The sequence below is a fragment of the Phoca vitulina genome, unplaced genomic scaffold (genome assembly GCF_004348235.1).
Source record: "Phoca vitulina isolate PV1807 unplaced genomic scaffold, GSC_HSeal_1.0 scaffold1, whole genome shotgun sequence".
Classification (NCBI taxonomy): domain Eukaryota; kingdom Metazoa; phylum Chordata; class Mammalia; order Carnivora; family Phocidae; genus Phoca; species Phoca vitulina.
The window spans coordinates 33,044,730-33,171,552 of NW_022589704.1; the positions used below are offsets into that span (position 1 = coordinate 33,044,730).

The window sequence follows — 126,823 nt, forward strand, 5'->3', positions numbered from 1 at the left end:
GTATAGAGGGAGTGAGAGAGAAAGAATCTCAAGCAGATTCCACCTGAGTGTGGAGCCACATGTGGGGGCTCTGTCTCGCAACCCTGAGATCAGGACCTGAGTGCAAACCAAGCGTCAGATGCTCAACCCACTGTGCCACCCAGGCACCCCTATGTCTGTTTTATTTTTAAATTTCTTAAGAGTATTTTTTTCACATTTTGTAATTCACCAAAAATGTCACCTGCAACTTTTCTCATTAGAGATTACTGATCCTAGACTTCCTTTTATTTTTCATTTGCTTTTGTGGTCTACTGTAATTTAGTGGAATATGCTAGTTTTTGTTTTCAGTCTGCCTGTTACAGTGCTTCTGAACCCTGACTGCACACCAGAATCAACAGATTGATGTTCCTTTACCTTCACTGAGGGTAATACCTGGGTTTCTGTGTGACACCATGCCTGCTTATGTACTCTTTTCTTTTTTAAATAAAGGATACTCATAGTTAAAAATAAAAGTAATAAAAAGCAAACTACTGAAGTTTATAAAATGAAAAGTAAATATACTCTGAATATCTCTGCATTCCCATTTCTCAGAGGCAGCCATTGTTAATAATGTCTTTAAGAAAAAATTCCAGAATATTTCAGTGCATATAGAACACATTAAAAAAAAAAAAAAACCCAAAAACGCCACCACACAATAATTGTGTCTGCTTTGCTTAGTGTTCTGTAAAAGGCATTTTGAAGGACCCCTTTTTTTCTTTAAGGATTGAGAAGGGCTAGGCTGACAAATCTAGCTTATAAAACTTAAGTTATTGAATAAGAGTAGATGATAGATAATGTTTCTACATTCAGAGTGGTCACTATCAAAATAATAGTTATATGCCAGAAGGAATTGCAGATGACAAAGCAAACCACTTCAGAATGAATCCTTAGGCAGTATTTTTCTAACTAAAACCACATATATTTCAAAGTGAGATCAGGTTTTTTGAAATAAAGAGATTCTATCAAGTAATTACATCTAGATGTAAAGTGGTTTTTTAGAAAAGACGTCATTAAACTATTGCTTAAATACATGTTTCATTAGATTTAAAAGTCTTTTGAGGTATTTTTTAAAAAACACACTTTAGGGGCGCCTGGGTGGCTCAGTGGGTTAAGCATCTGACTCTTAATTTCAGCTCAGGTCATGATCCCAGGGTTGTGAGATTGGGCCCAACGTCGGGCTCCACACTGAGCTTGCTTAAGATTCTCTGTCTCTTTCTCCCTCTGTCCCCCTTTCCCCCGGCTCACGCACACTCTCTCTCTAAGAAATAAATTAAAAACACACTTTATATGTTGAATAAACTGGGAGGTGAAATTGCTCAGCAGGGTCAAATGAATGACTTCACAGACAGAATTAGGAGGAAAGACATACTTCTATGTTCTTTAGATTAAAGGAAACCCGGATTCTTTTTTTTTTTTTTTTTTAAGATTTTATTTATTCATTCGAGACACAGAGATAGAGAGAGAGAGAGAGAGCACGAGCAGGGGGAGAGGCAGAGGGAGAAGCAGGCTCCCTGTTGAGCCAGGAGCCGGACGTGGGGCTCGATCCCAGGACTCTGGAATCATGACCTGAGCTGAAGGCAGACGCTTAACGACTGAGCCACCCAGGCGCCCCCCGGATTCTTAATCTTAGAGCAGGGAACTATGGATCACTTTTGTATCTTTTTGTACTTTAAAACAATGGCCACATAATTGCAGCCAATTAAAAAATAGTACTTTTATAAATTCTAACATATTTTTTTATCCTCTTACAGCTGGGAATGGAGGAAGAAGATGTGATTGAAGTTTATCAGGAACAAACAGGGGGTCATTCAACGATTTAGATATTCTTTTTATTTTTTTCTTTACCCTCAATCCTTTTTTATTTTTAAAAATAGTTCTTTTGTAATGTGGTGTTCAAACGGAATTGAAAACTGGCACCCCATCTCTTTAAAACATCTGGTAATTTGAATTCTAGTGCCCATTATTCATTATCACTTGTTTTCATTGTGCTGATTTTTGGTGATCAAACCTCAGCCCCCTTCATATTGCCCTCTCCTTTTTAAAAATTACGTGTGTGCACAGAGAGGCCACCTTTTCCAGGACTGTGCATTTTCAGGCTTGTGATAAATAAGATCGACCAATGCGAGTGTTCATGGTGACTTTCCAATTGGCCCTGAAGTTCTAGCATGTGATTGCTTCACTCCTGGACTATGACTTTCAGTGGGAGATGGAAGTTTTTCAGAGAACTGAACTGTGGAAAAATGACCTTTCCTTAACTTGAAGCTACCTTTAAAATTTGAGGGTCTGGACCAAAAGAAGAGAAATATCAGGCTGGAGTCGAGATGACAGAGATGGTGAGAGTAATGACTAACTCCAAAGATGGCTTCACTGAAGAGAAAGCATTTTAAGATTAAAAGAAAAGTCTTGTCAGAAGATCCCAGAAAAGTTCTAATTTTCATTAGCAGTTAATAAAGTTATTCATGCAGAAGTGTATTCAACAGAACACTGCTCTTTTTGATTTTATTTGTACTTTTTGGCCTGGGATATGGGTTTTAAATGGACATTGTCTGTACCAGCTTCATTAAAATAAACAAAATATTTGTAAAAACCGTACTAATGTTTATTTTATTTTTAATTGTATAGAAAGAAAAAAGAATGCCTATAACAAAGTTTTCTTGCATAATACTGGAAATTATTGTTTGTACATGGTACAAATAAATTTTTCAGTACTGTACAGTGATGATGATCATGACTTTGAAGCACTGAAAGCTACTGAAGTGCCTTTGAATTAAGGGTTTAATTAAGGCCACACTACCTTCTTAAATACTCAGTGTTCTGTTTTTTTTTTTTTTTAAACTGGATATTCCTGTATGGTGCGTATCTATGATATAGTTACCCAGTCATGTTGAATAAATGGGCATGCCAAAAATTCTTAATTGATTCATATTGATAATCTTAAGTCTTTAACAATTTACAACATGTTCTCTGCTTAGTTAAGGTTTGGTATACTTTATTTATATTTTCCTTTTATTTATGTTTTAAATATTTAAACTTTGTGTAAAATTAAAGTACCAAATTAGTGCCTATTAGAGGGCTTAACCTTTTAACTCTTTAACAAATCACAGAATTTAGTATATGTATGCATACACATAATCCAATTTCATGTTATCCCAGGTAGAATGTCATCTGAGTACTTTAGAAGAGCAAATAAAACCTATCTCTAATTTTATAAACCGTTACAGCTTAAATACCCTACTCAAGTCACCTGTTAAAAAATAATTGGCTTGCCTTATAAATTCCTACGTCTGATCCTAACTGAAAAATTATTTGTATTGTACATGTATAGTTAAGGTAAATTAGAGCATTTAGACTGTCCCCTGGCATTTATTATATTAAATAGTGACTAGGAATGGGGTCCATTTCTGGAAAATCCTAATTGCGTATTTCTGTCAGGCCTGAGTAACAAACTTGACAGGCTATTTGAGCTATTCAAAATGCGTATGTAGTTTGGTATCTTAATTTTGTTTGCATCTCTGTCTGAAAGCTCTTAGTATTTAGGTGGTGGAGCTTAGCTACTGGGGAAATCATCTTATTTTTTTAGTTTATCGAATTCTTCTAAATACACTGCATTCTGCTATGGTTAACTTAGTAAAATGTGCTTATCTGGTGTAGTAGTGCTGATAAAATAGGACTTTCACAGCAACAATTTTATAGGACATCAGATTTGGAAAGGGACCTTGAATAACATTTAGTGTAGCCACTCCAACTGGTGCTTGACTGCAACATCCTAAATTTGTAAAAGAAGGGAGAAAATAAAGTTGGTAATGGTAATTTCCCCTACAAGGGTGTTTTCCTTGCGTGCTCTTCTGTATTATTTGACGTGCTCCTTTCTCATCTGCTTAAGCATTACTGAATGACTTGAATGAATGAATGGATGTGCAAGTAGGATGGACAGTTTCGAGAAAAAGTTTGTGACGTATTTAAAATCACTATGACTGATAGCCAGTGTATTGGCCATTTTATTTCTGTTTTACATAAAGCAAGAAGTTAAAAATAAGCATCAAATCTAAGCAAGTCCAATAATAGCAATACAGAATCAAAATTAAGCTTGACTTCTGGATTGTAGAAGTACAGTTCCTGTAGAGAGCAAATACTTTACAAGTTTTGGTGAGAAATTTTGAGGGAATCAACTGCAAATACTAAGTTTTTCAGTTGCAGGCCGTGGAGTATAGAGGAATTTCCCACAAAGGAAATTTGGGAAAATTCGGGTTCAGATACTGCTTGCTTTAACATCCTCTTACGTATCTTGCTTGTAAAGATCTTTCATCCCTTTTAATGATCATTCTAGGATAGGTACTTTAATTAGATACTTGATATTTAAAGAGATGTTAAAGAGGAATTATCTAATCAAGACTATACCTTAATAGTGTCAGTATGATTTTAAAAAACGGGGAAGTTATGGGGGTGCCTGGGTGGCGCAGTGTGTTGAGCGTCAGACTCTTGGTTTCAGCTCAGGTCGTGATCTCAGGGTTGTGAGATTGAGCCCCACTTTGGGCTCTCTGTTCAGTGCGGAGTCTGCTTGAGACTTCCTCTCCCTCTGCCCCACCCCACCACATGCTCTCTCTTTCTCTCTAAATAAATGAATAAATAAATCTTAAAAAAAAGTGGGGACATTATGTGAGTGGTTGGATCTTAAAGGCACAGGAACAAACCCTCCAGATTTGATAATTACCAGGGGCCTAGAACAGTGCTGTCCAGTAGAACTTGCTGTGAGAATGGAAATGTTCTGCATCTGCACTGTCTAATAAGGTAGCCAGGAGCTACATGTGGCTGTTGAGCACTTGAAACATGGCTAGTGTGACTGGAGAACTGAATGTTTTAATGTACATTAAAATAGTTACATGTGGCTACTTTGAATGTTTTAATATACATTTAAATAGTTAACATGTGGCTACTTATTGGCCAGTGCAGCTCTAGAATCTATATTTTGAGGAAGTGAGAATACTCTCAACAAAACAGCTCATTTTGCTCAAATGAACATTTATCAAGTGACTACCTTGTTTTATTTTTTTTATTTTTTAAAGATTTTATTTATTTGACAGAGACACAGCAAGAGAGGGAACACAAGCAGGGGGAGTGGGAGAGGGAGAAGCAGGCTTCCCGTGGAACAGGGAGCCCGATGCGGGGCTCTATCCCAGGACCCTGGGATCATGACCTGAGCCGAAGGCAGACGCTTAACGACTGAGCCACCCAGGCGCCCCGTGATTACCTTGTTTTAAACGGACATTACATTTTAGATTCTTAGGCTGAAATGGATGTGGTTTTGCCTTTTAAAGAGACAATAAAGTTCTCAATATATGAACTAACTGCTTAGCTTACTCAGAATTGTTTGCATTATCGAATTTCCATGCATCTGCAATTCTTTCAGACACATTGTGAAGTGAAATACTTTGACCATCTTTTAAGATGATGTAAGTCTTACTAATTGAAATTCAACTGAATTTACTGAAATTCAAACAACAAATGAAATTATTGGCCAGTTTTAGGCACCAAAGCTTCTGGATTTATGTGGTTCTAGAGAACATAAAGGATTTAGGTGAGTGAACAGTTTAAATGAGTTAAGTCACTCATGTGGTCGGGAGAGGTGGTGGGAATGGAGGTCCTAGAGTGAAGTGAGGTGTGGGTTGAGGTGAACCAGATGAAATGGGACATCATTATAGAAGTTTCTCTTTTTCTGTCACTACCTCCCAACTTACTTTTTAGTTTTCTTCTAGCCTTAAGGTCTGGGTATGTGTAGGAACTGGAAGTACGAGTAGACCCACGATCTGGAAATGTTGTGTGTCCACCGCAGGGCACTGGCTTCCTTACAGAGTTCTTGATGGAAATGAAGATGTTTCTCCAAAGCAGCTTTTTGCCTAAGGAGACAACCCATCCACAATCCCAATATGATTAAGCATCCTAGAAATTGCCCTTCTAAGCTAGTAGAATAACTTTGGATTTGAGCAAACATCAGTTAGACTTGGGGCTACTGATCTTGCATTTTAGTGGAAGATCATACTCTGTTTAGTAACTTTACACATGAGTTTTGGAGTTTCATGAGCCTTCTACTGGCAAAGCAAAAGCTAGCAGTTCTTACACTCGTATTGCTGGAAGGGACTCCCTTGTTTTAGAGCTGAGGAAACAGGCCAGAGAAAGAAGTTAAAGTACCTGTGCCAATGTCACACAAGTGAAGATGAAATACAGCCAGCTGGCGTCAAGTTCTAAGCCCTGGTGGAGTGAGGCTCTACCTCTCACACCGCTGTAGTCACTTGGTTTTCTGCTCTCAGCCCCTGGGACTAGCTTTACACAATTGTTTAGCTTGCTTTTGGTCTCAATACTTACGAACCCAGTCCTGCCGCTGTGATATATGGAATACATAATTTTGAATTTGAATCAAGACTTCTCTAATGATCTGTTAATTCACATAACAGCTGGGGGGCGGGGGTGGTGGTGGTGGAACCCAACAGTTGAGTAAAGTCCAGGAGTGGAACAACTCAGGGTTCGGTGGAAAACCTTGAAATAGAATTGTTCTGGCTGCCTTCTCTTCCTGGTCCCCTAAAGAGTACTTACTAGCTTAGATTCAGCTTAAGTTGTAGAAAATATATTTCAGGGGGGTAAACTGTTTACAGTCAAGATTGGACTCACACGGTTTTCTGTGTCATGCTTCTATACCCTTCAGTTTTGTTGGTTCTAAAGAGGGATGTCTATTTGTTGCTTTCACTAAGGAGTGGAAATTCATGAGAAAGCAACTATAGAGGATCTAGCTTTTAAAGAGTCAGTGGAAACCACATTGCTCAAGAAACTCTATTATCAGAAAGATGAAATGATCATTACTATTGTAAAAGAGCAGAGCGGGGGAAAATGCCACTGGCCCCTGATAATTAGTTCTGCACTATTTCTCCAAACAAGGCTTTCATGAGGTCTGGTCTTCGCTTACTTCTCTGACCTCATCTTGGAAGTATTCTTCGTGCCTTGTTCACTTAGTTCCAGCCATACTGACTTCCTTTTATTCTCCCAATGTGCCAGTTTCATTCCTTCCTTTGAACCTTTGCACTCCCTGTTTACCTGCTGGAATATTTTTCTCCCAGATGTTTATGCAGCTAACTCTTTGTCATTCAGGTTTCTCCTTATAGAACACTTTCTCTGAGAAGTTTTGTCCTGGCCGACCAATCTAAACCAAACCTCCTGCAATCCTATCACATGTTTAAAACCTTTTCTGTCTAGCATCTATTGCCAGCTAAAAAAAATATTTGTCTCCCTACCCCCAGCCCTAGAATGGAAATGCCAAGGGAGAAGAGACATCTCTTTTGTTTACTTCCGAATTCCCAGTGTCCAGAAGAAGAGTGTTTGGCGCGTAAGAGGTAACCAAAAAATACGGAGAAGGGTAGTGGTTCCGAATCAGGGGGTCTTAGGTGTGGTCCTGGCACAGCCCCCAACTCACTCTTCGGCCTTGATCAAGTTCCTTCCCCTTCTTTGGGACTCCATTTTTTCATCTGTAAACCAGAGTGCTGGGAGAGATGAAATCTAAACTCCCTTCCAGCTTCAATCAAGTTCTATAAGCCATGAAGAAATTCTGTGACACCGCAAAAGAATCTGGTTTTTAGTTCTTCCAAATCATGCTTATGGAAAGTGGGAGAACTGCTCTTGTCCAAAGGCGGTGCAAGTTTGGTACTAGCACCAGGGAAACAATCCCCCTGTGGCAACTGTTCCCGAATATCCCCTACCTGGCTTCTTCCTGAGCTCGTGTCATGGCTCCCTCCAGATCCAGCCTTGCGGCCTCCTCTCCCCTTTGCCTTCTCGCCTCTGCTTCCAGCTGAGCCTTCTCTCCAGCTTCCTGTTTCCTCTGCTGGTGCTCCAGCCGTTCTTCTTCAGCCATTTCCAGCAGGCGTTTTTCCTCCTTTGTTAACTGCATTTCCAATTCCTTCTGCCTCTGCTTCTCATCCTCTGCAGAATAGAAAAGGAGGGTGGGCTCAGCAGAGGTCTCAGTACTGAAGAAAGTTCTCGGATCCAACTCCCAAGTCTGATTCCCAGGGCCTCCCCCGGAGATACTGGTGTAGCTTACCTGCCAGCACGCTGCCAGCTCCTCTGTGGGGATCATGTTGGGGTCAATTTACAAATTTAAGAGTCCTTTATCAAGCACCTACTGTGTGCAGTGCACTGCGCAATGAGTACAAAACCTTGGCGGAGAATTTTCCAGAGCCTGGGGTGCTCATGGGTGGTATGCAGGTAGTTGAGGAGAGGCGTCAGATCGGGGCCTGGAGAAATCGTGTGCTCACTCAGTGGAACTGAGCAGCCTAGAGAGTGTCATCTGCTGACACCTGCTGAGCCTCTCAAGTGAGGCTACAGAGATTCTACGGGTCAGCCCCTGAAAGGCTGCCCCGAAGCTAGCCAGATGTTTGTTGCCGTCTGCTAGGGAAAGGGGCAAGGAGCAGGGCTCTGTCTCCAATGCAGGCGGCTCCGGAGCAAGGCTAAAGGGGCAACGGGAGGGGCAGGATCCCAGTTCAGGAGGCGACTGGATGGGAGTAGGGCCCGAGTCATTTCCACAAGTGAGTCTGTCTTATTTTGATCTATCTCAACTCACTGTGGTCACACATATTAATCACTTCGGGGAAAAAAAAAAGAGCTTATACACTTGGAGTGCTTCACACACTAAGGCTTAGGATAGGAATAACTCTGGGGAGATTCAAATGAACACCCACAGTGGGATAAAAATACTTCTGCCCCAGATAGGAGATGCAGATTGCTCCAGAAGCCCTCCTCACCAGCCCTCTCGGCTTCCTCCTGCTGCTTTGTTCTCTGCAGTTCTCGCAGTTTCCTCCGGAACGCCTCCCGTTGCCGCCGGACTCTCTCCTGGGCCGCTTGCAACTGAAGCTGCTGCATCCTCGCCTCCTCCTCCTGCCGCCGCCGTTCTTCTTCGAGTCTCTCTTTCCTCAGGCTGGGAAAAAAGCCACAGGATGGCCAGGGAAATGGCAGCAAACACTGGGACATCCTTGTGAGACTGGCCACCGGGCAGTGCCCCCGCCGCCGCCGTGGGGGCTCTGCAGCTACAGGCCACGGGGGCATCCCATTCAGAGGGCACTGGGTGTCCCAGGGAAGCCTGAGCACAGAGCAGAAGCACGAACACAGCTGCCCTGGAGCTAGAAGCCTCATGTCTCACCACACGGCTGTGCTCTGGGGCAGGGGTACTGGGTTCCCAGAGCCTCATTTTCCATTCTTACAAGATGAATTTTAAAACTCTGGAGGTCTCACAGGGTTGTCGTAAAGATGAGATGAAATGAGTCAAGGCCTCTGCAAGAATCTAGAACAATGCAGACAGGCACAGGGGCTCAACAAGCGCTCGCGGGGCCGCGTCACAAAGCCCTTCCAGGAAGATCCCAGGAACATGTAACTGGAGTAACCGTCCCGGTCAGGACACTTCCCCTTATCTTTGGACAGAGCACAGAGAAAAACGGGATGTGGGCCTGAGCCTCAGAACCAGCTCTGTCGCTAGTGGAGGTCGACCCCGGCCTTTTCCTGCTGCCTCCCAGCGCAGTCACGGGCTCGGGCGCCCTACCCACCGCTTCTCCTGGGCGCGGGCGCGCAGCTCCAGCTCCAGGTCCTCCTTCATCTCCTCCGCCCTGTGCAGTTGCTCCTGCAGGAGCCGCCGCCGTGCTTCCTGCCCTCTTCTCCTCTCCACCTCCGAGCGGCGCCGCTCGGCCGCCTCGGCTCGCAGCCTGTCCCGGGAAGCTCCCTGTCGCTCCCTCTCGGTGAGGAGGGCCTACGGAACCAGGGCGTTCTTAGTGCAAGGCGGAGCCCGTCTCAGGGGCCTCAGGGGCGAGGCCTCCTCCACAGCCCTCGGTGTCCGAGGGTGTCGCCCCTCACAGAGACGGCGTCCTGGATTGGTTTCCACACTGACTGCAGCCTCGGCCTCGAGCTCTAGGGTCTGACTGGCCTGGGTCCAAGTCTCTTACTTGCTTCAGGATTTGGAGGTCACAACTGAATGTCCCTGATACTGTCTTCCCCCTTGGGGCTGTTACCGGGATTAATTGAAATAGCGAAAGTGCCAAAATAATGTCTGGCCCATCCTAGGTCTGGAGTTTTCAGCCCTAGCTGCACTTCACAACCTCGCAAGGAGCTTTTAAAAAATTACTTGAGGCCAAGGCCCCACCCAGGCCAATTAAATGAGAACACCTAGGTGGGAGGCCTGGGTGGGTTTAAAAAGCTTCTCAGGTGATCCTTATGAAGCCAGGGCTAGGAACCACAGGTTCTAGATAAAGGCTACTTACCAGGGGTGGTCTTAGATGTAAATGTGTTAGACTCACATTTAATCCCATGCAAACCCACTTTTTCAACGAAAGGTTCTCTCAGCTTCTGTGAAGGATGTCTTAGCTTTCTTTTTCTCCCTAACACCCCCGCCACTGCCAGAAATATGCCCACGAGGGAAGCTTTGAACGCAACTCTTCCATGGGGGCTGTGTGTGTCCAGCTTGGGGTGAAACTTCCTGGCTTTTTAGCCTGTGCAGCGCAGCGCAGTACTATGGGTTGACAATACATCTAAGAAATTCTGATTCTCTACCAGGCTCAGGAAAGTTCTGCCAGGTAAAAATTTTCATCTGCGGTATAGAGCAGCATCCCATAGTCTAGGCAGCTGGGAGGATTGGGAACTATAAAAGAAAAATCTTTCTGAAATCCTTTTTGGTAGACCATGGGCAATAAAATAAAGAAAAACAAAATAATTTAAAACTGACAAGAGCCTTAATTTTAGAGTCAAAGGACCTGGATCTAAGTCTTGGCTCTACCGCTTGATGGTTTTGTAACTTCTGGCAACTGGGACACTTATCTCCACGCCTCAGTTTCTAGGTCTGTGAAATGGGGATAATCACATCTGACTCACAAGTGTGGCTATAAAGATTAAATGAGATTCAGCAGAGTTGTACCATATGCACATGTAATTTATGTGGGTTTAACCATAGCAGTTTAGCTGTGGGTATAATTGTAGTGTTTAAAGATACTCTTTTTTCTCCCCTACAACAAAACCTCTAAATGCAGTTCAGCACCTTCATTCATCCCGGTGGAAAAAAATTGTGATTTATTCCAACAGCAGAGGAAAAATTGGTTGTGTTGGTCTTATTGAGAGATTTCTCTGTATGGTATTTTTAAAAATTCACTGCAGGGATATTCGAGGGTAATTTTCCTTATGCTCACTCAGTTTTTCTCTTAAATACTTGACATTAGAATCAAGGCTCTTGGAACAAAATTACTTTTATATGCCACAGCACCTTGTAAAGAGAGAGAGATACGTGTGTGTAAGCTGCCCGTGGCCCAGCCATGTGCCACAGAAAAGCAGATTAGGAAAGGACGAATTTGCATAGCCTTTGGGAGGCAAACAAAACATGAACTCCTGGCCAAGTCAAAGATATGTGCTTGGGGGGGCACCTGGGTGGCTCAGTCCGTGAAGCGGCTGTCTTTGGCTCAGGTCATGATCTCAGGGTCCTGGGATCGAGCCCCGTGTCGGGCTCTGCTCAGCAGGGAGTCTGCTTCTCCCTCTCTCTGCTCATGCTCTCTCTCAAAAAAAAAAAAAAAAAAGATATGTGCTTGGCTCTGATGGCCAGAATCCATCTTTCCCTGTAACTGTGAGGCCCGTGCCAACTTCCTGCTCCTTATGGGATGAGTATATGTTGTGGCATTTTGGGACCCTCACAGAATGCATCATTTCAGAGGGGCTTTGCCACTCTGTCTTTGATCAGCTCTGGCTTCTTACAGGGTCAAATAGAATAGAACAAATAAAAACATGTTCTAGTAGCACTGTTTCAGTTACTGCAATATGATTCAGGGCAGTTTTCCCCACCTCTGCAGTTGCACCAATGAGAACAGAAATCTCTCTGGCCAAGGTGAGAATATTGGACCTTACTTTGGAAGGGTCCTCGTAACTTCTTTCTTCTTTAGATTCCATGTTTCCAGCGACCGGTACAGTCTGGGTGGGTGATGATCTTCCATCTATGGACACTTGGCTCTCCGGAGCATCATATTTGAGGGAAAGCCAAGGGTCCTCTACAACAGAATCTGCAGGAGAGAAACCTCTATCTGAAGTGTCTTCTGTTTCCTTAGAGTTAATGACATCAGGGCCACTCAGCTCTGCTAGTTCCAGATTCCTTTCCTTCTGTGTCCTTTTCCTTTTGGCTCTTGGTTTTCTTTCTTTGGGAATTAACTCTGATTTCTTTTCAGCCTTTGATTCCTTTGACTTTCCTGGAGAAGAACAATTGGGGACAGAGTTGTAGCTAAATAAATGTGATCTCTGCATCCTTTTCAGTAGCTTTTAAACTTCAGTGTGCAATGGAATCACCTGGGGTGTAGATTCCTGAGCTCCACTCCTAGAGTCCGATTCTTTAGGAATCTGCATTTTAACGACCACTCCAAGTGTTTTGAGAAGGGTAGTCCACAGACCACCCTTTGAGAAACTACCTTATCCTATTTGGATCAACTGTAATTCAATAGTCTTGCTACTAAAAAAAGTTCTGTTTCACCCTGACCTATGGTAGAAGCAAGACTCTCCAGAGGGGAAAACTATAGACACAAATGGAAAGTCAAGCCTCAAGAGTCTGGCTTGAGGTTACAGCTTTGTAACCTGGCAAAGTTTAAGCCTTCCATACTCTAGGAACTCTTCCTCAGTTCACCTCTGGGGACCACAAGTATTTCCTTTCCCCAGTCCTGCCAATGCAACCCAAGTCATGGGCTACAACAATGTAAGGTCAGCAAGACTTTAAAAAGCAAATCTCAAAAATAGATTGGGCCCAGGAGACGATCCAATGTCATCCTTTCTGACAGTCTTTGATTTGTCTGGAGGGTCTTCTAAATCATGTGGCCAGGAAAGAATGGGTGTTAAGTTTTAAGCTAAAGAAGGTCTTCAGAAGCATGGGATTCTAAATTCCTTGGAAGGTGCAATATAGGAAACCAAGATGAAAAATGGCAGCTGGGGTAATCATTCACAGCTTGTTTCATCCTTCCCCTTCCCAAATGCTTTCACTGCCCAATTCTCAAATTATGATAGTTATTCGTTCATAGAGGCCATGGTAAGAACATGTACTTGGAATCAAATGGTAGGGTCAGACTCTGGGTCCACCATTTCCTGTTCAGTCTGTTTGATCTTATGCAAGCCACCCTATCTCTCTCAGGCCTCAACCACTACACAATATAATAATAATGCTTACTTTAATGGAGATGTTTTGGGGATTTCATGATGTCATTTATGCGGGGCTCTTAATACAGTGGGTATTCAGTAAATAGGTGCTATTATCATTATTATTTCCTCTCTTGATCACAGGTCTCTAGGCAACGCTGGTTTCTTCTCTCCTCTCTCTCCTAAGATACTGACATGAAGTAAGGCTGCAACGGCATCTTAGCCAGAGATAGTTAAAAAGACTCAAAACAGGTAGTTTGTCCCATTGGATTCATGCTGATTCTCTGTGACACCTCCCAGCCCCGATTAGGTGTCTTTTCCTGGGTTGTTTGTCAAGGGCACACTCCCTTACCTACAGCGGCCTCTGCTTCCCTCTGGATCTTTCCTTCTCTCCTCCCCTTGGGCGCCTTGGACTTGTCTGTCTTGGTTCTTTTCTTTCTCTTGACTTTGCCAATCAACTCCATCTCCTAAAGGTGAAAAATTAAGGAAAAGGACCATGATGTGTAGCAAACAAGAAAAAAAAAACATCAAAGGAAGATTATGTTGAACAAAACAGAATGGCTTAGATTGGAATTTGTGTGGGTTCCACATGAAGCAGAAGAGGGAGTCTTAGAATGGAGCTGGTGCGGAGATCCTCAGGTTCAGCCTTTCCTTTAAAACTGCTAGGTCTAATGCCATAGGAGGAAAGAGGAACAAAATACACTTTGTGATTGTCCCCTTTTTTGATGCTAAATCATGATCTACAGAGTTGGATCAAAGTGAAGCAATTTTCAACTTTGATAGAATGCTATTGCTACAATTAATGTTTAGTTTAAATCAAAGCCAGCTTTATTCACTGTTGCATCATTTGCTAACTTTCCAGAAGTTTCTCAAGCAGATGACCAAAACCATGTCAGTCTTCACCTTTCCCCATGGGCTGGGACAACAATGGAGATTCCTCTGAAGAGAGGATGGCAGAGTGGGGCCACGGCTACCCTCTCAGTGCCTGTGATATTTTGACATAATAAGAAATATATATTCGGTCTTCATCCCCGGTCTCTGGCACAGAACTCCTAAAACCATTGTAATTTCTGGAGCACAAATGTGAAAAGAGTGGCTTTCGCTTTTCATTAACACAACCTCTTTCAACCACACCTGAGAGTGTGTTAATAAGGTGATTTTGGAAAGCACCTAAGGAGGGGGTACTGGTTACCAGGGGAGCCAACCACGTTATTAGAGGGTTGGAACTTTCAGCCCAACATCCGCAATCTCAGAGGAGGGAGAAAAGTCTGGAAGTTGAGTTAACAATCATTTGCCAGTGCTTTAATCAATGCTTTTATCAATCAATGCCTATGTAATGAAGCCTCCATAAAAACCTGAACCAAAAGAGTTTGGATTGCTTCTGGGTTGGTGAACACATCTACATGCCAGGAGGGTACACACCTTCAACTCCATGGAGAAAGAAGCGCCAGCATTTGGGACCCTTCTGGACCTTGCCCTAGGTATCTCTTCATCTGGCTGTTCATTTGTATCCTTTAAAATATCCTTTGTAAGGGGTGCCTGGCTGGCTCAGTCGGTGGAGTGTGCAACTCTTAATCTTGGGGTTGTAAGTTCGAAGCCCACATTGGGTGTAGAGATTACTTAACAATAAAATCTTTGGGGCGCCTGGGTGGCTCAGTTGGTTAAGCATCTGCCTTCAGCTCGGGTCATGGTCTCAGGTTCCTGGGATTGAGTCCTGCACCGCATCGGGCTCCCTGCTCAGCGGGGAGTCTGCTTCTCCCTCTCTCTCTGCCCCTCCCCCTGCTTGTGCTCTCTCTCACTCTCTCAAATAAATAAAATCTTAAAAAAACACAAAACCCAAAAAACAATAAGATCTTTGAAAACATCCTTTGTAATAAATCAGTTATAGTGAGTAAATAACTTTCTGAGGTTTGTGAGCCATTCTAGCAAATTATCAAAGCTGAAGAAGGGGTTGTGGGAACCCTCCTTAGGTGACAACCTGGGACTTGTGACTGGTGTCTGAAGTAGGGGCAGTCTTGTGGGACCAAGCCCTTAACCTGTGGGGTCTGTGCTAATTCCAGGCAGGGTCAGAATTGATCTACATGACACCCAGTTGGTGTCCTTTGAGCTGGAGATCGATTGATGTCGGAAAAGACTCCACACATCCGGCGTCAGAAGTGGTGTGTAGGACAACTGAAGTTTCCTTTTAGTACCTTTGCAGGAATTAGAAATGGGCACCCCATCCTTCAGAAGGGTGCAGTTCATTGCGGGGGTGCAGGGCATGGTGAGTGAACCACAGACTGGATTTCAGCTCTCACTTGCCCCTTTGCAGTTCCCCTTGTATGTAGAGTAAGCAACCTGCACAACTGTACATGGTAGCCTGATGGGAGCAAGCTTTTGGACCAAGCTCCCAGATGTTCACACTTACACTGATGTTGGCTAGAGCCTGATGGTTGAACAGTCTTGGTTCAGCCCTCCCTTCTGTTCCTCTTGGAAAAGAAGATGCATCTATAGGACTCAACCTCTCTGGGGACTCGCATCCTGGGCGTCTCCTGTGCAGATGGCGCACATCATAATCTTTGCCCCTTTAAGAAAGAGCAAGACAATGGGACCAAACATTATCAAAACCTCTTACGGACAAGGAAGAGGAAAAGTGAACATGGAGCCCTCGTTTCTGCGGTGCTATGATGGGCATTTTACACACTCGGTCAACTCTCTTTTTCCCGACACATTCCTGAAGAAGGGAGAATAGAAAGCTGAGTCTTCCCTTTTGGGGTTCTCTCCGGCTAAGTCCTCAATTTAGAGAGCAGAAAGAAATAGTCTGCCTCTCTGGGGCTGCATATTTATGCCTTTAGTTGAATGACATAAGGTTATCTAACTGAAATTCTTCTATCAAAGACTCAGCTGAAAAATAAATGACCTTTAAGAAAGACTGTTTTAGGAACATGCAACTATCCATCCATTCTTTTATGCCCTTTGAATTCTATTCTTGATCAAATCTAGCCACCAAAAGGTCAAGAGCTGTGTTTGTGTGATCCTTTGTAGAATTGCGGTCACTGAGTATCTGCCCTAAGGATAACGGACTTATGTTCTCTGGGTAAAAGGGTCCCTAAGAAACAGCCATGCGGGTTTCAGTAACAGCTGCAGCAACAGCTTCTGTGGGCCAGGCCTGGTTCTGGGCATCTTATTTTCTAGCTAAATCAGTATTATATTCACTGTGCTGTGCTAGTACAGGGCCTTACTATAGAAACGTGAGAAATATTTGTTGAATGAGGTAAATGGAATTTCCTGTAAATATATGAGTCTTTAAATCATTCAATGTCACTCTATAAAAACCCACAGAAGATTTATCCTTTAGAATTTAATGCTAAGAAAACATTTATTTCCCCCGAGGAACAGGTATGCTGCAAATGAGAACCACAAACCTGATTGTGTTGCTTCTTTTGTTTGTTTGTTTGTTTGCTTTCACATTCAGCAATCTCTATCAAATCTGAAAGTCTGATTTTTGGTCACAAAGACTATAATGACTTTTGTGTAGTGTTGGTGTTCTTTTTTTTTTTTTTTTCCTGCTGGCTTAAAAATTTTTTTCTTTTTGGTTATCTCACCTTTTTCTTGGTGATGGGGTTGTTGTAAGTCATTTAAATCCATTGTGGGAAAAGCTGAGGTATGAAAGTTAAAAAATGGAATTTTTCAGAGAGCTGCCTCCGCACCAGATAGCGCCTCTCTCCCTTTGTTCCTAGGGAACAGAAAACCTTTTTGACCCAGGAGGGAATCCTTAGACCAGGAGGCAGGTGAGGGCAGGTTGTCAAGTCACTGATGCTCATGGGGGGTCACAAGAGGCTGTAGTTCTAGCTGCCACTGCCATGGGGCTGAGGTCAGGTGACCGGGGCTACTGGCCGAGCCTTGGTCAACGAGCTTGGGGTGAGCACATAGTGAGCACGTAGGAAGCACTTACTACATGTTAGCCATTTGTGTTAGTGTTATTGTTTATTTTACCCAGAGCTGAGTGAACGTTGAGAGGAGAAACCAAGGTTGAGACGACAGACTTCACCTTTCTAGGCATGTCTGTAGATCTCAGCTATATAGACAAACGGAGAAAGTGGTTTCCACACTGTTAAGCTTTGTTCTTCACCCACCCAGCCAAAGAATATGGTTGAAGGAGGAAACATATCACAATATAATCCTCCCCAAGAATCTGTCTCTTAGACAACAATTCCAGCTGTTAGAGTATGCGGTTGGCCTGAGAATCTTCATGCTTAGAAAGAACAGAAATTCAATTAATTAAAAACAAAGAAAAATGAGGGGCGCTTGGCTGGCTCAGCCAGCAGAGAATGTAATTCTTGATCCTGGGGTCATGAGTTCAAGCCCCAGGATGGGTGTAGAGATGACTTTAAAACAAACAAACAAAAAACAAACAAACATGAAATAAAAGTGGAGCCGTCCACGTCATTACAACTTCGAACACTTACGTCTTTTGGACAGTATCTGACACAGGGGGCTGGATGTGGTCTGCCAGGGAAGCACCAAGAGGGTCAGGGGTCATACTCTTCAGCTCCTGGTCTGTGAAGACAAAGAGCATCCTTAACAGCAAAGGACAACAGACGATAGACAACAATCCCATACATGGAGAAACATCTACCTGGTTAGTAGTCAACAACATGCAAATTAGCACAATGAAGTATGTTATACCTAGAAAATTCTCAAATGCTGCATAAATCAGCGCTGGCACATGGCAAGTGACACTAAAATTAGTGGGCTCTTTGGGCAAGTGCCAGGACAGCATGTACCAAGAACCAGAAAAATGTTCCAGTCTTTGATCAGGAACCTCACTTCTGGGTATTTATCATGAGGAAATAATTCAAAAGAACAAACTTTTTGTCCAAAGTAAAAATTAGAAACAGCTCAACAATAGGAGATTGGGGAAACAATTCATGATGCATTAATTTGACATTTAAAATTATGGTTAAAAAGATAATAAGCAGGGGCGCCTGGGTGGCTCAGTCGTTAAGCGTCTGCCTTTGGCTCGGGTCATGATCCCAGGGTCCTGGGATCGAGCCCCGCATCGGGCTCCCTGCTCAGTGGGAAGCCTGCTTCTCCCTCTCCCACTCCCCCTGCCTGTGTTCCCTCTCTCGCTGTGTCTCTCTCTGTCAAATGGATAAATAAAATCTTTAAAAAAAGATAATAAGCAATATGGAAAATATGATATAAAGAAGTAAAAATGTAAACTATAGGATAGTGTGTTAGAACTCTATAAAATACATATGTAAATGAATAAGGGCTGGAAGAGAAAACAGAAAAAGAAAATAATATGTTAAATTAGGAGGTCTATGTGTATTTAGATTTCTTCTTAAAACCCCAGTGTGGCTATAGCATTGAAAATGAAATTGATTAGAAAAAAACCAAACAGGGGCGCCTGGGTGGCTCAGTCGGTTAACTGTCTGCCTTTGGCTCAGGTCATGAGACCAGGGTCCTGGGCTCTATTCCCGCATCAGGCAGCCTGCTCAGTGGGGAGCCTGCTTCTGTTTCTCCTTCTGCCCCTCCCGCTGCTTGTGCACGCGCTCTCTCTCTCTCTCTGTCTCAAATAAATATTTAAAAAAAACCTAAGAAAAAGTAGAAAAAGTGAAGTTGACTGCATTAAAATCTTTATAGGAAAAATAAATAGTATTATTTAACACTTTAAAAAACTTACCTAATTGTAAAATTTAAATAAGTATAATTTATCATATGCCAATTATCCCTCAATAAAGAAAAAAAAAATATTTTTAAAGATTTTACTTATTTATTTGACAGAGAGAGACACAGTGAAAGAGGGAACACAAGCAGGGGGAGTGGGAGAGGGAGAAGCAGACTCCCCGCTGAGTAGAGAGCCCAACGCGGGACTCGATCCCAGGACCCTGGGATCATGACCCGAGCCGAAGGCAGACGCCCAACGACTGAGCCACCCAGGTGCCCCAAGAAAAAATATTAATACAAATAAAGTACCTCAAACAGTGTTGGCACTTGGTAAAAATAAACAACAAGAACCAAAAAAACCTCACCCATGATCACTCTATTCACATACAATTAATGCAAATATTTTGGTGTATGTACTTCCATGCATATATAATATACACTCATTTTAATTGAATTAAAAAATAACATAATAATTTTAATTTACTTTTGTTATTAGAATTTCCCTTATAATTAAATATTCCTAAAAATTATTTTAATAACAGCATAGCATTTCATTGTACAGATGCACCATAACTGACTTAACCAAACATGTAACTTTTAAAATTCAGATTGTTTCAAATTTTTTATAATTAATAAGAACTTTGCATAACATATCCTTGAAAGGAATGTTTTTTATTATTAAAAGACCTACTCTTTGTTCACATCTATGATTATTAAGGGATATACAGTATTTAAGGCACAGTGTTTACTGCTAAATTGTTCCCCAGAAAATTTGTACTGATTTATACTGCGAAAATGTCATTTACTTCCTTCATTTATCACATGCTTATTGGTGTGGGAATTGTGCTAGGTGCTGGGAATACAGTGGGGAGTAGGATGGAAACATTAGTTTCCTAGTTTCAGGGAGCTTAAATTTTATTGGGGAAAATGGATATTAGCACAAAATAAAACGAAACCAAAAAATAAAAAAACTTTTTAAAAGGAAGGCTCTAATATTCAGTATCTATTTCTCTTTCTCTTTGAGCAGTAGATTCTTCTGTGAATTTATTTTTCCTCAATTTTGTTTATTTATAGGTATTATGACTTTTTTTTTATTTGACAGAGAGAGGCACAGTGAGAGAGGGAACACAAGCAGGGGGAGTGGGAGAGGGAGAAGCAGGCTTCCCGCTGAGCAGGGCGCCCGACGCGGGGCTGGATCCCAGGACCCCGGGATCATGTCCTTGAGCCAAAGGCAGACGCTTAATGACTGAGCCACCCAGGCACCCCTGTATTATGACTTTAAAGAAGGATTGGAAAAGAAAAAATTCACCCGTCATCCTACCAACATCATTCCCTTAATACTACAGTTAATCCATTTTTCAGCAATCAAGTTGTCTGTGACACCCCCACTCCTTCCCAGCCCAGAGGGTCTTTGTTACTTGAGTTTTCTTTCTGTCATTCCCAAACTTTAAGGGTGGCATCTACTGTCTCACACATCAACCTCCCGATCTAGCAGTGGGGTCAAAATTGTTAATGTACAGGGTGGCTGGGGAAACTGGGAAGGTTGATTGGGGTGGTACCTTGGAATTTATTTTGTTTTGGATCATATGTAATATTAACAGGGAGCTGGAGCTGATTTAAATAGCTTCATGATAAGGGGAACTCTGGGGGGGGGGGGGGGGGGGGGGGGGGGGGGGGGGGGAGGGCGGTTCATTCCCTAACATGGCTGGCTCAGTAAAAGCTGTCTCACTGAAGACATTCACGACTCCTCATAGCTCTTTTGAACTTTGGGACAGGGCACTACAGGACCAGCAGAGGGCGTATTTGTATTGACCAAAACCTGAGGTCCTACGTTGGTGTAATTTCACCATATTGATTAGAATTGAAGCTCTGCCAGTTCTGGGAGGTGGATGGTAGAAAAGAGCTCCCCACCCCACTCTAGTATAATAACCTGATATTTGGGAAGTACTGGAATAAACTAAGGCAGTACTTTAATAGTGTATAACTTTTAACTGCTTTTAAAAAATCTGTAAAGTATTTTAAGAATGCAGAGTACAGAAAAGAAATACTGTATAATGAGCACCCATGTACTTACCACCCAGCTTTGTGAATCTTAACATTTTGCCATATCTGATTCACATTTTTTTCTAAAGAAATAAAACATTTCAGATACAGTCTAAGACTTCATTGTATCACATACAATCCCATTTCTCTTATTCTCTCTCCAGTGGTAACCACTCTCTTAAATTTGGTGTTTGTCAATTGAACACACTACCCCAAAACACAGCACCTTCGCATATTAAATATTTCAAGCTGAAGGAATTTGAGGAACAGCACGTGAAGGAAGGATTCTCTGACCACCGCACCCTTCTCCCCTGAAGCAGGTAATAAGACCCTCATTGGGGTGCCTGGGTGGCTCAGTTGGTTAAGCGTCTGCCTTACGCTCAGGTCATGATCTCAGGGTCCTAGGATCGAGCCCCATATTGGGCTCTCTGCTCAGCAGCAAGTCTGCTTCTCTCTCTCCCTTTGCCCCTCCCCCCTTGTGCCCTCTCTCTCAAATAAATAAAATCTTTAAAAAAAAACCCCTCATTTGAGAGGTGCCCCCCACCCCCCCGGGAAAGACGCATCCTTGTCTCTGAAGACGGAGAAACTTCAAGAGGAATCCAAACAAACAGGACTTATTAAGTTTCTCCCAATTTATTACCCTTAACTCATTCCCTTTAAGTCCTATTATACTTGCCCACAACTTTCCACTCTTCATCAAACCTAGTATAAAAATACTCAGGTTTGGGTGTGCCTGGGTGGCTCAGTCGGTGGAGTGTGCAACTCTTGATCTCGGGGTTGTGTGTTTGAGCCCCATGTTGGGTGTAGGGATTATTTAAAAATAAAAAATATTTAAAACAAACACTCAGACTTAACCATTTCTTTGGGTCCTCACTTTTTTTTTTTTTAAAGATTTTATTTATTTATTTGAGAGACAGAGTTAGTGAGAGAGAGAGCACATGAGCAGGGGCAGAGGAAGAGGGAGAAGTAGGCTCCCTTGCTGAGCAGAAAGCCCAACATGGGGCTCCATCCCAGGACCCTGGGATCATGACCTGAGCCGAAGGCAGATGCTTAACCAACTGAGCCACCCAGGTGCCCCGGATCCTCACTTTCTTATGAAGACTCCTGTGTCACATAAAAATTTATGTTAAATATATTTGTGTGCTTTTTTTCTCTTAAATTTCTCTGTGTCAGTTTAATTTTTAGGTCCAGCCAGGGACCCTAGGAGGGCCAAGGAAAAGTTTTTCTTCTACAGTGTCCTCAGGCATATGTTTATATCTTCGCCATGTATAAATGCACTTATAAACAATGTATACTATTTCACACATTAAATCTTTATATCAGTAGCATCATTTATATAACTTTTGCAACTTATTTATTTTGCTTAACATTTTGTTTTTGTGATTAATTCATGATAATACACATAGTTTCCCTTCATTTATTTTAAGCTACTGACACTATTCCATTGTATAAACATACCATAATTTATTTACCCGTTTTGCTGCTGATGGCTGTTTTGATTATTTCCAATTTTTTTGTGATTACAAACAATGCTGCAATGAACCTTCTTGAGTAAGTCACTTTTCATACATGAAAGAGTTTCTCTAAGGTATACATGGGAATAAAATTGTTGAGTTGCAAGGTATATGCATCTTCAATTTATTGGATATTTCCAAATTGCTCTGAATTTCTAAAACTCCATATCCTCATCAACAATGGGTGTTTGCGTAGGGCGCCTGGGTGGCTCAGTCATTGGGCATCTGCCTTCGGCTCAGGTCATGATCCCAGCGTCCTGGGATCGAGCCCCACATCGGGCTCCCTGCTCCACAGGAAGCCTGCTTCTCCCTCTCCCGCTCCCCCTGCTTGTGTTCCTGCTCTCGCTATCTCGCTCTCTGTCAAATAAATAAAATCTTTAAAAAAAACAAACAATGGGTGTTTGCGGGGACTTTTAAATTTTGGCTAATCTGATATATATCTGATATATATATGAAATGATATCTTTTTTTTAGTTTGAATTTTCCTGATTAGCAGCAAAGTTGACTTTTTTTACATGGCCACTTACTTAGGCTTCCTCTTCTGTTAATTGCCTGTTCATATCTTTTAGCCATTTTTTACTTGGGTTGATTGTCTTTTCCTTCTCTATTTGTAGCAGTTCTTGCTGCATTTTGATATTAATACTTTGTTGGTTTTATGCACTACAGATATTGTCTTCTAGTCAAAGATTTGTCTTTTTTTTTTTTTAAGATTTTATTTATTTATTTATTTATTTATTTTGGTAATCTCTACACCCAACATGGGGCTCAAACTCACAACCCCGAGATCAAGAGTTACATGCTTTACTGACTGAGCCAGCCAGGCACCCCTGTGATGTGCCTTTTAACTTTGTTTTTGCTGTCTTGTCAAAAACTTTAAATTTTAATATGCCCAGAGTTGTCAATAATTTTCTTTATGGTTTATGTTTTGAATCATGGGTAGGAAATTTTTTCCTTTCTCAAATTCATAAAGATATTCTTCTATATTTTCTTCCAAAAAAGTTTAAAACTTTTGCTTTTTCAGGGGGGTTGGCTCAGTCAGAAGAGCATGAGACTCTTGATCTTGGGGTTGTGAGTTCGAGCAGCACGCTGGGTACAGAGATTACTTAAAAATAAAATCTTAAAAAACATTTTTTTTACTTTTTCAAAAAATACGTCTGATATTTTGTGAGGTAAAGATTTAAAAATTGGATAACCAGTTATCTCAAAATTATATACTGAAAAATAGATCATTCTTTATACTTTTGCCATATATTGTTTCCATACATGGGTGCATTTATTTCTGGATTCTCTATTCTCTTCTGTCTGTCCCTAAGCCAATATCATATGGCCTTCAAGTGATTTTTGATATTTAATATTTTTGATGTTTTAGTATTTGGCCTCTTTGTTTTTCTTCAAAATTTTATTATTTTAGGCCCCTTTATGAATTTTGGGATCAACTTACCATGTTGTACCAAAAACCCAACTGGGAATTTAAAAAAACCGTAGTTGCACTGAATTTGTAGATTAGGGAAAATTGTCACTTTCCTATTTGTGAACATTATATACAGCATTATATAGAACATTATATTTATTTTGGTCTATTTTCATTTAATTTAACAAAATTTTATAATTTCTTCAAGAAAGTCTCACATATCTTTTTTACATTTATTTGTAAGGTATATATACATCTATACATATATATGTTACATTTAAAAATTACATTTATCCTGCCTTCCTGTATAAACTGTACCAGTGGATAAGCAGTAGAAGAGGAAAGTTCTTTTGTTTCCTTTGGTAGGAGTTTTCCAAGTTATGAGTGGAGAAAGAACAACAGAATTTCAGATTTTAATGAACAGATCTGTAGCTGCTGGCCTCGCAAAGAGAACAAGTGAACATTATGTGTCCTGATGGAAGAATACAATGCCTTCCAGAAAACAGTCTTGCTAAAAGGAAAAACCAAACCTGAATCTGACCAGGTCTCTAGATCCTAGTACTAATTTTTATTATGGGGAATATAGAAGACAGAGAAACACATAAAACTACACCATGAGGAAGCAAGAGCAAAATCTAGATTGTGGGAAACTCTATAGGACAAGTGACTCAATTTCCTAAAAATAAACGAACAGAGGGTAAAAAAAAAAAAAAAAAAAAGAAATGGAGGGGAGCCTATAAATTAAAGGAGACGTGAAGGCCACAACAACCAATTGCAAACAAACAAACTCTAAAACAATTAAAATAAATTATGAGACAATTACAGCATTGAAAAATGGAATATTCAATTATATTAAAGAATAGTTCTAATTTTTAGGTGCAGTGGTGGTATTACAGTTATGTCAAAAGTGTCTTTTCTTGGGGCGCCTGGGTGGCTCAGTCAGTTAAGCGTCTGCCTTCGGCTCAGGTCATTTCAGGGTCCTGGGATCGAGTCCCACATCGGGCTTCCTGCTTCTCCCTCTCCCTCTGTCTACCACTCTGCCTACTTGTGCTCTTTCTGTGTCAAATAAATAAATAAATAAAATCTTAAAAAAAAAAAAGTGTGTTTTCTTGTTTTTTAGAGATATATATACTCATGTGTATAGGTAAAATGACATGAGCCTGGAAAATTTGTTTCAAAATAATACAGAAGGGAGGAGTTGGGGATGTGGAATTCTTGTGCTGTTCTGTTTATCTTTGTGTATGTTTGGGGTTTTCCATAATAACAATGATCTTAAAATTGCATTATAAATTGTGCTTTATGTTTTGACACACTATTGTTTCTCCACAAATGATTTTTATGTGTTGATCTATATTTAGTAATCTTGCTGAATTTTTGTTTGTCTTTTAATAACTTGTCTGTAGAGGCCCTCAGATTTTCCATATAAGTAATACTATTGTCTGGGAATAATGACAGTGTCATTTCCTCCTTTCTGTCCTTTGGTTTCCCTACCGTGCTACCACAATGTTGAAATAGAAGCAATGACAGAGGGCGTCCTTATCCTAGTTCTTTCTCTCAAGAGAATGCTTTTAAAGTTCTACCATTAAAGTGTGATGTTTACTGTAAGTTTTTGGTAGCACTCTTTATTAAAATCAGTAAGTCTTCCTCTGTTCCCATTTTAGTAATTTTAAATCATGAATGGGTGAATGTCATAAATTTATTTTTCCTTTTGTATCTATTGAGATGACCCTAAGGTTTTTCTCCTTTAACCTCTTGATGTGAATTACATAAACAGACATTCCCATATTAGACTATCTTTGAATTCCTGGGATAAACTGAATTCAGTCATGAATTCAGTACACACACACACACATATACATATATATATACACACACACCATATATCATAAAATACTATATATTTAAATATAAGCTTAAGGACTTGATTGGCTAATATTTTACTTAGGAATTTTGCATCTTTGACATAAGTGAGATTAGATTGGTCTGAAAATTTCCTTTCTTATGTTGTCCTTGTTTCTAGTTTCCTTTTTTTTTTTTTTAAAGATTTTATTTCTTTATTTGAGAGAGAGAATGAGACAGAGAGAGAGAGCATGAGAGGGGAGAGGATCAGAGGGAGAAGCAGACTCCCTACTGAGCAGGGAGTCTGATGCGGGACTTGATCCCGGGACTCCAGGATCATGACCTGAGCCGAAGGCAGTCGCTTAACCAACTGAGCCACCCAGGCGCCCCTCCTTGTCTCTAGTTTCAACTGCTTTCTGGTTTTGATGAATTTGGGTCTCAAGTCAGATAGAAGCTTTACTTCCTGGAAGGTGAAGAGAATTTTCAGGATCAAGGGGCAACAGCTGTATTCTGGAATTCTGGGGACTTCCCTGGGGTTTCCATTCTGGGTTAAGTGGAATGAGCCAGAAACATTCTTAAGGACGGACCACTTCCTACCATGAAGGAGGACTTTGAAATACTTTCCAGAAGCAAAAAATAAAGCAGTAACAGAGAGAGTAGGTCAACCAGGCTGCTAAGAACTTGCAGGTTATTCTGAGCCCAGTACTGGGGCTCTAGACCGCAGAGCCTGGCCGGGTACGGAGACTGCGTAGGCCTCACAGGGAGCAAATCAGGGAGAAAGGAGCCCCGACTGACACCAAGTGGCAGCCCTCTGCAGGGAGTACCACTTTCCAGGCTGTAGAATCTGGGCAGTGGCACTGTCCCAACTCCTGGGCACACACTTCTGATCTATTTGTTCTACGGCTTTAAGAGAAATTTTTGCAACACTGGCTACTCCTCACTTTTTTGCCCAGGCTGGGGAGTCATTATATTTGCTCCCTCTGGAGCTATTTATTGCTGGAGTCAGGAACTGCCCCTGAGGAAAGGCCTTCAAACCTCGCCTATAGCTACTGGGCCAGTGGGAACTGGGCGTCTACAAGGCAGCAGTGGGCCCAGCACTGATGTTTTCTCTCCTGTCCTCAGGGTGAGGAAATGTAGAGCCAGCTCCCACCCTGTAGAGAAGGGTAATGGCAAAAGGGGATGGCAGAGAGAAGGAACGGGGACAGAGCTGTCCTACCCCTTGCCTGCCAGCTTGGATGTTTCCATGAGAGAGAAATAAACCTTCCATCTTATTTGAAGTCACTTTATCTTGGTCTTTGTTAGAATGCTTGTATCAATATCCTAACTACTACACATCCATCTCTTGAATGAAGCTCTGAGCCTTTTATCCTGGTAGAATAGAAATGGCTCACTGGTTTCTAAGGGTTTCTATAAGACCTGCCTTTTGTCTCCCTCCCCCCACCATTGTTTTAGGCTACTCATTAGGGACCCCCTGCACCTCATGCAGGGCTCTCCAAACCTCCAACTCCTCCTAAGAATATCTAAAGTTCTGCCACATTCTAAGGGGTTACATCACTATTGCTCCATAACCCTTCACAGAATGCAGAGGCCGGTAACACTGCTTCGTTCAGACTGGCTCTGCTGCCCACGCTTGGCCTTAAGTAAAAAAAGGACTTACACAGAGGACTCACTTAATCAATCCCCAAGATCAAGCCCCCCTGTCACTGAGACTGATCTAGAAAGTAATCATCATGTTACCAACTTAGAACCGGTCTCTGCCGACAAGGTACAACTTATGGCTACTAAATTAAGGTTTTTAAGAAATAGACAAACAGCTAGCTTTTAGTGAGCAGGTACTGTATGCCAGGTACTCGTATACATTACACGGATTAGCTCCTTTATCTCTCAGTCACCTCATGAGATAAGGAGTATTAATACCTCCATTTTACAGATGAAGAAAAAGATGCCCAGAGTTTAGTAGCATACTCAAGGGCATGCAGTTAGTAAGTGGGGAAACCAGGACCCGAACCCAGAGAATCAGACTTGCTCTCAGTGCTCTTGATCACTGTGATTCTGCCTAGACAGTACCCTCCACTCCTTCCACTCCCATTAATTTCAAAAGAACAGATGAAATCGAGTCGCTGCTAAATTTAGATAAATAAATTCCAGAAGCAAGGCCCAGGGCAGTGATTCTCAAAGTGTGGTCCCTGTGCCACTAGTCTTAGCATCACCAGCAACCTTACTAAAATTGTAAGTTCTATGACCTCAACCCAGATCTAATCAGAAACCCTGGGGACAGACTCTCAGGTGGTTCTAATGCACACTGAAGCTTGAAACTGCTGGCCTAGGAAAGAAACACGAATTGAATTTTTATTCTTTCTTTGGGCCGTGGGGGTAGGGAAAAGAGGTGGAAAGGAAAGTTTTGTACTTAACACGAGCAATTTTCCAAACCCTCTTTGATTTGTCTGGTGAAAACCTGCATGCAGTAATCTCACCGAGTCTGAGACTCAGGGTGTTCTCAGGGGAGATAGCACTGGCTCACTGCTCATAACTTAAATATGAAGATCACTACTTCATTTAGTGTAGGAAAAAAAATTCTGGCAATTGGATGTAAGACCTATGAGGGGAAGAGCGATTCTTAAATAGTTAAAAAAAAAAATTCCTTGGCATGCCGTCTTGTTTTCCTTCAAAGATTTGAAATCCTTTTTAAACATTAGCATTTATCATTCAAGACAGGCAAATGCCTTCTTTAATTTTCTGCAGTGATATTTCACTGCATTAAAGACTGTCTGGATAACCTTTATGGAACTCAGCCGGAGCCCGTCCCTCTGTCATGAGACAGGAAATCTGTTTCAACTGACTTGGTCATTGCTTAGATTTGGCCATGTTCTGCACTGCCTAAAACCTCCACTGCACTTGGCCAGGATCTTGGAGGCTCATCAGTGTTCACATTCTGCATATGTGACTTATGATATGAAAGGTCTGAAGACTGGAGCATGTTTCCTTGGCTACTGTCACTCAGCTTTGAAAATGGAGGGGGTGGGAGACTTATTTTAGCAAAAGCTCTGCTTAAAAGCTTGACCAAACCCAGAAATTGGACTATCATAATATTTTATTGTCTGATATGCAGAAGCAATGAAATCTTTTAAAAATTTTTTTTAAAGAGGGAGAGAACATGCAAGCTGGGGTGGGGGGGGCAGAGGGAGAAGGAGAGAGAGAGAATCTCAGGCAGGCTCCACACCCAGCACAGAACCCTATGCGGGGCTTGATCCTATGACCCTGAGATCATGACCCAAGCCAAAATCAAGAGTCCTATGCTCAACCGACAGAGCCACCCAGGTGCCCCAGCAATGAAGTCTTTCAAAATGAGTATAAAAGTTATTTTTGTCTAGAATGTCAACTGAAAGAAATAGTAAAATATGTAAACAGAAAAATACCAAGTTTAGGGTGAAATCCCAAATCCATGACTTCGCACATTTATCTCTAGTGAGCTCTCACAATCTCCCTCACCTCATGGGTTCTAGAGGAGATAGGAAGAGTCCTGGTGTCATTTCACAGGTTGATAAACTGTGACCGTGAGAGGGTAGACATTTAATCATTATGATATCCAAGTCAAGACTAATATTTGTGAAAGGGCTACTATCTATGAATTACTTCGTTTATTTCTCATGCAACCTTATGAGGGGAGTACTGTTTTCAGCCTCAGTTAAGGACACTGAGGCACAGAGGGGTTAAGGCAGAGGTAGTCCAACTGCAGAGCCCATGTTCTCCACTCAGCTGCCCAGAGCTGCTGTTACTAGCCTACATAGAGTACCTTATGTGAACCAAGCAAGGCACCCCAGGAGAAGGGCCGAGTAGGAAAAGGAGCCCCCACTGCGTGGAGACCCCCAGTCCTGAGGTGCTTGGTTTTGGGAGCAGAGCACAGGCCCCTATTTGCTCCCTCTGCTGGATGCCTTTGTACAGCAAACAACAAACAATTCTTTCTGGCCGGCACTGTGTCCACCCCTTGGGAACACAAGAGTCTCTCACATATCAGTTTCCACACCTGCAAGATGCAATGAGGATAAAGAACAGTCCTGCTGCCTGGGTCTACCCAACTGCAGCATCAGGCAGATGCACAGGTGCCCTCAGGGAAGAGATTAGAGTCTAGCTCAGAGTCTGGGAATATGAACTGTGCCAAAAAGCCCAGTTCTGGGCCCAATATTTCCAGAATCATCATTATTAAATGCAGCATCATTTTTGGAGGAAGCCACACTCGAACAGCTCTGGCCACTCAGGGTGGTGGGGCAACAAGTTCTGGGTCTCTAAAGACACTGGTCGCCCCCTCTGTTGGAATATTAACCCTCTAGGCAGGGAACCTCAGCTCCTGCACCTGCATATCGGAGCCCGTGTGCAAGCAGGAGGAACAGAGAAGTGGAGGTGCTTATATAGCCTTTTCATGATGCCCCAGAGTCTCCACTCTCTTCCATTAATCTGCGGCCTCTGGCAGGAAAGAAATCTTTCAGTAAGTCCAAGGATATAAAAGTACGTTATCATCAATTGGTTGGTGATGCACTAAGAACCATCAGCATCTGAACTCAGCACTTTGGCATGTTTTCTGACTTCTGGCCCTGAGAGGAAATGGAAGGGTCATTCTGCATTAACATCTTTGAACCAGTGCAAACCTCATCAGACAAGTATTGTGATAAGATTTAAAAACCAACCCAGCTGTCTCTACCTTGGGTGTCTTGATGATTTTCTCCAAGGGGTCCTTCTGGTTCTTCATGATCATCCAGTTCATCTCCATTTTCCTATGAGGTTAATACATAATAAAAAAAAATACGTAAGATAAAATAAAGGTGAACACTCCTGTGGTCCATGCCCTTTGGTAAAAGGAAACCCAGTTTTCTTAGTTGTTTCTTCTCCTTCTTTGTCAGCTTATTTTAACTTTCAGTGTCCAAGAAGTCTAGTACTGGTGTGAAGAGCCCTAAAGAGCCGGGTGGGCTTAGCGGTGGTGTTGAGCACTGGTGGGGTCTCAGTTGTACTTCTCTTGGGGGGGGCTGACCCATTCATGTGTACAGTGCTCCATGCCTGGCATTAACTGGGAGTGGGAAGAAGAATGCCACAGGCCAGCCAACTCACAAAGGAAGCAAGGTACCTCCAGGGACTTGATGGATGACTGGGGTGATGAGAGCAGACACTGAAAGAATGGGAAGGGTGGGATGAATCAGAATCCAAAGGCCTTGAAGGTAGATTAAGGTCTTTGGTCTTTATCTTGAGAACACATGGAAGGTACTGAGGGTCAGATTGACCTTTTGTCGAGTTTCCAGGATTACCACGGATTGGGTTTCTTATCACATCTAATCCCCTCTTCCTTCTTTCTCCCAGTCATACAAACTGCGTGCCATCCACCATCTAGAAATCTCCGTAACAGCGGTTCTCAACCCTGGCTGCAAAGTTAGAATTATTTGCGGAGCTTTAAAAAATATGATTTCCAGTCCTGACCTCCACAGCATAAAATCAGACTTTCTGGAACTAGGGCAATTTTAAGGCTTCTTGGTTGATTCCAATATGTACCGGGATTGACAGTCACTGTTCTTCTCTAGACCGACCATTAATAGAAGAGCAGTTTTTGGTAGCCAAGGTGATGTGGCAGGTAGAGTCAATGACTTAAGTAAAGCCTCATGTGTCTGATGAAGCCAGCTCTTGGCCTTTGTCCCTTGGATCTCTGCTGAATCCACATCTTCATTTCAGCTACAGAGAAGGAACTGGATATGGAGAGCCCTGGAAGTCTCTCCTAGGACCAAAGTTCCTCAATCTTTAGTGACAATCAGTTTTTCCACTTTGTTATCAAATGCCCAAGCTGCTTTGGGAAGAGACAATTAATTATCTGCTAATTTGTTTGACATTCTCTTCTTACTCTATAGCTTTTTACCCTGCGTGTTTCTCATTTGTCGGCTTCGTGTTTGTAGCCAATGAGATAGTCTGACATAAAAGAGCTGGAGCTAGGGCTGGCTCAGTTGGAAGAGCATGTGACTCTTGATCTCAGGTATGTGAGTTTGAGCCATACATTGGGCATAGAGATTATGTAAACAAACAAACAAACAAATAAACAAATGAATCTGTAAAAAAAAAATAGAGCTAGGGCAGGTAAATAATTTTCTTTTTTTTTTTGCTTTTTAAGTTTTTATTTATTTATTTTTTAAGGTTTTTTTTTTTTTTTTTTTTTTTTAGTAATCTCTATACCTAATGTGGACCTCAAACTTATGACTCTGGGATCAAGAGTCATATCATACTCTTCCAAATGAGTCAGCCAGGTGTCCCCTAAATTTTTATTTTAATTCCAGTTCATTAACATACAGTGTTATATTAGTTTTAGGTGTACAAAAAAATAGGGAATGCTTCATGAATTTGTGTGTCATCCTTATTCAGGGACTGTGCTAATCTTCTCTGTATCATTCCAATTTTAGTAAATGTGCTGCCGAAGTGAGCACAGTAATTTTCTTTCTTTTGCATTTCTCATTTTGGAGACAAAGTGGATTTAGCCTTGGTACAGTAAAAAAATTCATCCCTAAATAAATGGAAAGGTTTTTTGAAAAATTACAACAGGAAAACCTACCTCAGTCTCTGTAAACTGCTAAGTTATGAGAGTAGAAAAGAGATAAACTAAAAGACAAATTCCTGTTTATAAGTCCTTTTAATCTAACAGGAAACTAGATTAAAAGGAAGAAACAAGCTTGCTCCTTTGGAAGAATTTCAAAGACAAGAAGGATAAACCTTCAGTCTTAACAATATGTAGCTATGAGCCTTCAGTGGCAAGAAATATTTTCATTTCGCAGATGGGGAGATGGAGGCAGAGAGAGTCAGGACTTTTAAAGAACCTTCTGGTGGGTCCCTGTTAGAAAAAGAAGTAGTCTGAATTTGAAATTCTGTCTGTTGCTAGAAAACTATAAAAAAAACCCATCATGTTTAAATATATGAACACACGTGAGAAGTGACTTATACCTAAGGCCATTCACTGCAACAGATTTGAAACCACCTAAAAGTGCTACCATTTGAGGACTAGTCAAATAAATTATGGTAATTCACACAATGGAATATTACACAACCATGAAAAGCATCTCTTTATGAATTAACATAGAAAGAACTCCAAGCTCTATTAAGTAAAAAGATGTAAGGCTCTGAACAATGTGTATGATATTACAGTGTGTATAAAATATGTCTGTGTATTCCTCTACATGTGCTGGCTTATATATGTGTACCACAGGTCAGGAAGGACACACAGGAAGCTAGCAACAGTGGAACCCGGGGGGAGGGGAGCTGAGAGACATACCGTTTCGTACTTAAATTTTCAAAGACTGAGTATATTTCAAATTCAAAATTTGAATTAAAAAACTAAAACTACTAACATAACATTGTATGCCAACTATACAGCAATAAAAAAAAAAAACTAAACCAGGAGCACCTGGGTGGCTCAGTCAGTTAAGCATCTGCCTTTGGCTCAGGTCATGATCTCAGGGTCCTGGGATCGAGCCCTGCGTCAGGCTCTTTGCTCAGTGGGGAGTCTGCTTCTCCCTCTGCCTCTGTGCTCTCTCTCCCTCTCAAATAAATAAATAAAATCTTAAAAAAAAAAAAACCTAAACCAAATAAAATGCAATTTGTCATTTTTAGTATGAATTACAAATGCAATGACTAAACCGTGATTGAAGCACATAATAACACTTGGTGAGTGAGCGAAACAAACTAAGGACTGAAAATTCGATCCCAGCTTGGTTATTCTGGCCAAGTCATTTGCTCTTCATCTGTTCCTTCAGCCCATGAACACTGATGGAGTGTTGTGTGCCAGGTTGTGTGTTAGGCATTGGGAGCACAAAGCTGAAGGATCTATTTGTAAGCAGCTCACTGACTTGTGGAGAAACGACATAAAACTTCAGCATTGCAATGCTCTGATACATGTTGTGACAGATTATGACAGGTTTCTGCAGGACCTCACAGGAGGTGAAGCTAAATTAGTCTGGGGAAGGCTTGTTTACCACGGGACGTGGTGCTAAGTCTTGCAGAGAAGGGGGAGGTAGGGTAGTTTCCGGCAGAGGAAGCAGCCCGTGCTGGTCAGGGGGTGGTGTGGTGTGGCTGCTTTCGATATGGGCCAGATCTTGCGGGTTGCAGGATGGAGTTAAAAAAAAAAATGGATTTATTCTATCTCTCTATTTATAAAAGAAATACATCTTTGATGCCAGACTTTACCAGAAGGCCAATGGGGACATGGTAAGAAATTTCAAGCAAACCAGTGAGAGGACTGAGCTGTATTTAGAAAGAGCACTGGCAGCAGTGTGGTATTATAGGGCTGGGGGTGGGTGGGGATAGTAACAAACACTTTGTAAACACAAACTGCAGCACGGAAACCAGACCCAAGACAGTTGCCTGAGTGGCTGAGGTGCAGGTCCTGCAGTCAGGCTGCCTGGAGGCCTGACTCCCACACTTGATGCCTTACAGAGCATGCGACTTACTCAAACCCTGAGCCTCAGTTTCTTCAACGGACAGGGGCTGGGGCCGGTGACCTGCAGTTCTCATCTCTTGTTGGAGAATCTTCCACTAGTCTTGCCCACTACCCTCACGCACAGAGCCCCATCTGAGCTTGGTACTTTTAGGCCCACTGCAGGCTTTCATGAGGAGCTCCTGGAGGACGAAGGAGCGTGGGATGCAGGAGTCAGAGGTGGGGCTCCAGTGGGCCAGCAGCCAGCTACACGACCTGTCTCTGCACCTCACTCTCTCCATCTGTGAAATGGGAGTAAATACTGTACAGGCTTCTTCTTGAAAGACTTATTTAGGAAAATACATTTGGAAATTCTGTGTAACATGCCAAAATACATGCATCTAAAGGACTAATTTCAACAGCTTCTTAAAAACGGAAGAAAATCAGTATCTAGAGGCACCTGGGTGGCTCATTCGGTTAAGTGTCTGCCTTCAGCTTGGGTCGTGATCCCGGGGTTCTGGGATGGAGCCCCGCATTGGGCTCCTGCTCAGCAGGGGAGTCTGCTTCTCCCTCTCCTGCCTCTGCTTCCGCCCAACCCCCCCAACTAGTGCTTTCTCTCACTCTCTCAAAATAAATAAATAAATAAAATCTTAAAAAAAAAAAAAAGAAAATCAGTATCTTATTTAAGAGTTTCAACTTCAAGGTAGTACTTTTCTTGTGTATTATAGAGATCCTGCACGTTTTCTTTAATAAAGAAAATCGATTTATGAAAATCATCAGGTACCTTGTGTTATTAAGATTAAAATATATTATTAATTCTCTGCTCCTCTCCTAGGTTCTGAAGCCAAAGAAAAGATGTACAATTAAATTCTTCACAGGAACAGAGTAGACTGACCGCGTCAAGATCGGGTATTATGGGTTTTGTGGCTTTGAATCCTAGCGCCCTCTGCTGGCAGCCGCGTCACCAATCGTCAGCTCATTTTACCAGCCCGGTTTCCTCATCTGTACAGCAGACATCTCAGGAAGCGGGAGGGAAAATGAAATAAAGTTCTAATATGGGCCTGGTCCTAAGCAGGAATCAATGAATGTCTGTTCCTTTCTCCTTTATGAATTGAATCTTTTGTAGGTGTGAACATTCTTTGAAGATTATTATTTCATGTAACTCTTACCTCACTGTTGAGAGGCAGCTATGGAGGTCCCAGTGTTACTATTTTCATTTTACTAAAGAGGAAGCACAGACCCAGAAGCGTTACAAGGTCACTCATTTGGGGTCTGCAGTGAGGCTTTATGGCAGATGGTTGAAAACATGGGCTCTGGAGCTGGGCTGTCTTTATCTTGTTTCTGTCATTTACTAACTGTAGGACATTTAGGGAGTTACTTAGCCTCTCAATGCCTTAGTTTTCTCATCTGTAAAATGGGAAAATGTTACCTATTTCTTAGATTCGTTTTGTGAATTAAATGAGTTCTTGCATGTAAAATTTAGAACAAAGCCTGGCACAGAGTAAGTGCTCAGTCATGTCAGCAATTATGATTATTTGCCTCTCTTTCCATTCTCCTTTTCTGCCTCAATATTTTTTTTAAAGGTTTCTTTTTTTTTTTTTTTTAAGATTTTATTTATTTGACAGAGAGAGACACAGCGAGAGAGGGAACACAAGCAGGGGGAGTGGGAGAGGGAGAAGCAGGTTTCCCACCAAGCAGGGAGCCCGATGCGGGGCTCGATCCCAGGACCCTGGGATCATGACCTGAGCCGAAGGCAGACGCTTAATGACTGAGCCACCCAGCCGCCTCCTGCTTCAGTATTTTTATCTCCTACTCTCAAACCCTGAAATTTGCAGTGCTTCCTACATGCACCAGGAAAAATGAATGAAATGCCCTGTGGATATGCAGGACATGCATAAATGACATGTGCAGAATGAGCTGGTTTCTATAAAGCTCCAGATGCTGAGGACAGGACTTTCTCTGTTTGATTCACCATTCTTTTCTACACAGGCCCTGAGATTAGTCCTTTTCTTCAATACTTAAGGATTTCCTAAGAATCAAGGAGCTACCATGTCAAGAAGGGGAAGGTTTACTTAAGGAGAGCTTTTAACACTGAACATTCTCAAGAAAAGGTGTGATCTTTTGGGCAAGGACAGTCTGGGAGTGTGTGCTCTGTGGGTCCCCTGCAGAAGCAGGCTGAGTTACAGTTTCTGTGAGTCTTGGAAAGGGTTGACTGGAAATTGGGCCTTGGGAATGACAATGCCTTCCCCTCTGTAACACAGTGCCAATATTGCTGAACAGAAAGTGTAACTTAAAAGCACTATGGACACTAAATACACAAAAATAATTGTAAAATTCTACACTCTGAATTCTGCAGTTTCTAGATGCTCCATAAATATATTTATCTCATTTCCATAGTAATTATCACCTTTGAACATACTATACATGTTGCCTAGGGCAGGACAAGGATCCTGGTCTCTTTTGTTTGCTGATGTGTTCCAAATGCCCAGAAAGGTCCACATAGTAGGTAGCAGATGCTCACTATGGATTGAATGAGTGAGTAGTGATGATGTTGATGATAGCCCATCCCGGGAAGTACTAACCATAATTCTTTAGGCCCGAAGGGGAGAACTAAACTGATGCTACGAAAAAAAGGATAGTTTCATTAGTATAAGTATTTTGGACTAAATGGTGTTCCTCCAAAATTAATATATTGAAGTCCACCACCAGTACCTCAGAATGTGATTGGACTTGGAGACATGGTCTTTAAAAACTTAAAATGAGGTGGGCTCATCATTGGCATGGGCTCTAATCCAATGACTGGTGCCTCATAAGAAGAGGTAGGACTAGGACACAGACACACACAGAGGGAAGACCAGGTGAAGACACAGAGAGAAGACAGCCATCTACAAGCCAAGGAGAAAGGCCTCAGAAGAAACCAACCCTGCCAACACCTAGATCTCAGACTTCTGGCTTCCAGAATTGTGAGAAAATAAATTTGTTAAGCCACCCAGTCTGTGGTACCTTGTTTGGTGGCCCTAGCAAACTAATATAATAAGTAACGAATTAAAGCAATTATTTTGAATACTTGTAGCATCCCCCCCCCCGCCCCACCCCGTCCAGAATCATTCTCTCTTATTGTGGTTATAAGGACCCTCTTTTTTCTTTTTGAGATATTCCTCCCCTCTGCCCTTTTAGTCCCTGTGACTTCGGGCTGGGCCAATTAGTGTATTCTAATTTCCTTGCCACAGTGATTCATTTGGGCATGGGCATGTGACCCAAGTTTGGCCAATGAGATTCAGTTCCAGAATGATCTAGAAAAGAGAAGTCAGTGACCATCTTGTTACATGGGGAAAGAGCCTATCTAAGAGGAAACAGAGGAATGCAGAGCCCAGTCACGGAGTGAGATAGCTTGGGGACAAATACATGATTCTTCATTGAAGCCCCACACTGCAGAGCTGGGATTGGAGTAGCCCAGAGGAGATGTAACCTGAGAACTCTGGATTAGCTGAGGTTGGAAGGGTGACCCTCATGACCTCCCAAGTCTCTGACAGCTTACAGCATTAGATAGTGCCCCCATCACGAACCCTGCATGTATTTGGTTTCTTCTCTTCTGTTTCTGTCTTTCCTAGTCACTTTTTTAAAAAATAGATCTTATTTTTTAATATTTTTAATAGATTTTATTTATTTATTTATTTGCCAGAGAGAGAGAGAGAGAGAAAGCACAAGCTGGGGGAGTGGCAGGCAGAGGGAGAAGCAGGCTCCCAACCAAGCAGGGAGCCTGATGCAGAACTCGATCCCAGAATCCTGGGATCATGACTTGAGCCAAAGGCAGGCGCTTAACCTGACTGAGCCACCCAGGCGTCCCTCCTAGTCATTTCTTTTTCTTTTTTTTTTTAAAGATTTTATTTATTTATTTATTTGAGAGAGAGAGAGAAACAGCATGAGAGGGGAGAGGGTCAGAGGGAGAAGCAGGCTCCCCGCTGAGCTGGGAGCCTGATGTGGGACTCGATCTCAGCACTCCGGGATTATGACCCGAGCCGAAGGCAGTCGCTTAACCAACTGAGCCACCCAGGCGCCCCCTTCTAGTCATTTCTTATCAAGGGCCTGGGATGTTGCTCTCTAGGGTTGTACAAAGGATCAGAGATCCTTCCATGCCAAGCCTTGCTTGGTTCCTGATTAGTTTCTTCTACTCCCTGATCATTTATTCCCAGTTCATTCAGCTCTTGGGGTGGCAAAGAATGGGTAAGAAGAGGACCCTAAGCCAGAGGGCTGTTGGATTAGAAGGGGGCCAATTTATGGGGCCTTCAGTGAGCACCTTCCAGTGCCAGGCACTGTGTTAGATGTTGGGGCAGAAGAGACTACTGCAAAGGTGGACAAATGACATCCCCACCATAGGAACGCTGAGTACCCTTAACTAGATATGAAGCTGAGCTTAGGAGAATAATGAACTCTTAGAGAACAGAAAATAAGGTCAGACATCCAAAGAGGATATGCAGTTGACTTGTAAATAGTTACCAAGAATCAGTCTTCTCCGCTAATCAAAATACCAGCTCTACTCAGTTACGGTGATAAAAGAGTAACAATTATTTTAGCTACTGTCAAGATAAAATGAATTATATTTGCTTGTTTTATGAGGTAGTTCAAGGTTATCCTTTCTACTCTCTTTTCTCTGTCCCCCACCACCCAAACCAGACACCCAACTGATTTGTCCCCGATGGCTGGCTGTGATTACTGTCCTAATTTGTTCTTCCTTCATCTGCTACAAACTGCCTATTTTCTGTCCCTTCTGATAAAGCAGGAACTCTGAGGGACTTCTGAAGCTGTTTTTGCACCATGCAGAAATGTATTAACTGGAATGCCTGTGTATGTGTCTATAAAACCCCTCGCCTTCTCAGTGTGAGATCACCTTCAGGAACGGCGTCATGTCGATGTGCAGCTTGCGTGTGTAAAATTCTTTTCTGTTTGAACATATCAGCCCTTTATTTATACAACTTTGAGGCTCTCCTGTCTTCTGAGCTGCTGCCTCCAAGGACTGCTGGGCTCCCTGTGAAGAGAAGCAGAAAGCCCAACTTTCATAGGAATGATATACAGTGCAACAAGAGCTAGTCTAAATCCCCAAATATTTATAGAAAGTAATTTTTCATCGTTGGAACACTAGTCATAACACCTATTTTTACCATCGAAGACACAGGGGACCCAGATGTATAGAGGATAATCCAAGTCTGGTTATTAATTCATACCTGGGGTCAGTATAATGGGAAAGGGGAAAAAAGGACCTTCCTGTGTCCCACGATTGTAATCATTTTATTTAATCCTCACAACAACCCTGTTCTTGTTATTCCCATTTCACAGATGAGGAACCAGAGGCTCTGGGAGTTACTTAACGTAACTTGCCTAAAGCCATAACAGCTGGTAAATGGCAGAGCTGAAATCACCATCTGCCCCAGACTTGTTTTTTTAATGAGATCTTTTCAATACTTGTATGGCTTCCACAAACGGTTATCAAATCTACCTTGTAGATAAAGTTATAGCAAGATTCCAGTTTATTTGCAAGCTTAAAATGTATTTGATGTGTTAGGAGGAGTGATTTAAACGAATCTAGCAAGAGGGAAGGAAGAATGGGAGGCCCTGGGGCCTCTTCAATCTCTTGGGCCACACTCTCTCCTGTTACTACAACAAGCCAATGATGTCATGATTCAGAGCACAACAAAGTTTGATCTGGAGTTGTTTCCAGCCCATGCTCCATACTGCAAGCTGGGTGATCTTTCCAAGATGCAAAGTGGACCACACCGGTCTTCTCCTCTGCTGAAAACATTAAAAGGCCCTGGCCCTCAGCATGAAGGCCAACCCACTTAAAAGACCCTTCTTGCCTGGCCCTGGACCATCTCTCCTGCCTCATTCTGTCCTTCAGCAAATACTTATTGAGTGACTTTTCTATGCCCAGTAGAGCAGATATGACAGTGCAAGAGGCAGACAGAAGTCTCCACCCTTGTGAAAATGGCAGACACATTCCATTGGGAGGGAAGAGATAACAAACAAGTAAACATAAGTTATGTCTGCCAGTGATTTGTGATATGAAGAAAAATAAAGCAGAGAGGGGAGTAAGGAGTAGCTCGGGATGGCAGTCGAGTCTGCAATTTTAAGCAGGGTACTTGGGGAAGGGCCCATAAGAAAGTGATGTTTGAGGGGTGACTGGGTGGCTCAGTCAGTTAAACATCTGCCTTTGGCTCGGGTTGTGATCCTGGGGTCCTGGGACTGAGCCCCGCATCCAGCTCTCTGCTCGGCTGGGAGCCTGCTTCTCCCTCTGCCTCTGTCTGCCCCTTTGCCTACTTCCATTCTTTCTCTCTCTCAAATAAATAAAATAAAATCTTAAAAAAAAAAAAAAAGCGATGTTTGAGCAAAGCTCTGAAAAAGGCCCGGGCAGGTGCCGTGGGACTCTCTGCAGGAACTGTTTACCTCACTGTGGGAATAGCAAGTGCAAAGAGCTACCACCAACACTGACCTTTCAGTTCCCGGAGCAATGTCCTTCCCGTTCCTGAGAACACATGCCTCCCTTCTAATTCCTCCTCGTTCTTCAGGTCTGGCTCATCTGGGCCTCTCATGACATCCCGCAGCCCTGAGCACTTCCCCCACTGCCCACAAGGATGCTCATGCTGTGCAGCCAACTCGCCTCCCCACTAGACTATAAGCTCCATGAGGGCAGGAACCATGACTGTGCTGTTCCCAGGTAACAGCAGTGCCTGGCACAGGGTCTGGAAACAAATATACACTTGGTAGGTATTTGCTGAACAAAAGAGTAACAATCACATTGGGGCAAGCTATGTGTTATGGCCCAATTCAGTTACAATGGGGAAGGCCAGTGAAGACGTCGCTACAGGAATTATGTGCAGACCTCCAGAGACCTGTCCTCTGCCTAGCAGTGGCTCCTCATTTCCAAGGAGGAAATTTGTTATTTTTCAGGGCTGATTTGCTGGGGTCACTAGTTTGCCATGAGATCACTATGGGTGTGGATTTGATCATTTCCATATTTTCTAGGAGACTAAATCTCAGATGTCTGTCTCTCTGGGCCATTATAAACTCCCACTCCTATAACATTTATATTAAAGTATTAATGATGAATTAACAGTTGGGTCCCCACAAACAGCCATCATTTTGATGAACACCTCCACCTATTTCCTTTGTTTTGAAATGTGGCTAAAGACTTTTCTGGACAAATACATATCCAATTTTTTCTCATCTCAGTCGTATATCTGATTAGCTCCTTGGAGTGAGACAGCCCCTTCCTGTTTCTAGATCAAATGAAAACATTTGGTCCAAGCTAGACTCAGACAAAAATTTTGAAGCTTTCTAGCTTCCAAAATCATGCATGAATCACTGGGTGCAATAATAGAAATCAGACAATACTGATTTGAGGGAAATTTCTCCATTATCTTCAAGAGCAGATTTTGTGTTAGCCCAGGAGACAAAAGCATAGTCACAGCCAGGTCCAATGGCTAGAATTACTTTAACTCCTCATGTGGGGCTCAGACTGAAGAGTAGGGAGTTGAGAGGCTTTGAGAAAAGTCTCTCCAAATCACTGACCTATACATCTTTTTTTTGGTTTTTCCTAAGTAGGCTCCACGCCCAGTGTGGAACCCAACATGGGGCTTGAACTCACGACCCTGAGATCAGACCCGGCCTGAGATCAAGAGTCAGACACTTAACCGACTGAGCCATCCAGGTGTCCCCGGCCTGTAAATCTTTTGATAAAACAATTCTTCTGACTGTATGGCTCATCTCCTTAACTTCTGGGGCCATGAATTCTAGCTTGATGGAATGTCTTCATGAAGGCTCTATTGTCACTGGAATGCGAAGAACTGTTTTTGCTTATTACATTCAAGTGTTCTAACAAATAAATGATAGTGGAAGGGGGTGTGGGAGATGGGAGGAAAGAAAAGATTAAATATATGAAGAGGATTCTGGGAGGTGGTAAGAAGAGGAGGAAAGAGTCAAGAAAGTTAAAACCAGGCAAGAAAGCCATGTGTTGGGATGGGTTTGCATTTATTCATTAAGCTGACATTTACTCGGTGATACGTGTCAGACAGACAAACATGTACAGAAGCAGAATGATTTTAGATAGTGATAAGTCTATGAAGACAATGAAATGGGATAGGATGGAGGTTGAGGGGAAGGGGTGGGACTTGCCTTTGGGTGGCGAGGAAAGACCTTTCTGAGATGACTGGAGCAGAGAGCTGGGTGACAAGGAGTCAACCATGGAAGGCTCTATCTTTAGCCGTCAGAGTAGCCTGTATCTGATTATTCAGAGGTAAAACGAGGCAGGGGTCCTCTGAAAAGGAAAGTGGAATTCCTGATTGCTAAGCCTGTTCTGACCAGCCCTCTGGGCTCCCTAGAGGCACCCTTCTGTTTTCTGGGTGGAAGAGCCATCATAATTGACCCTTGCAACTCTTGGGCTATTTCGAGAGTGAAGACAGCAGAATAAATAGTAAACAGGAGTCAAGGTATCTGAAGATGCAGAAGGGGGAAGAAAGCGCAAGGATAGACAGAAGGGAAGGAAAATGGGGGAAGTGGTAGAAAGCAGAGATACCTGAAGCTTTTTTGTGTCTTTTTTTGTGCAGGCTTCAGTGGGAATGATTACAAAACTGGTGGAAGGGTGAAATGTTTAGCAGAAAATCAAAACCCACCTATACCGTATTGTAACTAATATTTTCATGTTCTGCTAAAAACACCTGGAAGCCTTTCTCTTCAGTAAATGAAACAATAAAAATTAATGAATGAGTTAATTTGGTAAAGCTGATTTGAATTGCACAGAAGGTGTTGCGTAAGTACTTGGCATTTAAAAAGTTATCTGACATTTAAAAGGAGATGGCTGTTAATGAATTCAAGAGCTAATCTTATACTCTGCCAGAGAGTGCCATGGAAAATCCAGGATTATTATCTTGCTGTAAACATAATGTGATTCAGTTGAAAGCCAGAACAAAAGAGAGCTATGGGCTCTAATACAAATACCCATATGCACACATACATAATGCAGGAAAACTTACGGAGGATGTCCATTAAATAAATACCATTCCTTTCTTATTCCCATGATATCTGAGCCCCAAACTTAAAGAAAAGCCCTTCTCTCTGGTCATTTTCCCTCCTCCTTTCAGCTTGTCTATTTTGAAGGGTCGCCACAATGGATCGGCTCTACAGTCACTGGAACATCTTACCTGAAGAAAGAAAGCAGGTTCTAAACTCAGTCAGCTAGATCTCCACCCATGCGTCCCACAGAGCCACCAAAGATACAGATCTGTCCTGCAGGCATCTCTCAGACCCTCCTCTTTACTTCTCCCACTCCTTTCTAATTGGAGTTCCCCATCTCCATAGTTGCGGCTTAATGGCTCCAAGAAGAGCTATTGTCCCTCATTAAGGAGGCTGCAACACTCTCACTGTCTAACTGCCTCCCACGCAGCTCACAACTTCATTCTGCCCAAGAGAAAGCTGCCAAGAGTCTCTGGGAACCTGTGGGCAAGCTGAGCTGGAGGAAGAAAACAGAAGGAAGGAGGGCCTTTGTAGCCAAGATCTGAAATGTGCTGGGGCACACACCCCATCATTATCTTAATGCATGGAGAGCAGGGTCGGGAGGCCTTTGCTGAAACCCTTATGTGGTCTATCAAGTTGTCACATCAAACCTCTGTGCACACAGGGCATTTGTCCCCTCCTGTGAGCAAACAAAAGGAAAAGAGCCAGTCTCTCCTTTGGACCACCAGGCCCCCCTCCTTGGCTGAGAGTCTGTCCCTCCACTTTCTTGGGGGCTGGGGGGACTCTGAATCCCAGCGGGGATAGACAGATCTGAGAGATTTAGTCACTGGGGGTGGGGAGGGGTGAGGAGGGCTAGGATTCTGAGCTTCCCCCTCACCATGCTCCCTACTGGGTGGGTGGGGACCAAATCCTGGAAAGGGCCACTCCTGCCAGGGAGCCATGGGCTGAAGGGTCTGGCCAGTTCCCCAGCACTTGGCCTTCTCAGGCCCTGTTATTTCTTGCCTGTGGAACTAAAAATGGGCGGTACGAATGGGGACACAGTGGGAGCTGAGGGAGAATGGAGCCCTGCAGGGCTCCCTATGACTGGGCTGCTTGGGGAAGGATCTGAGTGGGCCAGGGGCTCTGTATACACTACCAACTCAGGGTAACTGGGAGGGGACCCAGCCTGTGCAAAGTCAGGGACCCCAACCAGCCCAGATCCCCCTCTGAGACCTTATCTCTGTCTAGGTTTCCTTGGCCTGGAGGAGCAGAAGACCTCTAGTCTTTAGGAGGCCAGACAGAATACCAGGATCTCAATTCAATAAACTGGTCTGCCTGCACGGCCTCTTTCGGAGGAGAAAGGACCATAAACCATGGTGTGGTTCCACTCATCCCAAGGGTGCCCAGCAGTCCATGTGCCCATCACCTGGGTTCATCCTGTTCATCTTGGCCACCTGACATCCTGGCCCACTTTTTGTGTTCTAAAGGCAATTAGGTGCTGGTAAGATGGGCAGAGTGGATGGTTTTGGGAGGGGCTCTGCAAGGAGGCATGGTGGACAGACAGTTTGGTTGGAAGCCAGAAGAGCCTTCTTATTTCCCCTCCTGGCACAGATTTTGGTCTCCATCCACTTTTTTATGCTGCAACTCTATGAAAGGAGATTTTATATCCTCCTGAGTGTTTAGCAAATTAGTCCCAATAGCTAGCAAACGTAGATTAGGAAGAGAAACACTGCAATCTCCAGTCTTAATTTGTGAGAGACTCATTTAGGGACTTTTGCCATGTCATTAAGCTTTTTGTGCCTCAGTTTCCCTACCTATACAATGGGGCCAACCAACCGCACTGTTCCCCTCAGGGAACATTTGAATAATGAAACCCAGAACACCTTAATTCCATGGACTTCTACTATCAGGAAGTAAATCTTATCCATGAGTTCTAATTGATATTGTCTTCAGTTTAATTAAGTGCTTTGTTGACACAACAGAATCATTGTTTATCTGGCTTAGCAGGAGCTGGAGGAGAAAAATTTTAAGCCAAAATAGTGATCTCTTTTGCCCCAGGGGAGGTAGAAACTAGCTTTTTCTGTGAGGGGGTGTCTGGCTGTCTTCAGGCTGGAACTTTGCCTGTGTTTGAGAGATGACGCATCCTATTTTAGACCGGGAGATGAGAGGTGGTGGGGTGCAGGGTGAGAAATCTGAACAAGCTCCTACTTTTTTCTAACCCAACACTTTAACCCAAAACTGTGTGACTTTTCTTGTTATCGCTGGGTCTGGTGTGACTTTTCCAATCTGACAGCCAACCGAGAGACAAGGAATCTCAACTTGCAAACTGATTCCACTCTAAAAGGTCATTTAAAATCAGTCGATTTTCACTAGAAAAAGAAATGATACCCATGTTGCTTTGATTCCCACATTGGCCCATAAAAGTTTATCTAACCCATAATTTAGCTGGACTAAAAAGCTGAACTAGCCCTGGTAGTGCTGGGACAGCAGAGGGCCGGAAGGAGAGAAACAAAGATCTCCTTTCCCTTTCTTTCCCACCCCCTTCCTTTCCTTTGGGCCCTCCTGTCCTCTGACCTCTAAGTTTTCTTGGGCAGCCCTGTGCTGGGTGGGTGGATGGGTGGGTGGGGGGAAACGGGGGTTGGGCCCTGCCAGATACAGTACTCCTGACTCCAAAATTCTCCGCCTGCCCCCTGTCCCAGGCCTTCAACTGTGCTTCCTTAGGTGCAGGACAGAAAACAATTAAAAAAAAAAAATTTCACAATGAGATATGAGAAACCCAAAGGAATTTCTAATAGAAATATAAGCAGTGAAACAAAATCCAATTTGGTTGGGGGGACAGTTGGGCTTAGGGGTTGGGGGTGGGTAGAGTGAGGGATGGGGACAATTGTAGGTAGACTGGCTCACAGTCCTTTAAATTATTCCTACTTTTCAAGCTTCTCCTTTTCCACATCTGCCCTTTTCGATTATATACAAGCTCCAAGTTCTGTTTTATAATGGCTTTCAAGCAGAGAGCAGGGGGATAGAATACTTTACAATTGTAATTTATTGGGATGGCTTAGTGACAAACATTGTGCTAATCCCTTTCCATATGTTGTTTCATCTAATTCTTGTCATGACCCCCATGAGGGACATATTATTATCCTTCACAGATAAGGAAATCGGGCCTCAGAGAGGGTAAATAACCTGCCTGAAACCACACAGCCAGTTGGGAAGAAGCTGGGATCTAAATGCAGCTTTGTGGGATTCCCAAACCAGCAGACCTCTTTGCAAGTGCAGGTCACAGGCTGAATGGGACTCTGTCAGTCATGACATGTTTCCTCATCTGTAAAATGGGGATAATAACTGTAACTACTTCATAGGGATATCGTAAGGATTAAGGAAGATAATCAATGCTGCACATAGTAAACCTCAAAAACATTGGCTGTTATTATTATTTAAAAAGACACTCTCAAGATAATGGGGAGAAAATTGTTGATATTTATAATAAAATGGAGGTTCATTATACTAGTCTCTCTACTTTTGCATGTGTTTGAAATTTTCCATAATGAAAAGAAAAAAAGAAAAAGAAATCAACTAGGCACCTATCATGTGTCTGGTTGGAACTAGCAGCCAATAGATCAATAAATACAGACTTCCTGGAATAAATGATAGAGTGAAAATTAAAAAAATAAAAGCCTTGGTTTTGTAATTAAAAACAAACCCCTCTCAGTAAGTTATCCTTAAATTGTCAATGGAGTTTGGGGCTGACAAAATAATCCTGTGGGTGAGGTTGAACCAGAAGCTGAAGTTTGCTTAGATCTTCAAAAACCTTTGAATCAAGCTCCACGACCAAAACTATTTACAAAGTCAGGAGGGAGCAAGGGGAAGGGGGAGGAGAGGGGACGAGGAGAGAGAGGGGACCAGCATGGAACCTGGGGAAATTCTGTGCCATGCCTTTGGAAATGAGAAACAAAAGGTGGGGAGTAAAGCCTACTTCTCTGGATAGGGAGATGCAGACAGTTAATTCTCTTAGGAATCAGTAATAGGCCCAATCTTACTTATCAGCCTCAAAAAGATCTCCAAGAAGAGTGCCTAGTGATATCTCCTATCTGCACATGACCCAGAGAGTGAAATACCAAATTGTGCCAACCAACAGCAGGAAGTATCTGGAGAGTGTGTGAGTTCTTAGAGAAATGTCATCTGAACTTCCACATCATTATCACTGGAAATAAAACAAGTGCAATCTCCAAATCCTATTTGGAGGATTATAGCTTTTCTACCGAGAACATGGTCCTTAATGTCAACTAAAGATTAATTTGTCAATTTTTTTCCAGTAGCTACCATGTGTCAAGAACTGTGCTCAATACAAGGGATACAAAGGTGAATAAGGCAAAATGGGGGTGGGAAGGGTGGGGGGAGTCTGTCTTTAAAGATTAGTAGCTTGTTCTTTCAGATAACTGCCAAAAAATTCAACAGAAGGCAGGGTATGCCTCAGAAGGACACTGAAACAAAAGGTTACCTTTGTACCCTTTTGTACAAAAACTTAGTGTGTCTACAGGTGGGTTTTTATGTGTATGTTGTTGTTTGTTTGTTTGTTTGTTTTTGTCCTGCAAGAGGAAGGCTGAAAGGGTTATGAACACCATCTGTGAAACCACCAAGGAAACAGATGGGGTAAACACAGGTTTATTCAACTTAAATCCTAGTGTGCTAGAATTACAGGCTACTCTTTGAAATCCCAAAGAGGTAAAATTAGGACACCTAAGATCAAATATGAATTCATACTCTCAAAACTCATAAAACCTGAACTTAAGAGATAATATAGGTTGAAATAGAAGTGGCTTTGTGAAATGGGAAAAAGGGACATAATTCCAGTTTAACAGGATTTTTAGGACACTACCAAAGTTATAATCCCCACAAAGCAACAAAACAAAACTCAAGATAAAGCATGTGAGAAAGGATGTTTGCTTTCCTTAACAGAGGGAGAAAACTGACAATGTGAAAACTGGTGAGATTGTTTCTTTCTTATTTTAAACAAAGAGATGCAGTGATTCTCGGGAAATCTAATTAAGGTTTGAGCATGTACTTTGATACTCTTTACCGACAACCTCTCTGCCCTGACAGTTCTATAAACCAGTGGGCTAAGGACTATTCTTGCTCCAAGCTTTCATGGATGGATCTGGGTGCACAAGAGTTTCATAGCTTGAGATCCAAACTTTTCAGAAAAAGAGGCAAATTCATTGTCCCTCAAAGTCTAGGGTCAGAGGGATAAAATGCTGAAAAGGGGTTAAGATCTTTCAAAGGAGAATTCTGGTGACCCTATCCCAACAATTTAATAAAAACTTAATAATTTTAACTAACAGTAGTTAAAAAACAATGGCACTATGGTGTTGACCCTTGTTTAGCTTGCTGCATACTTGTTTACTGTGACTTCTAGATCATTTTAAGCCAGACTTGAAAAACCCAGTTTTCCGCTTGATTCATTTTTCCTTCTTACAGGGAGAATTTTGGAAAAAGAAGAAAAGAAAAGAAAGAAAAGCAGTGAAAAACAAGAAGGCAAACTAAAATCAAAACCTCAACTCAACACAGCCCTAATTTCAAATTAGCATGACTGCACTTTTTTGCATGCGTTATTTACAAGTCTTTTCCTCATAGATACATTTATTATTTTTTTACATAGCTGCCGTTCTAGTTAACATCACTTTGATTTCCACTTTTAAAAGGTAATCAGTAGTTCTCAACTGGGGGTGATTTTCCCCTCAGGGGACATTTGACAAGGTCTGGAGACATTTTTTTATTGTCACAACTGGAGGGCTGTGCTCCTGGCATCTACTGGGTAAAGGCTAGAGATGCTGCTCGACATCCTACAACACATAGGAAAGCTCCCCACGACAAGGAATATCTGGCACAAAATGTTGATGGTGTGGAGGCTGAGAAACTATGAGCATTAAATCACAGTTTCTAGTATGAACAAGCATCATTTTTTAATGCATGAATTAAACCTCTCACCGAGAGGGATATATCATCATTAAGGTGATCATTTCTCTGATGTTGGACTATTAGGCTGTTTCCAATTTTTCCTTATTATAGATAATGCTGCAGTGGACATCTTCACTAACTTTTTTCAGCTGAATTATTTCCTTAAGATAAATTCCCAGGAGTCAGAAATACTGAACAAATGAGTAGGAGTATTTTTTCATGCTTCACAAGTTATTTTGCCATTTTGCTTTACAACTGGATTAAACCAAATTACAACCCACCAGAAGTGTGTAAGTGTACCTGTTTCACCAAAATATAGGCAGTACTGGGTGTTACCATTTAAATAAAAGTGAGAGGAGGCATACATCTCAAATATAAAATGATACCTCCAGTTTGCCTCAATCCGCATTCAAATTGCCACTCAGGAGAAATCTTTTTCCATCCTTGTTTTCTATTGCTATTATTTTTGATATAAATTGTTTATGTCTTTTGCTTATTTTTCCAACTGGTTCTTACTGTTTTTCTTTTAAAATGGAGTGTAATCTTTATCGAGCATAGATAGCAATGCTGTCATAGTTAACACAATTTTTTTTACTTTTTTTTTTTTTAAGTTTTGCTTTTTTCTGCACCTACAGCATAGATATGTTAACGTAACGTTTCCCGCTGGAATTTCCATTTACAATTTTAATACTTTTTTAGGTGCTGGTCACCTCACCCAGCCTGCAGCCTCAACACGGAGAGGCCCTGGGGACGAGAAACTTCTCTAGCGATTGATGTCAGCCGCCGAGGTAAGAGCAGTACCCGGTCCCCACGGTATGCGGGAACTAATTTCTCTTAATCAAATGAAAGGCCCGAGGAGGAGCCACGAGGCAGAAAGTAAAATATATGTGAAGGAGAACACCAAATTCTGCGAGGAGTTTGAAGGACCTGCATTAAAAAAAGGGCATCATACCTTTAGGACTTCAGAACTGGCAATGCTCCAGATGCAGCTATTAATATGGAAAAAATGCCTTCATAAATACTTGATTCTGTTCACAGTGGGGAGGCAGTTCATTTGAAAGAGGAAATGGGAGCTTGGAGTTGAAACATGTCTGCTTGTCTCCTTTTTCTTTTTTCACTGCTCTTTTCATCTGCGCATTTTGCCCTTGTAGTTTCTTCCCCTCTTTTGGCGACTTACCCCCCTCCTCCAAGTCCCAGGAAGTTGTCGAAGTTGTCGCGGTCGTGGCTACTCCCACTTCTATTTGCGGATTTGCCTCGAGGCCCTGACGCCCGGCCAGGTGAGGAGGGGGCGCCTCAGGAGCCGGTCGCCGGGTGGGCCAGCCCGCGTGCGGGAGGCTGGAGCCCGGGTCCTTCCCGCTCTCTCCCGCGCCGCCGGCCGCCCGCGAGGCCACGCGCCGCCGAGCTTTCAAATCCAGCCGCTAGGGGGCGTCCGGAGGCAGCCTCCCGCACCCGGGGGCCAAAGCCACGAACCCGGTCACGTCGGGCTTGCTCTGTCGCCACCCCCCGTCAGAAATTGTTTCCCCAGTCCAGGTCTGTGACTTCTCGTGAAAGCATGGTGACGCCCAAATAGTCCACCTTTGGTGTTTTTTTTTTTGTCCCCTTTTCTCGCGGCCAGCGCCATGATAAAAAAGTGAAAGTGTTTTATGCGACCGAACTCCTAATATGGTCAGACCCCAGGGAGGGGGAGGCAGGGGGTGGGTGAGTGAGGAATTAATGGAAAGGAAAGAAAAGTAGAAACTCCTGGTGCTGATAAAGATCAATTCTGCGTGCTCTCCTAGCCTGCTGCAGAGTGGGAAGGCAACCCTGCAAGGAATCCACTGGATTTGCCCGCAGCCCATCAAGGGACGGAACTGAAATCTGCTGGGCAGAAATTTGTTTCTAAATCCTTTCCAGATGCTTTATAGTAAACATGAAATTAATCATTTACATGGAGTAGGTGGAGGAAGTGGTGAAAATTGAAGCCAGTGATTACTCCAATGAAGGGCCATTGGCCTCAAGAAGTGAGGGGTGGGGGAGGCATGGGAGCCGCCTCCCCTTCCTCAGCCCCACCCCCATGCTCTCTGGTTTGGGGGGCTGGTGGCACTCCCTAGACATTTCCTCAAACGGCTTTCCTTTTGGGGACTACTTCCAAAGGGAGTAAGACTCCTGTGACTTAACAAAGCCACCGGTTCTGTGGGGAGCGACGGCCCACCTCTCACAAAGGAGGCCCACGAAGTTCTCAGAGTTAGCTGGTTGGCCACGGCTTCACAGGGGAAACCCAGGATTAGAGTTTAAGACCCTCGGTCTGGTGTTCCTCTTCCTGACTGCAAGGTTAATAATTCAGTCTAGGGCTTAATTTGACGTGACTGAGCCACCGTTTTATTGCAGGTGATATTAGGTCTCCTGAAATGCAGCCGCGGGAGCTGTGTGAATTTGGAGCGTGTTTAGGGTATGTGAGGCATCCACAAGGCCTTTGGAATTAGCAAAATGTAGCATAGTTCTATTTTCCTTAGTCACAGACTCCCTTAAAAAAAGAAAACCTTCTGGGTCCTTACAAAGGCTGTCTCCAAAGCAGGCATGTAAAAAAAAAAAAAAAAAAGGAAAGAAAAGAAAAGAAAAAATGCAAACATTGGTTCAGTGGTTCCTCAGTAGCAGGAAGGGTCAGCTCAGCTGTGTTTTACCTCAGTGGAGGCCTGCCCCAGGCCTGGGGTTCTAACAGTGAGAGTTCAGATCCTTCCTTAGAACCCAGCTAGGCACACACATGAAAACAAAACTGGTTTTATTATTATTGTTTTTTAATGGATGTGAGGGAAGAGGAGAGAGCCAGGCTGTGGCAGGAAGTGGGAGATAAGGGAGAAGTAGAGATCATGCCCCCTTCTCCCTGCCCAGGCTGTCGCACAGCAGGGAGAGACCTGAGAGTGCCCTGGAGCTGTGCTGCTTCTGCTTGGGGTTCTCTGAGATCCTGGGCACAGCTCTAGCAATCCCCCTGAGTTGTCTCTCTAGAGTGAATTTGAAGACAGTCCCAGTCTCAAAGCTTCAAACGAAGGAACAAACTTATACATATTTGTGAATGTACATCCTTGAAACACTAAGAGATATTTCTGGCCCATCCAAATGAGGCATTTTTCTCCTTTCTTCACAGTATCCTTACATTTTTTTCTTGATGCTACTTTTTTTTCTCCCCATTAGGAATGAGAAATGGATGGGAAAAAATGGGCCCTTTAGCATAAGTCTTAGTGCCCACTGCCTTGATGGATGATACCTTCCTGTGTTTCCCTGTTGCCTTTTTGACTTTGCAGAAGTCAGGGAAAGGCTGATTCAACTCATTTGGGCACATAAGAGCCACACAAAATAGTCCAAGTTGAGTTAAGACATTCCAAGGAACCTGTGTGATTTTACTGATGAGGCAAATGAGGCCCAGAGAGGTGAAGAATCTCACCCAGGGTCACACAGCAAAGGCGGCCCAAGAACCCAAAAGTCCTACCTCCCAGTCTTATGCTCATTCAGAGTCAATACTGTACCTGCTTCTCTGGCTTTTGGGTCAAAGGTGAGATTTCATTAAGATTCGTGAGAAGACAGGTTCTGGATTCAGTGTTTGCTATGGTGAAAATCAGAGAAAAGGATCAAAGTTGTCAGATCTAGGTCTCATTAATTTTTATATATACTATATACATACACACCTAGTTCATGTGTATAAGATTATAAACACACACACACCTATGGCATTTGTATTTACTCACCAAACAACACCTGCACCCTCTAGAAGCACCGTTTACATAGCATGTTAAATATATTTAGTGTTGAGAACTTATACTCAGATTTCTATTTTTCTTGTTTTGGTTGCTCTTTCAAAGAACAAAAGTAAATTCTTTGTGCTACTAAAATTCAGATAAAGCTGAAATTAAAAAGGAAATATTGATGGAAAAAAATCTGCTGATACTGTTGACTATAAATTTTGTATGATCGTACTTCACTGAAGTAGGAAAATGCTTCTGCAACCTTCCAGATAGATCAGAGATTTCCCCTTTTTCTTATAATGTGGAAGGGCAACAAGAGAAGTGGAAACATAAGGCAAACAAAGGCAAAGGCCAAAGTAGGGCTGGTGAGAGGGGACTAAGGGACCTCATGGAGCTTGCCACAAAGCAGCTGCCCCCCACACACTGATGTCGTGTTAATCACCATGATTTTCGTCCACGGTTGCAGGATCACTGCTCTCCACAGGGGTGGAAGCTGAGGCTTGAAAGCTAAACAAACCTACCTGAGGTTGTACAACTAGTGAGGTTTTCAGGAACGGTTTTGTGCCCAAGACCCAAACCCCGTGCTGCAAAAGGATAGGATTTATTTTGTTTTTCTTTTTATCCCCAAGAAAGTGAATTTAATGTTTATAAAGGAATGTTTATTTGAGGAACAAATTTAGCTAAGCACATGGCTCTATGACAAGGGTTTTAGCCAGTCTCTAGTGTGGGTTGAGGGTCCAACAAAAAGTTATTTCTATGCTTGCTGCTTTTAAGAGCCCATGGCGTCTTTGTCTCTTTGACCTGAAGCTTCTACTCATTCCCTGTGGGCTGACGTTTCCTTTTCTGTTGTTTCTCAGCTGTCCCGTTCTTCTTGTTTGAAAATGGCTCTAGGACAGATTTAAAACATTTCTTTTTTAAAACAGCTGGGGAAACTGAGGCCCAGAGAGTGGTTTCACAAGATTGGTTTAAGGCTATTCCTTGAAACTGTGTGAGACCAGAACCTGAACCCAAATCTCCTTAGTATCTAATACTTTTCCCTCCACATCGCACTCCCTCCATTAGCCCCATTTGAGCTTGCCACATCACAGCTGCTTGGCCATGATCCATCCTCTGGACAAATCTAGCCCAGCAGAATTGTGTTGAGATGAGGTTCACTTCACTGTGGCTTGGAAGGAACCTTGGGTCTCTTAGAAATGAAACTTACAAATTCTAATGCATAAAGAAAGTTCTTGCAACACCAGGAGAATGAATCAGTCAGCCAGAGTTCAAGAAATGTAAACACAGTTTTAGATAGGAGACTAAAAACATCGCTTAGGACTTCTCCATCTCTTGGGTCAAGACCCTGGTAATTTACTGAGGTCCACGCTGTCAAGGAGGAGACACAACTCAAACTGCATTCCTGGGAGATAAGGCAATGGGGGTGGTAAGACTTCCTCTCCGAACAATGTGGCAGGATCTACCCTTGTTATCAAGCTGAAGAAACTGACTGACCCATCACCCAGTGCAGGCAACTGGCTGTGAACACAGGCTCTTTCTCATCACTCTGAGCTGGTGTGTACATTCACAGGCTGCAGACTGCACAGCTTCCAGGCCTGCTTGAAACGGGGAGCTCAGTGTCTTTCTGTGATGAACATTTCTGCCACTAAAGAGATAAACAGAAAACACATTCCTTCTCTGGCTGCCCACCATCAGGCCAGAGCAGATTTTCAAATGCTAGCATTAATCTAACCACAGGCTTTTAGCAAGGAGATAGCATTCCCACCAGATAATCAGGCTGTTTCAGAGATGACCCTTACAAGATGGGGTCTCATCCCAAACTCTTCTGCCTTCTTCAAATCATGGGATCCTTCACCAAACACTCAAAAGCATGAAAGAGCTCTGATTCTAGCATGGAATAGGGTGCCTTAAAATTTCCTTCTATTTAAACCTATGTTGACAATGTTCATTGTTTTGATAAAAATGAAATGTAGTCATATTTATTCCCATTGTTTCAGAATACTTACTTTCCTTGGTATGGGATGCTCTGGTGGGACTCATCTGGTATCAGACTAGAGATCAAACCAAAAAATCATTTTATCAGGCAGACTGGGCCACCCGGCTCTTTCACGGTTGTATGTCAGGGCTTGGGAAGGAACATCAGACCCACAGGCTCCAAAGTGACCAAACATTCTGTGGTTACCAGGGCAGTAGCTTTTGGAGGTGCTAGCAGGAGCCTCTTTAAATATGTGTAGGGCCTTTTCCATCATATGTCATTTCTGAGACATGATTATGCTTTGATCCCTAGTATGCTCTCATGACACTTCCCCCATAATTTCCAGTGGTTCCTAATTGGAGAGGGGATATATCCACAGCCAAACAGATATCAGAAAGCACTTTTGCCTTCTCACAGTGTTTCATATGGATTTGCTGACCCTAGCAGAAGCCAATGGGAGGAGTCCTAAAAGTCAGCCTTTGTACCTTTGTGGTTTTGTATTTGTGGTAAAAAATGGAAAATGCAAAGGCAAATTCCAGATTAATTTAAAAAATCTTCTCAGTATAAACGAAACCATAAAAGGAAGATAATTCTGGTCCCTTTACATAGCCCTGCTGACCTTTTCTTAAGAATGATATCTAAAAATACTTTATTTTATATGATATGACTCAAGATGCCTATGACCTATGGAGTGTTTGACGTGTTACAATAAATCTTGATCTGCTTGTTTAATGAAGGAAACCAAGACCCAAGATGGCCTTCTGGTATTGTCATTATCAAATTCTTGGGATAAGATTTAAGACCTTGTTTATGTGACACATTTTTACTTTAAATCTTGGATGAAGAGGAGGGTGAGATGGGCATATCAAACAATTACTCAAGACCTGAGAAAATCTCCAAGCTAAAGATATACCCCAGGGAGCTCTATTAAAGGAGCCAAGTAGACTCCTCTAGAAGATAGAAGTTGGTCTGAATTTAAATATGGGAATGCCTAGTAAATACAAGAGCAATATTTTTCTTCCAAGTTGGAATAACAGTTCTTTTACATACTTATGTCTTCTTAGATCAAGTCTAGCTCAGTCTCAAGGGTTTGGCTTTAGCTTTGGGAACACCAACTTCTCTTAAAAGTTCATAAATTATTTTTTATGGAGAGGTCCAAAGGTACATGGCAGTTTACCAAACCCAAAATGGAAGGCAAACTAGATGATGGAATTTAAATTCAAGTTGTGTGGCAACAAAATATCACCTACGTGAGAAACCCTCCAGTCAAGATATATCATAGGATTAATAAGAATACCTGTGCTGGAAGACTGTGAGGAAGAAGGGAATTAACAAGAAAGGCTGAAGGTGGAGCTACAAAGTGGCCAACCAATTCAATTCATGTGGTGATCTTAATTCTACAGAAGATACTGTTCTTGGTCACTCACAAATAAGTATAGACATCTGGTCTCTTAGCCTCTAGGCTTACCCCCTTCAATCCATTTTTCACATAGTTGGAAGAGTCATTTCTCTAAAATAAAAAATCTGGTTATATCAATTCCTGCGTCAATAGGATCTCACAATCTTTGGGATAAATTTCTTAGTTGCTACAATGGCTTTTCACGATCTGGCTCCTGACCACCCCACTAGCTAATTGCACTTCTCCCCACTCCCTTTCCTACCTGTGCTCTGGGGGCCAGTCATTAGAAGCCACTTACATTTCTCCTATGTCTCCATGTTCTCTAACCTTAATGTGGTCCCTTTCCCTGGAGCATCCTTTCCTCTTCTCCATTTGGCTAGTTCCTACATATATCCTTAGAAAGTCAGCTTAAGTGTTCTCTCATTCCAAAAGCCTTCCCAAACTCCGGGCTGAGTTAGTCTGCACTCATTCATAGCTGTCACCATACTTCACTACTGTGGATGACACTAAGGCATGGATTTTGTCTCTCAGCCATATTCATGTGCCTACCACAGTATATGGCATTAGTAGATGGTCAATTAGTGTTTGTTGAGTGAATAAATGAATGAGCAATCCTATGTGCTTTGTAAAACAGACTCGTTAATTCTTTCTATTGGACATGTTCCAATGCTTGTGTCTTCATTATTTTTCAAATAAGGAATTGTGGAGAATTAAGACAACAGTAAATGAAAATCCATAGGCCACAGGAAGATGTATGAAAGAAGCAAGGGAGAAGCTAGGAGGAAAAAAAAATCCTAAAGAAAAGCCTCATGCTTCTCTTTTTGGCACAAATGTCTGAGGGGTGATGAAACAGAAAAGAGTATTTATGGATTACTAGTTAATGAAAGTTAGAATTTTTTGACTATCCTGACAGAAGAAAAATACTCTAAACTTTATTAAAGGTTGAGAAATATAACTGATAACACACACACACACACACACACACACACACATCTTAACATCTATACCAGCCTTAAAATGCATTGTGCTAAGTACTACTTCACTACTTGAACAAGGCCCTGATCCCTCGTGCATATTATACACTAAGCAAACAGCAGATTCTGGCTACTTGGAAGGGACACAGTCTGAGAATTTTAAGAATCCTTAGATTTGTGAATACCCCTTGTGTGTATCATAGCCCCAGTAAAAAGAGGGGGAGTTCTTCAAGCTCTTAATGAGTTTATAAATACAGGGTTAGGGTGGTTTATAAAACTATTTTTTTTTTTGGCAGAGAATCATCAAAATGTTAGACCACATCACTTTCTCTTACTTTCATCACCAGTCCCAGCAGTTGGCCTTCTATTTAGGTCCATTAAACAATATTTATATAAAAAGAATCAATGTTCTTCTTTTTGAAAAATAACTTCACAAAAGTAATTGCACGTGTTATAATGAATATAGATCACAACAGTGAGATGTGGGTGCTCAGAGGAGGGCTAGGTGCACTCACTAGCTTAGTGATGGTCTTCTGTTTTCCAGCCTCATAATGTCTTTGATTTGACTTCATGCCTCTGTAAGATGACATATTGTATGTATCCCTGATTTGTGAAGTCATTTGCAAATAGGTGAAACTGACTTTCGAGTCCACAAATACCCAAAGTCCACCATCTATATAATTCTTTAGAATCCTATCATTTTTTTTCCTGAAAATATTCATTAAAACCAAATGACCAAAAAGAAAACAAAAAGTTGTGAAAGATCTATAGTGATTCCAGTGCATAGATGTTTTAAATTGCTCTTTGAACTCAATGCCAGGGAGTATCAAGCATTTTCAGAGTAGTGCTTGAACTCAATGCCAGGGAGTATCAAGCATTTTCAGAGTAGTGTTATATCCATTTTCTTAAAAACAAATGGGAATGTTAAGCACAAAGAGATGTAAGAATTTTTTGTTAAGGTCATTGAACAAATCAAAGGAACAAATACATTTCCTACATCTAAGACCTGGAAGAGGTGCCCTATGCTTATATGGGCAGTCCCATTGGAATGGGAGTTGCTATTTAATAGGTATAGCATTTCAGTTTTGCAAGAAAAGAGTTCTGGAGATTGGTTGCCCAACAATGTGAATCTACTTAACAGTACTGAATGGTACACTTAAAAATGGTTAAGATGACAAATTTTATGTTATATATTTTGTACCACAGTTTTAAAAAATGACAGGGGATAGGAGGAGATGAGGAATTGTATCCTGGGCAGAGGCAACAGTATACTCAAAAGCTTGGACATAAGAAAGAGATTTGCATTAGCCTAAGGTCTTTAGTTACTAGGAGTTGAGAAAAGAAGAAATAAAAGTTTTCTTTCCTTTTTCTGAATATAGAGCTTGCCATGGGGGCAATTCTGAAATAGTCCAAGTTTGTCTTTGGTACTCTACCATTTCCCTTTCTGTACTTTTCTTCTTCTTCTTCTTTTTTTTTTTTAAAGATTTTATTTATTTATTTGTCAGAGAGAGAGAGAGCACAATCAGGGGAGCGGCAGGCAGAGGGAGAAGCAGGCTCCCCACTGAGCAAGGAGCCCGATACGGGACTTGATCCCAGGACCCTGGGATCATGACCGGACTGAAGGCAGACGCTTAACCAACCGAGCCACCCAAGTATTCCAGTGTTTTTCTTCTTCTTGTTCCTTCTTCTCCAAATAGCTAACGTCCTTCTGTTTATCCAAGCCCTCCAGGGCAATCCACCACCAGTCAAGCATATTTCAATTCTTAAAACATTCTTTACCCTCAAATTACCCACCTCTCCTTCTACCCCTGTCAGAATTTTTAGTCCCTCAGAGCAGCTGTTCTCAGCTAGGTTGCCATCTGACAGCCATCTGGTCATATGTATATATATATATATATATATATATATATATTTTTTTTTTTTTTACTAAAGTGTGAATGACTATTAGCTTCTCAGAAGTAACAACCTTTTAAGAGAATACTTCTGAATTCAAAATGAATCTATTAATAAGGTTTTAATAGTAGAATGAAGTGAAATTACAACATTTTTGGCCATATTAGGAAGAATGTTTTTGGTCTGGAGAGCTACTCTATAAATGGCCTATCTTCCTAGAAAATCTGTCTCAAGAGTTTGGCTTCTCCCAAACTGTTCCTACTTTTTTTCAGCTCCTTCCCTTCTCCCCATGTCTCTCTCTCTCTCTTTTGTAAAGATTTTATTTATTTATTTGATAGAGAGACACAGCGAGAGAGGGAACACAAGCAGGGGGAGTGGGAGAGGGAGAAGCAGGCTTCTTGCCGAGCAGGGAGCCCGAAGAGGGGCTTGATCCCAGGACCCTGTGATCATGACCTGAGTGAAGGCAGACGCTTAAAAACTGAGCCACCCAGGCGCCCCTCTCCCCATGTCTCTAAAAGTGACAAATCATTTTCAGTGTTACCCACAAAAGGGTGTCTGATGCCAAGTAAGGGGAATTGGAGGGAGAAAAAGATGTGCAACAGAAGTCATTTATTTGTGTGGGTCATAAAGTCAGGAACGTCCTAAAGTCTCTGTTTTGTCAGATGGCAACATGCCTGTTAAGATTGACCTAACCGCTAATCACACATTGTGGTAAAAATGCAGGGCTCTGGGGTTCAAATCACAGCTTCTCCATTTAGCTGTGTGACCTTGGGCGAGTCACTTAACCTCTCTGAGCCACACTGTCCTAGATGAAAAATGAGGATAATGATAGAGTTTACCTCATATCATTGCTGTGAGGATGACTTGAAACAATGAATGTAAAGCACTCAGCACAACATTTGGCATATCAAAGATCAATAATAATGGTAGTTTTGATCTCCATGATCTCCGTCATCATCATCATCATCCTTCACTAGAGGGCTCCTATTAAGAGCTGCTCTGGCCCAGTTCCAACCAGCAAGTGAGAATGAACAGAACTGACGCTGAAACTTCCCACCATGGTCAGGATGTCCATCCAGGGAGAATGGCAGGAGGGGTGATGCAGAATGCCAGGCTCTCAAGTACTTCTCTGCTTACAGATTTTGAGATTGGCAAGCGTATGATTGTGCCTTTTCTCCTTCTGGTTTTGTAGTCTCTGGCAAAAACAATTCCCTCCCCCTAGCTCTGGCCCCAGCGCTCCATCTGGGGCATTGCTTCCTGTCACGATAGCGGGTCCCTCATTCAGGATTCATTGCTGCCTGCCCCATAACAAGCAGTGAGGAAGACCACACACATTTCTCTGTTAATCAAAGACTATTTTTAGGAGAGAGAGAAGGTCTCTACATAATCATCCTTTTCCCCGGGTCTGAAGCAGAAGCAGCAGTGGCGGTAGGTAGGGGATGAGCTGCAAAGTCACCCTACGCTCCTAGTTTTTGCTTCTTTTTACATTGGGGATTGAAGTATGAAAGGAAGCGTGGAAGACGTAGAACTGGCCTCAGTCCTCCATTTAGAATACACGTCTGCGAGGATTTTCCAGATAGTTTCCTCATTCGTGGTTGTGTAGGCAGAGCTGTGCACAACTCTAGGGGCTGTGCCCACCTCATTATACTGTGAGCTGTGCAGCGTATGACCTGCAGAAGCCACAGTACATCCCACAGATTTTCCTTCCTGGGCTAGCGAAACACAAGCCCTTGGTCCAGCTTCTCTTCTCCCCTAATATTGACACTCAGACCACAGCACGCTGGGCTGCCCATGAGTACCTCGCGAGGACACCACATTTCCCCGGCTGTCCAAGAAGTGAATCCTCTTTCCTCCTTGTTGCTATATTTGGGGAGAAGTTGAGTGTTTCTGGAGGTCCCTGTATGAAATAATGTGCATGCAAATCAGATGATATAGAGGAGAAGTAGAGGTGACTTTTTTTAGAGGAAAAGCTTACTTTTTAGGGGACGTTGAATACTAGACCTTTCCTTTTCATGGCTGGTATTTGAATTGACAGATTCATAGGCTGAAAAACAATAGGGGTTTTACCTGTGAGTGTGAAAAAGTCTTGAAAAAAAGCGATTTTTCTTACCTCAAGACAAGGGAAAAACCAAGTGGAGGCTTTGATGCTGAAGCCTCATAATAAATTGAATGGTTTAAAAAAAAAACTCTGTTGATGCTATCACGGAGAGAAGATTGATCTGGGATTTTAAAAGCACTGAGGAAAATAATACTTTTATTTAAGATGTTTAAGGGTGAAATCCTGTAGGGACTGTGATGCTGAAATCCTGAGAGGAGAACTTCTGACAGAGCAAGAACATGAAACAGTTAATGCCTGACACACGCCGTGAGGAGGTGCCCAGATTTGAACAGCAGATGTGCCGTGGGGCCCCAGTGCGTGCAGCGACGGGGGGATGACAGCCGAGTGCGAGGAGCCCCAGCCCGCAGCTGCAGCACAAATACGAGGGTTGGGCCAGGGGAGACAGGAGGGATTCTAGCCCATCTGATTCGGGCCAAGGACACAGACAGGCTTATGGACAGCCCCGATTTTTTTTTTTTTTTTTTTTTTTGCAATCTCTTAAAGTTACGTTGGGAGAGAATTATTCTTCTGGCTGTCCTTGTCAGTCAAAATGAAAACTAGTTAAAACAATGCTATTTTGATGAATGAGGAGAATTTGCATGATGGGCCAGACAAAGACAATTAAGGGGGTTGATAATAGATAGCAAAGAGGTCAACTGAGTGGATCTGAGATGGAAGAACAGTTTTTAATGGGAAATTTGGGGTGTGTGTGTTGGGGTGGGGTGGGGTGTGTGTGTGAGATATTGAGGAGATAGCAATAGGGAGGAAAAAGTCAGAGGGAATCATAGAAAATTCAACCTGGAAAAGATTTTGAGATCCTCTAACTGCCCCCTCCTCCAAACTCATTTCCAAATACATGTATGTGTGTATTTATGCTTCCTCGTCTCATTACTGATAATAAACATACTAGAGAGGTTGCCAAAAAAAGGTGTTTGTTTTTATTGATTTGCTAAACTGCGGTGGGCTCGGAAAAGCCTGTTCCTTGGTGTTTTTCCACCTCGGAGTGCACACATATAAGCCTCACGCACGCATACAACTTAGGCTGAGCAGGGCAACTGGGGATTCTAAGAACCAACACTGGAGAGAGGAAAAGCCATAATTAGTGTTAATTGTTGACCCTACAGTTCAAGAATAGATGCTCTGGAGAATGGGAAATGAGAACAAACATTAATTATTGAGTAGGGACCTTGGAGACAGACACTCTGGATTAAAAGGAGAGAGATAAATTGCATAATGAATGTTAATTTTCCCTCAAAGAATTGAGTGGTCGGTGGTTGGAAAGGAAAAAGAGGCTAAAACAATCATGAAAGAGAAACCTCAATGTGTGTCAGGGTATGAGGGTACAGGAGGATTGTACACACACTTTCCATCCCTGCTTACTGCCTCACCCTTTGCCTTACAGCTCCCAAGAAATGTGCTCTCAGGGTTTTCCTTAGGACTCTTACTATTTACCACAGTTGTCTGCTAGGAAGCTCAACCACTTCCCCAGGAATGCAGACGCCACAAAACAAGCACACTGCACACTGACACGCTGAGAGGTGTGTGACACTGGAATTTATTTTTTATGTGTGTTGGTGGGAGTTTGACTTCAAATGAGGGAGGTGGCTGGAACTGAATGCCTCTCAGGAGACGGCCATGGCCCTGAGTCTGCCACTGTGGGGGTGATGGGATCCGGGGCCTTAACTGTTGCTTTATCCTAAGTATAAGACATCACACACACACACACACACACACACACACAGAGCCTCCAAAGAAACCCTCTTCACTGAAGGTGAAAGCAGGAAAAAGTAATTTGAGTCAAAAATTGGAGATGAGGATGGTAGCCAGTTTTGAAAAGAGACTCTATTATCAGGCTTGTCACTGGCTGCTGGGATTCAGAGTCACATCTCCACAGCCAGGCAGCGTCTCCTACGTCCGTGCGCGGCCTTCTGTTCAGGCCCTCATCAGCCGTTGACTGGGCAGCTCTGCAGTAGCCTGAATGCTCAGCCTTTTCTCTTGCCTGTTCCTTCATGCTGTCACGAGCGCTGGGTTATATGACATCCCTCCTCAAACATCTGTGATTCCTTGTTGCCTAAAAAGCAGCATCTCCGCTTTATCCTGGAACACAAGGCCTTCTCTGGTCTGGCCCTGGCCTGACTTTCAGCCGCATCTCCTCCCGGGAAGCCCTTCACAGTCCATTCACAGGGACTGCTCATCATTTCCCACACGTATTCTATTTTCCTGTTTCTCTTTGTTTTGGTTCATGCTGGTCCCTCAGTTGGTCGTGTCTTTCTCTCTTCTCTGTTTATCCGCTTCCATTAGTTTCTCAAAGGTCAGTGCAAATGGGATTTCTCTGCAAAAATCCTTCCCAGCCCCCTAGGTTAGAATTAATGGCTCCTTCCTTGAACACCCCTGAATCGTGTCACTGAGGCCTCTAATGCAGCCCTCCTTCCATTCCGCCTTGTGGTAGAGTGAATTGCTTGTGAGTTTGTCCTCACCTGGTCCATGAGGCCCTGCCGGGCAGTAGCCCCAGGTGCTGAGCCTTGGAAGTGGGATGAGAAGAGCACAGGCTCTGGGATAGGTGGGCCTGGAAATGAATAAGCTAGCTGCTTGCTGGGTAAAATCAACATGCACAAGGGAGTTAAGCTCCTGTGTTTCAGTGTCCTCACCTATGATATGTGAATAAAAATACTCACTTCATGGGATTATTGGGCTCATGGAATGAGATGACACGGGTGGCACTGTGCCTGAGAGTGTTTACTCTCAATATCAACATCCTTCTCTGTCCCTTGCATATTGTAGACGTTCAGCACATTTTACTAAAGGAGTCAAGCACATATGTAATGGGTCTTCTCTCTCTTAGGTGCAATAATATTTTATATCAGAATTTTATTTAATACTTAACAAGATGTACTGCAAGTATAATCTGTTTTTATTTATTTATTTATTTATTTGAGAGAGAGAGAGAGAGAGAGAACAGGCATGCGTGCAGGGGGGAAGGGTAGAGGGAGAGAATCTTCAAGCAGACTCCCCACTGAGCGCAGAGCCACATGGGGCTCCATCTTGTGACCCTGAGATCATGACCTGAGCCGAAACCAAGTGTCGGAAGCTCAACCGACTGAGCCACCCAAGCACCCTAAGTATAATCTGGTTTGATTGTTTTTTCTTTTTAAAGATTTTATTTATTTATTTGTCAGAGAGAGCACAAGCAGGGGGAGCGGCAGGCAGAGGGAGAAGCAGGCTCCCCGCTGAGCAAGGAGCCTGATGTGGGACTCGATCCCAGGACTCTGGGATCATGATCTGAGCGGAAGGCAGACACTTAACCGGCTGAGCCACCCAGGCGCCCTGAATCTGGTTTGATTGTTACACAGTGTAAACTAGGATGGCAGGTATTATTATAGTTGCATTATTTCAGTTAAGAAACATGACAAGTTGCTGTACAAAGAGTATCTAAAAGATAAACATTTATTTCTCTTTCGGATAAGAGTTGAGAGGTAGGTGGGTGGACTAGGGTGGTTTTGCTCCATGAAGTTATCTGAGCACTGACGTTTCCTATGTCTTAGGGCTCCATTATCCCATAGAATATTGTCCTCATCCACTCGGTTGAAGCTATTTTATCACCTCAGCCAAGTCCAAGGGGAAAGAGGACCTCCTTTGATAAAAAGGAGGGTGAGCAGTATCCTTTTAAGAAAATGACCAGAAAGTTGCACACGTTACGTCTATTCATGTTTCATTAGCCACAACTTAGTCACATGGCCGTGCTTGGTGGCAAGGGAGGCTGGGAAACATAATTTCTAGCCAGCAGCCATATGGTCAGCTAAACTTAGGTGCTACTAGTAAAAGGAATAATGAAAGAATAGATATTGGGGAACAATTAGATTCTCTGCTACTCACAGTTTCAATCCTTATTTATGGGCCATGTTCCAGGAATGCACATGCTGTTTTCTGGGATATTCAGAAGTAGATAAAGGGGATCTACGCACAGGAATTTCAAATCTTGGAGAGGAAAGAAGAAAAAAAAGTAAAGAAGATAAAGGAAGTGATGGGGTGCCTGGTGAGAGGCCCAGGCAGTAAGAATTAGTGGAACCTAAGAAAGTAGCCATCAGCGTGGGCTGAGGCATCACAATGAAGGTGGGAATTCGGCTAGGTCTTGAAGTCTGGAAACCTGGACAAGTAAGACTAGAGGCAAGTATGAGTTAGTGGGAAAAGCTTTGACCTAAGTGGGGGCAGAAAAATCTGGATTTGAGCCTTAGATTTGCGACATAGAGGCTGTGTGACTTTGAGCAAATCACCGTACTTCTCTGGGCCTCAGTGTCCTTAACTACAAAATGAGAGACTTTTCAAACTGTGGTCTCAGAGTTCCAGTGGCTCTGTATAGACCGCCTGCCTGGGAGTCATCGTAGGAGGGGAAGAATTAGCTGGACTGTGGAGAAGGTGCGGGGAGACAGACCAAGCCCACTTCAACCAGACAGCTCTGCTTATCCATTTTATCTACTAGGGTCCTCAGCAAGTCTATTTGGTAAGCACTTCCTCTGCTTAAACGACGATGAAGGCCATGCCTACATTCCCGCTCGACTCTAAGGTTCTCTGAATTGGATCAAACGTAAGGGAGGTAGAACTCATAGTTTCACAGGCTTTGTAAAAAATGTAAGTACCATCATATGCAAAAAATAAAGAGGAACTAAATATTCTTCAACACTTCATACTGATTTTTTTTCCTCAAAAATAAAAGAATTCCCAGCAGATTCAGAGAGAACTATTATTTTTGACATTTTTCTTCTTTGGGAGGCATAAAGTGGTGATGACACATTTTCAGCCAAATGTGAGGTAGGGGAGTCTTTGTGCTTATAGGAACCATGAGAGGTTTCTGTCAAAGGAAAGGAGGCTCCCTAATGTTTTTTAGTGGCTCTCTGCTGGTGGCTATCAGAATGCCTTCCAGTATGGGCTGCTGGGGCTTCGCTGGCCTCACTGTGGTGAGGGAAAGAACCCTACTTCTCTATGAAGTCCAGGAACAAGCCCAGCTATCACAGCCTGCCCTGTGGTATATGTGACAGACCCAAATTAGCCCCATGCCGAGCTTCATGGGAATCTCCCATAATTTCTGTAAGGAGAGCATGTTGGTCAGGGCTTAGTGGAGAATGGAAACCACCAGATGCTTTAAAAAGGAATGGAGTTACTCTACAGAACTTGGTGCTTATAAAGTTGCTGTTGCATCCACCTCTTGACACACTCAGTCTTCATGAGCTTGCTTGCCAGTGTAAGCAGCCCAGAGCTTCTGCCTCGCTTCTGCCCTCCATTGTCTCTTGCAAGTGCAGCTCTTTGGCAGAACCCAAATTTGTATGCAACCTCCCGATGGCAAAGGTCATCTGGGAAGTGTTTTTAGCCTTCTAGACTCTGCAATACAAGAAGGCCCACTGGAAGGAAATGCTGGGTGCCAAGTGACCATATCCAGTCACGTTTTCCTTTATTTCAATTGACCTGAGATCCCTAAAACTGTCAACATGATTTCTTATGGGTTATTAACAAACACGGATTGGGGCAAAAGGGCCTACTGACACACTGGCTTCTTCTTACCTTCCTCTACTTCTCACTCAGAGATGGATGGATTGTGGACCCTATGATTCAAAACTGATGTTTGGAAAATGAAAATAAGAACAGTCACGAGTTATTGAATGGCTGAGGTCCTGCTTCAGGATTCAGACAGCAGAGCTGCCCCACCAAGGGAGTCTCCTTGGGAAAAGGGCATATTTAGTAACATACAACATTACAGCTGGAAGGAACCATAGAAACATCAGTTTAGCATTTTCCAAGGTGTGTTCCAAAAATGATTTAGATCCACATGATGCTTTGCAGAAAACAATAAAGAACTAAGTGGTCAAATAAGTTTGGGCAATGATGCATCGCCTCATCTGAAAGAGCAGGAATTCACATTAGCATATTAGAGTCCTTGTGAAATCCTGCAGTAAGGAATCTGCTTAGCTTTAGCCCACTGGCTTCCACACCTATTTGACCTCAGAAACTGTCAGGTTCTTTTTATAATGCCTGTTAACCTTGTGAGGAACTGGAGTTCTATGGGACATACGCTGGGAGGATTGGATCTCATTCCAGCTCCTCTTTCCCCATATGAGGAAGCTGAAGTCCACAGCAGTGAAATCACTTGCCCATAATCACCGAAGTCGCAGGTGGCAGAGCTGAGAATAACCTCAAGACTTTGGACATTTAGTCTGGAGTTCTTTCTTTTTACCCCTCACACTACTCTGTCTAAAGGCCTTTTCCTCCTTTAAATCTCCAGGCATCTTCTTTAAGGCAACAGTTGCTAAGAGAAAGACTACTCAAGGAAAATCATATTCTTTTACCCATGGGTTGCCCAAACCAGCATTATCACAGATGCCAAATGGGGAAAACAAAGAGAAAGTCAACCATTTAGTATATGTTTGCCTCCAAATAAGCAGTGTTTTGAGACCAGCTGGGATATCCTTAGACCCTTCATCTTTCTGTTTACCAAATTGCAGAGCACCAGGAAGTGACACGAAGTATATGATCTATTACCGAAACTAATTACCCCCAAATCTAGTGACCCTAGAACAATAAACCTTTATTATATCTCACTCAGTTTCTGTGGGAATCTGGAAGCGGCTTTGGTGTGGGATTCTGCTGCAGAGCTTCTCGTGAGGCTTCAGTCACAATGACAGGTGGGACACAGTCATCTGAGGGTTTCACTGGGGCTGCAGCATCTCCTCTCGAGATGGCTCACACATAAACCTGGAAAGTTTATTCTAGCTGCTGGCAGGAGGCGTTACGCCCCGCCATAGAGACCCCTCCACAAGGCTGCTTGAGTGGCCTCATGACAGACATGCTGGCTGGCTTTCCCCCGAGTGAGTAATCCAAGAGAGAGAGAGCAAGGAGGAAGCTGCAGTGTCTTTCCCGACCCAGGCTCAGAAGCCACACACAATCACTTCTGTCATACTCTACATTTATTAGAAGTGAGCCACTATGTCCAGTCGACACTCAAGGGAAGGAGTATTAGATTCTCCCTTTTGGAGGAACAAGTGTCAAAGAATTTGTGGACAAAACCACCATACCAAGAAAAAGTTGTGAGAAGAAGGATGCTAATTAAATGGCCAAAGCATAAGGAACATATTTGCGGTAAACATCCATTTAGGACAAGAACAAGTGCTAACTGGAAACTGTGAAAGAGATCAAGAATTTAAATTTATGTGAGACCCGAAGTCCCAACCTGAATCACCGGAACAGACATCTGTGAACTTCTTGCAATAAAACACTTTTTTTAGATTTATTTATTTATTCAAGAGAGCAAGAGTGAGAGAGAACATGCACATGCTGGGGGAGGGGCAGAGGGAGAGAGAGAGAATCCTGAAGGAGACTCCCCACTGGGTGCAGAGCCCCATGGGGCTTGATCCCAGGACCCTGAGATCATGACCTGAGTCAAAATCAAGAGTCAGACGCTCAACTGACTGAGCCACCCGGGCGCCCCGCAATAAGACACTTCTGAATAAAAAAACTTCTGAAAGAAAACTTCTCTTGTGGCCACTGTGACTGGGAAGATAGGTGAAGGGTATGACTCAAGGATAAGCAATGCAGAGCGCATATCCACTGCTTTGACTTGTATCCTTCCAAGTGAAGTTATCCTTTCTTAAGCCTTTGAATTTTCTAAGTGTTGCAATATCCCAACATGACCAAGAGGGTCAAATTCCAGCTCTAGCCTTTGCATCTTTTTTTTTTTTTTCTTCTGAAGGTTTATATTCATTTCTCTAGGCTCTCTGAAAGTAAGATATCATGATCTAATTGCCTGAGAATTTATTTCCAAATAAATGTTGACAGAGTCTGAAAGTCTCAGAAAGATCAGACAGATCATATTGTCTCCTTTACTCAAGACTTTTTAAATGAAAAAAATACCCATCTATGATCCCCAAAGAACTTTCCTTTGTGGCACCTGCGGTATTCAGTCAATTGACAAACATTTCTTGGACATATGATACAGATAAGAGGCTCTCTAGGACTCATGTAATATTTGGGAACTAAACAGAAAACAGATGCAGATAAAAACAATGATCACAAAAGTGGGATAGAGAGAGAGGAAAGGGCTGAGGCAGTTGTATGAGAGGAGGTGGATTTATTAAGGAAACTGTCCCAGAAAAGATGAGTCCTTGCCTGGAGCTTAAAACCATCCTCAATATCTGTGGGCAATTGGGAAAAGGCTGGAAGGTAAGAGAAGGAAGCCTGAACGTTTGAGCCATTGGAAAGAAGAGAAAAGAGTGGACCCCAGTGTGATGGGAGACAAGACTGAAAGGTAGGGTGGGGAGGATGATCGGGATGGATCTGAACAAACTGAGCTACAAAGAGTTTGGTGTAATTGGAGCAAATCCTTTGGAAGAGTTGAACATTTTTTTCAGTATACTGCTTCTCAATATGAAACAAAACAGCAACAAAGCTTTCCCATTCATAGACACTCTTTGAAGGCTAGATATGGCCTATAGGCCCCTGTAGGGAATATGGGTTTCAGGTTCTGCCTCGACTTCCAGGGCAAATGCCAATCACCATCAACACCGAAGATCCACTAATTGTATGTGGAGGAAAGACTGGGGAGAGGCCAGTGACGACTGACTGACTGACTGACTGACTCACTGGTTGACTGATGGATTCACACCTTCAATAAGCTTTCAGTGAATGCCTTTAGGTTTGAGAGGCAAATAGCATTAAATACACTGTTCATGGGACTAGCACAAGATGGCAGGCAAGTCTCCATTTATTCATCAGAAGTTTCATTTTTCTCTTTCTTCCTTTAGTGTGGAAATCGTTGAAAGATTTTTTCTTTCTTTTTTTTTTTTTAAAGATTTTGTTTATTTATTGGACAGAGAGAGACACAGCGAGAGAGGGAACACAAGCAGGGGGAGTGGGAGAGGGAGAAGCAGGCTTCCTGCTGAGCAGGGAGCCCGATGCAGGGCTCGATCCCAGGACCCTGGGATCATGACCTGAGCCGAAGGCAGACACTTAACCGACTGAGCCACCCAGGTGCCCCCGTTGAAAGATTTTTTCATTGAAAATCGATTGTGGTCCTGCTATGTATGTTTCAGGGACTGTGTTAGGTGCTGGGAACACCAAAATGACTGAAACATCCTATTGACAATGTGACAACCAACTTAGAGCCTAAATATTTCCTATTTCTGCGTCTGACTATTGCTTTGCCAGAAGGGGGGTTATTTCTCCTGGAACAGAGTAGACAAATGCGCAGCAGGTGAACAGAATCATATTTTCTCCAGTTGTTAGCCCAGCTGTGTCACACTGACAGTGGCCTCCACCTGTCCAAATCCCGCTTCCACCAAGTCAGAACCAAGTTATTTTTATATTTATATCATGAGATAACCCAAGTGGTGGTGACACTGAATTTGGAACCTAATGCATTCTAGTTTCTGGAAACCCACGTAATAGGCAGCTACTTCCATAGGAATAGACATAACACGTAAACTGTAGCACTGGTCAAGAGCCTTCCCAGCTGCTGGCGGTGGAGGAGTTGATCCTCTCATTTTGGATGGGATGAGGAATCTTGGACATTGGGAGGGACTGACCCAGAGTCATCTGACACATAGATGGATGCAGAGGACAAGCCAGGGCTACTCAAATCTCCTGGCTTTGAATCCATGCTCTTTTTATTAAGCCAGTGGTGACATAACCCACCAAATGAGTGCAGATTTTAATCTCCCTCATCAAGAGGCCTGCTGGGCATACGTCTCGTGCATATACAGCATGAGGGTTCCTGGGTGGTTGATACTCATCACCCTCTGACTTCATTTTTTTTTTCCCCCTTTGCAAAATGGCTATTGCCCAGAGCCAGCATCTCTTCTCCAAAAATGTATCATGCCAGAAGGGTTTTTGGAAACTGTCTTGATATCTGTCAGAAGCCAGATGATTCGCAGCAATGAACTGATGCATATAACAAGGATACCTGATTGGATTCCCAATTAGCCATCTCCATCTCTGGAGGGTGGTTGGAAACAAGAGAAAAGGCAGTGTTTAGCTTGGGCAATTACCAAAAGGGCTTATCATTCTCATCAAGGCCTCAACAGAGCACATTAGACCTCCTCCAAGCCATTCCACAGGAACTTCCCTGTCCAGATGCTCCAGCAAGAGCAAACTTGTCATGCAAACATTGGGTTATTGTGTCTGAGCCACAGAAGCACCTCTGTGTCAGTGAGAGGGAGAAACTGGCTGACTTGCATCTGTTTTTAATGATGTCTCTGCTGCTGGGAAGTTTTGGAAGCTACAGGTAAAATATTCCCATATAAAAGTGAGGCAGGCCTGGGAGGTATCATCTTACCTGTACCTGAAAGAGGCTCCTTGGTTTCAGTAGGCCTGGGGAGGAACAGGCAGATGTTTTCTCCATCTGGACCTGGCAAGAAGTCTCCCAGTGTGGGGTCTCTGGAATCTTCTTGAAAATAAGCACAAGCATGACTAGTGTTAATACCAGTGCAGGGGAGGCTCCCCGAATCCCCAGCGGGTAGATGCCAGTGTGCTCAGGTGCTTGCCAGAGTGCAGGCCCAGCCCTACTCCTGGGGTTCAGCAGAGCAAGGCCATCATGTAGGCCCTGCCCTCGACATCAGTGTGAGATGAACAGTGTGGGGCCCCACTAGCCTATGTCATGTCTTTGTGAGAGTCTGGTGAAGAGGCCCCTCTGGACTCAAGCAGCCCTACCTAGGCACGGCGAGGCTGGTGAGGAGCCCCTTCTGCTGGGGGCGTGTAGCCCAGCCCCTGGGCACAAGGCTTGGTGACTCCAGCCTCTGCTTCCTCTTTCCACCATGTGTCTCTATGCAGCATTCTGCAGGACAACCACACCCTCTGGACCAATGCTGGGACTGCTTTGTGACTCCAGGGTCCTGAGGCCAGTGAGGAGAAGGAAGCTGTATTTCCCTCTGTTGCTTAGAAGTATTGAAGGTGTTTCTATAACTTTACCTTCCAAGTCACTGAAGCAAAGGGCTCAGGAGTAGAGCTGGCCACCATCCACAGTGGATGCTTGTAAGGACACAGACACACACACATACACGGAGGCATGACATACACACACACGCAGAGAAACTCACACACATTTATAGAGAGGTGTGCACACACATATATATGCAGAGCAAGCACACACACACGTATGTGTGCACAACCGTGTATGTAGGTGCTCATGCATGTACACATGTGCCCTGCATGAACAAGGACACACACACACCAACAAATGCAGTGTTCTCAGGTATGCATGTATGCACAATCACACACATACACACACACATATCTTGTGTGTATATATATACAAGAACTCCCATAGCTGTGAAAGCTTACACATACCCTCATACACACATGTGCTCTCATACACACATTCATTTACATACACTTACCCAACACACTTGAGGCTTTAGGCTGCACTCTTATCGTAGTCATGGCCCTGGCATTCATTCTAATCAGATTCTCCCTTTATAAAAATGTCCGAGTATGGGTGTGTGTATGTGTTTGCTGTGGTTGGTCCTGGGCTATGCAACCTCCTAGGAAGCCCCTTGTTACTGACATGACCATGGCTAAAGTTTGGTTCATTTGTATCAAATTTAACAGAGGATCCCTGCCATGCAAGTGTAAAAGGGAGGGGGCTGTAAGAGAAAGGTTCCGGGCCAAAATAGTTTATAAGTGAAAATGATGTCTTTGTAGAAAGAGAGAGAGGGGTTTGATTTGGACCATTTCAGTGGCAGAGAAGCTGCAAATACATAATGGAGTTACTGACCTATGTATTTAATTTACGCTTACAAGGCTTCAACTATAAATGCTTGGGGGAGGGGGGAGGGAGAGAGAGATGGGGAGGGAGAGAGGGAGAGACTTAAAGAGTGAGGCATGCTGTCCCTGAGTGAGCTTGAGATGAAAATGAAAGATACCATACCCGCTGTCTTTGTGGCTCTCGGTTCCCACGTGCCCCTCAGAGTGTGAGTTTCTCGCAGCCCCGAGTGTGATTCGGCTGTTAACAGAGATCCTTTCTTCACATGTCTGGCACCCAAACACACACCAGTCTCCTTCATCTGGTGTTCAACCAGAGACAACAGCCCCACACTCTCACGAAGGAGGGACAGCTGGGTGGCTGCTCTTTCTAGAAAATGGTTTTGTCAGTGTCCAGCACGGCACCTCCCTAAGGGACTTTCAGGGGGTAATTTGGACTCTAAGCAATTTATGCTTTATGAGCTGCCTTTAGATCACAGCCCCCATGGAAGCGATTCCTGCTCTGTCTCTGCATTATTGCTCTTGTATAAGCATCTTAGTCTCCTCCTAGACTGTTGGCTCTTAAGGATAAGAACTTTCAGTGGGCCTAAGTCATGGAGGAAGTGGATTTGCTTTGCCTCGCCCTTCAAGAGAAATCCAGAGTCCTTCTCTCTCTGTGGACAGGCCTCAGGCTCTGCACGGGGCTGGAGGGGGGCTTCTCTCCAGGGACTCTTGCTCTTGGCAGGGTCATGTCAGCAGGCTCCTTTGCCCCAGGGAGGGTGTTGAGTATGCTTGGTAAATCCAGGAGCGTGTCTCCCTGATGAGCATAGGGAGCTGTGTCATCACACACTGCTGCCAGGAGTGAGGAGAGCACAGAACAGCTTGGCAGTGCGTGTTGGTGCAGCAAACCCTTAAAACATGTACTGACTCTTTTAGGAATATTCGTGGTGAACATTAATCCCAGACATTGTTGGAAACACTGCTGATTTCCCCCTTTTCAGTGGGGTGGCTTTCAGACAGCTTACATCACAGCTGCTGTGTGGCCCTGGCAGATGATTAAAATGATCCCAGAGCCACAGACAAGCTGAGGAGGGGGGAGGGAGGAACAATCACCCCAGGAGTGATTACCTTGTCCTTCTGCTGGGAGTGCCCCCCTGGCCCTTCTCACATCCAAGGGGCCTATGGAGCGGCTGCAGCTTGATGTCCTGGGACTGTCCAGGCCCCTCTGGCTCTCTGGACTTTTTCTTCCTTTAATCAGGGACAATGGTGGGGTCACATTCTGGGGTGGGGCATCATCATCTTCCAAAGCAAAAGGAGAAAAAACACAAGTGAGAAAACTTCTGAATCAGCAAGAAGGAGAGAGAACCTCTTTTTCTGACTTGGTTGATGGCTCCTTGTGCTGAGGCTGGTTTATTCCACTCATTCTTCAAATTTGTCCCTCTTTCTAGCCTTGCTAAGGAGTGGAGGCCAAGTGACTCCCTCCCACCACCCATGGAGGCCAAGGTGGCTAGAACAGTGGTCCTTCAGTTGGGGAGCTTCCAAGAACTGGGAGGACTTGAACAGTGGTTTTTGTTGTCATCTTGTTGATGGGCTCCTGAGAGAGAAAAAGGACTAGAGAGGCTATGAGATCCTTCTAGCCCCCAAAACAAAGGCTCAAACTAGAGAGACTCCATCCAGCTTTAGAGCTCATGGGATTGTTGGCTACAGATCCAACCACAAAGCAATTTTTCTAAGCAGAACCAATGATCACATGGCTCCTCAAGGTCGTAAAGTACAAAGTAGCGCCTTCCAGATGCTAGTTAGAGGGTAATGGGATTGATGATAATGCTCCACAAAGCACATCCTGCCCTCCACCTCTGTTCCCTTTCTCCAGTTCTTTTTCAAAATCAGTAGGGACTACTCTAGGAAGAGTGAAACCCAGTCATCTAAGTGATGGAGACCTTGTCTTAATCTCAGAGAGTGGTCTTTATTTCATATTCAACACACTGTTGCTGTTGTGTTTAAAAGCTGGCTTCACACATAATTGCAAAGTATGCCAGGCTACTTATTTATTTCAAAGGGAAAAGGTATCTTTACAATGGAGAAATCTAGTAGACACCACCTTTAAATAAATAATGAATTTTAACATCCCCTATAATGAAACAATTGATAACAAATGGAATAAATATGAAGGGATATTTCCTATTTCTTGATGTGATATGCTAAGAAAGACGTATCATGACCTACATACTGTTCTTGCCAAAAATGTTGGATCTGAATCTAATCACAAGGAAACAGACAAATCAAAATCGAGCATAATTCTGAAAAGCAACTGGCCTCTCTTCTTCAAAAATGTTGATGTCATGAAAAACAAGATTCTAAAGACATGGGACAATTAAATACGATACATGATCCTGAGTAGAATTCTGGATTGACTGGGGGGAAAAACTACAAGGAACATTATTGGTATAATTATGAAAATTTGAATATGGACTATATATTAAAAATAAATTTTCTTGAGTATGGTGGTTATGGGAGAAAATCAGTGCTCTTAGGAGATATGTGCTGATAAGGGAAGAAATATACAAAGTCTGCAATTTAATCTCAATGGTTCGGCAATAAAATATGTATGGCATATGTGCATATATAAAATCTGGCTTTATTTCTATGTTATTAGAGGTGAGATAATCTAGGGCTAAGCAAGTAAATGGGTACATGCAACCTCTGGCAATGGGACAATCCTGCTTAGTAGCTTTAAACACCCTTGCCCCAGGAATCTTCTTTTTTTGTTTAAGTTTTATTTATTGGGGCACCTGGGTGGCTCAGTCAGTTAAGTGTCTGCCTTCGGCTCAGGTCATGATCGTGGGGTCCTGGGATCCAGTCCTGCATCGGGCTCTCTGCTCGTGATCTCTCTCTCTCGTGTCCTCTCTCTTAAGTAAATAAAATCTTAAAAAAAATAAAGATTTATTTATTCATTTTAGGTGGAGGGGAAGGAGAGGGGAAGAGGGAGAGGGAGAGAAAGTGTCAAGCAGACTCCATGCTTGGGAGGAACCTGACATGGGGCTGTTAGGACCCTGAGATCAGGACCTGAGCTGAAACCAAGAGTCATATGCTTAACTGACTGTCACCCAGGCACCTGTCCCAGGAATCTTTGTAAGAAAGATTGCCATGCAAATCTTGCCTCTTTAGACTCTTCTTTATGCATCTACCACTAGGTTGGGTCACATACTGAACTAGCTAACACCAAGGTATCAGGGACTTCTTAGACCAGCTTCCCCTTGGGGAAGAGGATGGACAAGCTCTAGAGGTGGCAGAGGATGGACAAGCTCTAGATCCTTGGTGGACATGGCAGCTCAAAACAGGTGGAGAGCCGTGTGAAGTGAGGATACCGAAGATGAAATTCATTTGTTGCCATTGATCCCAGTGGCTCAGGCCGGGCACTGGACGTTGTGGTGCACAGAGAGAAAGCTGCTTTCCTACGACTGTTTGCACACAGAGGACCCTTGCCCATAATTGTTTTTGTTTTTTTTTTAAGGAAACTTCAGAGTCTTTAGGATGTTAACTCTCACTTAAGAGAAAGAGTAAACAAGCCCCTGCTCCAATAATCAAAGGAAGCTCTCAAAACTGAAACATCTCAAGAACATCCTGACCTGGGCTCATTGTTTTGTTTATTCTGAAAGACAGTATAGTGTAATGGGTGGGAGGACGGATTCTGGCCCCAGAAGGCCTGAGCTCCAGTCCCAGCTAAGCCACTTGTATTTGTGTGACCTCAAACATATTACTTATCTGTCAGGGCTTCAGTTTCTTTCTTTTTTTTTTTTTTTGAAGATTTTATCTATTTATTTGAGAGAGAGAAAGAGCACAAGCAGGGGGAGTGGCAAGCAGAGGGAGAAGCAGACTCCCCGCTGAGCAGGGAGCCTGACGTGGGACTCCATCCCAGGACCCTGAGCTGAAGGCAGATGCTTAACTGACTGAGCCACCCAGGCGCCCCAGAGCTTCAGTTTTGTGATCTGTGAGATGAGGTTAGGGTTGTTGTGAGGAGTAAGTGAGATAAGCTGAGGATGGTGCCTGGCACAGAAGGAGAACTCCATAAATATGAATGCTCATCTTTCTACTTCTGATTACCACTAGTCAGAGATCACTTAGCATTTGTCATATAGTCATTCTGCCCTTTGGAAAGGAGGTTCAGTTTTCTGAAAATGAGGGGCTTTCAAAATATGACGCATTATTTCCAGCCTATCAACACATAACAAATACATTTAGATACACTCATGTGTATAGTTTCAAATGTCCATATGATGTTTTGAAAAATTGGAGTGAAGTCTTTCATTGATATTATGACTTTTAATGAATAAATACGTATTCCTAAATTGATTAGAAATGAAATTTCATTGGTGAAACACATAGGATAGACTATAAAGTGTGCAGAAATGTTTAGTAGGTTGGGTGCTGTTTTATATCTACAACCAGAAACTATGAGTGGGGGGATGATTCAGTGAGTAAGCTGCATGAGCTAGACACTGAATTGGTTTCATTATAGCACTTTGGCTAAGGCAAGTGCTACCTGAACTAAGTCATCTTCAAGTGGCAGGGGACGAGCTAGCCTCCCTTCCAGCCTCCTTTTTCATGGCTGAGGACTCTTGTGCGTCTTGCCTTGCTTCCCTTCGGGGTGAGAGTCCTGTGGGGTGCTGGAGGGAATGAATAGCTACCTTGATGTGAGAGCATGTCCCTGCCTGTGTCCATTGGGAGATGCACGGTTAACTCCCTTGGCTTTTCTAAGGATGCATGCTTCAGGGGAGGTTTCCATAAAGGCCTGGCCTTTTCTTCTGTTTCTGGTCCTGGCTCAGGGTGTGGAGCTGCTAGGAGACAAGGAGAAAGACAGGTTTTGTAGATGTCTGTGGTTTTTGCCAGTTGTCTCTTCTTTTGGAGGCCCATCTCTCCCCTGCTCACGTATGTGGTTTGGGTGGAGCTGTGTCTGCTCCCTGACTCTGGGGGTAGGCATGCGACTGAAGCCTAGCTAATGAGCCCTTCTCACTGTCTGAGCTATGGTGACTGGGTCCAGGCTGGGCATACAACCCAGCCTGGCCAATGAGAGGCAATTCTGGTACTTTTACAAGAGCTTTTAAGGGGCTTACCCTTTCTAGTCCGATTAACAGGTAAGAGGTTAGCATGAAATTGCAGGAGGCCATCTTTGCTACCATATGGGGACGTAGGAACATGACCAGAAGACACCTTCTTCTAGATTTGACCCTTTTTCTTCCTTTAAAAATCATTCTCTGAAGAGGCTAGCCCCGGGGAGGATCAACCATGATTTAGGAGAGGGTTACATTAGGGAGACCCCCATCCCAGTCCTTACCGGCCTGCCTGTGTTCCATGAGGAACACCCAAACATAGGGGACCTACCTCTTCCAAGTAGTTTTTCTTTTGGGGGCTGCTGGGTGTGGAAATGAATCTCCACTGGGAAGATGAAGAGCTCTGCTGGAGGTTCACTCCTCAGGGGGTCCAGGACTCTGGGCTGTTCTTCTGAGAGAGGGGGTAATTTCAAAGCCTTTGGCACCTGGAGAAAATTTTTAAAACAAAACAAAACCCGACATGGCAGGTATTTAAAAACTGCTGCTTGCAGAGGACAAACGACACTGTATCTTCTTGTAAATCTGGTGCCAGGCGCTGCGGGGTGTGACGTGGCTTCAGAACCCATGGCTGAGACGTAGAGCCAACCAAGCCCGCAGCTAGCTGTCTGATCAAAGCGGCGCCGCTTCGCTTTTTGGGAACCTGGCAATGCCCCTCCCTTAATCCAGCCTCTCACTCCCCTGAGAAGTATAAACGTGATAAATTCACCAGCCTTCAAGACAAACTATAGTCTTTCTTTGTCTTGCAGCCGGGGAAATTAAGCCAGATTGGAATAATATAGCTGAGATTTCCGTGTACAGAGAGGAGGAACCTCTACATATGTTGCCAAGGGAGAAAAACAGGGTACAGAACATTGTGCAACCTTTTAGGTTAAAAAGGGTAGAAAGCAGGAATATGCATTTGTGCTTGCTTACTTTATGTAAAACTCTCTAAGCCTCAAATTCTTTTTCTGTAAAATGGAAGTAATCATACTTCCTACCTCATAAGGTGAGTAGTAAATGAACTAATTACACGTAGTTACAATCGTGTTTGGAATTAGAATTTTTTCTATATTTCTTTGAGAGTAGACTCTTCTCTCATTAGGTTTAATGTCCAATCTTGCCACTTGCAGGAGATCTAGGTGTCTCTACATTTCTGCGATATGAACAGAGCTAAAAATGAATCACCATGTGACAGAATCAGCAAAAACTTTAGCCCAGTTTTTTTGTGTCCAAAAAACCCCAATACATGTGTGTGCGTGCATGTGTGTGTGTGTGTCCAGAGAGAGAGAATGAGACATTGGGGTAGTACTTAGGGCCTCCTCTTTCCAGTTACTCAAAAGTTGCTGAGGGGCATGTGGGTGGCACGGCTGTTTGAGTGCCCAACTCTTGGTTTTGGCTCAGGTCGTTATCTCAGGCTCTTGGGATCAAGCCCCATGTTCGGCCCCGTGCTCAGCGCGGAGTCTGCTTGGGTTTCTCGCTCCTTCTGCCTCTGCCCCTCCCCACCTCTCTCTCTCTCTCTCTCTCTCTCAAATAAATAAATAAATAAATCTTTAAAAAACAAAAGTTGCTGAAAATTTGTCCTTTTAGTTTGTAGCTTTTAACATACGAACTTGGCTCTGTGAAATGTAAATGTGTGCTGGGTTTCAAGGAGTTCAATTTCACAGAAGGAAAAATAAAAACGTTTCTCATTTTTTTTTTAGTGTTCAAAGAGAAAAAAAAATGACCAGAAACACACGTAAGCATCCTCCATGTTTAGAGTTGAATGAGGAAGGAAATTCAACCAAGTATATGCAGGGAGATTTTTATGATTTCAAGACATTAAGAAAATGATGAATCAAATGCGCGCACATAGGATCTTTATGTTCCTGGAGACCTTCGCTGCCCAGGTACCAGCTGCCCACCAACTGCCCTTTTCTGAATACTGACCTTGTGTGTGTTGTTTGACAAGGTTTGCATTGAGAAATCTATGTGGAAACCCAAATGATCTGTGTGAGGTATGCTGACAAACCAATCCTTAATTTCTTTATTCTAATTAAAACCTTACAGAGTTTCAATATAGTGGAAAATATTGCCTTCCTCTGCTAACCCATATTCATGGGTTGGAGGAAAGGACTCCCGTCCTCTGAGCCTGGCTTGGTTCTGGGCTGTCCTGGGGTATGGGATCGAGGGCTTTCCTCAGGCCTGCAGTGACTCTGGCAGATCAGGCCTCCTGTTTACTCGTGGTCCAAAGGAACCTGGGAAGACAGAGGCCCTTCTGGTGTGGATGGGAAGGTTTTGATCAGGTTAGACACAGGAAATCTGAGAAAATCTTGAACAGGTTGAAAATAACCTCCTTCATTGGCATCAGGAGCACCTGGAGCTCGTCCAGTGCCACTTCGGAGACTGTGAATCCCCACAACGAACTAACACTGCTATCGTTCCCAGTCCAAGACGAGATACTTCCACGGGAATGCATCATCTCATGTTATCCTTCCACCTGCCTGTGGGATGGGCATTATGGTCTGTATGCACAGAGGAGGTCAGTGCAGCTCAGAGGGGTGGGTGAGCTGCTTGAGTTCATGCAGCTGCTACAGGGCAGAACATTCCAGAGCCCCTGCTTGCTCCTGTTCAGCACAGGTACCTTCAAACCCCCGAAGACCCACGTAGAATTTCAAAGCAGAACGAGGCCAGAGACAGCTAGGAACATTCCTGAGGGGAAAAGGTGTACTTGACTTTTGAAAACGTTGGTAAAACTGCCAAATTTACTGTACATTTTCAAAAGTGACAGGTCCTCAATTAAGCAAAACCACTGCTGGATTGAGATCGCCAGCATTTTGAATTTGAAGTGGGTCAATTGCTTGCAAACTCAAATTCTGTCCTTATATGTTTACAGATAAGCCCCAGCCCCTTAATAGCACAAGGGACTCTGTTGCCCCCAGAGTGCGGTAATATCATGTGCTCTAAGGTAGAACTGGGGGGCAGTTGAAACTCCTTGTACTTCACTATTTTCAACATTTAGTAAATTGTAACAGTTTTATTTCAGCTCCACATGGTGAGCTCAAGAGCGAGTAAGGCCAGTTCTCTGTTTGAGACATCATCCCTTTGAGTTGCCTTGTTCCTAGACTGAGATTAATCTTTTAAGGGCAAGCACACATGCGCACGTGCACACACACACACATACACACACACACAACCTTTTTCTTCTTCACTTCCCCAGCTGTGTTTTTCTCCGAGCCAGTAGCAGGTGCTATAGGAGGGAAAAGGCATCTTTCAGCGGGAGGCTCCTGTAACAAGTGGCAGCTTCTGCCCTTGCAGAGTCTTATATTCCCTTGTCTGTCTGCGGAAACAGGGTGGGAATGAGAACTTATTAGTTGCAGGTATGAGGATGGACAGTTGACTTCCAACTTTTATCACTTTTGGGTTAACAGGAATAGAGGCAAGAACAGGCCCTGAGCCAGGGCTTTAGCAGAGGCAGGTTCAGGGAGTCCTAATCTCATTACCTGGGTTGGGTTCTTGCTGGCAAGTCAGGTGATGGAGAGAATGATAATGATAATATTAACAGTTAACACATATTAAGTGCTAACTATAGGAAAAGAATGATACAAAGTATTTTACATCCAGTAACTCACCTGATCACCATAATAGTCTTATGAAGGTATTATTGTTATCCCCATTCTACAGGCAAGAAAACGGAACCTCAGCAAGACCAAATACCTTGCTCAAGATCACAACTAGAAAGTGGGAGTAACTTACACCCAGGCAGTCTGATTGCAGAATGTGTGTGCTTGAGTACTAGGCAAAAAGGAGGCTGGCAGTCTTGTTGCCACCTTCCACTGGACTTTGGCTGTTACTTTCTAAGATGAGAGGCCCGAGGAAGTGACACTCAGCATGCCTCAGTGTTCTCAAATGAACTCCGCATGATTAGGGTTACCCAGATTAACAAGCAAGACATTTGGCTTCTTACCGCTGAGATCTGCCTTTCTATTGGGGAAGGTCCCTCCATAGAATGTAATGTGGGATTTTTCACTCAGGAGCCAAGAATGATCCATGTGGGCATGCCCAAAGGCCCTTCGGGAGGTTATGTTTTCATTGTGGCTCTCCTTTGAAGTGTGTATACGATGGTGATTCTCTATTGATGCGTCCTGGGGAACGACAGATACACATTCTGTAAACAGGCTTTCTAAAGAAACAGAGCAGGTCAGTCAGACCTTGTGGCTAGACTCCTGTTGCAAGGAAGAAGTCTCTTTTGCACTTAGGAAGAAAAACAAGGTTGTAACAGTATGATCTCTAATGCTACTTGTTATAAGAAAACATTGTATTATTGTGAGAGCAAGAATGAACTTTAACCATGCCTGACACACAGTTCTTTCTTTTTTAATTTCATATAGTGCTTTCCTGCAAAAAAAAAAAAAAAATTTAAAAATCAAAATGAAGCTCTAGATCCTTGCCTTTATGCGTTGTAAAATGTCTCTCCCTCCTGCCCTCCTCCCCTGTGGCACCTCTCTTCTCCCCCTTTGTAGCTCACAGTGGCACGTGACTTTCTTGTCGGTCAGATGATCTTAAAGACAGGAGCATGTGTTGTCTACGTTGCTCTGAACCACTGTTATCTTGTACACACATTCACACACACGCACAGGCCTTAGAGTTTAGAAAGCATGTTTGTATTCTAATGCATTTAATCCTCAGAGCAGCCTAGTGAGTATGTATGGTAACAGCTCCATTTTACAAAGGAGGTAATTCAGGCTCCAAGTCAGTTAAGGTTCTTTATCAGGCTCACCACGACTTGTCAGATGCAGGACCCCAACCAAGCCTTTTCCAATTCTAAGGCCAAGAGCTCTTTTCTCTAGAGAAGACGACAGCTGCCTAGATGGGGTGAAGAGTGTAGGGGGACTCTGTGGTTAAGTAAGTTTGGAAAACCATGGGCTAAAGTTAAACCAGCTACTTCACCCATAGAACTTCCCCAAATGGTCCATATTCACATGTGTCCTGTGACCCTCCAGGAGGAGAACATGGTATGCCGCATTTCCCCAATGTATTTGACCATGAAAATCTTTTTTTTTCATCGAGCCACTGGCAGTGTTCCACACGTGACACTTTGGGGAAACAGTGGTCAATAGGCTCGAAGTCCTCTTCCCTTCTCTGGAGGAACCCCAAGAAGTGGTGAAGGGAGGGCATATCCCCTCTGAAGTCAAGAGGAACAATGACAGAGGGCAGCCCATCAGAAATGGTACCTCTGCCTGGGTTTCGGCTTCCTGCCATGGCTGCTTCCTGAGCTGTGGCAAGTGAATCCCTTGACTGCTGTAGTTCTTGGCTACGGAGCCCTGGTCCATGCGTCCGCTAGCCCCAGCTTCCCCTCCGGCCAGGCCCTGCTGACCTGCAAAGGTGAACAGTGGGTCAGCCCTATAAACCCAGAAATGGGCATGGTGTTATTAGCTGCTTCCAAGCTGCCTCCCTTCTTGCTCTTCTGACCAAAAGTGTTGATGGAGGCCCTTGTACCTCTTCCCTCCTTTTTTCCGTATTTCTGCTAATGCCTTCACGGAAGTGGCGGCCAGGTCTATAGAACAGAACTGCACTCGGAATCAGGAGGCTCAGGATTGAGTCGTCATTTATTGGACTCTGTTTCCTCATCTGTAAAATGGGGATACTAATTCCTTGCCCTTGCTTCCTCACACAGTTGCCTGGAGCTCATACAAAATAATGAATGTGATGGCCCTTTGCAAACTGAGGGACTGGAGGGTCACAGTGGTGTGATGATGGTGGGCTCTCTGGCAGCCCTGCTCTGTTGTCATTGAGATGCTCGGTCGGAAGCACTTGATTTCCTGGGCTGCCTGCTGGTGTCTACTTGTGGGGAAAAGCTCTGCTGAATGCACTGTGATGGACGGCTGCTTAGCTCTCTGAACTTACCCTGTCTGTGCAACCCTCAGGAAGGATCTGAGTCAACAGATGACTCCAGCATAGTTAACAAATCTTTCATCGATGGGGTAAAGGGTCCTGAAGCTATTTTCATCACTTACTCAAGGTAGATTTATTGCTGAAATGATCTGGCAAAACTTCCTTGTTTGGAGCTGCTTTAGCAACACCTCCACTCTCGGCATGCTGCTCTGTGGAACAATATGGGGCTGTCTTTCAACCAGGGGCTCTGGAAGCCTCTCAGGGGCCCTGTATATGTTGGAACTCCAGACTTCTGGAGACTCCCAGCCAGCCTCACCTTCCCTCTATACTCCCCAACCCTCGTCATTCCCTGCGTCGTTCCCTTCCTTGGTGTCATCGGGTCAAAAGCCAAATGCCCAATTGTGAGGCTACTCCTTCCCTCCAGCTCTCATTCCTTTGCCCATTGGCTCCTGACAGTTTGGGGGCCTGAGCCAATGCCAAGAATGTGGGTGGAACAGAGGCAGACTCAGGCTCGGGTTTAGAGGGGTCTGCTCAGGTTTTAGTGGCCCAGGGAAACCTGACGAGCCCTGGGGACCCCTCAGCCTGGGGAGGCTCAGGGCCACACTAGACCTGCCTCAAGGGGACCTCAACGCCATATAGGGTGTGGCACTAAAGACCTTTTTGTGTATTCTAGAATGATCCTTTGGGGCCAAGCCTGACTTCAGGTTCATCCTTCTTGGTCAGGTTCACCTGGAACCAAATGCATTTCTGAGGGTAGAGGAAGTGAAACTCTGGCCAAGTGGCCACTCACTCAGTGGAGAGTGTTATAAGGTAGACTGTCTGAGTTGGGGCAGGGGGCTCTGTGGGTAGGGGATATAGAGAAGCATTCTTCCCTTTGGCTGTATCCCGGGTGATATTGAGTATATGACTCAATCTATGCAAGGGAAACCAAGATTTTTCTTAGTAAACATCATCTCTGGCTCATTTGCTTATGCTTAATAGAGACAGGTATGCAAGCAAGGTATTGGAAGGTTCAATTGTTGAAAGGAGACCATAAAACTTGGTCTCTCTGTCTCAAAATATGGATTCAAATTACCCAAATAATGTGAATTGGAGTAGCAATTTAGAGGTCTTAGAGAGCTTTTTTTACCTCTGTCCTCTTCTGTGATTTTTTTTTTTTTTTTTTTACATCAACCCAGAGAAGGTGGAATGCAGATACCATTACTTCCATTTTACAGATTAGCAAACTAAGGATGCAGGGATCATAAGTGACATGACCAACATCACATTGTTGGGGAAATGTTATATTTGCAGATGGGACTTTTCCTACTTTTCCGAATAAAGTATCTGGAAAAAAGAGGGAGGCCAAGGGGAGATGAAATTAAAACCAATAAAACCATCAGTCAGGGTTCAAGTTACAGCCTCTGAGCTGTTTTTATTTCTTTGCAAATTGATTTTTGATCCTTGTGATCATGAGCAATGGGGCATTGCAATTCGTTAGTGATTATGCTTAAATACACAAGCTAGGGCTGTCTATACTAGCATTTACCGCACACTTACTATGTGCCAGATACTGCGTTATCCCATTTAACTCCAACATCCAACCCTGTGAAGCAAAGGTGGGCATGGTCATCTCCATTTTATAAATGAGGAAGCTGAAGCCCAGAGAGGTCACATGGCTTGGGATCTGGTGCTAATGGCCACATGTTTAATTACAATTCTATATGGCCTCTCTGTTTACTTCCTGATTGTTACAGCTCCTTGGCATATGGCATTAATTAAGGAAATCACTTGATCCCTTTGGTGTGCAGTCTTGATCTACTCCCAAAACGAAAGTACTGCAATCCCCTGTCTAGTATTTACAGACCCTAGGGCATCGAAATCTAAGGATATTAACTGGAGGCAGTAAGCTTTTTGAAGAGAGAGGGCATAAGGCAATGTCCAAATGGAGTGCCACCTGGGGAAGGACAGAAGATCCCAACACAGGAGCGTTCCCTGGGCAAATTCACCCATTCCCAGGACATGGATGGCCAAGAAACTTGATCTCTTTAGTGTCCCAGAATCAACTGGTTTCAGGGATGTTGATCCACATTAGCAAAGTGTATAGAGACCCTATAAGCCAGGGTATTAATTTACAAAGAGAAATACAGTTGCCTGATCAGCATATTTCCTGTATATGAACTATATGTGGATCAGGTTAAGATCAAAATTCCCTGGTTCCAGAGTCAAGACTTAAGGGAGGTATATGGTAGGAATGTTTAATGAGAACCTGCCACATTCTTCTCCATTCATTGGATAGATCAGATATTCTACTTATCCTGACAGATCCTTTCCCAAGGACAAGAATTGGTTAGGCACTATCATTATTTCTGGAAAATTCCTTTTTCATTTCAGAAAAATTAACTTTATATTATGTTAAGCTCTTGTTCTTTCCTTCCCTTTTCTCAAGAACCCTGGCACTAGCCAATGTCTTATTCTTTGTCCATTAGTGCTACTCAGTCATCTTTTCCTATCTCCCTTAGTAGAGGCAATTTCTGGCTCTTTTATTGCTTCAAGTTCCCAAGAATAACTTTGATAAGTAAACCCCCATAGTACTGAACAGCTTACAGACAATTCACAATAACCTTCTGTACAGTAATAAGGCAGATCTTATTACGTTCATTACAGAGATGAGCAAACAGAAGCTCAAAGAGGTTAAGTGACTTGCTCAAGATCTTACATCTAGTAAGAGAGAGAACAGGCATTCCTCCAACGCCTGTATTTTTTCTTATGATATTGCCACAAAACCATAGAATTAAAGAATGTTAGAGTAGAACAGGCCTAAGAAATCATCTAAAATCTAGAGTCTAGACCTGTACTGTTTAATACAGTAGCCAATAGCCGCATGTGGCTGTTTACCTGTAAATTACTTATAAGTAAGTAAAAATCAAAAACTCAGTTTCACAGTCGCACTTCCGACATTTCAAGTGCTCAATAGCCGCATGTGGCTAATGGCTACTACTTGGACAGCATATATTATAGAATAATCCATCATTGCAGAAAGTATGGTTGGATAGTTCTGGTCTAGACTCTAAAGACAAAGAAACCCAGAATCCCTAGACTTTATTTTGGGCAACTCCATTTTAAAGGGTTAAAAATCCAAATATTTGAGATCTGGTCATAAAATCAACATGTACCTTGTTCAAAAGATTTTCCTTGTTGAATCCAAAATGGAGGGAAGACAGGCAGGAGATGGTATTTTGGGGGTACACCTGAAAGATCCTGTTGTGACCTGAGATTCTTTGGTACATTAAGTTGACCGTCCTGGAGCAGCACAGAATCCTTGATGTACCCTGAAGAGTAGGTCAGGAGTTATTGGTAGAAATAATGGTCACCAGTCCAGAGGTCTTGGAGATGACTACAAGGTCCCTCACTTACACTAGTCTTGGCTTTGGACATCGCCCATTAAAGAAGACAATTAAAAGATGGGAGGGATTAAAAATCAGATAGAACCCATAGAGGGTTCTCTGTTCAATGTCTTGGGTGCTTCTGGTCCTGTGCCACATATGTGCTTCTTTCACTTCACCATTTCCAAGAACTGGGTCTCCCTGGTGGAAGAAGCATGGTTGCTTCTTTGGGGTTGGGTGAAAGACTCCTCCTGCTTCAAGAGGAGAATCCAAAGGTTTCTCCCGGATGTCTCCTACTTGGTTCTGTAGGCCCCAGGATTCTCAATTCAGTCATTCTATAAGTATTTATTGGGGGCTTACCATGGCTAACATGGGCCGTTTTTAGAGGCACTAATAGGCAGTTGGAAAGACAAAGCTCTCCTGTGCTCAACTGTGTGACCCCAAATGTCAATGTGATATAAGGTCAGAAAATAGGGAGCTCAATATTGGCTGGAGTTGTCAGGGAAGCATTTGTAGAAAATGTGGGCCTGAAGGGTCTGAAGGAGTTATCATAGGGGTGGCAAGATGGGACCAGAGAATATACACTAACCTCACAAAGTAGTGAGCTCTGAGATGTGAGCTCTCTGGAAGAGGCCATTGGGCCAATGATCTCATGCCACAGTATTGCTATTGTTCCTCCAGCTTGAGGGTCTCACCATCAAGAGGTGCTTTGGTGATAAATTATGGCAAGGGGCCCAAGAATGCACATACACATGAATCTTTCCTTAAACTACACATTGTAGGCATATGACTTCCATAGAGGGGTCTGAGACATTTTTTGATGTTAAGTGGGGCTCTTGTCCTTGAAGGTGTTGGGCCTAGGCTATGGGACAGTGGCCTGCTGTGCCCTCTGCCCCACCCAGTGATAAACGTATCTTTGGTTAAGAGGCTCTTTCTCACAAGTGTTAAATAAATGGAACTGCCTGTAATCCTGGGCCTGCCATGAAGGTAAAACCAATAAATGGATAAACCCACATCTCATTTTCCTTCAAGTCATCACTTACTGGGGAGAGAGCTGTTTTCTCTCCTTTCCCAAGGTAAACCTATAAAGCAAGAAGCAAGTCAGTCTTCCTTTGGTCCTGTCTGTTTGTGCTGAAGAAATGGCAAACACCCAATGGGCACTGGCAAATCCTACTTCTCACTCCTCTCATCCCCAACAGGTTTGCCAAATAAAATATGGGATGTCCAGTTAAAATTGAATTTCAGATAAACAATGAATATTTTTTTAGCAAAAGTATGTACCAAATATTGCAAGTTTAACTCTTTGTGTCTGTGTGTCTGTGTATGTCTGTGTGGGTCTCTGTGTGTATGCGCTAAATCTGGTAACTTGAATCTCCAACAGTTTCCTGTTTTCATTTTTAAGACTTTACAGAGTCCGTTTGGGGTTTCTGTTCAGCAGAAGGGCATCCATCTCCTCAGCGGATGGTGCTGGCGAGCTGCCATCTTTAAGAGGAGGAGGCCTAACATTCCCACTTCCTGGAGGATCTGAGATCACCTCAGAAGGGCAACTAGGGAGTGTTGGGGTGAATGTGGCGCTGGAGGTGTGGGGAGGATTTGCCTTCTGGTCCCAGCTCTGCTTTTGGCTGAATGACTTTGGACAAATTACTTTGCCACTCCCTCCCCCCTTCCTTATCTTGTAAAAGAGAGGGATTGATCTGGAGGATCTGAAGTCCCTTGGTGGGGAAGGTTGGGAAGAAAGTTCTGCTTGGGATGTGGAGTGTGAAGGTCCTGAGAGGAGCTAGAGAGAAGGCAAGACTTCAGGCTGTATGTTCCTCTGCAAATGTGGGGGGAGGACAAAGGGCAAAATGTATGACAGAGGCTCTCAGCTCCCAAGCTTGAGCACCTTTGCCTTACCACAAAATTGTACCTGAAATTCTAGGGTTTCAGGACTTGATGGAAAACACACTCCCACATCAGAATTCAAGGCAGGGCATCTCAGTGTGTGTGTCCTCCCATTGCCCCACTGACCTGCACATTGGAACCTGTACATGGCGTCAGGGGGCCATGTCCGCAAGAGGCCTCGGAGGTATCTCTTGGCCGAATACCCAGGCTGCATCTGCCGTTGGCCCTGGCTCTCTGGTTGGCTTCGGAAGTGGAGGTACGGTTGCCATGCTCTGTCCTGCTCCCTCTGTGGGGACACCAGTCAGGAAGCAGCAGAGTCCTGAGCTGCTGGGTCCTGAGCCTCCCAGTGATACACGCTAGTTAGCATAATCCTCATCAGTAATCTGGGAGACTCCTGGAAGTTGCCTAAAGGCACCTGAAACAGATGCCTGAGCCAACAGACATAAACCAAGAGCCCACAGAGCAAAGTTCTGAAAGGCCCCTGCAGATTTGCTGCTGGAAGGAGGAGAAATGAGAAATTCCAGACCCCATCTTGAGACAAAGCATCAGAAAAGAATAAGAGCTTCAAAGAAAACACATTACTTAGTTTAGCCTGTGGAAATTCTTTTAGTACCTGAAAAAGTGGTCCTGTAGGGTAATGGGAAAGTCAGCTCAACAAGTCAGTATCGGCGGTCAATGTTTGCAATATGAATAATGGGACAGACAAACTATGTTCATGTTAATGGGAAGCTTGGCATTTTGAAAATATCTGGTTCTGCTGCATTTCATTTCAGCCCAGGAGAATTTTCTGGGAACTTACCTGCCAAAGTCAGTTCCACTGTGCAAGACATCATGGGGAATAAATGTGAATAAGAACATCTTACACTTAGGTGGGGATATATATTCTACAAAGAACTTTCACCTCATTATAATCCTTTAATGTGGGCAAGTTAATACTATAATTATTCAAGTGATGCAGAACTCTCTAAGGATGATCAGTTAAGAACAAGAATAGCAAACATGAGGGCTTGTGTTGACATCTATCCGCCTCCCCCTTGTCCATGGTGGACATCACCAATCAATTATGGCATTCTTGGGGCGCTTGGGTGGCTCAGTTGTTAAGCGTCTGCCTTCGGCTCAGGTCATGATCCCAGGGTCCTGGGATCAAGTCCCACATTGGGCTCCCTGCTCAGCGGGAGGCCTGCTTCTCCCTCTCCCTCTCCCCCTGCTTGTGTTCCCTCTCTCGCTGTGTCTCTCTCTGTCCAATAAATAAATAAAATCTTAATAAAAAAAATCATGACATTCTTGACTGAAGAACAGATTGTGATTTCAGAGTCCTTCTCCTACGAATTTTTTTTTAAAAGATTTATTTATTTATTTGAGAGAGTGAGAGAGAGAGAGAGAGAGAGCATGAGTGGGGGGAAGGGCAGAAGGAGAGAGAGAATCCCAAGCAGACTTGGCCCTGAGTGTGGATCCCGACACAGAACTTGATTTTCACAACCCTGAGATCATAACCGGAGCTGAAACCAAGAATTGGACGCTGAACCAACTGAGCCACCCAGGCACCCCATTCTCTTATAAATTTTTTAAATTGAGGCAGAATCTATATATAATAACATGCACAGAGCTAAAATGTTCAATTTAATAAAATCTGACAATTGTACACACCTTTGTAACCACCACACAAAACAAAATATAGCTCAGAAAGTTCCCTCTTGCTAGTTCCTGGTCAATTTCTCCCCACCCATCAGGGAATCACCACTGTCAGATGAGGTCAGTAAGGCACAGGCCTGAGTTATGTTGCCATATCCTGCCAAAATTTACCAAAGAAGAATGGCTAAATTTTAAAAAGTAAAGAAAAAAGAAAAAAATATGATGGAAATATAGAACCTGCTTGATGTGGAAAGAAAGGCCTTAGGTTTTGGGTTCTTGCTGTAATGGGCAAATCTGTGGTTTGCTCCCGTTCAGATGTATTCAGATCAAAATGCCACAGGACAGCCTACAACTGTAGCTGAGGATTCAAGAACACCAGAGACCCTTCTTCAGCTAAAAAGAGGGCTGGGAAGCCAAAGTCCATAGGACAAAAGAATACCTCTGCTGGGGAGAGAGAAACAGGTGCCAGGATAGACATTCATTCATTCATCTACTCATACAATGCATCAAACAACATACCAGGCACGGGAGGAAAAAGGACAAGTAAGACAGATTGATAACTAACAAAAATTTGAGTAACAGAGAAAAGAAAGCATGGCTAATTATTCAATTGGCTGTACTCTTTAGGAATTTGTATATTAAATGAATGTTTAGAATCCAAACAAAGCATCAACTGGTCTTTGATGTTTGGACATTTTATATGGCAGATACTTCAAGTGCAAAAAGATCCTGAATAATTCAGTCCCACATAAATCTTGAGGATTTTTCCAGAGGATAAGAAAGAATTATAGGGAGGGCAGTGGAAGCAAAGTGATTCAAGTTCTCTCTCACTCCATTTTTTCATTTGGGGGTCATGCAATAATCTTTCCTGAGCATCTTCTACGTGCCAGGCACTGTGGTAAGCCATGGAATATTAAGCATTAGATTCAAGGCCTTTTCTGGGTGAATTGGAGCCTCATTTCCTCCCTGTAAATCTTTGCTTCAAATGACTGCTCTCTGAACGCAATAAGACCACGCCTCCTCTGAGACATTGTAGTCCCTACACAGATGGCATGATGCACTGTTTGATCTGGACAAGAGCCCCTTATTGTTTCCCATTCGTGGGTATTTCTGAAGTATCAGCTTGGTTCTGGAGCTTTACTGGGCAACTTGCTAAATGGGGCAGGGAGTTGCCGAGAAGAGTTAGGAAATCCTTTGTCCTGGAATTTGGGGTATCTAGTACATTTTTGCCTATAGTTTGAAAGCTGATCTTGGCCTCTGTATTAGTTTCTTACTGCTGCTTTAAAAAAAAAAAGATTTTAGGGGCACCTGGGTGGCTCAGTCCTTAAGCGTCTGCCTTCGGCTCAAGTCCTGGGATCAAGCCCCCGCATCGGGCTCCCTGCTCAGCTGGAGTCTGTTTCTCCCTCTTCCCCTGCTTGTGTTCCCTCTCTCGCTGTGTCTCTGTCAAATAAGTAAAATCTTTTAAAAAAATAAAAAAATTTATTTATTTACTTGAGAGCGAGAGTGAGAGCAAAAGAGAGAGAGAGAACACACAGAGGGAGGGAGAGAAGCAGGCTTCCTGCGAGGCAGGGAGCCTGACATGGGGCTGGATCCCAGGACCCTGGAATCATGACCTGAGCCGAAGGCAGACGCTTAACCAACTGAGCCACCCAGGCACCCCAGTTTCCTGCTGCTACTTTGACAAATTACCATATACTTAGTGGCTTTAAACAATAAACATTTATGATATTATAGTTCTGGAAGTCAGAAGTTTAAAAGGGATCTCACTGGGCTAACATCAAGGTGTTGACAGGGCTGTGTTCTTTCTGGACACTCTAGGGGATAATCTGTTTTATTTGGTGTTTTCCAGTTCTGACAGGCTGCCTGCATTCCTTGCATGTGACCCCTTCTTCTGTCTTTAAAACCAGCAAAATTGGGCTAAGTCCTCATGCTGCTATCTCTCTGGTTCTCCCTTTCAATTCCTTCTAGCACTTTTAAGGATCCTTGTAATTACATTAACCTGCCCAGATAATTCAGGATAATCTCTTTTTTAAAAAATTAAGATTCGTTTATTTATTTGAGAGAGAGAGCGCGAGCTTTCGCTTGTGAGCAGGGGGAGGGGCAGAGGGAGAGGGAAGGAGAAGCAGACTTCCCGCTGAGCACAGAGCCTGAGGTGGTCCTCAATCCCACGACCCCGAGATCATGACCTGAATTGAAACCAAGAGTCGTAAGCTCAACCAACTGAGTGACCCAGGTTCCCCAATAATCTCTTTATTTTAAGGCCATCTGATTAGTAACCTTAATTCTATCTGAAACTTTATTTTCCTTGCCATTTAATCTAATATATTCATATGTTCCAGGGATTAGGACATAGACATCTTCGGGAGTCATGATTCTGCCTGCCACAGTTTCTCTGAAGTTTTTTCTAGTTTTCTAGGTTTTTTTTAATAGTTTCTCAAATCATGCTTGTGAAGTTGGTTGATAAATTTCACATCTCATTGGATAAACTGATGCACTGAGAAAGGCCCAAGACCTGCTTAGGGCTACCAAGAAGACCAGGCAGGGTTAAATCTATTCACTCATATCCAAGGTGTAGAATAATATGTTAAGTAGAAAAAAGCGAGATACAAGGGAGAATGTAAAGTACAATCACAATCTCATAAAAGTATATTTTATAACTATATAATCATGGTGGAAAGACTGGAAGAAAATATATTAAAATTCTAATAACAGTGGTTATAGGGTGTTGGGCATAAGGTTACAGTTAGTTTTTTTTTCTTCTCCCTTTTTTGAAATAAAATAAAAAATCCAATAATATGTTTAGATTACATTAATACATAGAAAACATGTTAAAAAATTAATTTATTTTATTGTACCCACCCTCCTCTCAATTCCTTCTCCAACGTTATCCTGGACCTCTAACCACCCAGAAGTTACTATAAAACATCAAAGGAGACAGAAGGGAGCCGGGAAGGGAGTTTCTGGAATAGGGAAATAAGTGACAGCAGGAGGCTGGCTGTGATGGTTTCAAACTTCTCATGCCTGCCTTGGCTTTGCCAATCAACTCCAGCTTTTGGTTTCTTCTGAAATGAGTAATTAGTGTGCACAGAGCAGCCTGTTGTCCACACTCCACCAGAGTGCTTCCTTTAATAAGGGACTTTCTCTGGCAAGCCATGTTCCCAGTGCCCGCCGGGCCTCCATATGCAGAGGAGCCGAGGGGACGCCCAGTACCGGTCCCCACCCCTGCACTGGCTGTCACGTCCACCCAGCCCCAGTGCTAGCCAGTGAGGGTTTCCAGAGAACGAAGGAGCCGCTGCAGGCTGTGATCCTGCTCAGCAGATATGGGGTGGCAGGGCGCCAGAGTCCCCAGGAGGGCAAGAAAAGCCCGGACAGACAGCTGCCATCTCACACAGACGGTGGCCAGCCTTTGTGTGCAGGATCGACAGAGGGGTAAAGAGAGAAGTCCAGAAATCCCAGGACTGGCAGACAAAGCCCTGCACAATTTGACCCCACCCACTTCTCCAGGTGCATTTCCGGCTAAGAGTCCCAGCTGTCTAATTGCCCCGACTTCCTTCCGCGGGCTCTCCCCTCTAGGCCTTCACTTACCTATGACTGGAAGCTTTCTCTGCACTTACTTGTACCACGAGACTCAGCTCAAATTCTACCTCCTCCGAGACGTAGTCACTCTAATCTGGTCCTTGCACACCCCTACTGGGTAGAGGTTATGGCCTCTCCCTGTCACACCCGGGCAACTAATGTGTTCATCCCATGTGTTGAGCACCGGACATAGGTCAGACACTATTCTAGTTAATAACCACTCAAGATGTTAGCTCAGTTGAATCAAAATCCCAAAAATGTCTGTCCTTCCCTGCTGAACACCTGTCCCTTGAACTGCCCACTTCAGTCAGAAGTCTTCTCTGAGGGGGAACACAGCCCGTGCTTCCTGTTTCTCCGTCAGGCTTGCGGGAGCCAAACCTTCACACACAGGCTGACCACCCGCTGTTGTTGCCCCTGTGCAGGTCTGACTGGAGCCAGCCTGGGAGATACCCGGGCAGTGCCACTGGGTAGAAGCGGGGGTATAACGGGAATGGGCAGATGTGCACTACTTGCAGCCGTGCCTAGAAAGCCTTCTCCACCCCTAGCCCGACTTTAATCAGCTTTGGGTGAACACTACCACTCTCAGCCAGCCGTTTTCTCTGCAGGTTTAATTTCTGTGATTCTGTGCAAATGATACTATCTCTCTCCCATATATCTTTGGTGATTATATGTTCCTGGATATCAAGCCATTATAAAGAGACTCGGGGTGCTTGGGTGGTGCGGTCAGTTAAGCATCCGACTCCTGGTTTCTGCTCAGTTCATGGTCTCAGGGTTGTGAGATTGGCCCCACATTGGGGTCCATGCTCGGGGCAGAGTCTGCTTGAGACTCTCTCTCCCTCTCCTCTGCCCCTCCCACTCATGCTCTCTTCTCTCTCTCAAATAATAAGTGAATCTTTTTTTTTTTAAAGATTTATTTATTTATTTATTTGACAGAGCGAGAGAGCACAAGCAGGGGGAACAGTAGAGGGAGAGGGAGAAGAAGGCTCCCCACCAAGCAGGGAGCCCGATGTGGGGCTCGATCCCAGGACCCGGAGATCATGACCCGAGCCGAAGGCAGACGCTTAACCATCTGAGCCACCCAGGCATCCCATAATAAGTGAATCTTAAAAAAGAAGAGAGAGAATCAGAAAATGGTATGAATTTTCCCATAGTTACAATGTTGTAACAGGGCTTGATTCCTGACCAAACCATTTAGCATCAAAGATTTGACCAGTCATATGTCATAAAAGCAAAGGTACAACAATTAGAATTGAAAACAGCAAAAATTAAGCTTCAGTTCTTGTAAGAGCTCAGTCTTCCTGGGTCTGAATCCTGGCTCCATCATTTACTAGCTGTGTGACTTTGGGGAAATTACTTGACCCATCTGAGCCTCAGTTAAGAAACTGTCAAATGAAGATGAAAAAAATACATATCCTACATGCAAAAAAATGAAGTTGGACCGTTACCTTACACTATACACAAAAACTAACTCAAAATGGATCAAAGACCTAAGTATAAGAGCTAAAATTATAAAACTTTTAAGAAGAAAATATAGGAGAAAAGCTTCATGACATTGGATTTGGAAATAATTTATTGGATATATAACACCAAAAAAACAGGCAACAAACGAAAAAATGGGTAAGTTGGACTTCATAAAAATTTAAGAGTTGTGCATCAAAGAACAATGTCAACAGACTGAAAAGGCAACCCACAGAATGGGAGAAATTATTTGCAAATCATATATCTGATAAGGGATTAATATCTAGAATATATAAAGAACTCCCGCAACTCAAAAACAAACAAAGCAAAACAACCTGATTTTAAGAATGGACAAAGGACTTGGGTAGAGGACTTGTAGACCTCTAAAAAAGGTATACAGATGGCCAATAAGGACATGAAAAGTAAGCTCAATGCTTACTTATCATTAAGGAAATGAAAATCAAAACCATGATGAAATATCACTTCACACCCATTAAGATGGCTATTACTAAAAAAAACAACAACAACAGAAGATAACAAGTGTTGGTGAGGATGTGGAGAAATTGGGACCCTTGTGCATTGCTGGTGGGAATGTAAAATGATGCAGCTGTTGCTAGGGAAAACAATATGGCAGTTCCCCAAAAAATGAAAAAAAAATTACCATATGATCCAGCAATTCCACTTCTGGGTATGTACTCTAAAGAACTGAAAGCAGGGATATGAACAGATAGATTTTTTTTTAAGATTTTTTTTCAGATTTTATTTTTTAAGTAATCTCTACACCCAACTGAGCCTGCCAGGTGGCCCGAACAGATAGATATTTATGCACCCATGTGTATAGCAACCTTATTCACAATAGCCAAAATATGGACACAATCTAAATGTCTATTGACTGATGGATGGATAAACAAAACTTGGTCTATACATAGAGGACTATTATTCAGCTTTAAAAAAAAAAGAAATTCTGATACATGCTACAACATGAATGAACCTTGAAGATGTTATGCTAAGTGAAATAAGCCAGTCACAAAATACTAAAAGGATAACTACTATATGATTCCACTCAGATGAGGTACTTAGAGTAGTCAAATTCATAGAGACAAGAAGTAGAATGATGGTTGCCAGTAGCTGGTGGGGAGGAGGAAATAGGAAGTTATTGTTTAAAGGGTACAGAGTTTTACTTTTGTAAAACAGGCAGGCTCAGTTGGTGGAACATGTGACTCTTCTCTCAGGGTTATAAGTTCAAGCCCCATGTTGAGTGTAGAGATTACTTAAAAATAAAATCTTAAGGGGGTGCCTGGGGGGCTCTGTCGGTTAAATGTATGACTCTAGATTTTTGGCTCAGGTCATGATCTCAGGGTCATGAGATTGAGCTCCGCATCTGTGTCTGTCTGGCTCTGCGCTCAGCGGGGAGTCTGCTGGAGATGCTCTCTCTCTCCCTCTCCCTCTGCCCCTCCCCCAGCTCACGCATGTGCTCTCTCTCTCAAATAAATAAATAAATCTTTTAAAAAGAATAAGTAAAATAAAAACTTAAGAAAAGAGCTCTGGAGATGGATGGTGGTAATCATTGTACAACAATGTGCATGTACTTACTGCCATTGAACTGTATATTTAAAATTAATTTAAGTGGTAAATTTTATGTCACACTTATAAAGTTGTTATATGTTATATATGCGTATATTTTTAATATATTTTTAAAGTTGTTATAAATTTTACAACACACCTTATAAAGTTGTTGTGAGGATTAAATGAAATAAGTGTAAAGTGCTTGTAATAGTGATGGATGTAATAGTGTTACATAAATGTGAGCCATTATTATAAATATTCTATCTGTTGGTTATACAAGGGAACCAATGGATGAAATACATAAAGCCTAGAAAAACAGAAGTCTAATGGATCATATATATGGCTAACTATGAACATATTACCTATAACTCAGATAGATTTTGATGAAAATCTGATTTGCTTTCCTAGAATTATAAATGGTTTTAAGGGATGTTTTGGAAGACCCAGGTCCCTTTTTAAAAAATGCTGTTAAAGCAAGAGGGATGCTTCTTTTCTCTGGAGTGTGTGGAATCTTCAAAATCAGGCCCTGTAGGCATTAGGAGTGGGGCTTTGGAATCAGTTGTCTGGCTTCTAATCCTAGCTCCACCCCTTAGATGTGTAACTTCGGGCAAGTTAATTAACTTCAAGCCCCAGTGTTTCCTCCTACAAAATGGGGGGTAAAGCTAACACCCAGCTCATAAACTTGTGCAAATTGAGTGAGGTTATATAGATAAAATGCCAGGCATACACTAAGCACTCAATAAGTGCTCGCTATCATTGACAATACCTTTGACCTCATTGTCACGGTTGAACCATGATTCACTCTTGATCTTTCCTACTTCTAGCTTTATTAAAGGCTCTAAGTACAACTGCTCAGGAGCTGCTCAGATGGAGGACAGTTGGCAGAAAGAGTACAGTCAAGTCACTCTGTTCACCTTTCACTGCTTTGGTGCCTACTTGACGCTTTGTTGATAGCCATCAGCACTGAGCACTTCTTAGGAACACCATCACAAAAGTAGCAGGTTGTTGCAAAGGGAACTTCTTCCTCCTGATCTTTAGCTCAAAAAATAATTTATTATTCTGCCTACTTTTCTGTATTTTTCTATTTTGTATGATGAATCATTATGTTCAGGACAGGAAAATAAACTTTATTCAAAAAGCATATTTCTCACAATATTACTTGATAAAATAGTAGCCTGAAGGTGCCTTCATGGTTTGGACTTTGGCTGAAAACACTAAATAAAGAGTTAAGAACCTTGAGTCTTGAGTATTAGGCAGTGTAGAATGTGTAGGGATATATTCAGTGGAACAAGGTTGATATTACCCTTAAATGCAGCCACATTTATAAGGGAGATGTCAGGAGCAATACAACCTTGGTTGAAATCAACTATGGTAATCTAAATCCTATTTATCCCTCAATGGGACAGGGAAATGGGATGCTCTGTGAATTGAATTTTTGAAACAAATTATTTTTATTTATTTATTTATTTTTAAAAATATTTTATTTATTTTTGTGAGAGAGAGAGAGAGAGAGAGAGAGTGAGCACAAGTGTGGGGAGGAGCAGAGGGAGAAGCAGACTTCCCGCTGAGCAGGGAGCCTGGTGCGGGACTCGATCCCAGGACCTGGGATCATGACCTGAGCCAAAGGCAGATGCTTAACCAAATGAGCCACCCAGGTGCCCCCAAATTATTTTTAATATACTATTTAAGCAATGTTCCATTGTTGGACACTTAAAAATATCACCAGATTTACAAAATTCTAAAAATATAAGAAAAAGAGGGGCACCTGGGCGGCTTATTTGGTTAAGTGGCCGACTTTCGCTTTTGACTCAGGTCATGATCTCAAGGTTGTGGGATCGAGCCCTGCATCGGACTCCATGTTTAGCAAGGAGTCTTCTTCTCCTCTCCCTTTCCCTCTGCTCCTCCCTCCTCTCCAGTGAACACATAAATAAATAAATAACTTAAAAAAAGTAAAAAAAATACTAGGGCACCTGGCTGACTCAATCGGTAGAGCATGCAACTCTTGATCTCCTGGTTATGAGTTCAAGCCCCATGCTGGGCGTAGAGATCACTTAAAAAAAAACCAAAACAAAACTCAAAAACCCCCACACTCTTTGTAACCAAATAAAACTAAAATACATATATATATATATTTTTAAAGATTTTATTTATTTGACAGAGAGAGAGAGAGACAGCAAGAGAGAGAACACAAGCAGGGGGAGTGGGAGAGGGAGAAGCAGGCTTCCCATGGAGCAGGGAGCCCGATGTGGGGCTGGATCCTAGGACCCTGGGATCATGACCTGAGCTGAAGGCAGATGCTTAACGACTGAGCCACCCAGGAGCCCCCTAAAATATATTTTTAAAAAAGAATAGGAAATACTAAAACAATGTGAAAATTATTGCATATTTCTGATGATTTGAGAAGTACTTGAAGATTCTGCCATGTTTCAAGAGAATCATTATGACTATCATTTAGATACTACCCCAAATTATGGTTATTTAGGTTTTATAGCTATTTGATGTCTAAATAATGGGAAGCCGAATGAATTAAAGCCCTCAGGAAAAATGGTTACCGCTTTGGGAATGTTTTAACAATATTTTCTCCTTTAAAAAAAAAAAAACAAGCAACATATTGTGTGTATCTACAATTGTGAGAACTCTGCCATCTAATTTCTTGACTTAACACTTAATCTTTGCTCGTTGGGAGTTGGGCCATCAAGAAAGTTAAAGGGTAAGTATATGTTGAGCTATAAAACCCAGACATACTGCCACATGCATGTCATTATATCCACGTATGGAAGTGGAAATAATGTGAGATGGTTGAAAAATTTAATTGCACCTCCCTGTGATGGGCTCTAGTATCACAGGTCTGAATGAGCTGGAATTTTGCTGGTTTCCTGATTCACAGTTTAGCCAGTAGAGATCCTTCTGTAAGTAGCACTACTCTGTCTGTTAACTATCTCCCATTCCCTCCTGCCCAATTTGGTTCTTTTACTTTGAGTGTGGTGTTTTTAACCCTTGAACTATATACTATTTGGACAACGAAATACTGACCCTGAGACATAGATGATGTGGTTATTGGTAGGCCTAATTTACAGCACTGTTTCTATTTCATTTCCCTTCCTGACCTCACCTGGCTCCTTAGGTTCAACCACACTCTCTCTGCCACTGTTTACTTCCTTCAAAGGAATAGATTTTTATTTTTCAATAGATTTTTACTTTTAACAATGTTTATTTTTAACAGGAGGAAATCTAATTTAATTACATATATACAGGGAATCCATATAAAGATGAGAGATTCCCCATAGATTTTTATTTTATTTTTAAAATTCCATGACTTAAAAAAAATAATGTTTGGTAAAAAGGTATGTATAAATAAAAATACGACTTTTAATTCGACCACCCATGGTTAAATGTTGATGTGCATCCTTCTGCTTGTATAACTAATTTTTGAAAATTGGGATCACATTAGAGGGGCGATGTTTTCTGTACTGCCTAGTCTCGAATTCTGGGGTGATCATCTACATGGCTGTATAATCTTGAGTGAATGACTCAAGCTCTCTGTGCTTCAATTTCCTCACCTCTAAAATGGGTTAATAACAGTACACCCTCAGGACTGATAGGAAGCATACATGAGTTATACACAGAGAGTACTTAAAACGGTAGCAGGAACGTAGTAAATACTCAAAAAATGTTAATGAACTTCAGTATTTTTATTAGATGAATATTACATTGTAATCTGTCCTAAGAATATACTGTGGATATTTTCTCACGTTATTCATGACTAGTACATGACTTTATTGCCTGACTCCAAACCCATTATATGACTGTACTATAATTTATTTAATCAATGTTTCATTGTTGGACATTTATTATTTTCAATGTTTTGTATAGTAATAAAGAACCTGTAGTAAACATTCTTGGGTGTAAATCATTGGGCACAGCTCTGATTATTTCCTAAGGCAAATTCCTAAAAGTAGAATGCCGAATCAGAGTATTAGCTCTTTATAGGCTTTTGCCAAAATGCCCTCCCGAAAAGTCATGTGAATGTGCTCCTAATGTATGAGACAGCTCATTTCCCCACAGCCTTCTCAGCACCGGATGTTATGATGTAGTCCGTAGTTTTCATAATCAGATGGTGGTCTGTGGTTTATAAAGCTCTCCTCTTCCGAGCTGTTCCTTTTCTTTAATCCCAAATCCCTTCAAATTGCTCCTCCTATTTCAACCTACAATGTCCTCCAATCGTGAATTTCTGCCTGTAACTATTCTTTTCTTTCGTTTCTGATTTCTTCACACAATTTCCCTTCTCCCCACTCGGGGGTAGATGACATATTGTGTTTTCTTACAGGTGTGCGTTATAAATCTGGTAGGTGGGTACCAGGGGAGGACAGGAACTTACCCTCTTTTCACTGAGCTCAAGTCTAACCCAAGAGGTAGCCATCCCCAAACAGACTCTTCTACTTTATAAAGTAAAAATATCCCTGCTGCCTGAAATAGTCAAGTGTCTGAAAGCTGTGGAAGGGATTCTTACTCTTGACAGGAAGTTAGCCTACATAGCAGTGTTTAATTAGGAAAACAGAAACCACTCTAAGTACTTAAACACAGCAAAAATTTAAATCAGGGCATTGGTTGCACAGGTGATTTAGAGAGCTCAGAAGCCAGGAAGACGGCGAGGCAACGCTGAGATTAGTAATCAAAAAGCCAGCACCATCCCTGGGCTCAAGGACAGAGGGAGGAGCAGGTGGGGTCAGCTGGAGGAACCTGGTGAGGAGCCACACTGGGCCTGTCTGTCGGGAGGGAGCTGGACCACAGAGGGGATGCAGGTGTTTCTCAACACCTACAGATGGAATGGAAGGGGAGAAATACCTTGGCTTTTTTCTCTCCTCTCTTTCCTGTCTCCTTCCAGTGTCTTCCACTAGCAAATTCAATTAGAAGCTAGTTGACACAGATGTTTGTGGAATTACATATAGCCTGTGGTCAACCCCACTTTTGTGCAGAGCAGAGTAAAGTAAAGGTGAGGAATGGATTTGAGGACAAATAGGCCAAGGCCTGGCACAATGACATCTGGGGGCCCTTCCAAGTCCACAGACAATAGGGCAAAGTACAAAGCATGCTGCCCTAGAGAGGCAGGCAATTCCGGGCTGGAATTCTGGCTCTGTCACTTACTAGCTCTGAGACATTGGCCAGGTCACTTAACTCCTCTGAGCCTCAGTTTTCTCATTTATGAAAGGGGGGAAGAAAAACCATATGTCACTGAGTCACTGTGAAGATTAAATAAAATAAGGGCTATAAAATAATAGTAAGATTTCCACAATAATTGGTTTCCTTTCACCCAAAAATTTATGATTCTAAGACAAAGGACAATGGGCATTTGGTCACATCATTAAGCTTCTCTGTATTTTGGGGATGCCTGGGGGGCTCAGGCAGTTAAGTGTCTGCCTTTGGCTCAGGTCATGATCCCAGGCTCCTGGGATCGAGCCCCACATCCGGCTCCCTGCTCAGCAGGGAACCTGCTTCTCCCTCTCCCTCTGCTGCTCTCTCTCTCTCAAATAAATAAAATCTTAAAAAAAAAAAAAAAAAGCTTCTCTGTATTTTGAAAGAAGGAAAAGGGGACAGGAATCTTTCCTTTTGGAAACTCTGTCTAGGGTGGGGTAGGTGATAAGTTGCCCAACAATGATATTGGGAGATGATGTAAGAAACACTGAAAATGCCCTACAGGATCGATTTATTCATTCCACCAACATTTGTGGGTAGTCACTGTTTTCTGGAAATGATTTAGACATGGTCCCTGCCCTCAAGTAGATGGTAACAGATGGATAAAGAGATACATTGCAATGCATGATGCTATGGGAATGTTCACAGAGGAGAGAGCAATGGGATATCTTTGCCTAGAGAAATGGGAGAAAGCTTCACTGAGGAAAGGACATCTGAGTCGTATTTTGAAGGGTCAGCAGGAGCTTTGAAGTGTAAGCAGGAGCATAGAAGCAGATGCAAAAGCATAGTCAGAAAAGGGCACAGAATGTGTGGGGAACACTGAGCTATTCACATGGGTGGGGTCTTAAGGGGTTCATAGTTAAGGTGGTGGTAAGAACGACTGGCAGATGCTGCTAGCTTTAGAAAAGAAAGTCAGCCTGAAGGGCCTGGCATAAGAAGCTAATGACTTTAGCCTGTGGGAGATGAGAAGCCAGCAGTAAACTCGGGAGCAGTCGGGGTGCCTGGGTGGCTCAGTTGGTTAAACGTCTGCCTTCGGCTCAGGTCATGATCTCGGGGTCCTGGGATCAAGCCCCACATCAGGCTCCCTGCTAAGCAGGGAGTCGGCCTCTCCCTCTGCCCCTCTATCCCCTCCCTCCCCACTCTCTGCTCTCTCTCAAATAAATAAATAAAATCTTTAAAAAAAAAAAACAAACTAGGGAGTAACCCAGCATCTATAACCTAGAGTTGTATAAAGTGACACATCTTTCCAGACTCTCTCATGGCCTCAGCCAAAGGGCTGATGCATGCAGTTACATCAATCAGGGGCCATGTGGACATCTCATAAGACATTAGAAAGTATGAATCAGAAAAATGAGCACAGGGGTTTTCCCTTAAGATTAAATTCAGAATGGAAAAACTCATTAACTTCTCCCGCAGATGCTGAAGGGCTCAAGGTAAATATTTAAAATGTTCTCCCTCTCCCTTCCACAAAGCCAAAAACATCAGAGGTGTGAGGATGATGCTTGTGGCTATGAGACAGGATTTCAAGGATTCTGATGAAATGTCTGCTGGCCTGGATCTGTCTGAAGCTGAAAAGGACTTTGTGTTACTCTAACGGAAAGGAAAATACAAGATGAGGGTAACTCTGCCCCGATGCTTTCAGAGCCCTTTCACATACAGTGTCTCATTGAAGCCCCGCGACCATGTGTGAGGCCCATAGGGCCCAGAGTACAAGCCCATCTGAGAGATGAGGCGACGGAGGTCCTAGGGTTTCATACCTTCCCTGGGGTCTGAGACGGTGTAGCCAAAGCTGCGACTGGATTTCCAGACACGCAGGCCAGCGCCTTCCCCAAACCCAGGACTGCTCTGCCTACCTCTCTCCTTCCGTACGCCAGGATGGCTTTTTTGAGGTCCTGAAGTGTGCGCAGTTCAAGACCCGGCCTCTTCCTGTGGCCTTTGGGGCGGTGGGGGCCTTGTCTCCTCTCTTCCGGTGTCCATGCTGATAAGGCTAAACCTTCTGAGTAGAGGATCAGGGCCCCCTTCCTAGTACTGAATGTTTTGGGGAGAAAGAGGCTCCAGGTGTGCGGGTTGGCACTGCCCTCCTCCTTTGGTTTGCTGACCAGGACATAATCTTCTGGAGACTTCCAGTTCAAGTAATCCTGCAACGGAAAGAAACCACCTCAATCCATGGCCCCTTGATAGCAACAGACCTGGTGCAAGGTGTTTGACAGTTTTTTAGTGACCGATTTTCTGTGAATTGTTTTCATGCTGTCACGGGACACAAGGACTCTTCGGAGCAACTGATTTTGTTCTCCACATCTCGGAATCAGTAGAACCTCAGGCAGGGTTTGGTTTTACCCCATACAACTTTCAGCAGAGCCATTCATGCCTGGAGGCTTCAGTAGGCTAGTTAAAATGTCCTGGTATGCAAGTAAGTAGTCGTAAGTATCAAGGGCAGCAAATAACTTTGAAATTATGGACTAGATGGCAGTTTAAATAGGGGAAAACCATTCATTCCAACCCTCACTTCAGCTGTACACAGGAAGGCTTTCTGTGCATATTCCAGATGCTATGTAACATTACCTAATTTGGCTATTTCGGACCCTATAAAGTAGTTGCATATCTTCTAAGTAAGTAAATGCCATTGGCCACAGAGGTCCTTTGAAACTTTATAGGTCTTTTAATATAGCAAAGGTCAAATATCACGACAAGCTACCATGACAATGGAAATCTCTGTGTGATCCAAACATTTTCAAAGAACCCCACTGGGTTTCTTATTCCTGGGAGGATTCAGTGAAATAAAATTCCAGTACAAGGGAATTTTGCCACCTCTTTAAAATCTTCTAAAATGAGATTTAAAAAAAAAAAATTATTTTTATTTTTTGCCTATGTTAAGTATGAGTCCTCTGGGTTGAATTCCAGAAAGTTCAAGGAAGCCATTGAAATGGTATGAACATACACAGCGTTTCAACCACAGAGCAAAACTTCTAAAAACCAAACAGCCATCAACTTGCCTAGATCCCAGGTGGAAATTCTGGTCTTGAACCATACCATCTGAATTCTAAACAGTCTGGGATCTCCTTCAGTCTAAAGCAAATGAGGCTGTAAGTCAGTGTGCGAGGGGAAGGAGGAGGGTTCCAGGGGCAGTATCGATGTGCAAGCAAACTTCCTTATATTCTTGAGTTTTACCAAGGAGGAGGGAACGTCTACCAGCGACCCCCACCCCCCCAACCTCACTAACAAACTAAACCAAGACAAGCACGGCTCAGCCCCAAAATATTCTCCCAAAATATTCAGCTCTAAGAGCATTCTCCTCCCACCCCCAAAATATTCAGCTCTAAGACTCACCTCTGGTTCAAAATAGACTTCTAGCTTCTGTTTGTTCTGGACCAACTTCCCATGTCCCCGGCTCAGGAGAGAGAGTGTGAACATGTTTCCCTTCTGACCACCCTTCTCAAGGGCAGTTCATCTTGGTTTTGAAGGCTGAAAACTGGTCACACCTCAAGATTTCCTGAGCTCAGCAGTGAGCCCAAGAAGACCACAAACACTGGGCCTTTTATTAAATACATTTTTCCTTCGTACAGCAGCTTCTTAATAACAACCAGCCACACAGTTTAGACAGTGTGTGTCTTTGTCGGGAGAAAAAATAAACCGCAAACCCAGACTCCTCAAGCTCTGGATTGTCTACTCTCTGGGCAACCTCTCTCTCTCCTTCGCCTGCGCCCTTGTTGTACCTTGGTCCTGTTGCTCTGTTACGGGGCCGTGTGCATCTACAGATCTGGGCCACTGCACCATCCTTCTCATTGTGAGCGGAAGGTTGTTTCCTGATTGCTATGGCAGCACAGGGACGTGAAGTCTCTTAAACCAGCCCAGGCAAGGCAGAGACTGCTGCGGGCAGTGTTCACACACTGGGGGGGCGGGGGGAGGGAAGGTCAAATGGACGTTTAAGGGACCAGGCTCAGATTTCAAGTCCTGATCGCAGGAGCAGGGGGTGATATTGGGGTATTTTTTCTGTTATAGTACTCATCTTGCTTTTAGAAAGTGTCTTCCCCTTTCTCTTGATATGCTAGCCTTTCACTGTCAACTAACCATTAGCAGACTCAGAGGAGTTGTCTCGGTCACCTAAAGCAACTGTGACGTTTTCGTTGGCCAAGCTCCAGCATCTCCTCAACTGGACATGAGGCCTTTCATGGTAGCTGCTGCTTTGCATGGGTGAGCGCAGATACTGGGAATCTCCAGGTTCCTTTGCATATTTCATTTGGGCAACTCCCAATTTCCAGAGGGGGGGTACTTGGAAGATGTGTGTGGGGGGGTGACATTTGGGTTGTCACAATGACTGGGGACCTCTACTGGCATTTAGCAGGCAGGGTCCTGGGATGCTAAATGGTCTGCAGTGTGCAGGACTGTCCTGCATGATGCAGAATTTTCCCACTCCACATACCGTTAGCACCCACTTTGGGAAACATGGCTATAGCCTGGGCTGCTTGGTTCTCCTCGATGCTGACACTAGGAGGGCAGGACGGGGGCAAAGAGAGTCAGGAAACCAAAGGACCCTTTGGCTGGTGATCTAGAACCCTGCTTTGACCTGGAAAACCAACCTGCCCTGTCATCGTCAGCTGAGCCTCCATGGCAACCTTGTGAGAGTGCCCCCTGCAGACTTTCCGGAAGAAGTACAACAGGCTACGGGCCCAGTGACCTTTTAGATCTCCCTCCGTGGTGGTGACTTTCCCAGAAGCAGGTTCAAGGCTCAGGAGGAAGAAATACAGGTCATGCTATATAATTAGATTTGGTTTATCATGGAAAATTAAGGCATTGAATGCAGAGGTTCAAAACTGAATTCAGTCAAAACCACAGTGGGTGCCATTTCAATACTCATTAGAATGGCTATTGCTAAAAAACAAAACAAAACAAAATACCAAGTGTTAGTGAGGACACGAAGAAATTAGGACCCTTGTGCACCGTTGCTGGGAATGTGAAACAGTGCGGCCACTGTGGAAAACGGTATGGCAGTTCCTCAAAAAATGAATATCATATGATCCAGCAATTCCACTTCTGGGTATATAATCCAAAAGAAATGAAAGCAAGGATTCAAATAGATATTTAAATACCCCATGTTTATAGCAGTATCACAATAGCCAAAATATGGAAACAAGTCAAGCATCCACTGACAGATGAATGAACAAAATGTCACAAATACATACAATGGACTATTATTTAACCTTGAAAAGGAAAGAAATTCGGTCTCAGGCTACAATATGGAAGAAACTTGAAGACATTATGCTAAGTGAAATAAACCAGTCACAAAAGGGAAAAGATTACACGATTCCAATTATATGAGGTACTCAAAGTAGTCAAATTCATAGAGACAAAAGGTAGAATGGTGTTTGCCAGGGTGAGTGGGAGGAGGGAATGGAAAGTTAGTGTTTAATGTTTAATCTTCAGTTTGGGAAGATGAAAAAATTTGGAGATGGGTGGTGGTGATAATTGTACAACAACATGAATATATTTAATGTTAATGAATGGTACATTTAAAAATGACTGAAATGATAAATTTCATGTTATACATATTTTACCACAATTAAGTCTTAAAAAAAGAGAAGAAAACAAAAAAACTGAATTTATCACTTTATAATCTGAAGGCCAATTGGTCAGCATTATTGTGGGGTGAGCTCCTCACAGCAGGTAAGACAAAATCCTACAAGATGTGGGTTTCAAATAGTTTATGGGGCTCTTAAGCTACAGTTGCTCCCTGTCTTTCCCACTCTGCTCCTTTGATGTGCAAAAAGGACACTCAACAAAACTTTACTGAGAGAGATACATATTAATTATATATTATTAATTAATTATATAATATAACATATATTAATATATATGACTATACATGGCCCCTGTCCTCAAGAAGCTCCCAGCAGACCCTATGACCCAGCAATTGCACTGCTGTGTATTTACCACAAAGATACAAATGTATGTGATCCGAAGGGGCACCTGCACCCCAATGTTTATAGCAGCGATGTCCACAATAGCCAAACTATGGAAAGAGCCGAGATGTCCATCAACAGATGAATGGATAAAGAAGATGTGGCATATATATATATATATATATATATATATATATATATATATACAATGGAATATTACGCAGCCATCAAAAATCGAAATCTTGCCATTTGCAATGACGTGGATGGAACTAGAGGGTATTATGCTAAGTGAAATAAGTCAATCAGAGAAAGACAATTATCATTTGATCTCACCAATATGTGGAATTTAAGAAACAAAACAGAGGACGATAGGGGAAGAGAGGGAAAAATGAAACAAGACAAAACTGGAGAAGGAGACAAACCATAAAAGACTCTTAATCTCAGGAAACAAACTGAGGGTTGCTGGTGGTGGGGGAATGGGGTAACTGGGTGATGGACATTGGAGAGTGTATGTGTTGTGGTGAGCGCTGTGTGTTGTGTAAGACTGATGAATCACAGACCTGTACCCCTGAAACAAATAACACATTATATGTTAATAATGAAACTAAAGAAAGAAAAGAAGATCCCAGCAGGGTTGAGAAGACAGGCCTATATGAACCAGTACCTGAGAGGCGATGTGACAGATATGATAATGGAGGTGGAGTTAAGTAGGTGCTCCAGGAAAAGAGGTGGGTGGGTGTTGTGTGGTGGTGGGCTTTGTAGAAGGCTACGAAGAGGAGGGATATTAAAGGTGGGCTTTGATAGACAGCAGTGTATGGTAGGAAGGGGAGATGAAAGAGGATATTGCAGGAGGCACGGACAGGAAAGTTTGAGATCTCTGGAGATGGGGCAATGTCTTTGGCGTAGCCAAAGCCACAGGTCACGTGGGTAGAGATGCAGCTGGAGAAATAGGCCAGTTGGCCGAGGCCATGAAGGCCACATGTGCCCTGCGAAGGAACTTTGGACTTTATTCTTCAGGTTTCTTTGTTTGTTCTTTTATTTTATGAGATGCGGGAGTGGGAGAGGGGTGAAAAGAATAGATGTGAAGGGTTTTGAGGCAAAACCAGTAAAACGTGGAAATTATTAGATTCAGAATTAGATTGCTTAGACATTTTTAGTAGTATCATTTCAAACCTTTTGGTCATTAAAGCACAGGTCATTTCCTAACCTTCGTGTTTTCATAGAACTTCAGACTTGAAAAGGACATTAATGGTCACTTTGTTTTTGTATTTGTTTTCCTCAGAATGGTTCACAAGTTTGTAATGAGATTTATTTTGAATTTCAAAGGAAGAAACAGCCCTGATCCATTACTGAAAATTAAATTACATGGAATATATCATAAAATAGAGTAGTTCCGAGTAATTTGTATAACACTAGTTCTACTTGTTCTGTAATAAAAGACTGTGTAAAGTACTACAGTGTTTGTAGTCTCAAACATTCCTTTATTTAGCCACTTCTATGCTGTGTTGTTTGCAGTGGGTAGAAAAGCATGGTTCTTTTTACAGTAGGCTTAAGTGGGTGATTTCTAGTAGAATTGATTTCTTTTTTTTCCTTTTCTCTTTTTATTTATTTTTCCAGTTTCACTGACAAGTAATTGACATACTTCACTCAGGTAGGTTTTTTAAAGCAGGGGGTTGATGGGATTCCATCTGGGTTTTAGAAAGATAACTCTGAGAACAGTATAAAGGATGGACAGAATGAGGGACTTTCAGGACCTTGCAGCCCAGGCCAACCTTCTCTTGGATTTGAATGAATTAATCAAATCATCAGGAATAATCACCCTCTTAACTGATCTTTGAGTGAGACATAGAGGGGGAGACTCCATACTGACTGCAATAAAATATAGATGTTGCCGTTTTGCAAATGCCATTGCTCAGGGAAGAGTAAGGAGCACAAGAAGGAAGTGACTGAGCAACTAAGACCCGAATAAGAACCACTACTGTCAGCCAAGGAATGACTCCAAGTTTCTCCAATGGAAATTCTTCCTCTGAGCTCACCTGACTTGGAAATGTTAAGTCACCCATACACGGTAAACCCCAGGAAGTGACCTCGCTGAGTCTAGGTTGAGTGAGCAAAATACCCAGGTGCCCATCAAGCTCTCCCAACACCGTGGCAAGGCTCCCAGGCCTCTTTGGGGTTGTAATCGGTGAGCAGCCAGACCACAGCCCAAACCAGGCCTCTCCTAAACTGTCGTATTTACATCCATGCTGTTTAATATGGACAATGAACAGATGTACAGATCAATTAATAGACATTTAAAAGCATTTACTCAGTCCCCACAGCAGTTTATGGAAAGTGCATTTAGAAAGCAATTGAGGTTATTGCTATTCTAAAGTGCTTGAGGATCCCAGATGAAAGGCCCTTGTAACTGGAAAGTATTTATAACTCAAGAAGAAACCCTCCACACCCATGTTATATAACACCAACACCATCTCCCGGCATGCCTGACCTGTCAGCCCATGCAGCATGTCTGTTTAAATTACACTGTAAATTCTATAGGGTGGAGACCTTGTTTTTATGGTTTGTAAAGCATCATGAATAACCATGGCACTCTGTAAATAAATAGAAACCACATGAAACAAAGAAAAGAGATGTTGTTCAATGGCCATGTCCCCACTGCAACCAGGAATTTGTCCCTTGCTCCAAAGTGCTTGGGGTAAATGGATGCCATTCTGGGGAAGTGGCCTGTGGGATAGTGTCAGGATCCTCATCCCCCTTTAAAGGGCAGTATGGAGACACCTGGGTGGTGCAGTTGGTTAAGCAGCTGACTCTTGATTTTGACTCAGGTCATGATCTCAGTGTCGTGGGATCGAGCCCCGTGTTGGGCTCCCTGCGCATCATGGAGTCTGCTTGAGATTCACTCTCTCCCTCTCCCTCTGCCCATCTCACCCCTGCTCATGCTCTCACTCTCTCTCTCTAATTAAAAAAAAAAGTTGAAAAAATACATAAAGGGCAGTATGATAGTGTTTTCCAGGGATTGTATTCACCTGCAGGGGCAGCCTACAAGAAGAGTCATTGGCATTGCCCTTGTTACCCACAGAGGAAAGATCCGTGCACAGAGAAATTAAATGATTTGCACAAAGCCACAGAGCAAACGAGAGGTGAAAAGGGATCTTGTCCAAATTCGGTCCTCATGCCAGCCTGTTGTTCATCCCATTTCTGCAACAGAGTAGTAGCAAATATTCCTGAGAAGCTACATCATGGTTAATATCCAGCAGTCAGGAAATGGCTGGGACCAAGATCATCACAACACCCTCTTCAGCCTCAGAGCTGGTGACTGCACACCGGATCTGTGTCGGGCCCTGTGGAGGCCCCAGAATACTCCTATCTCCTCAACCTTGCTTCTCCTCACTTTATCATGCAAATCTGGTTGCAAGAGAGTCTAGGAAATCCCATTTTCAGCTTTTCAATCTCTTGCTCTGGCGGGAAGGTTGATAGAGCCATCCACAGTTACTTACCATAAGTACCAAAGACAAGCTGTATGAGAAAGTCAAAACAAAGGATTTTTAAAAATATACGCTGTGTAGATGACAATCAGCATGGCCTTGCATCATTAAGTCTCTTTCCATTTGCTTGTGTTTTATACTTCCAACTAGACTGTAAGTCTTTGGAAGGTAAGGACTTCGTCTTATGATTCTTAGTACTTCCCACAGCATCCTTGCATAAAGTAAGAGCTGAGTAAAAATTTGTTGCTTGCGTTTTCACATGCCCAGGGAGATGTGCAGTGATCTTTGGGTGAGTAGGAAAGATATACAAAAGAAGATAATTAGTTCAAAGCCTATTTTAATAGGCTATCATTTGCCCACATTGCAAAGCTTAAAGGTATAGGTTAAAGACTGACCAACGAAAACTTGGTATTCAAAGGCTGAAAAGGCACCAAATCAGTGTGGAAGATATGGCCCTCTAAACTTGTTGGAAGAAGCACAGACCTGCTGAGGGTAAGTTACTTGACTTGCTCAGAGGCTAGGTTCTCATGTGGTGCAGGTCAGGTTTGAAAGAAGAAAATACGAAAGGCAATAAAGAATATTCTAGAATCATAGCAAGGGAGAAAGTCAGTGATGACTCCCTGCTTCCTTTCTCTCTTTATGTATAAATTATGACCCCGTGGCCTGCCTGGTTCAGGAGGGAGGGGACTGAAGATCTATGTTTTTTAGATCTTTCTGAAGGGTTTGCTTTGGGAGTCTAAAATACTTAGCTAGGCTTTTGCTCAGGGCTTCATTTTATTAGTAGGAGTGCTCACCGTAATTGCAAGCTTTCTGAATTTATGATGGGGGAGATAGTAAGGTTGGAGAAGAAATAAAAATCACACATTTTTGGATCTTTCCTAACATGGAGAAAATCAATCACTGTTCTGGCTAGCGGCTCAGTCACTGGGGGCAAAAGTAACAAACCTTCACAGGAACCAACCTGTGGAGGGTGATGAGAGCAGTAGTGATTTCAATTCTAAAGGGAGGATGTTGGAGCAGATGCCATTCATCAAAACTACATGGATCCTGATAATTTAGAACCATTGAACATTGGAGTAAGAAGATAAAATATTTTATGAATGTCATTAGTATGGTTGTAGGAACAGGTTTTCTTTTGACTTTCGTTAAATATTTTTATGATGATGTTTAATTAACAAATAGATGATTTATGTAGGGCACTGAGTACAGCGTCTGGCACATAGTATATGCTCGATAAATAGAAAGTATCGTTTAATGAAAAATTCCATTCTATACTTAAGAACACACATGAACTCTCTCCCTACCAGGAGCACACAGTAATGAGGTTCTGCTGTACCAAGGGATGTTCTGAAAGCCCTTTCCTCATGGTTGGGATTCCCGTGTGGAGTCTAAGCCTCTGGGCTGCCTACCAGACACTGCTCTGTCACTGGGCTTCCAGGTCACTCTTTAAACTCCTTGATGAGAATAATTCTTATACTTTCTAACCATCACAGAGTAAAAATTGTACAAAAAAATTGTAAGCTGTCTGCTAATAATTTTAGAGAAACATTAATTTGATGTATAAAACACGTACTTTTTCAGGGACATATGTATTGTGTAACCCAAGGTAGACACAAATTCTCTTCCCACCGTTTGCCCACACTGGTAAGGTTTCAACGTACAAATGGATAGGTCTCCACTCTCGGCCCCAGGGAGCTGGAACGGACAGTCTGAGGAAGAGGAAGGGGCATCAGGGAGCCTGGGTTCTGGGAGAACCTTCCTCTCAAGGCCTATGCATTGCTACACTTCACCTTGTGAACCCAGGAGCCCCTAACCCACAGGTGATCTCCCTGCCTGTTATTCAACTTTTAAAATTTCCTTTGGGAAAGTCAGGTCTTCCTGAGAACTGAGTTAAAATGCAAGTCCCTCTGTAGAGATGGAATTAATCACACTGTGAAGTAATGGGACCCAGCGTGGACGCCTGAAATTGGGATTGATGAGGGGAAGAATGAGGGAAAGAGGGATAGGAAGTGGGGCAAGAGAGAGGACAGTGTCCCTGGGGAGGTAGGTTGGGAGGCCCATCCACAGCAGCTCTGCCTGCCCCCCCCCCCACTTTCCTGAGATCCAGTCTGTGCCGACGCTCCTTCAAGCAAAAATCATAAAATGGGCCAGAGACTGCCAACTTCTGGGTGGCCCCAGGAAGCTCTGTAAGTATACACTTAAGGTAGAGCAGAAGCATTTCCTTCTCATCTCACAGAGCGGACCCACCTGAGGCAGCAGAGTCCCTTCCCCAGGGGCCAAAAGACCAGCTAAGACTCTATCACAAGTTGGATCAAGTGTCATATAGAACAAGTGTGGTCAGATATGAGCAGGGCCTTCCGCAGAATCTCATGCTTCTCGCCAGCCCTCGGTCATGCCCACCTCTGATGCCAACCCACTCTAAAGCAGGTGTCCACGGGGTGTGGTTAGTCAAGCAGGGAGAACATCTTTGAAACAGTGCCTTCCAATGGGAGCTACTGAGAGCAGGAGTGGCTTTTAAGATTTTTACGATAATCCTTCTCCTGATTCACTGTCTAGACATGGTTAGGTGCACAAAGGGTTAACAGGCCTTGTAGGACTCGGCTGCCAAGTACACTTAATGCTCAGTCCAGCACTCCCGGTTTGTATTCTTGCACTGCTGGAGTGGCCTGTTCATGGCATCTGGTTCCCTGGCAACAGCTTTCATTGGCTCAATCAAAGCCCTTTCTTCTTAAGAAAGCTCCTACTGAGACGCCCACCACCACCACTAATCACCATCTTAACTCAGGGCTTAGGATGCAGCTGGTATGAAAAATAGCATTTGTGGATGTGAGAAGATAAAGCCATGACTGGGTTGAACACACCTGCCTCGTGTGATCCTTGCACTAGCTTTCTATAGGATGGTTGGAAATTACCTGCTTTTCCACTGGGACACAGAGAAAGTCGGGGCCAGAAAGTTTCCCAGAGCTGAAGTTCTTTGTTCAGCAGAAATCCATGAGCCTCTGTGATTCATGACTAGCTGTTTCCTGGGCTGATCTGTGATATAACTATGGGCTCTGTGCTCTGACAAGGGGCGTTGCTGAGCTGAGGGAGTTCAGACAACGAAACCCATATTGTGGAAGGCTTGTCCCCAGTCAGCCACAAGCTGGGGAGAGAAGTCTGCGTCCACCAGAACCCAGGGAGCCTGGAGACTGTTCCAACCGCCGCAAGATGTCTCAGCAGCTTCAGAATGGCAGGAAAAAGTAGCTGTTCATGCCGCATTTGGGGAAAAAAAAAGTTATCAGATTCTCTAATCAAGATGGGCATTCTCAGGGGGAATTCTTTAGTCTTACTGGGAATTGCTTTGAGTTTTCTTGTTTTGTCTAGGGAACACATAAAGTGAAAGCAACAAAGTAGAGACGAGGAAGGAGGCAAGCTGTTCTCACTTTTGGTTTGCCCATATCAATCCATTTAATTCATTGTATCTTTTTATTTTTTTAAAGATTTTATTTATTTATTTGACAGAGAGAGACACAGCGAGAGAGGGAACACAGCAGGGGGGAGTGGGGGAGGGAGAAGCAGGCCTCCCTCGGAGCAGGGAGCCCTATGCGGGGCTCAATCCCAGGACCCCTGGGATCATGACCTGAGCTGAAGGCAGACGCTTAACGACTGAGCCACCCAGGCGCCCCTCACTGTATCTTTTTAAAAAATCAAACTTTATCCCGTGCACTTAGACTAACTGAAATCTAAACACATAGCATCATTCAGGAACTAGAAGTGTTCAAAATTCAAGAATATTTACAAAAGATGTTGACTTTTGGCCGGCCGGCCACCGCTAGTATTTGTGCTGCCCTAACTTTCTGGTTCCTCAAGAGAAAACAGTCATCTGGTCATGGAGCCGAGATGTAACAGGCCAGCTCACAATTCAGAGACAGTTAAGGTTTGCGGCTGCCCTGCCTGGGCAAGCGAAGGTCCTCTCCGGCTGCTGTGTGCAGATGAATTGCTCTCTGTGTCCGATGCCAGCCTGCCACAGCTTAGCTGGGTGAGGGCTTTTGGTGGCGCGACCTCACATGTTGTCAAAGTACGTCAGGGAGGGCACTTCTCAAAAACAACACACCTTTGGGAGCTAGGTGGGGACCAGGCTTATTCTGGCTCCAGGTGTGTAATGGGAAAATTCCTGACCGCTCAGGGCCTCAGTTTTCTCATCCGGAAAATGGGGATAATAGCACTTATCCTGGGGGGCTGTTGTAAGAACTAGGAGAAATGATACGCCAGTGCCCCACCCCCTACAGATTCTGGTGAAATTATTTTGAAATAGGGCCCGGGCCCTGGTCGTTTTTAGGAGCTCCCCAAGTGAGTCTAATGTTCAGCCAGCGTTGAGAACCGCAGATAAAACACATGAAAGGCACTCTATGGTTATTTTTTAGGCTGAGGAATTCCTTGAATATCAGGGATTCTTGGGGATGGAGATGAGGAGGAGGTTAATATTTATAGAAATAAAATTCTTGTAATCCTTCCTCAGATCCAAGAGTCACAACAGATTGAACTGGAGATGTATCCCAGTGGCATAGAAGAATTCTCTCCCCTTTGAGCCCCTTCCAGAAAAAAATTATGGAGCACCTTCTATATGAATGTTTTGATATAGAAGTATGTAATTGGGATAAATAAAGAGTATAGTTCCTGGGCTCAGGAGGCTCACAGCCTAGCAAGGGAAAATAAGATGTGTTACAAGAAGCCTATATGTTCCTGGGCTTGGCATGATTAAATAGTAATACCCTGATCTGCTTTTCTCCAGGAGACGCTTGATGGTATGACACAGGAAGTTTCAAGATACCCTGAACTGAGGGACACATTTGCAGCTTGCATTCTAAGCAAGAAGTGATTCTTATCCTTCCTCACAAAGGATGGCACACTCTGATTAAAGACCCAGAGAATAAAGACACAGAACAGTCGGTGAGAGTGTTAAACTTTATGAAATACCACACTGCTATTTTCATTACTTAGCAGAATAGGCAGCAAGGGATGTAGGTAGGGCATAGTTTAAGGAAGAAAATGTTTTGAATATCTCAATTGAAAGATGTTTAGTATTTAAAAACTGTATATACCATAAATATGTAAACACAGACAATTTTCTGTGATTAGTATCAAGGCGTGGTGGCTCAAAACAATGTGGGACACTAGGTCTAGAGATTCTAGGACCTTCAAGAAGATTCCAAGCTGACCCCCAAATGGTTCTTTTGGCCATGCTATTGTGAGCTTTCGCTAATTTCTTAGGGTGGAGAGAGAGAAGACTGGTGTTAGAACCCCTTGTATATTCTCTGGAGATAATTCCATGTAAGAACATAGCATTGGGATAGCAAACAGGTTTCCTGTTATGTACTGAGTCCAATCAGTTGGTAGTGGCTCCCTAGAACACTTGATTGAGAATAATTCTGCAGAGTCGTGGCCTAGCATAAAAGAGTTTCATGGAAGGGGCGCCTGGGTGGCTCAGTCGGTTAAGCGTCTGCCTTCAGCTCAGGTCATGATCTCAGGGTCTTGGGGTGGAGCCCCATGTAGGGCTTCTCTGCTCAGCGGGGAGTCTGCTTCTCCCTCTCCCTCTGCCCCTCTCCCTGCTTGGGCACACGCTCTTTCTCTCAAATAAATAAATAAATAGAACCTTAAAAAAAAAGAGAGAGAGAGTTTCACAGCTGATAAGCTATGTCTCCCATAGGCAAGGGAAGGAGAGTGAATTGTGATACATATCAGATCTTCCTCAACTTATGATGGGGTTAAGTCCCAATAAACTCATTGTAAGTTGAGAATGCATTTAATATACCTAACCCACTGAACATCATAGGTTGGCCCAGCCTACCTTAAACATGCTCAGAATACCTACAAAAACCTACAGCTGGGCAAAATCATCTAACCCAAATCCTGTTTTATAAAGCACTGAGTATCTCATGCAATTTATTGACTACTGTAATGAAAGTGAAAGAACGGTTGTATGGGCACAGAATAATTGTAGGTGTATCAGTGGTTACCCTTGTGATCCTGGTCTGCCTGGGAGCTGTGTGGCTCACTGTTGTTCCCCAGCATCACGAAAGAATAGCATATTGCATGTCACTAGCCTGGGAAAAGATCAAAATGAAAAATTTTAAGCATGTTTTCTACCGAACGTGCATTGCTTTGACATCATCCTAAAGTTGAAAAATCGTTAAGTTGAACTATCGTAAATTGAACCAGCAAGTTGAGGACCACTGGTACTGAGCTTTGCCAACTCAATATTTAAACTGTACAGAATTGTCATTACAGGGTGTGGATTTAATCATTCTTAACAAATCATTTTGGTGACAACCTAAAGTCAAAAGTTGAAGAACTATTCCACTTATTATTACAGTAAACTTAGTTCCTCAAGTCTGGGATGCCATACATTTTTAGATACACTGATAATATAATAACAGGTTTTAAGGGGAAAAAACACTACTATAAATATAACACTTATCTGTGTATTCTTTTTCAGTACCTCATTCAATGTTTAAGAATAGACCTCTTCTTTTCTTTTTTTTTAAGATTTTATTTTTAAGTAATCTCCCCATCTACGTGGGGCTTGAAGTCACAACCCTGAGACCAAGAGGCACGTGCTTTACCAACTGAGCCAGCCAGGCACACCAAGAATAAACGTCTTTCAGATTCAGGCTATGGATTCTTCGGAATCGTTTGTGACTGTTGACAGTTGTGCATAGCATTATGGGGATCCTCTGCTTTTTATCACCTGGCCTAGCGATCTTTTTTTTTTAAAGATTTTATTTATTTATTTGAGAGAGAGAGAGTGAGAGAGAGCATGAGAGGGGAGAGGGTCAGAGGGAGAAGCAGACTCCCCACTGAGCGGAGAGCCCGATGGTGAATTCGATCCCAGAACTCCAGGATCATGACCCGAGCCGAAGGCAGTCGCTTAACCAACTGAGCCACCCAGGCGCCCCTGACCTAGTGATCTTGACCTTCTTAGCAAATGTAGGCTTAGGCACTGTAATTGTTAGCCATATTGTAGAATGCCAGGGTTTCTTTCATATTTCCTGTTTGGTTAAATTAATAATTTGTTCTACTTTTAATTAAATTAATCCTTTCTAGAAGGTAAACAGCTTCTCTTCAAAGTTATAAAGACGGTTCTTTTTTTTTTTAAAGACTTTATTTATTTATTTATTTGAGAGAGCGAGAATGAGAGAGAGCACATGAGGGGGGTAGGGTCAGAGGGAGAAGCAGACTCCCTGCTGAGCAGGGAGCCTGATGCGGGACTCGATGCGGGACTTGATCCCGGGACTCCAGGATCATGACCTGAGCCGAAGGCAGTCGCTTAACCAACTGAGCCACCCAGGCGCCCCATAAAGAAGATTCTAAAAGATACTTGGTGCCTGAGAATTACTTTGTGATAAAGGACTTAATCGCACCAACCTCCCTTAACTTTAAAAGTCCTGCTATTTCTCCTGAGATATCTGTCAACTTTTATTGTATGTAATTACTATGCCCATTGTGTAGACTGGCAATCTTCTTCTAGTGTCCTCTGGAGTGCTTGGCCGTTGTTTTGCTAGAAAACATGAAAGTGTAGTCATGCCTTCAGCAATAAACAATTGCTTCACTTACTGTAAATACGCCGTGCGAAGTTCTCCCTCGGGCAGGCAGTAACAGCTCTGTCTGCCCTTACCCTCCTGCCTGCAGGTGGCAAATTTCTTTTAACATAAATTCTAAGTTTCATCCTGATTTCAGAAATGTTAAGCTGAGAACACATAAGAGTCTGACACTAGAGGGAATAAAGCAACTGCCTGAATGAGGTAAACTGAGGATTCAGGTCAAAGTTCCAGTGCCCAGAGTAGGCGAATAAGGTAAGCAGCCCACATCGGTCCCCTTACAGAAGCGTGGCTTACAGGGCTGAGTCGTAGCTGGGTGGGCTGCATCGATCCCTCACACTATGAAATAGCACCACAAGAAAGTAACAGAAGATAGAAAGTGTTAGGTCGTGGGAGAGAAGGATGGCGCTAGAAGGACGGGCTAGAATGCTTCCGCTTGGATAAATCCAGGCAGAGGGCAGGTGGCATTCAAGCGGGCGTGGAAGAAATAGGTGCTGAATGGGACCCTGTAGAGAGAAGAGGCCGACTGTGGTGACCGTGAAAAAGTACCTCTCGGGTCTCCAACTGTGCGGCGCGTAATTGACGGAGGGCCCAGTTGCCCACTCCGAAATCCATCCTGCAGGCTGCTCCTAGCCGGTGACTGAGTATGACGGCAGGACGGTGGCAGGCAGGCTTATACTTGGGAGACCCTGCAGCTGGGGGGCTCCTCTGGTGGGTGACTTGGTCTCAGGGACTCCCAGGCTGCCTTGCTGGACTTTTTTTTTTTTTTTTTAAGTTGGCTTTATGCCCCATGTGGGGTTTGAACTCATGATCCCTAGATCAGGAGTCCCATGCTTTATCAACTGAGGCAGCCAGGCGCCCCCACCTTGCCAAACTTTTAAAGAATTTTTGAGAACTGCACAGCGGTCTAAGATACTTCCATCCTCACTTTCCTCCTTTCCCCCTCTCCTTCACAAGGTCAGACAGGTCCCCAGTGGGACAGTACTCCTGGCTCCCTCCCCATTTTCCCTCACAGGTGTTTTCCTAATAAATCTCTGGCACATCTAATCTTGTCTTGGTGTCTGCTTCTTGGAGGACTCGGACAGACACCCAGTCCTTGTGGAGGTGCCAGGTAGGGGTCCTCAATGTGTTCCAAATCTACTGTTTCACTTACTTTATTTCCTACCCCTTTCCCAATTACCACTATGTGTTAGAAGTTGGCACTATCAGATATGCTCCAGGGTAAGAGCCATTTTAGGCAGTAAGAAGTAGGAAAGTTCCATGGAGAAAAAGGATGAAGACCTAGAAGATGATTAGGAAGATATCCTGAGGGGGAGGGGCCTGGGTGGCTCAGTCGGTTAAGCATGGACTCCTGATTTCAGCTTAGGTCATGATCTCAGGGTTGTGAGATCGAGGCCTGCATTGGGCTCACGATCAGCAGGGAGTTTGCTTGAGATTCTCTCTTTGCCCCTCCCGCACCCCCACCCCGGCTTGCACGCTCTCTCTCTCTCTCAAATAAATCTTTTTTTTTTTTTTTAAGATTTTTTATTTATTCATTTGACACAGAGAGAGAGAGCACAAGTGGGGGCAATGGCAGAGGGAGAAGGAGAAGCAGGCTCCCTGAGCAGGAGGCCCAAAGAGAGACTGACTTCTTTTTCAACTCCAGTTCTAATTCCTTGGGAAAAGCTCCACTTGACCCAGCTTGGGTCAGATGCCTACCCTCACAATGATCAACTGTGTTTGTTCAGGGGGTCAGCAAAAGGACCATGATTAGTGCTATACCCACATGGTGGGGTTCACGCTTACTATGTTGCATGCTGGATGTTCTCAGAAGGAAGGAGGGCTACTGCTATAATCATGTAGAGAGAGTTGGTCATCTGTTAGGCCTTCAGAGTGAAACCAGGGTTTGAAATCCTTGCTTCCTGTTTCAGGACCTCTCTTCTCTACCTTCCTTCTTACCGAAACTCCCTATAAAGAACACATCCATTTACTGGAGCTTAGAGTAGTGAGGGACTTGAAAATGTGCTCTGCTTTCAAGTGGGTTTTGGATTATTTTTATTTTGCACCTTATTAAATTCCTGTGGAATGTACTCGTTTTTAGCAGGCAACTGGCAGCACTGCTTTTGGGAATTTGGGAGCCCCGGGAGGAGAAAGATCTAGTACTCCCCTCTCCCCCTCCATCACAGCTCTTTTTGGGCTGACGATGTCAGAATGTTCATGCTGTCTCCAATTCCTGACTGTTGGCCCCTGAAGTCACAGCCTTTGGCGCCCTTGGTGCTTTTTAGTGCTTTGGACATGGGGAAGGTAAGATTTTGGAAATGCCCTCCACTATCCTGATGGCCCAGCTCAAAACTGGGCTCCTTAGCCGGCCCCCTGGCACCGCCATGAGGACTGCCGCCTGGTGAGGCTGCCTCTGAAAGCTGGCGTTTTGTTGGGACGAAATCAAGCCCCAATGGCAGACTTGGGTTGCAATGGAAAGTAGATTCCAAAGCTGCCCCTGGAATGCGAACTTTTCCTGGAGACTTTCCAGGCTGCCTCTTAGAGAACAGCGGGCATCCACGTATTCACACCGGGAGTCAATGAAAGAAACCCAAGTTATTGCCATTCCAATAAACAATGATCTCTCTTCCTTTTCAAATAAACTTGTTAGGATGGCCTAAAAGCCAGGTCTAATTACACAATCAGATAACATAAATCTGATTAGAAGCTTTTTGTCGACTTTAATTTTCTCCTGCAATCAGAGCTATTTTTAGTAAATGTCAAATATGTATTTAAACACCTTTCATGTATACTTTTTCTAAAACCTACTGGGGTTCTCTTTCATTCATCCTTCTTCCTTATTGATGAGGCACGAATGTTCCTAGGACACAGTATTCTGAGAGGAAAAGTTAGGGGACTACGGCGTCTTCACAGCCTGTAATATGGATACATGTCTCCCAGATACAAACACAGAGATCATGTATCATAGGTTGGGGGGGGTCACTTAAGGTGGTTCTGAGTAACTGTTAAATGTTTGATCCACTAGAAAGAAAGGGGGAAGAAGTAAAATTTTTACTTTTAAATTTACTTTTAAAGTAAATTTTACTTCTTCCCCCTTTCTCTCTATAATACAGGTAGAAAATATCCTACTTATATTATATTATACTAGCAGTAGAATATAACTACACTTTTCAAACTTGCCTGAAATAGGACCTTCTAAGGGCAATCATTCTTACAAATTATCCTTCTCCTACCTTCTACTCCCCCCACGCCACACACCAAATAGTTTCCTCTTCCCAAGGTGCATCTCTGTTCATCCAAAAATTGCGAGATCTGCAACCTAAATGATTTAAATACTGATATTATAGGTAATAGAATGTATGTCATTCACCTTTACTTAGCACAGCACCTGGTACATAACAGCAAGGAGGGAGGGAGATGGAGAGGGAAGAAAGATGGAAGAAGAGAAGATTCTCATACTCTGTATGGTTAGGATTCAACAATCTCTTTGCAAGTTCATCCTTATGGTTGATAAGTATGACTGGTAAAATTTGGTGAAATGCTATTTGACCGAATACAGAGCAATGGTTAATGTCATCTGTCAGGTACCCTTAGTATGTGTGCAGGAGTGGGTAATTGTGGGTGAACTCTTTTTCCTTTGTAGTAGGATTTCTTAAGGGTCTGAGTTAAGATTCTATGTCATCTTCATGTTGATGAAAATTACTGCTGTCATTTTAGGTTTTTCTCAGTTCACTATGTCCTTGTCAATTCTGATGATGAAAAAAGCTCCCTTGAGATTTTTTTTAAAACAAATTTCCATAGAACTCAAGCAATTGCTTTTTTTTTTTTTTTTTTTTTGCCTTTTTTGGGAGGCTAGAAAATGTTAGTCTGAAACATTTAAGTTTGACTGCAATTTACTAATTGTAGAAGTTACTCTTTTCTTTTTGTTACTTTTAATAAGTTCTAAAACCAATGTCCTTGAAACCAATGATCATCATGTTTTTCTCCTTTTTTCGAATTGGCCAAGAATAGCAGAAATAAAGGGAGAAGTTCTATGTAATCATTCCTAAGGGGTAATTAAAAAATCACAACCACCAAATATGAAATAAGACTTATTTTCTTATTGATATATTTTAATAATTCGCATGTGAATTTGAAGTTAACCCACACAGGAAAGGAAGAATCCCTAAAGATTATTTCTTTAATATGTATGCACAAAGAGATTTGGGGCTGTTAGTAAAGGATGGAGCCTTTAATCAAATGTAGTCAAATGATCTGTTTGCACTGTTCAAGGGGAGGTGATAGGGTCCACTTATCAGAGTCCCTACACTAGACAGCAGGAGACCTCCCACACTCTGCCTTAGAGAAAGGACCCAATTTGGCCAAACAGTAGATAAAAAAGAGGACTCACCACTGTCTGGGCTGCTGGTGGCTGGGCCGAAGTTTGATAATGTCTAATAATATCTTATGTTTACATAGGAATATCTTCCTGGGGGCAAAGTGCTTTACCAGCATTATCTCATTAACTTGTCCTCTGACCCTAAAAGCAACCATATTTTAGTGGGGCTGGGTGTGACTAGAAGAGAGAAAGAACAAAAGAATTAAATGGCAAAGCTGGATTTGGAATTCAGGTCTCTACATGTTGTTCTCTTGTGGTCCATTATCACTCTTAGATGATCCATCGAAGCCCATTCTAAGTGATGGGAGCATCATGATTTGGCTTGGCCTAATTTAAAAAGGAGAAACAGAGGCGCCTGGGTGGCATAGTTGGTTGAGCGTCAGACTCTTGGTTTTGGCTCAGGTCTGACTTCAGGGTTGTGAGACCGAGCCCAGTGTCAGGCTCCACGCTCAGCAAGGAGTCTGCTTGAGGATTTCTCTCTGTCTCTACCCCCTACACTCTCACGCTCTCTCTCTCTAAAATAAATAAAATAAAATATTTTTAAAAAATAAATCTTTAAAAAAAAATATTTTAAAAAGGAGAAACAGTTCTTTTGCTTTTCTCTGTTTTCCATGTGATCAAAGAATTGGTAAAAAATCCTAAATATTCTACCTGTATCTTTTAATTTAGGAGGTCTCAATCTTGGTTCAGTGAGTCTGGGGAGGTAGGAGGAAATTGTCTGCAATCTTGGGCACATATGACTGTACTTGTGTTTTTCTGGGGACTAAGCCCATCATTTCCATCAGATTTTCAAAAGGATCTATGATTCCTTGAGAAGAACCTCTGGGTTCTTAGTTTTGTTCTCTAGCTATAGTGAGGTATTGTAGCCGATTTACAGAAAGACTAGTATTTGGAGTTCCAACTATACATTCAGCTCTAATCTAGTTACAGGGTCATGCGGCAATGGAAATAGGTTTTGGCTGATAACTTACAAATCATACCTCTAAGCGTGTGATCCATTCATTTATTCTTGTATTTATTTATCCAACATTCACTGAGTGTACTATTTTCCTAGGGTTGCTGTAACAAACTATCACATACGAGGTGGCTTAGAACAGAAATGTATTCTCACTCAGTTCTAGAGGCTCGTAGTCTGAAATAAGATACCAATAAGACCATGCTCTTTCTGAATTTTCTAGAAGAGGACACTCCCTTGCCTTCTCTAGCTTCTGGTGGTTGCCAACAATCCTCGGAGTTCTCTGGCTTGTACACGCATCACTCCAATTCCTGCCTCTGTCCTCACATGACATTCTCCTGCTGTGTCTTTCTACCTCTTTTTATAAGGACAACAATCATATTGGATTAAGAGCCCACCCTATTCTCATATGACCTGATTTTAACTTAATTAACTATATCTGCACTGACCCTATTTCCAAATAAGTTCACATTCTGAAGTTCCGGGAAGGACATGAACTTTGGGGGGGGCCACTACCAACCCGTATACTGAGCATCTCTATGTACTAGATATTGTGCTGGGCACTAGAAGTTAAATGTACGACAAATCACTGCCTAGGCTCTCATAATACTTAATGCTTGATTTTTTTTTTTAGTCTAGTAGTGCTCCTTCTTTTTGGGGTGTCCTTAGTTGTGCCAGGGTGACGTAGGAATGTCCCAGGGTGATGATGAAGGTATCTAGGCCTTCACCCTCATTTTCTTCTGAATCCACATTCCTGTCTATTTTTGCAGGAAGTAAGAGAGCTGGAGTGCATCCAATACAGAGCTTGATTAACTTTCTGTGGTCAAAATAGCTAGAGATTCTCCTTTTCATCAAAAAATGCATTTGTGTGATACATGAGTACGTAGGGTAACTGTGAATAGATCATTACCAGAGTACTCTCCAAAGAGCAGGAATGGTGGGAGATGAGACTGGAGAGCTAGGCAGAAATCATGGAAGGCCTTGCATGCTTCACTTATGTTTTTTTTTTTTTTTTAAAGATTTTATTTATTTATTTGAAAGAGAGAATGAGAGAGAGCACATGAGAGGGGGGAGGGTCAGAGGGAGAAGCAGACTCCCTGCTGAGCAGGGAGCCCGATGCGGGACTCAATCCTGGGTCTCCAGGATCATGACCTGAGCCGAAGGCAGTCACTTAACCAACTGAGCCACCCAGGCGCCCTGTTTTTTTTTTTTTTTTTAAGATATTTATTTATCTGAGAAAGAATGAGAGAGCAAGAGAGCACACAAGTGGGGGGAGGGCCAGAGGGAGAGGGAGAAGCAGATTCCCCTCCAAGCAGGGAACTTGATGTGGGGCTCGATCCCAGGATCCTGGGATCATGACCTGAGCCGAAGGCAGACGCTTAACCAACTGAGCCACCCAGGCACCCCTTCACTTATGGTTTTAAACAAAGAAGAGACATGGTCATAATTACATTTACTGCGATTCTCTCTGGCACAGGGTGGAGATGAATTGAAGGAGGGACGAAAATGCAGGCAAAGAGACCAGTTAGGGGGCCATTATCATGATCTAAGCAAGAGATGGTAGTCATGGGGAGGAACTAGAATCCAAGTTAGTTGGCCAACTGTAGGGGTTAAGGGAGAGGACAGAGCCAAGGATAAATTGCAGTTGCTGGCAGAGTAAAATACATAGGACCAGCTGTTGGATCTCAAGCCACGGACCTTGTCTGAGGGGTCCGCTATACCTCTTGCACACTCAGAGCCTGCCGGACTGCAGGGGAAGGCTGACAACTGCAGGGAGAGCAGGATTTCCCTTGTAACCAACCCCTCTTCCCCGAGGCAAGTCTCATAGAGGGAGCTACAACTAACTGGCTCTCAGATAGAGAGATGCCTGCTTTGCCTTATTCTTCCAACAGTGTTGATAGGTGGGCTTTTCAACATCCCAGGATGCCATGGTTGGGAAAAGGGACATCTCAGGCTGGGAGGTGACAGAGCCTAGGTTGGCTGTGAGACATTCTTGTGTCCCTAGACCATTTTAGCACCTTGCACTCAACAACTGAGCCAAAGTTATTTCCTCACATCAGAATAACAGTGGTGGCTTTTTTCATGCCTGGAGAGAGCCATTAACTCATCTTTTCCAAACAACTCCAAACTTA

At 43.2% G+C, this 126,823-nt stretch overlaps 2 protein-coding genes and 1 non-coding gene across 3 annotated transcripts in view; 1 reads left to right on the forward strand and 2 right to left on the reverse strand.

Moving 5' to 3' along the window:
* SUMO1 (small ubiquitin like modifier 1) overlaps positions 1 to 2,610 on the forward strand; it is a 28,154-nt gene extending 25,544 nt beyond the window's left edge. Inside the window, exon 5 of the mRNA XM_032404532.1 lies at positions 1,770 to 2,610. Coding sequence (XP_032260423.1) covers positions 1,770 to 1,838 — 69 coding nt within the window. The 3' untranslated portion in view covers positions 1,839 to 2,610. The remainder of the gene's footprint in view (positions 1 to 1,769) is intronic.
* Positions 2,611 to 5,203: 2,593 nt separating this feature from the next.
* Positions 5,204 to 106,178, reverse strand: KIAA2012 (KIAA2012 ortholog). The gene is made up of 22 exons (XM_032404538.1): positions 105,748 to 106,178; positions 104,274 to 104,558; positions 89,122 to 89,281; positions 86,905 to 87,060; positions 83,089 to 83,231; positions 81,822 to 81,999; positions 81,052 to 81,194; positions 78,171 to 78,324; positions 77,477 to 77,626; positions 73,917 to 74,087; positions 71,386 to 71,496; positions 52,519 to 52,595; positions 38,970 to 39,107; positions 30,347 to 30,419; positions 17,640 to 17,730; positions 15,599 to 15,755; positions 13,544 to 13,658; positions 11,926 to 12,260; positions 9,594 to 9,793; positions 8,799 to 8,971; positions 7,761 to 7,980; positions 5,204 to 5,912 (listed from the first exon to the last, which is right to left on the reverse strand). Exons 1-22 carry the CDS (start codon positions 105,829 to 105,831, stop codon positions 5,774 to 5,776), a joined length of 3,453 nt encoding a protein of 1,150 aa, XP_032260429.1. The 5' UTR covers positions 105,832 to 106,178; the 3' UTR covers positions 5,204 to 5,773.
* On the reverse strand, positions 31,996 to 32,102 carry LOC116637915. The gene has a single exon (XR_004300557.1). It is a non-coding gene; the product is annotated as a U6 spliceosomal RNA (small nuclear RNA).
* Positions 106,179 to 126,823: the final 20,645 nt, after the last annotated feature.

Excerpts from the sequence above, each read along its gene's own strand:
- KIAA2012 (XM_032404538.1), bottom strand. The coding sequence starts at position 105,831 with ATGTTCACACTCTCTCTCCTGAGCCGGGGACATGGGAAGTTGGTCCAG. Across the intron at positions 78,325-81,051 it reads GGGAAGTGAAGAAGAAAAAG|GTGCCAAAGGCTTTGAAATT; the intron begins GTTGTGTGTGTG and ends AATTTTCTCCAG. Across the intron at positions 77,627-78,170 it reads AGAAAAACTACTTGGAAGAG|CAGCTCCACACCCTGAGCCA; the intron begins GTAGGTCCCCTA and ends CTTGTCTCCTAG.